Here is a 144179-nt window from a genome sequence, read left to right on the forward strand (position 1 = left end):
AATTGGTTGAGTCATAGACTCATAGTTCACTTGAATCAATTTTTAACATTGTCATAGTTTTTTGGTTAGTACAATTATTCAAACATATACTTAACAAATATACATATACTGTTGGTGTGTTCACATATATAGGGTTAATTAAAGACTAGTTAACATATATATATAGATTGATTGAAAAAATAAATGGCATATGATGATTGATCTACAAACCCATTAATGTATTACCGTTTGTTCTAAACTTCTAAATTCTGATTAGAGAGACGAAAGATGAATAGAAGAGAAAAGAAAATTTTGATCTCAAACATGTAGACATTATTCATATATTACTCGTATTTGGTAGCAATGTTCCAATTTAATTACAATAATATATAGCTCCCTAGCTCCAATGGTATTGGTAGGGAACCAATTAACTATGTATACGATGTCTTAATTACTCGTATAAAACTTGCCACATATATATATATATATAGTTTTGCAGCTAGCTTTCAGAGGCTAGAATCAACAACTTAAAGGGGTAATAGGAGATGTAACGTGCAAGGATGGATCCGGATATGTAGGGCAAAAATAGTGGGACAAAGAGAAGTAGAAGAACGATAAGAGATAGACTTCCCGTAACCAACATGACTATGGAAATCCACGGTACTTCAGTCACAACTAGATTTACGCCTGTCACGAATGCTAAAGACATCATCGTAAGAGATAAGCCTAACAGTCGTTGTGCCATCCTCAAAGCGTTAAGCAACAGGCCAAGATCACCTAATTGTGCCCACATCAGTATTACTGCCACAATGATGGAGCTATACATTGCTAAACTGTCGAATATAACAAACAGTTGGAATTGTATCTTGTGCGTCATAGAAGCCATGCCTTCATGTTTGCCCGAGTTCTTAGTGCCGCCAGGCATTGTGAATCCAGCTGCAAAGGTTACTGTGGCTACCAATGCTGAGACTAGCAGGAGAGTGTTGACTCTATCCTTGCAGTAGTCCATGTTGTACGGTTCATATTTTGCCGCTTGTAATCTCTTTACAATGTCTGCGTCTTTAACTTGAGCTCTTGGAGCATTAACCGACATCAATGCCATCCATGTTAATCTCTATACACACACATATATATATTAAGACGATCTAAATTCTAAATAAAGCAAAATTTACTGAAGTATTATTCTTTTTTCTTAGTTTGAATTTTTGGTGGTTCTCTAAAAAGGATAGCGAAAAAAATTATCCCTAAAAGTCGAGACTAAGAGGAATGATATTTCTAGCTAGCATGAAGACCATATATATATATACATTTTCTATCTAAAAAAAAAGTAAGAAACTAATAGAGACTTTGTTTGTTACCTTCTTAAATGGAGCCATTTCCTCCATATTTTCAGCAATCTCAAGGGCTGTCAGTCCTTTCTTGGTGGCTAATTTTAAATTAACTCTACCATCCCATGTTAGTGTGCTTACAACTTTCGGGTGCCAATTCTTTGTGGCCAAATGCAAAGGTGTGTATCCATCTTGGTCTCTTTCGTTAAGGAGAAATTCTGCCCATTCATAGTTATGTAGTATGTACGTAAGAATGTCATCCTTCCCATTCTCGGCTGCAACATGTAAAATGTTTTGGCGTCTGTTACTTAGGTACTCTCTTGCATCTGGGTAGTGATCAAGTAGCTCTTTCACAACTTGGAGACGTCCGTGTCTTGATGCAAGATGTATAGGACAAAAGCCATTCGCGTCCCATTTTAACACATCCAAACTGAACTTTCCAACCAAATACTTCACGCCATCTAGAAAGCCTAGCGATGCTGCCAAGTGTAGAATATGATTGTCTTCAATTACTGATCCAGAAACCTTGTCGGCTACCAATTTCAAAATCCCTAACATTGAATTTGTAGCGCACATCAAAAAAACAAGCCAAAATAAGAATACATTAAAACCTTTTGAGAATTGGAGAGTTTGATTAGTAATTGGTTGATAGAAAATTGTATCTGAGTAAAAGAATTTTTAAGATGTATTCTTTCACTGCAATTCCTAAGTGGAAATGGTAAAAGTCAAAAAGGGTACTATATACAATGTTGATTGTATTCATTATTTACTGAGACTCCTACTCTATATTTGCAGCATTGAATTAAGCATAGACAAATGTCAATCCAAAATGTTTCTATAAACTATCTATAAAGCTATTCGATCTGATCTTTTCAAAAGATTTATAATGCTTATAAATATTATAAAGGGTTCTTTTCCTTAATTATATATTAATTATATATTAATTATATATTTATAATGCTTATAATGCTTATAAATATTATAAAGGTTCAGACTACACATTACTTGCTATCTAATGGAAAACATCAAGAAATATGTTGATAAAGTGGTGTATATGTATCTTTTTCTAGATATCGTAGGCTCGCAGCGTTAAAAAATTGCAAGCATGTGTTCTTCATCAGATTACCTACACAAGTAATTCCATTGATGTAGAAAACATTAATGATCGATCATGTTTAAGTAGTTGTACCTATATCTTTCCTGGAAATTGCAGCACGTAGAACACATTTTCTCTTTTCAGGATCTTCGATCTGGCTAGCAGTACTACTGGTAGTATTATCTGAATGGATGGAGGCATCTCCTGAGTTTTCAGCATTCCCTGATTCATCATCAAGCTGTTAATTTCCCTAATAATAATTCGAGTTAGCTTGGTCTTGAAACTAAATAGCTAGAATACCCAAATATATATATTCTATATATATGATATCGCTGCAGTTAAATTAAATAAGGATGCCCAGCTTCAACTGATACCTTGATCTTTCGTGACTATTGCAGTAGCATATTTTTCTACCCGTATTTCAAAATGTTCATCTACTCTGGTATGGCTAGTACCACAACCATTGACAAGGTTTACGATATCAACAGCATGGTCTCCCTTTCCAGCTGGTTTCATATTTTCTACGAGTAGTTAAAAATAAATTACTGTACGTATAAAAGTTCAATATGAGCCATATATAATACGATAAGTTGGTTAAAATGGGACATATGTCTGAAAACTACAAATGTCGTTATTTGGGATAATTAACTAGTAAAAGTCCATAATAAATGAAGTATATAGGAATTAATAGGAAAGTACTGCATGCGCACCTGCCAGTATCTGTTTTCCCCTATCAACAGCACTTGCTTCATCGCCTCCAGTACTCTTGTGACTACTAGTAGTCTCACCAGAAAGCTCCAAAAATTCGCTCAAAATCTGAGCATTCCCTGATTCAACCGCAAGGTACAATGGTGATTTGCCTTCCAAATTAACATCTGAAATGACTTGTTTGAAATCCTCTTTCGTCAACAAAAACTCGACAACTTTATTTTGCTTATGAATGACAGCTTCATGTAAAGGCGTATTCCCATCTTCATTCACAGATAAATTATTAAGGGGCACTACTTGCAAGCCCACCAAAGCTTTAACAACAGGAAGGTTGCCTGCCCTTGCTGCAACATGAAGAGGGGTGTCACCAATGAAGTTTTTGCATGCCATAAGATTTGGCAGTTTTTCTGCGAGGCGTATGCAAAGGTGTTCATGTCCAAAGAAGGCTGCTATATGCAGCAATGTGTCTCTTCGGTGGCTTGTGATCATTGGTAAGCCTTGTTCATCCAAGTTGTCAATATTAATAAACCCATTCTTGGCTGCTTTAAAGAGTTCGAGCTTCCTGGTATGTGCAGTACTGGCCATAATTAATGGGGGTACGTACGTACGTAGCCAATTATAATGGATTATTATTATTAATGGCTAGAGGCAGATCGTTGAATCTCGGAGAATGTAGCTTGTGTTGGAAGGTTGGAGAATTGAAAGAGATCGAACCAGATGTGAAAAATACACGAAGTGATGAGTTGGTGATGGAAACATCATTCGATTCATGCATTATATATATATATAGCTATAAAGTATATATGCGCGATCAATGCAAATTGAGCCAATTATTAATTGATTAGCCACTTGTTCTAACTAACTCCAGTGGTGTTATTTTAACTAAAAAACCTATCAAAATGAAAGGAACATGAATGTTTGACATTCTTTCTTATCATATTACTCATATATATTAAGAAAACTAGCTATATATATGGTCTACCTAGCTAGCTAGCTGTACGTAATTAGGAAGTTGAGTGTACATTACAACAAGAAAGCAAATGTGACATACGAATTACGAAAGGTTAATCATTGCGAGGATGATATATATATGGATTTCCTTGTTAGACACATTACGCGACAAAATTTTATTAGAAGTAGTTGATTTTTTAGTTAGTTTGACTGTGTGCGTAGTACCTATATATAACGAGGACACATATTCTCACGATACGTAAATTTTGTTTTATCACTTGTCGTCGTGATAGCTAGCATACAAGAAAGTTGACATTCTCAATTATATTATATATCATCATATAATAGTAATAGTAAAATTGTTTGATACAGAAATGATATAGAATTAATCGTATAGAAATTTCAGTTAACGTAATGATAACTAATTGTGTTGTTCTCGTAATAAATTCTTTGTGATTATGCATCTATCTTTTGAGGATTGCAACTAATTTTGAAGGATATATATATGAACACAAGTTTTAGCTAGGAAGCAGAAGGGTTGATCGATCACGTCTTAACTAATTTGGCCAATAATTAAACTTCCTAGTTATTTCTGCTATATATGAAATTAATTTCAGTTCACGTACACGCAAATAGGATGCTTCATCGCTACAAGCTAGCTGGTTCTTAATTTATTCTTTCCTGACGTATGTTTATATATATAACCATGTCATTACATGTAATAAGCTAGATAACCACATTTAATTAATACTACAACGTGCCCACCATGCATTGACCTTAAATAAAGCCTTTCTAGTTAATCTCCAGCAGCCCCCATGGACCATGGCATAACCCCTTTTAATTATGCGTTAGAAAGTTCATCACTTTTTGATTAACTGAGTAAACTGTTGGATTAATCGGGTTTTTTAGTTGTTAAACGGGTCTCGGTTCAGTGAGTAAATGGCTCAACCATTCACTACCGGGTCATGAGTAAAATGTGTGGAAGATTTGGTCTAAGTTTGACCAGCTGGAGTGCACGTTACGCATGTTTACCAATTCTTTAGGATAGAAATTAGTAGTTTTATTGTTTCATATTCCCACACTGCACGTTGTAACTTTGTAGGTTATATAGATAGCCATTATTTGCTACCCTTTTGTTCTATATATATATATATATATACACTAGTGCTTAGACCCCGTGCGATGCACGGACAACCATAAATAATTTTTATTAAACTTTATTTTAAGATTGTATCAATGAATAAATATAACTGAGTTGGACATAATAAAAATATTCTTATGAGTTGATTAATTTAAAGAAGAAGAATGCTAGATATACCTGGGATTTATTAATGATACACGAGGGCTTAAAACGCGTACATTGCACGCCGAAGAGAAATTATAAAATGGATTGCCCATAGTAGGCGCATATAAGAAGGATTATGTTGGTTACCTGGATGTGATAGGTATTATGAATTTTCCCCCCCTTTGATATATAGACCCATGTAGATGCGTATAACCTTAAATAATTCTTTAACACCAGTTCAAGCATGCATGTAGCGAAGTAAATGTACTCCTATTACAACTAATGACCATTTTAAAAAAAATTAATGACTTAAAATGCATAGAAAAGTCTTATTTAGCACTAAAATAAACCAAATATACCTCATAATTTTCATCACAAATTTGATAGGCTGTTTTTTATATAAGATTTGAAATTTGTTGATCATTCATTTTAACTCCAATAGCACCAGTGACATCTACAATCCTAACTTGCACATTAAACCTTCTAAAAAAACAGAGATACAATTTTACCACACAACTTAATAATTATAGAGTTTTATCATGAAATATAAATATATACATAGGATTGATGAGATCTCCTTCCTTGTTACATGAACAACAAATCCACATTTTGTTGTCCCTTAAAGCATCAATAATGTCGACTGCATCCATATAGAGATCGGTCAACTTAATTTTTGAGAACAGTTCACACATTCCATTGAATACCATAACTGGTCGGTTGGAATAAAACCGATTGTTGCAACAACAACCACTTTATCAAACTGTCAAAATGAAAATGTTTATACATTAGATAGTTAAAAAGCTAGTTATAAATTCGAAAGAAAGTTATGTTAAAAAGTAATCTAATCAAAAAAGAAAAATTCACAAACAATGAATACTTACATGTTCGTCCATCAGGATCATCTCAATACTACCTATGTTATTAACATCTCCATATAGAGGTTGCTTCCATAGCCGCAAATTCTAACCGTTATCGTACATGGCTTATTATTTGGATGCAAATTTCTAATTGAAACATGGTTTAGTGAAGCCATGCTAAAATTGATCTGTTATGTGTTTACGTTTTAAAATGCCTTAAAACTGAATGGAAGTGGCCCTATATAGACATAGACATGCAAGGAAGTAACCACCACAAGCAATACACGAATGGTTACATATTCAAATTTTCGAAAATTTGAACTTCTTGAAAGCATAACTAATCCGTTTTCAAAAATTTGAACTTCTTATAAAAGTTACTAATCCGTAGACCTTCCAAGGAGCAATATTGTAATGATTTTTGGGCTTTCTTGCATTTTTAAGCATGCCACATAGGCAATAACTAACAAATTTTGAAATGAGATTTATATAATGTAAGGATTAATTAAACTAGTGAAGTTTCATATAAGTCTTATGCAACTTTTTTTCAAATTTAATTTGAGTGTTATAATGAGTACTAATTAATCTTGGAAAAATTTTTTGAAACAGTGATTTGGGAGGGTGTTTTGTCAAACAAGTTTTCGAAAAAAAAATTTATAGAACAGGGTAAACCGGCTTTTGAAAAGCCGGGTTCAAAAAAGTTGGCTCGAAACCGGTATTTCAAAAGCCGGCTTCGAAAAAGGACACCCGAAACCGGCTTTTCAAAAGCCGGGTTCAGGCTTTGCAGAATGATGTGACAAGACGATGACGAGCTACAGTGGTCGAACGCACAAACTTCAAAACCGGCTTTTCAAAAACCGATTTCGAATCTTGTATATATAACTAGCTATAGTGTGAATGGATGGCTTCATAACAGAGAAACTAATAAAGATACAATTGCATATACACTCATGGGGTCATTCATGAACAAAAGATTCGATATATATATTAGTTTTATAGACAACGTAAGATTTAGAAAGTGAGCTTGTAAGGTATTGAAGTTTCATAATCAAATAAAACACCTAAGTATGCAACAAATAAATCTAATCTTTAGATATTTTGCGTTTGGCAACATCAATATTTTCTTTTACGGCATCAGCAGCATCATCGGCTTTTTCAGACACATCTTCGTTCACTTTCTGGGCAGCGTCTTTAGCAGCCTTCCATGCATCTTATGCCTTTTCTTTTGCCTTTTCGGCTATGTTCTCTGTTGTACCTGCGACTTTCCCAGCAGCGTCCTTCGATTCGTTTGTCATCTTTAAAAATATCACAAAATGGATTTTAAGTACAACCCTGTTAGTAGACCATCTACTTACAGGTCACTTATCTTGTGTCATATTTTGATTCACTATACATGGATTTTAAAAATATCGCAAATCTATTTTGAGACTGTTAGGAAACGAATTATGTGTGTGTGATATATATATACTAGTTTATATGTGTGTGTGTTATATATATACTAGTTTTGAAACCGGTTTTTGAAAAGCCGGTTTCGAAATTTGTGCAAAGGACCACTGTAGCCTTTATGTACTCTCCTGCTAGCTTGTCACATCATTCTGCAAAGCCTGAACCCGGCTTTTGAAAAGCCGGTTTCAGGTGTCCTTTTTCGAAGCCGGCTTTTGAAATACCGGTTTTAAGCCAACTTTTTTGAACCCGGCTTTCCCTGTTTTATAATTTATTTTTTTCCAAAAACTTGTTTAACAAAACACCCTCCCCAAATTGCTGTTTCAAAATTTTTTTCTTAATCTTGGGCCTGAGTTCCAAAAATAACCATGATTATACTGACTGTTCGATTCTTGTTGAGACTAGACAGACAGAAATGCATACACAGATCGATACATGAATCTCAACAATCGATCTTGATGTAATTTGTGAACGTTTTACCATATATACTAATAATGTGTATAAACTACATGTGGAGCTACGTTCACAAAGTTAATTTGGTCACTTACATACAAGTAGCATGCTTGGGTAGGGAATCATGACCAAATTCTTCCTTCACTCTTAGTTCTTCATCGACGACCCTGCAACTAGAAGAAATATCTAAAAAATAAATTGGGGTATTGTGGAAACTTTTTTATATATAATCTGATAGAGATTACAGATTATCAAATTATACTAGGCAAATCTACCAATAAACCTAAAAAAAAGAATTGGTTGGAAAGTCTACCGATCGATTCCAGTCTCTACACGCATAAAGTACTGATCCATGACAAACTGTCCAATCTTGCAAACATCTTAAGTGGTCCAGCACTACAGCCCAATAATCAAGCCCAAAACGACTCCATTAGTCTATAGTCTATATCTATATCTAGGGAAAAGATTCCCAAAGTTGTCCAACTAAGATAAATTTTGACATTTGATTTAAAATCAATTGTTTAGACTTTAGATTAAAAGATGATTATTTAATTTTAACTCTTAATTTTAAATCAAGGGTCAAGATTACTTTAAGTTGACCAATCAAGTTATTAATAACTTTAGGGAATCATTTCCCCTATATCTATATGACTATATCTATATTTATATAATTATATCTACATACTATATAAATCAAACAACCTCCTCCCCTTTAAGTAATTAAAACTTTTAAATGATCATATTACTCCTAATTTATTCATTAATTTAAAACATCTTCACCTATTTACCTATAATACCCTTAATGAAATAACTTACAACATAGATTTTTCAATTCTTAAATAACCATATTAACCTCTTTTACATCAACTAATTTACATTCGTCATACCGTCGTCGCTACCACCATCGTTGTTGCATCGTGCGGACATCCTTCTAGTATTGTTTAATTATATATCCTCTAAGTCTAGAGATGCACACCAAAATCAAAATCGCGTCAGGAAAACGGAACCGAATCCGGTCAAGTTAGAGGTTGCTAAAACTGGTTCAATTTTGGAAAACCCGACAGGTTGAAATCGGTTCCGGTTCGTGTTTTAAAATCAGGTAGACACTTGGTTCATTCACAAAAACAAAACTTAGTTTGTTTGTTTATTGTTAATCTATCTATACTATATTAATAAACAAACTACTCTATCTTATTTTCAACTTTCTACCTTTAAAATATTTAAAATACCCTTAATTTTCAACACATTCTTAACACACACATACAAAATCTACCCAATATATCTCTAATATATTTTATACTCATATGTATCCAAACTATCTATCTTCTTTATTAATTCATTTAAATATTTATACCTAATATCTCTATAATATTCTTAATAAAGTTATTTACAAAAGATACATCTATTAATAATATAATAATTACACTACCTTTTACGTAAATTACTGTTAGATTAATAACAACATCGTTACCACCACCGCTGCTAGCACCACCCGTTACCATCACCGCCGTCGCATTGCGCGGATACCCATCTCGTATTAAATAATAGATAGGCAATTTCTTTTATAATACTCCGTAAATAAATATAAAAAGAAAGACGATAAAGTATGACAAAAGAAATAATCGTATTTTAAATTAAGATTTTCTGTCTATTTAATACGAGTAATTTGTACTATATTAACTTGTGGACTACATTTCTTATGTTTATTTATCACACTTATTTTATTTTACTTATTTTTCTTTGGGAAAGACATAATTATTCTTTGGGAGCTTTGGGGTACCACTATCGGCGCCAGATGTATTCAAATAAACGGCCAGTTGGTTCCCACGATTCTCTTTATTTATTTTCCAGCTCAGAAACACCGTTACACCCTGGTCCCCACCCCCACTTTATCTCTATATATCCAAACCATATATTATTTTCTTCTTCTATGTATCTATCTTATCTAATCACATAACACCTAATTAATTTCTTAGAATTCAAATTTGAGTTAATTAGAAGAAGCCAAGTTATCTAGAAAGAAAGAGATGGGCAGTTTCGAGAATCAAGTTAAGGAAAGAGCCCAGGAGCTTAAACACATCTTCAAGAAAGGTGCCAAGATTGTTGGTGATACTTGTAAAAAAGGATGGCATAAGGTCAAGCATCTTCGCAAGTGATTTTTTTCTTTAAGATATCTGTTTGTTTGTTAATTATATTGGGATTTTTATCATTCTTTTTTGATGTATTTGTTTGTTGTGTTTTTGGAAATTTGGATTTTTGATGTATAATTATTATATTCATGGATACTTTTTGCGTTTCATGGTGGATTATTACGAGTATTTTTTTTTTAATTTGTTAAAAGATTGATCGCTTCTTTACAATAACTTATAATCCTGGACACCATTAGGTGTCCCTATATCAGATAAGAGCGCCAAAGGTTTATATTTATGAACCTAACTATATTATAAGGTTGATATTTATGAACCTAACTATATTATACGAGCGCCTAGGGTGCGTCATAGTTTACATAATGTTTTTGAAAATGAATAAAATCTATAAAAGAAATGAAACTTGAAGAATGTATTTGATTTTTTAAAAATCCAACTGATGGAATGAATGAAATTCTTTCCGGAATGTAAATTACATCATATAATAAAATGTTTAGTTGAAATGAGATTTCATTCTTTTTTGAATAATCAAACACATTTAAAAATTAAATTTAATCCAATTCGATCGGATTTTTTCAAAATTATGAAACAAACGCCACCGAAGGCTATAAGCAACTTGTCATTTGCGAACCCGTTCGGATGTTTTTGGGAATGGCCGAATGGGAAGGAGACGACTACAAGTTCACAACTAATAAACAGATGGGCTCAATTACAGTTAATGGATTAATAAGGGGCTTGTAACAAATTATTAACAAAGCCTGCAAAATGTAGTGGGCCGATATCGAGTAGATTCCCCTCCCCAATGGCCCACTCTCATTGTTGAGAAAATAAAAAGAATAGTATAAATATTCAATCGAAAAAGTCTTTTAGCGATTGAAATTTAAATATCCATAAAATATAAAATCCACAACTGAAATGGATAGACGGAATAATTTTAATTGGCCTGGATTTGAGGAAATGCAGGATGGACGGCTGCACGAGACCCCTAATTTATTAGCTACTTGGGAAACAACAACATGTTTTTCGATTTCAATCTATTTATACAAAGTCATCATTATTTACGAGAGAATGTTATCTCGTGTTGCGACGGTGAGATAGTGGAAGTGATAAGTCATAAAGTGTGATAGATTATAGGAGGTGATAGCTGATAAGTCATAAAGTATGATAGCCAAATGTTTTAGTCGTACGGGCTTCACTATCGGATTTAAAAATTCGTCAAAAGTATATCAAATGACATCTCTATTAAAAGAGCATAAAATTTTAAGAACACCCATATAAATTTTATAATTTATCGATATACGGTTTTTATGATAAAATATTTTGAATAAATTAGATGAATAAAATGATTTATGAATGAGAGAAAAAATGAGTGGTTGAGATTTGCAGAGAGAGAAAAAAGTGAGTGGTTGAAATTTTTTTCCATGAGTATTTTGGGGTTTTTAACTACTTAAAGTTGAAAAATGAAAAGAGTAAATGCTTTATAATGCATTGAGATGAGATAGAGATCATTTTAAATTGTATTTGGGTAAAATGGATTTATCTCCTTTTTTAAATATATTATAAGATTTTTTTTTACGATTTTTGAGATAAAATATTTTAAATAAATTAGAAGAATAAAATGATGTATAAAGGAGAGAGAAAAAATGAGTGGTTGAAATTTTGAGGAAAAAGAAAAAAATGAGTGGTTGAAATTCTTGTATGGGTATTATAAATAAAGTGACAAAAGGTATTTTGTGATTTTCAATTACTTAAAGTTGAAAATCGAAAAGAGTAAATACTTTATAATGTATTGAGATGAGATAGAGATAATTTTAAATTCTAATTGGGTAAAATGGATTTATGTCCCTTTTTAAAGGAGGAGGATTCCCTCAAGTTTCTAATATATTATAAGATGCTTTTAAATTATAATTAGATGTTAAATTTTCGTATAGCTTTACATATATAATGGTAAACTGTCATATAAAATTAACCTTAGAATGTGTAGTCATCATACGCTAACTTTACTACTACTTTTAATTTGCAAATAATTTGGACACAACATGTAAAGTTTGAACGTTATTATCGATATTTTACTAGTAAAAGTTCCAATGAGTTAAAAACCAATTAAAAGGATTGTAAACTGTGTTACCAATTCTAAATTTGACGACCTTTTGAATTCAAAACTTTAATTAGTTGATGTTACTCGTACTATATAGCCTTTGGTGCACATTTGACTTTCGAATACAAAGTATTGTAACATTGTGACACTTGGATAAGAAGTAGGAATTATATAGTGTAAGTTGGAAGGTGGATGTTATCCATTATTTTGTTGACCAGAATAAAATTGGTGATTTGTTATTCGGCTACATACGGGGCGAAATGCGTAATCAGCTTGAATTGTCAATTGTTTGAGAGAATTTTCTCCGTTTGGTTTGCCGGCTGATGAAGATTGGTCATTCTGGTTTGCCGGCAGAATCTCCTATTATAACACAGTGTAGAACTTAGAAGTCTAGCTAGAAAGCTACTCGTACAACATTTTCTCATCCGTGTATGTTAAAATGGATAGGCCCGATAAAGGTGTATTGTAACCAAGCCCATTATTGGATTTGACATTTCGATTTAAAGCCCAAAAGAGCCAGGCTTGCGTATTAATGTAATTACTGATGGAAAATAATGTGTTGACAACATAACATATATTCATGTTACCAGATATTTACATCTAATTTTTAGGCGTTTATTTTATAGAGTTAAAATTATTCATGTTAATTCAAAGATTCTCCTAGGACAGCTTAAAAAATATGTTGGTTTTCTTATGGAACAAAACAAATTAAATAAGGGAAGGAACAAAGTCTAAGATACAATAAACTATGGCCTTGCCAAATCCCAGTTCATACCTCATACATGCCGGCATCCCTTTCCACAAGTCAACTTTAAACAAATATGCCCCACTATATATAAACCCACCCGCTTCTCACCCACAAACCAACAAATACAAAAGTGTGTTTTATTAGATCTCCTTCTAGCCGCCAATTTTACCATTACCCATCAATTACTTGTTGTTGGCTGTCTTAAAACATTCGAAATGAAGCTCACAACATGTTTTGGAAAGTTAATGTGGATTCTAATGATCACAGCCGCGGTCATGACCAACATCCTCATTCCAACCGCATCTCGGCCAATACCATTTGAGCAAGTTCAGAATGTTAGTAGTGTTGCATACCAATCTGGAAACCCGAACTTTTCAAGGTTTAGACAGTTTGCAGCAATGCTGCCCAAGGGCAATCCTGTGCCTCCTTCAGGTCCTAGTCCCGGCATAAACTGATACTTAAAATTGTTGTGACAAATATCTAATTATCAAAAGTGATATACTTGTGCATATGTGTGTTTTATTTTTCTAATCACATTAAGGCCGGGGGACCTAGCTTCTTTGAGAAATTTCACTTCCTATATTTTATTTTGTCAGTTAATACGAAGTGAATCACATATCAGAAGATATATCTTTACGTAGAGTACCACGTCAATTATGTTATGTTCTTTTTCAGTGGATTGACTTGAGGCTTGCTATATGTGCTATATTTACATATTCAAATACTGTGTATTTGAGATTAACTTTTTTTATGTTGTCTTCAGTATTGTTTGTTTCCATGTTTGTATATCAATGGGCACTGTTCTGTGTTACGATTATGATTGTTCAGTATCTTAAACTCTAGAGTTTTAGATTAAACTTTGACGAAGATCGAGAGGTGGACCACACTACGGAGCGGGGTTTATAGTCCGAATAACTTTTTTTGAAAAAAATTAAACTCTTTAAGAAAAATCCTTTTTTCTCTAAATAAGAAACAAAATCAACCATTTTACTCTACACCCAAACCATTAAAGCATTTCATATTTTCAACCACAGCCAAGTAGCCAACAACATAATGAGTTCTTCATCAAGTGACGATTACAAATTTATGGCACCACGTGATAAAAGGTTGCCCAGTCAATTTCGAAATTGAATGCTTTAACTACACACATTTGGAACCCAACAAAAACCATTGTTGTAAATATTGGCTGTATCGGCCGATATATCAGATTCCATTTCGGGATTGGGCAGTCAAGGAGACGGGATGGCTAGATCGAGTCATATATCAGGTCAACGCTGGTCAACGTTGGAAAAATCGTGGGTCGGCTGAAATCTCAGAATATCCGTCAAATCTCGGCATGGATCAGGTCAAAGTCAAATAAAAAAAAATCACATGTCATGTGAGGTGCACCAATTAAATTGATTTTTTTTTCTTTTTCTATTTCTTTTTCCATGATTTATTAGTGACAAATAAGTTTGTAAATTTTTGTTTGTAATTTGTTTGTTAATAAAGCATCATTCTTATATTTATATTTATTTATATTTGTCAACTTTCTAAATATAAGTTATACAAAAGTTCAAAATTTATGAGTTTTTAATATATTTCTAAATTTTTATTATATATATTTCTATAAATTATTAATTCTTTTTTTAGAAAATGTGAAAATTTTATAATCAGTCCAACCATTACAAATTTACAATATAAACAACTTAGACAGGTCTAAGCATTACATTCAACTATATACACTCTAAAATCAATACAGAATCTATTCTAACCCATCTCAATGTCTAACAGTATTCTTTGAACCTCAAATTGCAGTCTTTAATCTACACCTACCCTGCAACAATATGGGACTAATTAGTCCCATCTTGCATGACTCATTATTCCCATACACAAGTGCAGCCTTCCATACATATCAGCATCCTTATTTAGCCTTTAAAGTGTTGTTTATCCATTCCAAATTCTTATCCTTTCCACATTCCTTGTTTCATTACTTAAAAAGTCATGAGTTTATATATAACACTATCAATTATGAATTGGCATAGTTATTCCTTGTTTCCTTCTTGATTCTTAAACACCTTTCCATTCCTTTCCTGCCATGTGTAATATACTGCAGCAACCAAAATCAGTTTATTTACAATCCCTCCTAGCTTATTCATATCTCTTTCTGTTGCCACTGAATTGACCACAGTTTGCAAACTGTCCATTTCTTGTATTTGTTGCATATATTTGTGCAATCCCTTCCATAAATTATTATTATTATTTACTATTCGTCAATCCGATATCTCCTTGATTTTTTAAAATCTCCCGTCGACCTATCTCGCCGATCCGATCCCGATTTACGAATTTTACAACCTTGAAAACTACCATAACATTATTGTTTTTTATATAATATATTCAATTTTATTATTATTGTAACAATACATAACCAAGTAAAATTATATTAGCACGGTATCCGCATATTGCAGCGATGGTTGTGGCGGCGACACTGTGGTGGTGGGAGAGACTGTTGTTAGTGAAGATGACGTAGAGTGGTCTAAATAATTGATATAAAGGTAATTGATGTGAATGGTTAATTAATATATTTTAAAAAATAAATGATTGATAGTATATGTGAAATAATTTTAAAAGATATTAGATAAAATATTAAGAGGTCTAACTTTCAAATATAAAATATTTTTTTATATATAGGTGGATATAGAAGTATAGATATGTTACCGATCATAAAATTATTTATAAGAAAGGCCCAAGCCTAAAAGGCTAAAAGTAAACTGAAGTCATAAAATAAAACCCTAAACCCTGTATCCCCACCCCAAATGACACTCCCTCACACACTCTCTAAAATCATCCCCAAATTAACTCTCCTGTGACTGTGAACAAACACAACCATGATGATGGCGTTCCTTAGATCCTCCTTGTCTAGATCATCAAATATTCATCACGGCATTTCAACCATGTCTTGCAGGGCGGCGGTTTCATTTTACTCGACAGAAACACAAAACAACATCATGTCTAATAACAAGATCACTGAGAATCTTTACAAAAGGATATCACCCGTCGGCGATCCGAACGTTTCAATGTATCCATTACTTGAACAATGGGAAAAGGAAGGCAAATCTATCCACTTTTCACAGCTTGTTGTCATCGTTAAAAGCCTCCGCAAATTCAAACGCTACACCCACGCTCTTCAGGTTCTTTTTTTTCCTCTTTTTTTATTTTTTTATTTTAATTTTATAAAATTTGGTAGCATAATATTTAAATATATGTCTATTGTTTTATTTTCTGTTATTTAGATGCTCTATCTAGCCTTTGTTTTTAGGTTTAATAAAATATTCCATGTGATAACAGTGCTCGTGTTTTGCTGACGTAGCCCACACTTTGTTGAAATGGATGACCTAATTAAGACACCATAAAATGAAATTAGTTTTTCATTTTGAGGTCTGTCTATATGGTTATTTGAAAGAAAAAAGTTGTCTAAAAGTGTGTACAGAGTCGGCTTTAATGCCCGTTATCCCAAAAGAATAGGATGTTCCCCCAATTCGGATTATTGGAAATGTGTGTTGTTATTTTAGCCTTTAGGTAATTAGTATATGTTTTTACGGATTTATATCTTTGATATGATTAAGTGTCAGATGACAGCAGTCTATAGTTAGCTTATAAAAGCTATCTTTGAAAGATTAAACTACAACTTCAGTTTCGGCTTACCAACCATAAGTTGTTGATTCAAATTCCATTGGGGGTAAAAATTAAGTGCTAATTTATTAGCATAGAGTAACCACAAGCGGTTTTATGAAGAGTATCTGTTTTCGCGGCTGCTGTGAAATAAGCAACAAGTAATTAAATAAGCAATTTCAAACATCCCTTAGATCAATCTTTATAGAAAGGGAAGATAAACTTCCATCTTCAGTTATGTTCTCACCTATCTATTCTAATCGCAGATTTCAGAATGGATTTCTACAAAATATCCCAAACTGCAACCAGCAGGGGCTGCGGTTCATTTGGATTTAGTATCAAGAGTTGAAGGGCTAGAACAAGCTGAGAAGTATTTCGATAGCTTGCCAGATGATGTAAAGACTCTCCATGTTTATGGTGCTCTTCTAAATTGTTATGCAACTACTAAATCAGTAGAGAAAGCAGAAGCAACTGCGGAGAAGATGAAACGTATGGGAATGATGACAACACTTTCTTACAACTCCATGCTTAACTTATATAAAAAGACCGGAGATATGGAAAAGTTAGAAAAAGTTTATCAAGAAATGCTAGAAATGGGTGTTTCTTGTGACAAACCGACTTTCTACATTCGATTAAGTGCCTATGCAGCTGCTTCTGACCTTGAAGGTATGGAAAGAGGTCTTCAAAAATTGGAAGAAAGCTTAGGTCTTAATGTTGATTGGAATGCTTACATTATTGCATCGACTGGGTATGATAATTCAGGTTTACCTGATAAGTCATATGAAATGCTAAAAAAATCAGAGAATTATATAAGTGGAAACTCAAAAGGGGCAGCATGGGAAATTCTTCTTCGAAAGTACGCCTCTCTTGGTAAAAAAGAGGATGTTTATCGTATATGGGATCTATATAAAACGTCATGGAAAAAAGTATACAACAGGGGTTATTCTGCAATGGTTTACGCATTAATCAAGTTGGATGATATCGATGGAGCAGAGAAAGTATTGGCCGAATGGGAAACACAAAAATTATCTTATGACTTCAGATTACCGAATATGCTGATTACTGCTTACTGCACGAAGGGTCTTTTTGCCAAAGCTGAAGCATATGTTGACCGAGTTGTGGATATGGGAAAGAAACCTCCGGCAAGCACGTGGGTCTTATTTGTTACTGGATATGCTAAAAAGAATGAGATGGAGAAGGCAGTGGAAATGCTGAAAAAATGTGTTTTGGCTGATGATAAACGCTGGTGTAGGCTGGATCAAGATACCTTTGATGTGTGTGTTGAATATCTGAAAGGGAAGGGTGATTTGGAGATGGTGGAAGAGATTGAGAAAACTTTCCAGGATAAGCTTCGTGTTCCACAGACATCTGATGCAGACTCTTTAGCTGATAAAATTGATGAGGAATCTGATGAAGTTGAAGAGAGTCGTGGCTGATCTAGTGGAGATGTTACAAGTTTTTAGATTAGTAAGTCGCTCATTGGAGCATAATTTATCGATGTCTTCTGTTTCTATTTTTGATTACATTTTTAAAGTGTGATCTGAATGGAAACAATGTTGTAACGCCCCGATTTTTAAACGGTAATATTTTAACTATGATATTATATTTTATAGTTAGTAAGGATAAATGAGTCGTTTCCTTATTAAAATGTTAGTGCCTAAATGCATTATTAGATAAACTATAGGGGTTAAAGTGTAACTAATAATATATAATACCCTTAATTTAATTAAAATACAATTACATTAGAAACCTCCTGGAAGTTTATATGTGTGTGGGTCGTCGAGAGTTTTGCACCGCCAAAAAAGAAAAAAAAAAAAAAAAAAAAAACAGGAGAAAGTGAAGATTTGATCTTTACTAGTTACTAATATATCTTTTCTTCCCATCATAATTAAATCTCTAATTCTTCAACAACAATAATAATAATATATCTTTGATTGATTTTGGGTGAAGTATGGAAGAATTTATTTAGGGTTCATCATGAAATAATTGGGGATTTCAAGTGTAGCTAGTATCTATAGTTAATTCAAGTGAAGGTAATGTTATTGATAATTGTAATAGGTTTTGAGTTCGAGTTATCTTAAGGATTATTTGCAAGTTGTCGTTAATAAGGTGAGTACAAAGTATCTTTATGTTAGTAGTTAGACTACAAGAATTGGCGTTGTCCATTCTTGTAGGTAGTTAGACTACAAGAGCTGGCGTTGTCCATTCTTGTAGGTAGTTAGACTACAAGAGTTGACTTTTGGTTTAACTCTTGTAGGTAGAGTTTAAAACTACAAGAATTTGATTAAATTCTTGTAGGTAGAGTTAATAGTAGCTATGGATCCATATGCTTGTTAGTTGGCTAATACAAGTAGTTCAAGTAATATGATAAAGTGTTATGATTGTGCTAGCCTAAGATAATTGATATGATGAAAACTTGCATAATTGTATTTTGTACTCACTAAGCAAAATTGCTTATCTTTTAGTTGTTTATATTTTATAGGTTCAAGTGAATCAAAGGATAAAGCCAAGTTGGAGTAATTAGCTAGAGATTTTGAGGTGAAGGTAGTGTAATTTTGGTGATAGTAAATCCCTTTTGCGAACCAAGCTCTTGAACAAATGTTTGAAAGTGTTATTTTTTGTGTTGTGAAATGATCAAATATAGCTTGTAAAGATGTAGTATGTAATATGTTTTAGTTATGATCATTTGACTAGTTTATATGATAGGTCAAATGATAGTTGGCAAGTAAAATTATGTTTTAGTTATGTTTGGTAAGTTGGAGGTAAATTTTAGTTTGAAAAAGCTTGAGTTAGTCTTGCACAAGGATTTTTGGAAAATTTTTACAGGTTGGGTTGTTGAATTTACGATAAGGTCATGGCGAATTTTTTTTAAAATATAATAGAGTTTGTCGTTTTGTGTTTGAGTCGTTAAAAATGTTTAGGAAATATTCTGCTACGCTTTAACCAAGAATAGTTTTGTAAAAGGGGGTTGTTAATTGTCAAGTTGATTAATGATTATGACTTGCTTATAATTTACAAAACTGGGTTTATCCAACTCCAACATAATTAAACGTGGCATATGGGATTCAAATCTTAGCCTCATGTCTCATGTTTGTGGTAAACGTAGTTGGACTTCCTGATGTTAGCCAGTAGCCATACTGGTGGGTTACTCTATATTGTAATTCTTCAATGAGATTGAGGTTTCAAGTTCTGCAAAACGATGTTTATATTTTGAACGCATTCCCCCTGATGAGGGGAGCATTATAATCTTGATGTCTTTCAAAAGTTTAAACTTTAAAGCGATAGTCAAATACTATATATTATAGTTGACAACTTGTCCACTTTATAACCTACTCCTTACGACCTTACCCATTCCATCGATCATGCCATGTTCACAATTACATGATAACTCATAAGTTGCCACGTTATAACAGAATGTATATTTTGACCATGTCCTGTTACTGTAGAAGACAAATATAGATGAATGTGACAATAGATATCGGTTGTTAAAATTTATCTAACAAAAATGGAAAAAAAATGTTTTGTGCATATATGTATTTGTTGTCACCCCCATATAATAAATCTGTATGTGCTGCTTATTTTCTAGCTTTACATGTCTTCCTTTTATTTTTTATCTTGTATTGGTCATTGTTAATAGTGCTTTTATGTGAATTTTCATGTTGAACGATTAGAGAGAGACCGTTAAAAATTAAATTTTATTTTTGATTATGCACATATGGACAAAGACTACAATAAACCAAATTTTAGTTGTACACGATAAAAGTAATAGCCATATGTGCATAATCAAAAATAAAATTTAATTTTTAACGGTCTCTCATATAAAAGTAATAACTCTCATATATTCCTTTTTATACATGCGGCTAATTGAAAATTTATAAACTCGCAATGCACATGGCGGTGGACATGAAAGCTTATATGATGACAGTCACTTATACCGGATACATCCAATAACAAATAACATTAGCTGAATTTAACAAGTCAACTTTGCACCATATATACATTAACTGAACAAGCACATATAACACACAAGATTCGGTTTAACTTAGACTTGATACATGACTAACATGAACTGACACAAAAGGAAAATTATATAAGTTATATAACCTTAGTTTTCAACTTACGCTAATTGCCGAACATGTATCCATAATATCTTGTCTAATATCTGATTCACATGCATGACGAACCATTCAAATTCCAATATACTGGTCAAGGGTTATAACGCTCACAAGAGTCAAGACTCCACAACGCCTACAAGATTCGAATCAGAGAACTAACTCACTTTAAATGGTCTTATTCAATATTCACCATAAGGCCTATAAAACCAACATCGACACTAACCGGATATTGTTACTTTTAGTATAAAAAGTCGGTATTATGATCAGAACACAAAGAGATCCCCACCAAAACTTGTAATTCATTGAAAATAACTCAAAACAGCTAATACAATATATAGGCTCTTCATATGTAAAGATAATCTCTAACTACTCCTAGAGTTTTACTCTATCTCTACAACCTAAAAACCAGTTAACTCCTACTAACAACTTTTAGATAGAATTGGGGAATAAGGACTTATCCACACATATCTCGTATGAACTAAACCTTTTGACTCGACCCGTCTTGTTCAAGTCATGAAATAACTCTCCAATTTTCAACAGTTACAACGGCAGAATAACTAGATTTTTTATTGTTGTCTAAGTTTGTCAAAAAGTAGTAAAATGGTCACACACAAGTTGTTATGTCTAGTGAACAACAACTGGAAGTTGGAACATCAATAAGATAAAGACGTGAAGATTTAGGATTAAAAACCTATCCTAAAACCACAAATACAGTAGTATTTTATAACAAATATATGAACCATATGTGACATGACAATTGACACATGAGGTTTGGCAACTACCAAAACTCCAAATATGACAACTTTATATTTGGATGCATTAAAACTTGTAGTTGAGCCTTTGGTACTGAAGCTTATCCAAACAATTCATTTAATGTAAATTAATTTTAATTATATACGATATATCCCATTCACTATGCCCATTTAAAACCCGATATTCTGCATAGACGACTTGGCTACTTGAGTCAATAGCACGTAGACCAATTCTGATATGAAAGATATAGAATAGCACATACTTTCTGAGTGACATCTAACTAGAACTAAGGCAGACTTTAACCAAACAGTTGCACTGGCAACTAATTTCATAATGAGCAATGGTACATCTATTACGTAATAGTGTAATACATATGATTGTTGCCAGATCCATTTCTCTACCATCCTAATCTTTGTTCTTTCATTTTCAGAATCACATAGTTAAGGATATGTAGGCATAATTAGTAAAATATCATTGCTGTTCTACAATATACACATATATATATACCTTTATAACAACCAGGTTACATATCCAAGGTCATACTATCTAACTTCTCATAATTTATACAAATATACATCATGATCAATAGAGGGTTCTCCAAAACAATTTTCAAAATAAGAGAAGGCACAACATTACACAACAGAATAAGAAAAAGCAAATCCGGCCTAGGGATCTATCTGCTTGCATTGCCTGCCTTCTAGCACGTTGAGTACTGAACCCTGCTAGATTGTATGAGTTCGGGTATGCAAATAAAGTAGAGTGGGCATTACCAAAAATCCTCTCGTATATGATCTCTCCAAGCATACCAGTTGTCGGGCTAGTTGGATTGATCATATTTGTCATAGTCACTCCACCAACACCCGACATAGATAGAGGCATTGGCACATGTTGATAGGTGCGAAGACTAGGTTGCTGAGATGGAACGGTCTGAGGACTACACCTAGGACTCGAAGGCCTTCGTGGGATCGTGATGCCAGGATTCAGAGGCTTTTCTTCTGATACAGGTTTTGCAGTCTCACCACGACCGTATAGCGGGACTATACTTTTTTGAGAGATTTCACTTTTGCAAACAGGGCATTGGGCATTTTTCTTCTCCAAGTATTCGGGTAAAGTTCTTTGGTGGTGGAGCCATTTGTAAATGCAGGGCCAGCAGTAGAGGTGTCCACATAGTGTCACGACAGGGTCATAGACCATGTCTAAACAGATATTACAGTCGAAACCGCCTGAAGGATCATTTTCAGATTCATCAATGGATTCATTTGATGATTTCCACTTGTTTTGGGCAACCTCATTTTGTTTGGTTATATTGTTCCGCGACACGGAATCTTGAAGATATTGCTCCATGGTCATCTGGATGGTGTATGTAATTGCTATTGTATGAAACATAAAACAAAAAAAGATTAGGACTTGTTATAAACAAAAGTTCACTATTGTTTGACAAAAAGAGTAATTATTGTACTACAACTTATTAGATAAGGTTATCCTATTTCTTTAATAAACTTTTTGGCATTGATATTTATAAGTCAGGATAAGATAACCACCTCACCTACTTAGTATAATATTGAACTTTGATAGGCAAGCACAAATTCAAAATCTTTTTAACTTGCAAGTAGCATCTAATATATTAAAGATAAACCCTAAAACTTTGGTGGGTATGTTTCTCAAAACTTTTTCTTAGGCTAAGTTGTAGTGTATTGTTAGAAACTTATTTTCACATAAGCTACTAAGGGTACGTTTAGTACAAGAAAACTCCCTTGTTTTCCATTTTCATTTTCCAAGAAAACATGAAAAACAGGAAACGCGTTCAAATTGTAATTTTTTAGAAAAGTTTTCCTAGAAAATGAAAATTCCCTTTTCCAACTTTTGCACTAAAATTAGAAAACTGTTTTTTTCAGTTTTTGTTTTCACTTTTCTATTTTCTAAACCTAAAATTAGAAAACAAGTGAATTTGAACATGTTTTCTAGTTTTTTAAAATGGAAAAATGAAAACTACATCTTTCATTTTGAACGCGTTTTCAAAATTTTCAAGGGTTTTTTAGAAATGGAAAACTTAAAAACATTTTGTCCAACTAAACGCGCCCTAAAAATTTTTTCAAGTTTCTAAAATGCTTAATCTAAAGATCTCTATAACAAACACACTCATTGTCTCTAAAATCCTGTTCTGCATTTCTATTGGTAAGACTATCCTGATCCTGAATTGTCTATACGTGTTTGGGAAACTAGCTGGTGGCTGGAGCTTATAAATGTATAATGGCATCAAAAATCAACAAATAAAACTCAAAATGTGAAATACAATTTATAGGTAGTATATCAGTACTTTCATATTCCACAAAACTCCAACCACCAAACAAAAGCTACTTCAAGTGTAACTTAATGTTTGGCAGCTTTTTTCTTTTCTTTTTCTATAAGCACAAAAAATGTTCTGTGAGCCAAATGAAGCTTACAAACTTGACTTATAACTTATAAGCTCGTGCTTTCATAAGCTCCCGTGCCAAACACACCCTTATTTTATTTCTTAACGAACAAACAAAGAAAAAACATATAAATACAACAACAAGTCCCAATACTAGAGAGGGGTATGGGGGAGGTGGTCTTACCTCTACCAGTCTACTTCCATAAAGACATTCGGCCATATAAAACATATATATATATATATATATATAAAGGAGGTCTAAGGCTCTACTTTTTCTGTTTCTTCCTGTGTATCAACTCACCGAGCATCATGTAAACAGTCGTACCCCTATCTAAAATCGTACAATTCGTTTAATAATGTACAATATTTTAACCAGCAAATGTTACCATAAAAAACTGGGTTTAAATGATTTTGCCAAAAAAGATCAAAACTTGATGATAATCACAAAAACCCTTTTCCCCAAATATTCTGAAAACCAATGAAATTTACCGGGCAAGATTAGGAAAATTCAATGAACGGAATTTGTTATCAAGCACATACATAGTTAAGATTTCGATTTCATATCTATGTGTTTTATTTTTTCTTGAAGGGCTGATATAATTATCCCTATATAACAGATGTAGCATTAAAAAAATTAAGGATTAAGATATGTATGTACAATATAGATAGATAGAGTAAAACATATATACCTGGAATTTAATTACAGAGATTCTTTAATGTTGAGAAGATGGAAATGATAGGATTGAATGATAAGGAAGGAGAATAATAAAGAATGCGTGTATACGGGAAGAAAAAAGAGATTCGGTGAAAACCATTGCTTTCGACGCATATACATATAATACATATTTATAGAAACAATATGTACCATTTGAGTAAATTACACTCCCTCACGTTTCCTCATACGATTTATCTTTTACTTTATCTATATTTAACTTTATCGAGTATTTTAATTTTGATTTTGGTTATAAAACGTAGTGATCACAAGTTCACAACATATAACAAGTGTTATACGTCTCAAATTCGAACTTGTATATTTATGGATAAAGTTTAATAAAGCAAAGTTTTGATAAAGTAACATCTAGAGAATGGTTAATATCTATATGCTAGAGTGACAAACAAACTTTTATTAACAAAGTTTACAAACACCTCCATAACCGTCAATAGAGTTATTTTTCTATTCTCTTTATTCACTCTCTCTCCTTCTTTCATCGGTCCACATATTAGTAAAGATTTGTTTGTCAATTAAGCATTTCTCTTAAAAATAACTGACTCTCTTCCTTAAACTTTTAAGAACTTAGTATGTTAATTTACACCCCATCTTAATCTTTACAAAAGTTCCAAGCTTTATTAGAATTTTCTTTGTTAGTTATATATATATATATATATATATATTTTTTTTTGTTATTGTCAAAAATTAACATACAAATGAAAGTTTCGATTAAGTACTTGATTTGAATAACATTGTCACAACACCTCAAACGTTGTCTATTTTTATCGCTGCAATGCGCAAACATCCATCAAGTTTGAAAGTTATTTAGGTAGATCTCACTAACATCACATAAATGTTGGGCCCAAATTAACCAATAAAATAAAAAAGAAAAATCTAACTAAAATCACATTTTTAAAAACCATCATATGGCACTGATCTATTGGTTTATCTATACACGTGTTACTATTCGAATTTTGGAATATCAAAATTTTTTTTGTGTATGTTCTCTTCTATAAGTTCATTTTATACCAGCATCACTATTTAGATTTTGTCATATTGGATCCAATTTGGGTTTTTACTTTCGGGTTTTTTTTTGGGTTCTCAACTAATATATTGAAAACTTGCCACCACATGGTTCTATTGGTCCACCTACACGACTACACCCCGTGTTACTACTCAGATTTTAGCATATTGAATCCCGTTCGTTTTTTTTTTCTTTCGATTTTTCTTGGTTTGTTGCACAACTTTTTTGCTTTTGTGTTCACTTCTATTAGTTTATTTTATATCCCGCATCACTATCTAGATTTTGCCATATCGGATCCCGTTTGGGGTTTTCACTTTTGGTTTTGTTTGGTTTTTCATATTTTTTTTCTTTTGTGTTCTCAACTAATATATTGTAAATTTTTACTAAACATATTTTTTTCCTTTCGTGTTTTTTTTTTTTTCACAAATTAAATGTATGTATTTGATATTGTAAAATTTTTTATGTGGTTTTCTTAGTTTCTTCACACAACATTAATTTATTTTCTTTTAATTATTTCTTGAATTTTGTTAAACCTTTTTTCTTTTGGATTTTTAAGTATCACAAGTAAACTATCATAACGAAACTTTTAAAACGACAATTGAAGCCCGTAAAACGGGGCCAAAACTCACTTTTATAAAAAAAAAATTATGAGATACAACTTAGTGAGAGATTATCTCACTTTTATAAATAAAAAAAAAAAATTATGATGATTTTTCTTTTAGTATAATAGGAAATGTATCATTGTGAAGCTAGTTATGCATTATTTATTTGTTGGTAAAAAAAAATGATTTAAAGTTCAATGGACAAATTATAAGTTTTACAAAATAAGGAAAATGTTAATCACAACTTTAAAGTTATTATCTTGTATGAAAAACTTGTACTTTACGTATCAAAAGCTAACTTTTAAATTTATTATAAAAATATCAACCGGACATTCACTGCGATTGTAAATTAGCAAAATAAATTTTACTTTCTTAATTTAATTTATTTATTTTAACATGATTCGTGTGTAATATATGAAACCAAAATATCTAAATCTAGAATTATCCATATAAAGAAAATAAATTAGCCAACTATTCTTTGTCATACATGCAATAAACATTGGCTAAGCCGTTAGGAGACGTGTGTGAACTAAAAGATTATACTTTGAAAACCATTTTGTTCCCACTGTCACTCGACATACAAAATCAATCAATAATACATATATAACATTATATAAAGTAGATGTATTGATTTTTATGAGACTTATAAGTTAAAACTAGAAAATCTGATATATCAACCTTATTAAACAATCTACAATATTAGATACTTTTGTTTTTATAAAGATAAATAATTAGAATTACAAGTACACAAAAGAAAGTACGAGTATTAAGAAGATGGAATGACATGGACAAGAATGCTAGATAGAATCAATGTCACTTTCAGTGCACCGATGGATACAAATATCCACATTCCAATTTCCAAATAACACAAGAGAAAATGCTTTATGTGAACGAAAAGCTTTTAAGCTTTATAAGTTTGATCATGTTTTAATAGTTTCACAAAGCAATCAACAAAATCTCAACATAATGCTTGTGATCTTAAGGCTTGGGATTTTGGATTAAAGTCGCAACCTTCATGTTTTGATTTTGCGTATGACCGTATTGCTAATTTTTTTCTTTAAAAACGGTTTTGATATATTGACAGTCTTTTACGAGTATTTCTTTTTTATTCAATTTTCAATGGAGTTTAATTGTCAAATATGATAATAGTAACTTACAAAATAAATTTATAGTTTGTTTTTTAGACGAACTAATTATAGTCAACTTAAACGTGCATCATGAAATACTTATTAACCAACGGAGTTGACTTCCCTTTTTTTATTTTATTTAAAACACCATGTATGGTTCAAATGTTTGTTTAATACGTTGATAGCCATTAGTCAAATGATGTTTAGACACATTCAATGGTTTGTTACTATGAGTTGTTTTAATAAAGTAATATTTCATGAATTACTCGCATCATCCATAACCAACTGAGGGGATGGCATTGGTTGGAAGATCGATGCGTGGTGGGTGCGGCACCACGTTGGAATGCCGCCGCCAACCATCTACCACGAGTGGCGGCGTCAAATTGAGTGGTCACACTACGCACTTCATAATCCACTTTCTACCAATCATCATCATGTGATTTAACTTTTTTTTGTTTTTAAGTTAATTTTTTTTAAATTGTAGTGAGTGGTGAAGTGACAACAAAATTTAAATGAGTGGTGAGTAAGTGATGAAATTAAGGTGGCATAATGTGATTGGTTAGAAGTGAATGGTGAAAAAGGAAGTGAAAGGTGAAATGCCATCCCTCCGAGCTCAAATACTGTATTTAACTATCTTACCCAATTCCTTTACAACTACATTTCAGTCGCAACTACCTCCAACACGATGATGACAACTCCCTCCCGGTCAAATAAACAGGCTTCATAAAGCTTGATGAGCCAAGTCGTGAAAGTAAAATAAAGCTGCTTATCCATAACGGTACAGGTGTATATACCCGTTTACTCTTTCTCACACATCTTGGAAGGTGTTTTATATAATCATCCTGTTTCAAAAAAAAAAAAAAAAAAAAAAAAGTTGAAATGATGACGCAAACTCTTGTTAACTGTCTTCACATTCCAAGAACGAGCGACAAACAAAAGGCGAATGGGCATTCTGCATTTGGTACGACATCCCATTATTTCCTGACACATATTGAAGCAATATCTTTTTAACTCCAATCCAGAACTTAAACCCAATTTCATCACCATCCGGCCTCCACAAAAACTATATAGCAGATAAAGTGATCACTATAAAAAGATGACGGTCTTCCCTACTAAGACCCAAAATACCGATATAAATAACTATAACAATTCTTGTGTATTGGTGATATGCATACATGTCAATGAACCTTCAATAACTGTACACTTAATTCCCAAGTAAGATACAAAAGAAAATGTGGAAACATGGAACAAGGAAAGCTGATGAGGTGTGAAAAGCTGCGCTTACCATAACGTCTATATGAACTTTTCGATACAAGCAGTTAGAGTCGTTTTTGGAACTGCACCAATAATTGCATCTTTTTTCTCCCCATTGAGAAAGATCATGATTGTGGGAATGCTGCGAATTCCATATTGAGTTGCAATGGCTGGGCTGTCATCTGTGTTCAATTTGTAGCATTTGAGTCTTCCAACATATTGCTTTGACAATTCACCAATGATAGGAAGAAGCATACGGCATGGACCGCACCATGGAGCCCAGAACTCGACCATCACAGGCCCGTCGGCCTTGAGCACCAAAGAGTCCCATGTTTCACTGGTAACTGATGGAACTGCATTTTCAAAAGCGAACATAGGTGAATATTGAGGAAGATGTTAGCTAAGAGTTGATTACCAAACTGGCACACATACAATTGTACTATTGTCAGATAGTGCTTTGAGAAACAACAATGCCCTTAACCAATTTAACTACAATCTTAAAGCTATAGTACTTATAAGCATAAGCATTGCTTGACTATAACATTAATTTGAAAAACAAATTGATGCTTTTAGCTCAAGTCTATTCACAGAAGATTCATCACAGTCAATTGGCATGCATTCAATGAAGTTGGATCTTCTAAGTTCTATCAAGCCTATTTAATTCATTCTCCATTATCGTTGAAGAAAACTGAATGTATACTACCTTTTATGACCCAAGATAGAAAAACAAAACTGGAAAGCACATTTCAGTGAATAAAATATTGTACTAAGAATATAAGCATCTAGATACACACATATACCTAAAAAATTATCTAAGAAAGTAGTAATTTTCTACTACGTATATGTCAATTGTCCAGGAGTAGAGCTGAAAAGAATGCCATCTATTTCAGCCAACTTGAACTGATCAAAAGTCCAAAACTAAAATTGATTACAAAAATCATGTTTAACTATTGCTTAAGGCCGTAAGGGTGCCAACCTTCCAGTTGGATGATCGGTAACTTTTTCTCATGTCCTAAGCATCTAATTTAGAGCAACAAAATCAAACCCTGCAACCTATATAGTCTGACCAAAAGATTCAAAATCTACATACATGTAAAAACAACAAATCACAACATCTTAAACTCCTGATTTGTTGTCACAATTAGATAGCGAACTGCATAACTTTGAGAGAATACTGAATATGATACACCTATATTAATTTTTTTTTGCAAGGTTATACAAAACCAGTGGACACGGAGGGATTTACAGTTGTATACTTGCCCAAAAGGCGGAAAAACTTAATGAAAGTGATGAAGATAATCATGGTTAAGCCTATCAATGCACTTAATAAAAGAAACACACTTTCCAGTTTCCGCATAAGGGAAAGGAGATAGGCATGAGAATGATTAACGGTATGATGTAGCTACATTCAAAGACAACAATTCTTTGACATCCAAGAAGTTGATTTTTTAGTGTGCATTGTGCAATTATATATATACCACACCCTGTTTTAAGAATTAACACTATCAATCAAAGTTTGACACGTCATAAATAATTTTAACAAACACCCTCTGCTGTACTTATTCCCGCTGTCGGCATCAACCGGACATTGCAAAAAAGAAAGAAAAAAAATTAAGCATCAGTACTGATTGCCGCTAGATATCATGCCTGTACTTAGTATTACCAATCAATTCAGCTCATCCATCTAACTTTAACAAGCATTGGTCACGGAGAAACATAAACACTTGTATGAATATATACTACACAAAAGATCCAAGACCTACAAGAAGAAAAAGACCAACCTAACAAAGAAAAATATCTCTCCACAAGATCACTCTCCTAGTGTACCAGATGCAGAATACAACTTCTACCAATTATATATAATTCCCACAAGATAGATGATTTATCATCGTTATGTCGTCACCCAACGTACTTAATGTATACTAACATATGGGGCGTTTAAATTTGCGGTTGTAATACAGGTTTAGCGTTTGTAAACGGCATTTTCAAAAAGAAGGTCTTAACTTGGTCCTTCAAAATCCAATATCCTCCCAATTAAAGTTACAAACTTAAAAAAATAATCACTTGTTTCAAATAGTATGCCAAACACCATTTTCTTATTTACTTGCGATTTGCAAAGCCGTAATCAGATAATCTCCCTCAAACATTCCCTTACGAATCCTAAAATTCGTACATTTCCGAGACTAAGCTTAAAAATATACACAAAACCTCATGTCAAAATAATTATAAATCCTTCAAAAATGAATTCTTTATCATAAATTGGACATTGCGGTCAATCAATAATATTCTTTTTGTGCAAAGTAATATATACACAACTTCATTTAGTCACATTGGCTTATCTTAATTGTGTGTGTTTGTGTGTGTGTGTGTGTGTATATATATTATATTGAGCAAGATAAGAAGATAAAAGGAAGGAAAGAAGCAGACCATCAACAGTGGTATCTGAGGAAGCTTCGCAGACAATGTTGTTGGATGCTAATTTGCGTGAAAACTGATTATTATTATTATTATTGACTGAAATAAAATTCTTGTGGTGACGGATCTTTAAACCGGAGGAGAAACTGGAACTGAGAAGAAAGGGACGAGGATTGAACTTGGATGAACCACCCAGTGATGATTGCTGTCGTGCGATGATGATTGGCCGGCCCGATTGAATGTTGGTTGAAGAAGATGAGATAACGCTCGCCATTCAATTCAACTGAAGATAGATAGACAATAAAGATTTTTCTTTTCTATTTTTCTTATTTTTTTCCTTTCGTTTTTGGTGGAGAGAAAGAAGGCGAGTGAAGATTGGAGTGAGATCAAACTTTACCACAATTTGGTCTACTATTATACTCCTTTTTTTTTTCTTTTTTAAAGTTGGAAGAACTTTCAGATTAAAATCAAAGTTAAAATATAAATTTTATTAACTTTTCACCTATAAAGTTTGTATAATTTTAGATAATTCTTATCTTTTTTTTAAGCTATACTTCTCTAACTTTGCATTTCTTATTAGGGACCGGATCTTAGCAATACACCCCAAACATACTTTACATTGTTGTACAGTATAACTTTGTAAAGCACGTTTGGTGGTGCATTGCCAAAATCTAGTGGTGTATGCGAATCCAAGATCAATATAGTCAAAACATACTAAACATTTTATTGAAAAAAACTAACTCAAAACTTCAATATTCGGTGTATATAATCTCTACTCACTTAAACACGGTATATATAAAACTAACCAAAAATCACTAAGCCCACAAATTCCACTTCCCATATTCTATGAATCCTATAAAATCACTTCCATATATATGTTTTAAATTGCATAGTTAGTTGATATTAATATTGAACATTGAAACGACAACATGTTCGGTTTCGTTAGTATCCCCATTATATACTTGAACGAAACCGATCAACAAGGAATTAATATCAATGGATTACTTTCGTTCGATGTAACAAAAACAAGAAATTTATTCCACCACCAATATAAAGTACACCGACCAATTTGAGCACCAACTCGAGTTTTCGTACAGAATTAGAGACACCAACCTCAAAGAATTAATTTTATTTATTTATTTTTTTTTTTAAGGTGAATTTCACTTGAGAATTTTGTGTCGCGATACGACAGCGATAGGTCTAACATACGTTGTATTAACCGGGTCCGCGTTAGAAAGCTCCCTCTAAGTAGAAATATCTATTTTAAATACCCGATGGAGGAAAACCCTCTACTAATCCACCCGAAGGCACGGCGATCAATAGGGGTAAACCCTGTCTCCTCATACTTGAACCTGGTTATACCCAAGCCAAGCCTTCATAGAATGCCTTCCTATGTACTTACCAAGTCTTGAAACCAAGACCTCCTGCTTATAAGGCAGATGTTCAATCACTTAACCTAACTACTAAGTACCTCAAAAAATTAATCAACCAACCACAATCGAATTCAAAAGGAGCAGCAAGATTTAATTCAACAATTTGGATACCAAGACACAATCACAATCTCCAAAGCAAGAATTAATTTGTATACAAAATTGATTCAGGTGACTACACAAAATTAATTCCAGCAATGACTAAGAGAAAAAGTCCACAAGATTCGATTCGACTCGACCGACTACTTTGGTCACCAATATAACTAGACCGACCGAAGACTACACTCTAACAACCGGACACAAATTAACAAAGCTATGATACCAATTAAAGACACAATCGTAGATCACAAAAAACAAAATATATAGTCAAAAAACGTGAAAACTTTTAGTGAAGAAAATTAACTCAAAACTCCAATATTCGGTGTAAATAATCCCTACTTAACTAAGCACGGTATATATATATATAGAGTTTATAAGGTTGTGAATCTTGGGTCCTTACAAATCAGCGGAGTTCACATGGTCTATTATTTTGATGTAATTTTATATTGTTAGAGTGGAAAAAAAACATTTGATAAACATCAGTTAAAAAAAGATTACTGAAGCTAAAAATAAAATGTAAGTATGTTGATTTTTACTTAAACATTCAAAAGGGAAAATGTATTGGGGTAAAGTTTTTATTAAAACCTTGAAGTTCCAATAAACTTATAAAAGTTTCCAGCAAAACATACCGAAAGAAGATAAGGCTATGAATGGAACGGAAGTGACGGTATGGAAACAAAAAAAAAACAGTAGTAGACAAGGTTTTTTATAATACGATTGTTCGAGAATGATGATATTTTTTGACTCAGTTATACACGTCCTAACCAGTATTTTGGTGATTGTATTAGAACATGAAAATATAACCTTTGCCATATAATATGGCATGTAACGGGGTTGATACTGTAACCTAAAATGAGGGAAATATGTGGAAATTTATTGCATCTTGGCAATCATTGGGAAATGTTGGGTATTAACAATAAAGGGACACGAAAAATGGACAGAAGGTATAACAAGAACATGAGTTATCATACTACGTTTGTGAACGAAAAACAAAAGAGAAAATTAAATAAATAGCGCTGAAAGAAGATTAACTTAACAAAAATAACAAGAATAAAAGGGTACCACATAATGCGGTGGCGATGGTGGTGACCTATTTGGTGGTGATGACGCGCCTATTGGTGATGGTGGTGACATTGAGTATTGTAGATTGATTTAAATGTAATTGTTATAAAAGTTGTATTAGATATACTTTATACGATAAATGTTTAAGGTGTAAATTAGTTCATCAAAAACGATTAGATAATCTTATATAATTCTTTACAAAAGCAATTTTATTAAGGTTATAATAATCATTTTAAATGATTTTTTTTTTCTGATTATTTCCAAAGATGAGGGGACTTAGATATTTTATACGATATAGAAGTATATATAAGGTGTAAATTAGTTCATTAATGGTAATTGAGCAAATTCTTATTTTTTTTTTTTTTTCAAAATGAGGTTCATTAAGAGCAATTGAGTAATTTCTTGCAGTTTTTTTTTTTCAAAATGAGGTTTATGAAGGGTAAAATGAACATTTTTTTTTAATAGCGAGTTAGTAGTTATCATTCGAAACGTCACACTGACATCTAATTGGGCAGTATGCAGTGCACGGTCCACGTATGCCTGGGATGAAACCTAAGACTCTCGAAAAACCCTTCTAATAATCCACTCCTACATTTGTAGGAAGTAGGATTCGAACCCTAATGAATTTCTCCAATGTCAAAGACCTTACTAATATGTCACCAACCCATGAACAATAAAATGAACGTTTCACATGTCATTTTTTCTCTAACTATTTTTAAAAATATGGAAGTGTGGAATTTTTATATAATAGTATATAGGTCACTTCTATTAATTGAGTTTTTCTCATATTTTTTCTATTTTTCACTGTTTTTTATTTACAATTTGAATTAAAACTTATCGTCGTTTTAATCTACAAAACCTTTTCGATTATAGCGCCCTTCATTTGAATCTTTGTATCAAAACCCGTTTTTTTTTCTTGTCTTTTTTTATGTATGTCTCTCTCTCGTTCAAGCTTTCCCGTGAGAAAACATTTTCTTTAATTTATTGCGATCATGTAAAATATTTATATTACCACTATTTAATGATAACATAATTAGATTCCTGGGCAGTATCAGGACGTGGTAGGAGGGGCCAATGCCACTTGAAAATATAAATTTTTTCAGATATTGTTAAATTTTCTTATGGAATTTTAAAATTTGCCTCTTTTGAAAAAAAAAATTATAAATATTTTTGTTTATGCCTCCTCTTATATTTCTTTGTGGTACCCTCCGAATTCGATTACCGAAATATACATAAGATGACAAATATTATTTGAAAAATATTATAACAGTATCCATATTATAAGATTAAACAAATAACACTTTTATTAGAAACTCGTCAAGTAATTAATTTCGTCGTCTACTAGTTTTCATATTCATATTATGTTAATAAAAAATCACAATTTTGACAAGGAAAAAATAAAAACTAGTTAATACAAACTTAGAGTACATCAACATCATCAGCAACCAAAGGAAGCGAGGTTGGTTGTTGTCACCCACCAGCCGCATGACATGGCCAGAAACTTTAAAAAACGATCTATCTCACATTCTCACGCGGCCATATATTTAGTATCTTATTTGTAAGTTACAATCAAGTTAGATATATAAATGTTGTATTTTTAAGACAACTCGAAACATATATAAACATTAATGATTTCTTTTTAAGGATTTTTAATATATTGTTGTCAATATATATGATTATTACTCCGTGGTTATGTCATGTGTGATCAATGTCTTAAAACGTTAAAAGTTTAATTACCACTGGTCCCTCAGAGAGGGATTCCCGACCTCCCTCTATATATATATAAGTTGAGAGAACATAACCTTACGATTTACGAAATTATAACTCTCTAGAGTAGTCTAGACGCTTTTGTTGGAATGCATAGTTTTTTTGTGTTGTATCTTATATTACTATCATTTAACTCCATCACAATTAATGCTTGCTTCTTTACTACAGAATGGAAGCTCTATATTACCAACGGCACTCCTGATGATATTGTGATTCATGTTAGATCAAAAGACGATGATCTCGGAAACCATACCGTGACTTCAAGTGGTGATTACTACTATTGGTCATTCTGTGATAGAATTGATCGCGGGACAAAATTCGACGGTGAGTTTTGGTGGGGTCAAAATTATCAGAGCTTGGAAGTTTTTGGTACATTGGCTCGAGACCGATGTTATAGGTTTCGAGGTGTTGAACCTTGTTATTGGTTGGTCCAACCCGACGGATTTTACATTTCCGCATTGAATATATCTTTTCCTGATCCTTTATGGACGTTTGTTACACCTTGGGGTGAACATGAAGTTTCAATACATAATCAAATCAATAAATAGATACAGTATTATATATGTATTTCAATTTGTTATAGATTTTTCTTATCATTGCTTACTAGATTTTAGGTCCGTGTATACAACGTTATTAATATTGGATGTTAATTTATTATGGTTTTAATTTTAATATAGTATTTTGAGAGTAAAAACTTGATCTATATATCAATACTTAGAATTTATATTGAAATATTTTTTAAAAATATGTTCATCAGAGTGGTTTAGTTTAGCGATTTTTGAATATTACAAAATATAATTTGTTTATCAAAATTTTAAATTGTGACATAGTTAGCGATATATGAACATGAAAAAATGATAATAAGTCACTATCATTTTATTATATGATAGAAGATATTATTGGATATATATTGGTTAATATTCTATTGGATATATCTTAATTATTATTCTATTAGATATACATCGGTTATTATTCTATTGGATAAATATTTGTTATAATTCTATCGGATATATATTAACTATTATTATTTATTTATTTATTGTATTAAAATTATTGGGTCTAAAGTGTAAATTTGTAATGAAAAACAAAAAAGTATAAATTAAAGTCAAAATTGAAAACAATAGTCAACTTTAAGAATTGAGAGTTGTGATTGGTCGATAAGTTATTAGAGCAACTGTTTTTAGTATAATAAAAGATACCTATATTTAAAATTGTAGCGAAAAGACATAAGTAAATTACTTAACGTTCTCTCTTACTTGTGTAAGGGACATGATTCATCGCACTAAAAAATGTGTAATGCCCTTCCGTCCCACCAAATGTGTCATATTTTGAATTTTAAAATTTTTTTTTTTATAAACTTTGATCTTAAATATTTTTTATTTGTGTTATATAATATTTGATGAAATTTATACCAATAAAAAATATATTTAAAACTCAATCAATTCATATAACTTTTATTAGATATTATATAACACAAATCGAAATATTCAAATGTCAAAATTATATTAAAAAAAAAAAACTTTAAAAATTCAAAATATGACACATTTATATTAAATATAATTTAGATTTTTTTCTTACTTATATCATAGGAGGAGTACTCTTCTCTAAATCTATAGTAGCATAGTATATGATTTATGGGAGAAGGAATCAATTAACCCCCAAATTGTTCAAGACAAGATAATACTTACAGGTAATTTAGCAACGAAATCAGTAATGAAAACAAAATCGGTTCATAAGTACCGTCCAGCACGAATATATGAAGTATACTTTTTGAACTAGTTAAAGGCAAGTTTTTAATTTAAATACGGTAAGGTTGGGGAAATAACTATTACGAGTAATTTTCGCTACATATAATCTATAATATAACTAAAATAGCAGGTTAATGATACATTTGGCTTCCATAATTTTCCTCTTTGAGTCTAATACTTTCTTTTTATTAATCATTTATTTTTTTAATATTTATTTAACAAAGATTCGACCTTTAATAAAAAAAATATAATAAAAAAATCTTTATTATTATTATCTATATATATACCAGCTAAAAAAAACCCCATATATTCTCAACTGAAAAAAAAAAACTATAGAAAAAAAACCCTACGTTCGAGATGGTTTTTGTTAATAAATTGGTACGTATTTTTCAAATTATATATTGTACACCATTTGTTTAACTTTTTGTTTTTCTTTTTGATGAGCTTAACTCTAAATCGTTTAGTCTAAAATTGTTGTTTGTGTTTGTAGTAAGTTTAGATATAACTAGCTGCAATAAATTTTTTTAACTAAAGTTGGAAAAAAAAAGGTAAACTAGAATCAATATTTATATGAAGTTAATTTTCATGTATTTTTTCTTTAGCTTTCGTATTGATTAAGTTTTGATATGGTTGCTCAAATCATACCGTTACTGTGTAAATTTTTAAATCGTCTATATTTGATAAAAACCAAAAGAAATTACTGTTTGTTCGCTAGCTTTTCGTTGCATAAGAAAAGTTCTCTTGAATTAGCTTTGTCTAAAAGAATATCAAAAGTTGTCATCAAGAATCAAGTTACTAAGAATACATAGAGAGATTTATGAAGCAGAAATTTACATATCAAGAATTAGTACTCGATCTTCATACACAATGCATTTTTTTTTTAATTATTAATATTTATGTTTATTGATAGCAAGTTCTGTTTCGCCGACATGTACATTATTAATAAATCGTCAAAGTTGTACAACTTTTTTTTTTTATCAAGCAACTGTTTTCTATGGATGTTTATTCGGCATGTATTTAATATACTTGAATTTCAACTTTTTAACTTTGATTAATATATTATGAGACTACACAACCATTAGACGGGCCTGAACACTAATATATTAATAATCTAATACTTTGATAATATGTATCGGGTAAGAGTAACAAAACATTGACTCATAAGGTACCATCTTCTTTCCGTCTACTATATTATTGAACAACCTCCATATTGTGACACTCAAAATGTTAAATTCGTTTTGGACACTCAAAGTGAAAAGTGTGAATACTTTTATAGTTAGTTGTGTCATTCAATTTGTTTGAATATATAGTAGTACCCATCCTTCCTTATAAAAGGTTGAGTAAACAAGTTAATTAATTACTTAAATTAAGTAGGTCTCTTAAGATTATGAAAATTTTCCCTCTAAAATCTAATCTATACTCCCTTAATAAGCAAACTACCCCACCCCTCTTTTAACACCTCTACCTTTAAAATATCTTTTATGCCCTCCTAATTTACACTACCCTGTTTTTTCTCCCGTCACGCTCATTACACGCACATACGTTCATCCGATTTCTGATTTTCTCTCCCTCCCCCCTTCTCTGATTTTCTCCCCCATATAAACACCATCCACCACCGCCCCAAATACCACCATCCACCACCGCCCCAAATACCACCATCCACCGCCGCAATCCACCTTCTATGTACACTATCCCCCCATAAACACCATCCACCACCGCCCCCAAAAACCACTATCAAACCACCATCCACCGCCGCCGGCTTATTTTTATTTCTTTTTCATCGCCGCCGCCCCACAAACCACCATCAAACCACTGACGTTTTTTTCTTATTCCCCGCTGCATCACGCGGGTACAACACTAGTTTATACAAATGCATACTCATCATTTGATCCTTCTCACTATAGCATTATTATTATTATCATTTTCCTCCATTACATATGCTTGTTTCTTCACTGCCAAATGGAAAATGTATGTTATAAATGGTATTCCCGACACTATTGTAGCTCATATCCGATCAAAAGATGATGATCTCGGATTCCATGACATTCCTATCAATGGTTATTACCATTGGTCGTTTTGTGAGCGATTTGATCATACGACCCATTTCGATGGCGAAATATGGTGGGGGCAGCGATATCAATGTTTAGAAGCTTTTGGTAAACTTGCTAGGTGGAAGTGCAGTAAGTTCGGGTTTTCTATTGATTATTGTTTTTGGTTAGTACGGCCCGAAGGGTTCTTTATATCTCCATCGAATACATCGTTTCCTGACCCTTATTATTGGACATATGTTACATCTTGGAGTACTGGAAGTAATGCTCTATGCCTTTGAGGCAGGGCCTATCTTTATTTAATTTGTACTCATAAGTGTGAGGAATTACATTTAATTTGTAATGAATAAACGAATGTTTCAACATTGTTGCATTTTATATTTTGGACTTAACTGATGCGACTATATTTGTTGATCAGCTAGGATTTATGTACGTAGCAACAGAGCTGAACGAAAATGATTCATATGTATTCGTATATGAATATTGAAATATACAAGCTATCACGTCAAATATATATTCATATATTACATTTCTTCTCTATATTATTTCTATATCCCACAAAAATGATTACACCATATTGATTATATAATTAGAACTATATTAGTAGTCTCTCATATTTAAATATGTATAAACGATAGGAGTGATATAATTTGAATTTTTCACGCTTCATGCGTTTTTTTGTCTTCGGTTCACAACTCAACAAAGAGACTAGGAAAAAGTATTTTCTAAGGTCAAAGAACAAAATTACTTATACATCAATCTCCCGACAATAAATTAATTAAACGATTCACAGTATCCACTTCCTTCATCTCCCTACAATTAACAATCCACTTTCTTCATCAGCTGTGTCATCACGCATCTTTACTCCCTAATTTATCACTTACTAAACGACATACACATATACACATACCTCGTCGTTTTCCTAGTCAATTAACCGAAGAAGCCACAAGTACTGACGAGCCAATGGATTGTGATGTTTGGAAGCATGAAAGGAAGCTTTACATCTTTTAACAATTCGTTACTCCTTAATCTTTACGGACATCTCAACATAGTATGTCCACTTTTACTTATGGTTTCGGTGTATTTTTTTTTTTTAATCTTTTTATATTGTAAATTACCTGTATATTCAACTAATTTGACAAACAGATTATTACAAACGAGCAATAGTCATCGCGCAATGCGGCGATGAGATGGTAGAGGTGATAGGTCATAGGAGGTAATAAGTCATAGAGTGTGATAGTCAAATGCCTTAGTCGTACGAGCTCCATACTCGTATTTAAAAATTCGTTGAAAGTATATCGAATGACATCTCTAATGAAAGAGCATGAAATTTTAAGAATACCCATACAATTTTTATAATTTATCGATATACGGTTTTTGAGACAAAAGATTTTGAATAAATTAGAGGAACAAAATGATTTATGGAGGAGAAAAAAAATGAGTGTTTGAGATTTGAGTAGAGAAAAAAAATGAGTGATTAAGATTTAAGAGTATTATAGGTATATTAGGTAGAGATGTTTAAATCAGTGAATAAAGAAGAAAGGTAATTTAGGTAGTTCAAATCATCTTTTAAAATTTTAAAAAAGACCAAAATGCTTTATAAGATAGTATAGATAAAAACTTAAACTTATACTATATAATATAAAACAAATAGCCTCTGTCTAAATTCTAAATTTCAACATATATTTTCCCAAAATGTCCCTTTTATCTATTCTATATTTACTTAAAATAACTATAATACCCTTTATCTCTCCTCAAGTCTCAACCCCTTATTTATTTTTTCTCTCGTCCATAAATTATTTTATTCCTCTAATTTATTCAAATCTTTTATCTCAAAAACCGTACAGCGATAAATTATAAAATTATATGGGTGTTCCTAAAATTTAATGCTCTTTTATTAGAGAGATCATTTGATATATTTTCGAATAATTTTTAAATTTAGGACGGAACCCCTCAGGTAGATCACCGCCACCGCTGCCACCACCATTACATCATCACCCCGCCATCACCTTCATCACCGCTGCAACACGCGGATACCTTTCTCTCATTATATATAATGTAAGTTTTAAACAAAAGTTTTAACTAACAACTTTCACTTAATTGTTTGATGCATACATATATGTATATATACCAGAAGAATGCCCGTGCGATGCGACAGTGATAGTGGTAGCGACAAATGTGTGGCGACAACAACAGTGTGGCGGTGACGGTGGTGGTGGCGTAGTGGTGAATGTAAATTAATTGATGTAAGAGGGGTTAATATGGTTCATTAAGGCTAGCTTGAAAGATCAATGTTGTAATTTATTTTATTAAGGATATTATAAGTAATAGGTGAATATATTTAAATTAGTGATTAAAGAATAGGGGTAATGTGGTCATTTCAAAATCTTAATTACTTAAAAAGGGTATATTTTTTATAGAGTAAGTAATGATTAATATATTATATATAGGGATCAAGGAGACAAATAATAGGTCGCGTTTGGTTCACAAAATTTGATGAAATCTGATGGAATTGGAATTAAATTCCATTCCTTAGTGTGTTTGGTTGGTTAAAGATGAAGGAATCACATTCCGTTGGAATGTTAATATTCCCTCATTTGATGGAATCTCTATTCCTTGGGGATGGGAGAAGGAATCTCATTCCGTCCCTCACTTGAATCTTCAAAAAATCAAAAACATTCCGTCAAATTCCATTCTTTCAGATTCCAATTTCTTTGAAAGATTCTATTCCTTCCAAAAACATTCCGCGAACCAAACGCACCCAATATCTTTCACATTTATATGAACTTTTGTGAATGATAGCTACCTTGATTTCTTATGGTCTCTCCTCCCTTCATTCTTTTGTGAATGATAGCTCTGTTTTAAGGATATTTGGTTGATTAATCGGGTTAACTAAGGTATTTTTTTTAACCGAACTAGCTAAAAGTTGAATTGGTTGCTACATTTTATAACTTTTGGACTATCTTTTTATATAATTTTAATGATGATTTGTTTACTTAATGTTTTTTTGACTGTTTATGTACTATTTATCGGAAAAAAAGATACCACTTTGTTGAAAATTATATGGGAAAAATTGTATAAATTGTGCTCCTTTATTTATACTGTGTAATATTTTCACCTAACATTTCTTAAAATATTTTATACATACACTATTCCCTTAATACTAATGACGAAATTACATTATAAATCTTTTATCTTTTAAAATATCTCTATTAACCCTTCAAATCAATTATTTTTATATCAAATCTACACCACTCGACATCGCTTCCACCCAAGACCGCAGATAAACATGTTCAACCAGTTCAATTCAAATCGGTATAAGATATGTCTAGTTTTGAAAAAGAAAAAGTCATTAAAAAGGGTGGTGTTCAAACATGTTCAACGTACACCTTAGCCATTTTATATCATTTAATATTTGTATATGTATATTTTCCAAATTGAATTATCTAGTTTATGTTTACTTTGAGATTTTTTAAGTTGGTGTTACTGGATGTTAAAATGTTAATTTTTTTTCATAGTCAAAAATAACACTTTTAGTTTAATATAATTTGTACAATAAATCTTCAATGAAAATGGAAGATCAAGAGCAAAAATATATAGATACTCTACAAAAATATATTGTTAATATTTATATAACAATATAAGGGCCTAACTTATAAGATTAGAACAAGGCCTCTAAAGTCGACGAGACGGCATTTCCCTCACCACCACACCGTTGTCACTACGACTACCTCGCATTGTACCCACAGTGCTAGTATTAAAAAAAAAAATTTCTCAATCGGCCTAAGTACTAAAAGGATGGTTTATAACTATAGAGAGAATTTGAGAGACTTTGGAGTACCTCAATCGGAAAAAAAAAAACCTAAAATAATGGTTTATATCATTAAAGTGAACTTGGTCACGCCTATCATCTACGCATCCAAGGGCATAATGAAAAGGAAAAATGAAAATCTTTATTTCTAGTCCTGAAGCATTTTTACACTTTATATGAAACTACTATCAAAATAATTTAATGGTTAAATACTTTGATAAATCCTACAAACTCAATATAACAAATGTCAAAAGTAAATCTAAAAAAACAAACACTAGCTATAAACAAATAAAAAGTTTTAAGTCGTTACTATTGAAAAGCCATTAACTGATACTAAAATCAGATGACAACACAAAAGGGCTGTGATTATGATCGAATACTAAAATGGTAGTAATTGTGGAGCCAATCCCTTTCAACACTACAACACCAATAAGGCAACAACAATAACAATAACCATTAATTATTAATTAATAGTACTACTTTGTTACGAGTAATTGAGAGGCCTTAATTTGGCCCGATCCCATCTTCTAATAAACATAAACATGGAAAACAGGAACAAACTTCATCCACAAGAAACCAAACCCAACCCACACACTTTTTGTCTAATCAAAACGAACATATATTGATCTCAGAAGCTTTTTAGTGTTATCGATGTGCAGTTACCAAGGTTTCAATAAACCTTAATCCATCAAACCTTGGCGCAAATTTGTCTGAGCAACAGCTCGTCTTTTTTTGCATAGATTCTTCTTTGTGTTTGATCGATGATGCTCCATAATCATCCTGTATAGAACCAAAAAAAAAAAAAAATGAAACAAAACTCTAGTACTTAAAAACCTATATAACTTTTTGTATAAAATGATACTATTAATTATTGGGTCAAAGGCCACTTGATCGAAAAGAGGTTTTCCACGTTCGGGGTATACAGAGTATTTATTTAGGAAAACAAGTCGGGCTTAATTTGACCAAAATGTACGCAACTTAAAACAAGATATATAAGTATATTTTTTTTCCAAGTGATATCACATACCTGATGAGTAGTTTGGTTATTGATATTAGAAACAGTGATGGCTGAAGCTGCGGCCATGGAAGCTGCTAAGAATCCTGGTTTCTTCATGTTCAGCAACACAAAAATAAATATGTGTGTGTGATATCTAAAAATAGGGTGGCCGATGTTTATGTGGAGAATTCTTTGTGTTGGGAATAATTTGGGGGAGAGTTGGCGTTGGAAATTGAACAATTGCAACAACTCTCTATATATACGGCCATATATAAAAGAAGCTAATAAAATTAAATATGTACACTAGCTAGCATTCTGTTTTTTATTCTTTTTAATATATTTTTTACTTTATGATATGATATCTTACGCGGCAAATATAAGTCCACCATTGTAGGCCATATATACTTAAAACTAGCCAGTACGACTTCTATAATGTTATTAGGTCATGTAAAAGGCTGAAATGTTATAGTTTGACCGCTTTATTGTTTAATAAAATTTTCAATATGGGGTGTTTTCGGTTCACATCTAATTTATTGTTTAATTAATCATGTTTAATTTCAAATGTCTGCTTCATCAGTAAATAGATCATTTGTAGGCTTATTTAAAGATAACTATTAAAAATAAATAATAATTAATCTTTTTAAAAATTGACCTAAAATATATGAATGTGACAAGTGGATTTCACATCATCTCTTTTAATCTTACCTCTTGAATTTCCATATGTCATTATCTTATAAATTAAGATGATTTTTAGGCTTATTAATTAAGAGAATTGATCCATTTTTATAAATTTTAATTGAGCCAATGAGCCATGTATACATATCAAAGATAAATATGATAGAAAAAAAAGTTGCTTTTGTCAAGCATCCAAGAGATTAGGCCCATCATTCTTCCATTCCAGATTCGTTTATTAACAAATAATTAGTTGTACTAATCTCTTCATAATTTTTAATTGAATTATAACTAAAAGGTAGACGACCAAATTGAAGATATTTTTCTCTAATAAAAAAGTTTCTAAACTAAATTGTATGTGTCCTAACGGGGTATTTTCTAGTTATTTTCAAACTTTAAAAACACCCAACATTATACTTGACACGATCTGAACTTGATTTCTCGTAAAAATTTCAAAAAGCTAATCACCCCAGTTACTTTAAAAATGCTAAGAAACCACAAACCAGCATAAGAAAGTTTAGCGATACACAAAATAAATGCTAAGGCATCATGTTGTATTTTATAAGTAACTTTGAAGATACAATAAAATAACTAATAGTAGTATTTTTATAATGGCATTGAATCATCGATAGCTTCATGTTGTGGTAAGAAAACCTGAATTTGTGGTTGATATCCATAAGTTAATAACTTAATACCGACTATTATTGACAATCAATGGATATATATACACTTGCATGTCTATTTATGATTGTTAATGTGTTAGTACTATTTTATATACTTGGTCTAATGGTCTTTTGGACATAACCAATATACGGGTGGCATGTATCATATCATGTAAGATGTTCAATTGATCATAGCTCAATTTGATTGACTTTCCAAACTGAATTTATTATAGAGTCGATTATAAAGAAGTGCTAGTTTATGATTTGTCAAAATTAAGAGTTTTACTCATACCTATCATAAATTAGGATTCTAATCATAAATTTGAGGCCTTGTCAATACTTTTAGTGCAAAAGTGTTGACTGTTTGACCAAAATGTTAATTTTTAAAAAAAATTGTTGTTTTAGACCCAAACCGTTATAGGGCACAACAGTCAAAAATAAAAACTATAATTTATGAAAATTAAAAATGTAAGTTGTACTTTTTGACCGATAAACCACAAAAACGATCTTTGTAATTAACTTTAATTTATATATTATTCTCTTTCAATCATTTTTCTTGTATCTAACACGAGAAAATCTAGATTTTGTTGTCATAAAAAAAGTTCTTATATATAAGTCCAAATGTTGTTTACTAACTTTATATTTATATTTAATTTAAAAAATTATATATATTATTACGATAGATAGTTTAAAACTAATATGAACAATAATCTGCACATGAAGTTTATGTGTAGAGGGATTTTTTTGCAAATGGAGATTTCTATCGTATTTCAAGGCGTACTATATAATACGAATACACTATTTGATTATTTCATCTAGCAATACCAAATGTAATAATATTGCAAAAATATGGTTTATCTAATACAGCTCAATTAGTTATGAGTAGATCAAATGCCAATATCCACTAACCATACTACTCGTAGGCTCGTAGCTTTTAAAGATATTTTGAATCATGATGTAATTGGTGAGGAATAGAGCATTCAAGTTGGGAACTATGAGGACCAAACATTCAAAATGTGGACTCAATAGTTTCGAGGTGGCAAGTGGGTCAAATGATAATTGTGGTACTCGTGGATGGCTACCAATGAGTCCACGTTTCATTCTACAATTTCCACAAGTTCCAATTGGCCCAAAATATACAAAGGAAAAGAAAGAACGTTGTTGATAGGATAGTTTTGTGATGCCGCAACCACTTTCTATTTATTTTTTCTCTCTTTTTAGGCACTCTCGTTTAATCGTTATCATCCAATTAACCTTTTCTTTTTATGATACCATTCCCAGCCATTAGTCCAAGATACAGATTAAGCTAAGAGCATAAATAGTGATAACAAAATTCACTAAAATGATACGCCACAACATTATCACATTACCACTATATCACATTCGTAATGCAAACTATTCATATCAAAACTCACAATATTTTAATAACAAAAACAAATAATAATTTTTTATATAAAAAACAAAACTAAAAAACCCAACTATTTTTCCCCAACTAACTCTAGGAGTTAAATGGTCATCGTCATGCTTGACGAAACGCAACGAAGCTGGTGGTATAGTGGACAATCCGACCTCCTTGGTCTAGAAATGTAAAAAAAATATAAATAAATTAACAAGTACATGTTTCATTTTCATGGTATAAACATGTTTTTAATTAGAACTATATTTTTGAAAGACAAATATTCCATAACTTATCAACATCTAATCATGAAACTATAACGCGAAAACATTATAGTATATGATCGTCTTACATATTATTAAAATCCATACAAAATATATTGATAAAATATTTTGATATTTGATTCAATCGATCTTTCTAAAAGAAAACGGTCTTTGAAAATTGATTCGATCATGACGACTTTGGTACTACATGCTATTTTTAGTTTATCATTAAAATCTTTCATTTAAAAGTAACAATGATTTTTTTTTTTTTTTCTTTTGCATTTTCCACCTACACCACTTGTAAAAACTCACACTGTTTTATTTTTATCTGCTTCTTGCCAGAGTCAACAACAACAACTACTGATAACACAAAAATGGCGATACCAATCTCCAAAACCCTAATCAGAAAAGCAAATTATATCCCCAAAATCCCACTTTACAATCATCTCTCTAAAACCCTAACAAACCCCTTTATTTCGACAACAAATCTCAAGCCCAGCAAACACTCTTCATCCCTTCTTTTCAAAACCCAAATTACACCAATAATCAAAACCCACCAAAACCCCCAAATCAAATCCCTTTTTACAGGAATAGTTGAAGAAATGGGCGAAATTCGGCATCTGGGTTTCGACGAATCCGGCCAATCATTCGATATGGTTATACATTCCCCAACTGTTATTCAAGATTGTAATCTTGGTGACAGCATTGCTGTAAACGGTACTTGTTTGACTGTTACTGAATTCGACCCAAAAACATCTGAGTTTAAAGTGGGTTTGGCCCCTGAGACGTTAAGGAAAACGTCGTTGATCGAGTTGGAAAAGGGTTGTGTTGTAAATTTGGAGAGAGCTGTGAAGCCATCGACACGAATGGGCGGGCATTTTGTGCAGGGCCATGTTGATGGAACAGGGGAGATAGTTTCAATGGAACCTGAAGGTGATTCTTTGTGGATAAAGGTGAAGACTTTACCTGAAATTTTGAAGTTTATTGTTCCGAAAGGCTTTATCGCGGTTGATGGGACTAGTTTGACTGTGGTCAATGTGTTTGATGATGAATTGTGTTTTAATTTTATGTTGGTTGAGTATACACAACAGAAAGTTGTGATTCCTTTGAAGAAAGTTGGGCAGAAGGTGAATTTGGAAGTTGATATTTTGGGGAAGTATGTTGAAAGGCTTCTTAGTAGCGGATTCGTGGAGAGTATCAAATCAAGATGATGATTCTTCCATTTGAGGTACTTGTTTTTAGTTTCAATCTGAGTTATACATTAAGAGTTCCATAACTTGAATTTTATCCTGTACGGTTTTCGAATAAAAGTTTTGCATGTGACTTTGTGTTGGTGAGATTATTTGCTTTTGTTCAGGCCCTAATATGCCATAACTTTATTTGCTTGTGACTGGGAGGCAATTAGGTCAAATCTAGATCAATCTCTTTGCAAAATGCATGACCTTTGATGCGTCTGGATTGTGTCTTCTGTTTAGAATAGGAACCAAACCATAGATGAGAAGGGTTGGTCATAGACTTGTAGTTTTTGTACAATATGTACAAAATTACAGACATACTACTAACCGAAATTACCTATCAAGATAGAAGGCTTGGTTAACTTTTTTATTTCAAAGAATTAAGGATGTATTGGCTTAAGTTTTCCTGAAGTGTGAATTCCATCTATATATCATACAGTTGACCTGTCTGCTAAATTATGAAGACTATATCAACTATCAGTCGGGATGGATTTTAGGAGGATATATCATTTTTCATGATCTTATAACTTTGTTGACGTAAGTTTTAACTAAGTAACAGGTTGCAATCTAACTATTATTATTATCTACATAGACGGAATATATGGTAGTGGCTTACTACCAAGTTAACTCAGTGAGGTTTAAGCTGAAACCACTTTAGCTGTTAATAAGCCAACAGAGTATGTCGGATAGACAGATCCAAGGTTAATGACATATAAAACATAACTAAATCACTAGTTTCGTCTCACACTTAAACGTATCCAACATTTGAATACTTGTCACAAGTGTATCCATATGAAGTTATCCGTTCATGTACGTTTAGACAATCATGCTCATTCATACATTTTGCAATTGAAATATGCTAATTGTCAATGGTTTGGAGGAAGACGACTAGCAACAAAGTTCAAAGAAAACATCTCATCTTCTGATCCTGTACCATAGCCACGTGTGTGAGGATTATCAACCATCTTCTTTGCTCTACCGACAGCACAAAATAACTCAGTAAACAACAGAAAACACGGCGACTGTAGCAACTAGCAACATTCCATGTATATTGTGGTAATTCAAGAAGTTCAACTTCATGTCACTAGCAAATTATCAATGTTTCCCCAAAACTCAAAATTATTTGTATTCCATACCTATGAAACTTATGTACCTCAACTTGGTTCAAGTTGTGTTTCTTGAACAGCTGGCCAGACTGCTACTTGAATCAAACATTTGAAGGCTTTTTTTAAAGTCACTCCTGATTCCTCAATCCCCTCTTGTATTAAGTAACTTTTCTACAGCATGAGATTAGTCTGCAGTACATCTGCAAAAAACCAAAACCACAACCCGAATACATTGTATCAGGTTGCAGTCTCACCTATATAGTTAAACAACCCCACTGGCCACTCCCACACACGCAGACGCAGACGAGGAGTAAATTGAGTACCAAGGGAATATTGCCATTTGAATCTTATGTCTTTGAGGTATAAGATGTCTTACATTTGTTGAATAATGGGTTTAATAAGTAGTAACTAGTAAGTAAAACAATTTTGTGGTAAGAACCACGATGCAAACTAATGATTGCTTTATGTCATCTGCTTAAACTTCCCGAGTCCCCAACCCACAAAGGTTTTAAACGATATTCTGATCTGTGCTTTCAAGAAAGTCGCTGACCGATATGGGATAGTTCAGCAACCAAGGCTAAAACCTGAGGGAGGCTAAACTTCAGTGTTTTCTGAGGAGAATTCATTTGATAGTTGTAATGCAATATAAGTTGTTTTGCGCAGAGACTTTATGGCTTTTGTGTGAGAATGGTGCTTAAGATCGTTGCTTCTGCTGTTTCGATGATTTAGTTTGTGGTTGTTTGACACCAATTTCTGAAATTATAGGGAAAACTGATCAAGTTTTGCCGGGCATGGTCAACAAGCGGTTTCTAACTTTCATTGGATTGCCCGGTTTATCCTCCAGCATATTTACGACAAACATGGGTTCTTGACTCTTTTGAAAGCACCAGCTGGAGGATCTTTTACCAGAATTCTGCCATTCCATTGGAAAATATATATATATATATATATATATATCTTGGGTGACCTTGCTTTTCTAAGAAGAATAATGTTGTCATAAATTTTACTCCATTATTATCGTTATTATTAATTATATTTTATAGCATTACCGAAAATCGTTAAGTCATCCAAGATCGGTTGAATTTGGGCAACATTCTGTGTAACAAGGATTTTGTAGCATTACGATTTCCGAATGTTCAGCAACATGCTTGTTAATTGATGTTCATCAGTTGATAGACAGCCCTATACTATTGTGCTACTTTCCTCGTTTAGCGGTTGTGACAAGGTGGTCATTTGGTTGAATCATTAATCAGTTTCTTTGCAAATTACAAATGAATGAGTAGTGATATTTTTATAATAAAATTTGGTCATCTACAACAAAGATATAATTTTTTATTCACATAATACAATTGAATGATGCAAGTTTTGTTATAAATGACTAAAATTTGAATGATGCAAGTTTTGTTATAAATGACTAAAATTTGTTGTAGGAAATAGAGTTATGAAAGCTCCACTTTCCACCTCGAAAATGCCCAAGGAGCAATTTTGTGTTGTGCTTACATGGCTCTACATATTTTGTCCAGCATTTTTATAGACCAGAAAATTGTTCCTGCTAATTAAGTTATGATTAATTGATAGCGTGCGATTCTATATATCTTAGTTTGGAAATGATGATATTCAAGTGCGATACTATACTCAATTAAGTCGAACTTTGGAAGACCATCAAGTATTTAAGCACCTACTTGTAGTGATTGTTTTTTTTTAAATTTTTTATTTTAATTACTTTTTTTAATCTATTAATCGTACTTCCCATTTTATAAATTAGATATTTTATAATTCAGTTTTCCTTTTTTTTAATGACTACTTTCATTGAAACAATAATCCCCATTACATACACCAATACAAACAATCTATTTACATAAAAGAAAAGGCGTTCCAGGTTTCCCACGTTATAAAGAAGTTCTTCGTGCGGTTTATCATTCCAAAGATAACCAAGAGATAGTATATTCTTCATCACTTGGAACACCACTTCATTTCGTGTTTTCTAAATACACCAGCATGACAATAATATGACCACATGGAACACCTCCATTCTTATAGAGTTGAGACTAGTCGATGTGTGTAACTCCGTTTAGTCACGAATTGAGAATGCGAAAATGGGAGGGAGATTGCACCAGTTACTAATCTTGCACCATATTTTAGTAACCACAGGGCACACTACCAATAAATGATTCAAAATTTTAGGCCAATGGGTATATACTGGAAAAAGTCACAAAGATTACACGAAATTGCCACAGATAATTCACTTTTCTATATTGTTTCTTTGTTTATTTATATTTATTTGTTATGGGAGGTGATATTTGTATCACGATTTTTGATAAATGTATCACAACGTACAAATTTTATAACCGACTGTATAAACCAGTAATATACAACTATGATAAATCTATTAAAAAAAAGTGGTAACCATTAGCCCATTAGGTAATAGCCCAATGACCCCAGCTGCCACTTTTTCAGGGGAGATCTTGGCCGAGTTCGAGTCTTGTTAAAGGCAAAATTTGAAATAATTAGGGGATTAATAAGTGGTTGAGAAATAACTGGACACTGCTCTCCCCTTAGGGATTAGTGAATACCAAATAGTACATGGGATCAGGGGTTTCCATCCAATTACCTTTTTTATAAAAAAAAAAAATGGTATTTTCCCTTTATTTATGGTTCTCGTATTTTAAAGAAGAGTATTACCTCTTGTTAAGGCCTAACGGGGTTTATGACCCATTAGTAAAATTCTTTATACCTTATGTTTTCCGGTCAAGCTCTTGCACCTTCTTTTGAAGATACATGGAAACACAAATAACGAGACGTCGAGGCATGTTAATCTATTATTCTATATCAAGTTATTCATAGCGGTGTGTATAATCAACATCATATTAGAAAATTACCTAAACCTCTTCCAACCACTAACAACTTGTTTAAAATTTCAAACTATCACTAATCCACCATTAGCTCGGGATTCACCATTATTAAAGTTTACACTTAGAATAACAAAACTTTAAAAAAGGCTCATTGCTAACAGCACAAACTCTCAATCACGAGTCCCATACAATGATATTTAACGGTCAAGGCGTAATTTATAAATTTATTGTTGAGTGGTCTTATAGAGATGTGGGAAATTGTAAGGAATAATTTATTAACCAGCTTAACAGAAAGAAAGTTTTAAACAAAAGGATAAATAGGATGGGGTGAGTTGATAACCTACTTTCTTTATATAATAACCATGATTGACTACTATGTGAAAAGAAAGTGATTGATCGTTACATTCGTCCATTTAAAAAAAAAACGGAAGGAGAAGAGATTATGATTTGACGAAGACAAGTAGACAACCATAAGGTGGTACATAATTCAAACAATGCCTATCAAACGCGTTCCAAGTGATGTAGAAGAGTAAGCCAATTAAGGTGTTCATAAAACTTGTTGACGAAGTATTTTTAGCTGATTTGGTCAAACGTGAGAGATATGTTTTCTTTCTTATATGGTTGGTTTGAGTATTTCAAAGATATTATTAGCCAGCACATAATAACATACCACATTTAGGCATGTAGCTTCCAACAAATAAAGGACGTGGAGCCAATTTGTACCATCTCTAAATAAAAAATCTTTTGATACTCGAAATTATTTTATCTATGGATTATATGTAGGTTAACTAGTTTCCAAGGGTGTAAATTATTAATTTGGTGATCTTGAAATTGTAAAATTTATATCTACCTAAAATAAAATATAGGTATAAGCGTACTAGAGTGGTGCCGCGCATTGCAGCGGCTACGGTCTATAATGCTCTAGACACCGTAACAATTTATAACGTTTAGTTTACTTTCATGAGATGCGTCAATGCATGATTTAACCGTATATATCATTCTAAAAATAAGTCGCGTATTAGGTGCAAAAAATAATGAAGTGCAAACACTAACCATAAAAAATAATCACTTACAATTGTAGGGGAGGAGACCAAGACAATTAAAAAAATAAATAGTCAAAGATTAAAATTTAATACGAATATACAAAGGACATAACTGGTTCGTAATTTCGTGAGTTATGAAAATGTAATTATTGTTTAAACATTTTGTAATATAATCTATGATAATTAAGATTTTTTTCTTATTCGTAACATTATCTTCAACAATAATTTTAGAGTTAAATGAGGATTTTATAACAATATGGGTTTTAGGTAATTGTGGGGTTTTTTTTATTAAGGGTAATTTCAAAAATTTCATGGATTAAGTGTGTGGAGGTAGTTTAAATGTAGAGGGTATATTAGGTAATTCAAAGGTAGATAGTTGAATGGGGTAGGAGATAGTTTGTTTATATAGGTAGTATAGATTATAATAATTTTAAAATCTTAGATTTTAAGACAGAGATTATTACTAAAAAGAAATAGCACTTTATTTTTTAAAATATTAAAAAAATATGTAATACCTTCACTTAAGGTCGTTGGCAGATTATTGAACAATATGCGCGATCATACAGTACCAACAAGATAAAACGGATCATGTTATGTTGTGTGATTCTGAACAACATGATCGTTGAAGATAACGGACGTGCAATTAGAGAGTTTGAAGAAGAGTTGATAGCTAATACTACACTCCCAACCCGTACGTGGATTGAAAGGCGTTCAACGCAGCTTCGTATGTACGGGGAGCTTCGCGATAGAATGACTCACCATCAACTCCGCAATGCTCTGATCGAACATGTTTGGAACCTCCTGGAACACGGCCGTCAACGTTGATGCCTAGTTTTTAATTTGCTAACAATGTCGTTTTTCATAATTTATTTACTTTATGTTTTTTAGTGTAATGTTTAATTTTATAATAAATGTAATGTGTTTGTTTTAATAATAAAACGTGTTTTTATTAATTTTGTGTAAAAGAAAATGGAATAATTAAATAATAGATGAATAGTGGAAGAAGTAGGGAAGAAGTGAGTAGTATAAGGAGGAGAGTGTTCTTGGAGGGAGAAAACTGATGAATAGTGAAAGAAGTGGGGAAGAAACGGCTTTTATAAGGAGAGACCTTATACATAATATTGCTTAATAATTTATGTATTGAAATACTTTTTAGTTCATCAAAATAATTTTTATTTTAAAAAAATACATGAATCAAGAATTATAATTTTTTATATTGTTAAAAATCCTCATATATGTGGTTTGCGATAACCATATTAAAAATCTATTTACGTCGTTATAAAAAAATATTAAATTTTGCTTTTATCCAACAAAGGACATATTGTCATATTGACAGAGATAGATTCAAATTTCAAAACAAGCAACGAAGTCTATATATTTTGAACCCGTCCGAAGGGACCCCATCGACTAGTTTCTTTCCTTTTCGCAATCATCACAATTATACGGTTGTGTAACATTAAAACTTTTTACCTTCAACAATAATATATTTATTCTCACAAACGCTTATATTAAAATTTATAAGAGATTGATGCAAAATTACAGTAATAAAATTATATGATGGAAGTTTTGTTTTAGCATTTTTAAGTAAAGATTTAAAATGATCATTTATCAATTTTTTTTCCTTTTTAATATATTAGACTAGAATTGAAATATATAGAAGTGGAACTTGGGGGTCCAATAAAACACACTTTATGAAGACATTTTCTTCTTCCCTATGCACGAGATCACATAATTTTCCAGATCTAAATCTCTCATAACCCCCATTTTTTAAACTTTAATTTAAACCCCCCCAACCTCTGACGCTACCCAACTACAAAACCATGAGCCACCACCACCACCGTCAGCCACCGCCACGCCACCCTCCACCACTACAATCCCAACCCTACAACATCATCCCAATCCACAACCTCTTAACAGACCACCCATCTCTCCGTTTCCCCGAAGTCCGCGCCGCCACCGCCGCCCTCAAATCCATCGGCAACCTCCGCCGTCCCCCGTTCATCCCATGGCAACCCCACTACGACCTCCTCGACTGGCTGGGCTTCTTCTTCGGTTTCCAAAGCGACAACGTTTCAAACCAGCGTGAACACATCGTCCTTCACTTGTCCAACTCCCAGATGCGTCTCCAACCACCCCCCGACAACATCGACACCCTGGACCCCACCGTCTTACGTAAGTTCCGTCGAAAACTCTTGTCTAATTACACACATTGGTGTTCTTTCCTTGGCCGGAAATCCAATATCTGGATTTCCGATTCTCGCCGGAATTTGACACCTGCAGATCATCAGCGTGAGCTTTTGTATGTGTCTTTGTATCTGCTAATATGGGGTGAGTCTGCTAATTTAAGATTTGTGCCTGAATGTATTTGTTATATTTTCCATCACATGGCTATGGAGTTAAATAGGATTTTAGAGGATTTTATTGATGAGAACACCGGTAGGCCAGTTTTACCCTCTGTTAACGGCGATAACGCCTTTTTGAACCTTGTCGTGAAGCCTATTTACAACACGCTAAAGACCGAGGTTGAGATGAGTAGAAACGGGACTGCCCCGCATTCTAGTTGGAGGAATTATGATGATATAAACGAGTATTTTTGGAGTAGGAGGTGCTTTGACAAGTTAAAGTGGCCGATTGATGTTGGGAGTAACTTTTTCGCCACCACCAGTAGAGGGAAACGGGTGGGGAAAACGGGGTTTGTTGAGCAACGGTCGTTTTTAAACTTGTTTAGGAGTTTCGATAAGTTGTGGATTATGTTATTTTTGTTACTACAAGCGGGTATCATCGTTGCTTGGAAAGACGGGAAGACATATCCTTGGCAGGCTTTGGCAGATAAAGATGTGCAAGCTAGGGTCCTGAGCATTTTCATTACTTGGAGCGCGTTGAGGTTTTTGCAAGCTCTTCTGGATGTGCTTATGCAGTATAAGTTGGTTTCCAGAGAGACTTTATGGCTTGGGGTCAGAATGGTGTTGAAGATTGTTACTTCTGTTATATGGATTATTCTTTTTGTGGTGTTTTACTCGAGAATTTGGAAACAGAAAAAGGATGATGGGCGTTGGTCGGGTGCTGCTAATAAACGTGTGGTGACTTTCCTTGAGGTTGCTTTGGTTTTTATCCTTCCTGAAATTTTAGCACTTGTTCTGTTTATTATTCCATGGGTTCGTAACTTTCTTGAGAACACAAATTGGCGGGTCTTTTATCTTGTAACTTGGTGGTTTCAGAGTAGAAGTTTTGTGGGTCGTGGGCTCAGGGAGGGTTTAGTGGATAACATAAAGTATTCATTGTTTTGGATCGTGGTTCTTGCCACAAAGTTCTGTTTTAGTTACTTCTTGCAGATAAAACCGATGATTCAGCCCACAAAAGACATCTTAGACCTTAGAGACGTGAGATACGAATGGCATGAGTTCTTCGGTAACAGCAACAGGTTTGTTGTAGGGATTTTATGGTTGCCCGTTGTACTGATTTACTTAATGGATTTGCAAATTTGGTACTCGATTTACTCTTCGTTTGTTGGTATGGGAGTCGGGTTGTTCAGCCATTTGGGTGAAATAAGAAACGTGCAACAGTTGAAGCTGCGGTTTCAGTTTTTTGCTAGTGCAATGCAGTTTAATCTAATGCCCGAAGAACAGTTATTGAATACAAGAGGGACTTTAAAAAGCAAGTTCAAAGACACCATTAATAGACTTAAGTTGAGGTATGGTTTTGGAAGACCATTTAAGAAACTCGAATCGAATCAAGTGGAAGCGCATAAATTTGCTTTGATATGGAATGAGATCATTTTGACTTTCAGAGAAGAAGACATTGTCAGTGATCATGAAGTAGAGCTTCTTGAATTGCCTCAAAATACATGGAACGTCAGAGTTGTCAGATGGCCGTGTTTTTTATTATCTAACGAGTTACTTCTTGCTCTTAGTCAAGCTAAGGAGTTGGTTGATGCACCTGACAGGTGGCTGTGGTACAAGATTGGGAAGAACGAGTACAGGCGTTGTTCTGTTATTGAAACTTACGACAGTGTACGCCACATGCTGCTTGCAATTGTACGGTACAACACACAGGAGCACTCGATCTTAACAACCCTTTTTCAAGAAGTTGATAACTCGATCACTATCGAGAAGTTCACCAAAACTTTCGACATGAACGCCCTTCCAAAGATTCATGCCAAACTGATCACTCTTGTTGGTCTGTTGATAAAGCCCAAGAAAGACGTTAACCACGTGGTTAACACACTACAAGCACTCTATGAAGTTGTTATTCGTGATTTCTTTAAAGAAAAAAGAACCATGGATGAGCTGAAAGAGGATGGATTGGCTCCTCACGGGCCACTCACCGGTGCGGGCTTGCTTTTTGAGAATGCCGTTGAGTTGCCTGATTCAGACAACGAGAATTTCTATAGACAGGCCCGGAGATTGCATACTATCCTCACATCACGTGACTCGATGAACAATATCCCTGTGAATTTAGAGGCTAGAAGACGGATTGCTTTCTTTAGCAACTCACTGTTTATGAATATGCCTCATGCTCCTCAAGTGGAGAAGATGATGGCTTTCAGTGTCTTGACACCTTACTACAATGAAGAAGTGGTCTACCACAAGGAGCAACTTAAAACTGAGAATGAGGACGGAGTTTCCACGCTTTATTATTTGCAAACTATCTATGCTGATGAATGGGTAAACTTTTTGCAACGGATGAAGCGTGAAGGTATGGTGTCAGAGGATGAATTGTGGACAGTTAAACTCAGAGATCTTCGTCTTTGGGCTTCATATAGAGGCCAGACACTTGCTCGTACGGTGAGGGGCATGATGTATTATTACCGAGCTTTAAAGATGCTGGCTTTTCTTGATTCGGCTTCTGAAATGGACATTCGTGAAGGGGCACGGGAACTCGTTTCTATGGGGCATGGTAGCGGTGTAGATGATTCAAGCCGTACGGGTAGGAGTGTAAGTAGAACAGATAGTACAGTGAGTAATATGTTTAAAGGCCATGAATATGGGTCCGTCTTGATGAAGTACACTTATGTTATTGCATGTCAGATATATGGGACTCAAAAGGCCAAAAAGGATCCTCATGCTGACGAGATTTTGTATTTGATGAAAAACAATGAAGCTCTCCGTGTTGCATATGTTGATGAGGTGGTGGTGCAAGACAGAACTGAGTATTATTCTGTTCTGGTGAAGTATGATCGGGATATTGAAAAAGAAGTTGAAATTTATCGTGTCAAGTTGCCAGGTCCTTTGAAGCTTGGGGAGGGAAAACCTGAGAATCAAAACCATGCTCTTATTTTCACTCGGGGAGATGCAGTTCAAACTATAGATATGAATCAAGATAATTATTTTGAAGAGGCTCTTAAAATAAGGAATTTACTTGAGGAATACAAGCAGAAATATGGTCTTCGTAAGCCAAATATATTGGGAGTCAGAGAAAATATCTTCACAGGTTCGGTCTCTTCACTTGCTTGGTTCATGTCAGCTCAAGAAACAAGTTTTGTAACATTGGGTCAACGGGTTTTGGCAAACCCATTGAAAATCCGGTTGCATTATGGTCATCCTGATGTCTTTGATCGGTTTTGGTTCTTAACTCGTGGTGGAATCAGTAAAGCTTCAAGATTGATTAACTTAAGTGAAGATATCTTTGCTGGGTTTAATTGCACATTAAGGGGTGGTAATGTGACTCACCATGAGTACATTCAAGTTGGAAAAGGAAGAGACGTTGGATTAAACCAAGTATCTATGTTTGAAGCTAAAGTTGCAAGTGGGAACGGTGAGCAAGTACTTAGTAGAGATGTCTACAGATTGGGTCATAGACTTGATTTCTTTAGAATGCTTTCATTTTTCTACACTACCGTTGGGTTCTTTTTCAACACGATGATGATTTCATTAACCGTGTACGCTTTTTTGTGGGGACGGTTATACCTTGCACTAAGTGGAGTGGAGAATTCAGCTGCAGGCAATGCTGACACGAATAAAGCGTTGGGGACGATTTTAAACCAGCAGTTTATAGTTCAACTTGGACTTTTTACTGCTTTACCCATGATTGTTGAAAACACTCTCGAGCTCGGGTTTCTTGCAGCCATTTGGGATTTCATAACAATGCAGCTTCAACTTTCTTCTGTGTTTTATACATTCTCCTTAGGAACCCGTTCTCATTACTTTGGGCGAACTATTCTTCATGGGGGTGCCAAATACCGGGCCACTGGTCGTGGTTTTGTGGTGCAACACAAGAAGTTTGCTGAGAATTATCGACTCTATGCTCGTAGCCATTTTATAAAAGCAATTGAGCTTGGTCTAATTTTGATTGTTTATGCTTCACATAGCCCTGTTGCTAAAGGAACATTCACTTATATTGCATTGACCATCTCGAGTTGGTTCCTTGTGGTTTCATGGATTATGGCACCGTTTGTGTTCAATCCCTCCGGGTTTGATTGGTTAAAAACAGTTTATGATTATGATGATTTTATGAGCTGGATATGGTTTCGAGGGGGTGTGTTTGCAAAGTCTGAAGAGAGTTGGGAACAATGGTGGTATGAAGAACAGGACCATTTGAGGACTACTGGTTTATTTGGAAAGCTGTTTGAAATCATTTTGGATTTAAGGTTTTTCTTTTTTCAATACGGGATTGTTTACCAATTGGGAATTGCTGCAGGTAGCAGAAGCGTTGCTGTTTACATACTTTCTTGGATTTATGTGGTTGTGGTTCTTGGAATCTATTTGATTATAATATACGCCCGTGATAAGTATTCTGCAAGAGAACACGTCTATTATCGGTTGGTTCAGTTTCTCGTGATTGTTCTTGGTATACTTATAATAATCGCTTTGAAGGAGTTTACACAGTTCAAGTTTATTGATATTCTCACGAGTCTGTTGGCATTTCTTCCCACTGGGTGGGGTTGTCTTTTGATTGCTCAAGTATTCCGACCCATTTTGGAAAAAACTATGATCTGGGGGACTGTTGTTTCTGTGGCCCGCACTTATGATACTATATTTGGCGTTATTGTCTTGACCCCAGTGGCGGTCTTATCATGGATGCCCGGTTTCCAGTCTATGCAAACCAGAATTCTGTTCAACGAAGCGTTTAGTAGAGGTTTGCGGATTTTCCAGATTGTTGTTGGAAAGAAATCCAAAAGCTGATTATTATCAAGGTAAAGATATTTAGGTTTATTATGTGTAGTTGTTTGTTGCTTAATGTTCATTCGTAATCAATTTTAACTCTTTGTTGCAGGCGTTGGCTCAGACGAACACATTTTTATTTGTAGAGTTTGTATATCTTCTGCTTTCAGATTCTTACAGAAGAAGCAGACTGCCCCTTTCAATGTTTTATACGTAGGTATATGTCCTATCTTTTCTTGCTGTTATATTCACATTCAGGTCTTATGTTGGATTGAATGATTTTGAATATAATGTGTCACATTTGTGCTGAACTTCTGTTGAACAATTTGCAGTCTTGATGTTGGCAACGATGGAAGTATATACCATTAACTTGAGATGCAGTACAGGTTCTTTTTTCTTATTAATATGAAGGGTACTTTTATATTTGAAATGAGCAATTAAACAACAGTTGTATTAGGTATGAGCAATTAAACAACAGTTGTATTAGGTATTTTCCTGTGAAGTGACAGCATTCCTAGATTATTCTTGGTAGTAGAGGTAGATGGGAGAAAACAAGTTGAATCATTCTGTATTTTGGCTTTTTTTTGTTGTTGAAGTTTTAGCCATGAAGCTTTACATGAAGTAGATTTGAGTTCATTATACTGCATGTGTGATATGTTTAGCAAAATTTGACAACTATTATTGTACTATAGTTATTGGTATGGGGTCTTGTCATTTTTTATGTTGATATGATTTTTCCTATTCTGTTGACCACTACAAATGTCGCCTAATGGTCGGATATCTTGATAGCCCCGGAATAGGTCTTGGACCATGTATATCCGAGTCAAATACTCACCCTCCCAGGTAACCTGAACCGGAAATATCTCACCTGTTTATCTGTTCTTTTGTTTTTCCCATCAATCAATTCTTTAATGTAGCTATTGCCATGTTCTGTTTTGGTAATTTGGTTCTATCTATTGTGTCAAATTGTAGTGTAGATGTGGATATTCAATATCGACATTGATGCCCAACTTATAAACTCTGTAGGAGTCTTTAGGCCACTGCAGTAATCTTCAATTTTCAATAGTATTGCTTTAAAAAAGTCAAGGTTTCTAGCTCATTTTAGACAAGTTACTGATATGTAGGGTATATAAGCGTTAGTTTTTGTATTTGTTACTCATAAAGGAATTCAACTACTACCGATTTTATGTAGCTTTGGAGACTAGTAGCCATTGATGATACTGGTTGATTACGAGTTTGATTGATGGCCATATATAAAATTAACTAACGCGAAAGGTTAGTGCCTATTCGTCATTAGAAGAAAGATTGATAAGTATCATAAACGGGTTTTGGAGTTAACGAGCAAGTGGTGAATGGGTAAAACTAACTTTGGTGTAGCAGGCTGAGTTGGATTTAGCTGATTTATCACGACTAACTTTTACTTTTGTTGGATTTAGCTGATTTATCTAATTTGAATCTTTTATTTCAATTCTTCTTAGACAAGTTTTTTTATTTTAAAAATTTTTCATGGATTTGGGAATTTTTTGGAGTTAGAGTTTTTTTTTAATATTTCAAAGCATATCTAAAAAGAATTATTACTTTGAAAGAAGCTTATAAAAGCCCCCAAATGCTTTTATCGAAAGTTATTTTCAGGAGTTTACACACTTCGAATAAATTAATAAAAAAATTACCATATTAAAAGAGAACTACTTGTCATATTAAACAATGACATAAACTTATATCGCACGAAAGAAAGGGGCGAATCGAACTGACAAGTTATTTTTGTACTATTGAAACTTAAAAAAAAAAATTATGGTAAAGAATAAATGAAAATGATACATTAGTATACTCTTCTTATACTCCGATCCTAGTTTACATGGTACTAAAAGAATTTTAAGAACAATGGGATGAATACACGAATCCAGCAGCAAATTACTATTTTCTTTCGTAATTCCGATTCGTTAATAGTAATCGATCCATTGAGAGTACATGCAATAATAGTTTATTGACTTGACGTGATATTCAAATGAGCCGTTTGTATTTACAAGCGTGAAAAGTTTGAGCCGATAGGGAAGTAAGCAACGGGAATTGGTGCACTTTTGTTTCCACTCTTGCCTTTTGCTTCCTGACTACCATCGACCTTATGAGCTTTACTCGACACATCAATATTATCATTGATTACCTTGTTTGACGAACCCGAGAAACAACTGAAAAAACTTGATACGATAAAAGCCATCTTAATTAACAAAGAAACTGAAGTCTTCTTGTAATGTTAATTTATAGATTTTTGAGTGATTTTAGTTAGGTGTAATAGGAGTGTTTTGTAATGCGTTTTAATTAATTTATGATGAAACATACAACCAAATCCATGTCATATTTATAACCAGATTGACTTTATCTTTCTTGGAAATTTCTTATATTTTCTTGGCTTGGGAAGGAGGTTTTGAAATGAGTCAAAATAGATAACTCACGCATTTCTTGTGAGTCAAATATATGAACGGGTTATTTAAGCAAAAAGCCAAAATGCCATCGAACGTAATTGGTCCTTATGGTCTTGAATATCCCCATATATATATATGTCAACATTTATAGTACTTGTTGAATATTTAGAGAAACTTTCTTATAGAAAAAACATTGTCGAACCGGCCTCAAATTAGTATTGGGGCTAATTTTTAGTGGTATTGGGGCTAGGATTCCCCTCATTTATTTTTTTTAAACTGTTAAAACAATAATTAAATAAAACTAATAAAATAAAATTGGTAAAATATTATATATCGTGGTCCTCATGATTTTGAATGAGTAAAAATCTACACTTGGTAGTTGTTGGTGAAAGCCGATAACTTATAGCTGTAGCAGAAAGCTGATAGATTAAATCTTTTAAAATATATAAAGTGTTTAGCAGTTTAGCTAAAACTTTTAATAAATTGAGTAAAATGATAAAAATAGACATAGATTAAATATACTTAACACATATAAAAAAACTCTAACTTTTATAAAAGAGTTAATAATTGTGTCATTTTAATTTATTTATTTTACTAATTTACCTTTTTTAATTGTATATAGATTCAATTTCCTTATTAAACTTTAAATTAAACCCCTAACTTTTACAAAAGAGTTTATAACCTTATATGGATTTATCGTTTTTCTCATTAATATTGTCTTTATTTCATTCTCAATTCTTCAACTCCTATGAGTTATATTACTTATAATAATAAGTTATCAACTTAAAACTTAAAAAATACGATCAGAAATCACAAGCTATTTGCCGTCATTCACTATGCTTACAGGTTTCGATTTTCATGTGATTTAAAAATCTAAGGTAAATTCAAAATTCTAACTAAACATATAATATAATTATCATTACTGTTTATTATAATTTAGCTTAAATAACCATAGTTTATTTCATACTCACAATTTATGTATGAGGCATATTTGAATTTGTTTATGATAAAATCTATATAGCCACCGTACATCATACGGGTATTAGGACTAGTATATATAATTAAGCGCGGAGAGAAGATAGTGTTGGGTTAAACCAGGCCCGGCCCAAACCGGGTTTATTAGTTTATTTTATTTTAAGTCAGCAAGAGTCAGTTTATTTGAGTCGGTCAATTGTTTGTTTGAGTCTTCCTTTTGAGTCGGTCATAGTGGTAGTCACGGGTTATGGTTATCAGGTAGTTTCCGATATTTAGGGTAATCATTGAGTAGTGGTGTTCGTGTCTTGTAAGGCTATTTAAGCCATCGTTTGTTATCAATGAAGTTATCACATTTAGAGTCAGAATAATTAGGTATCGCTTGTTTACAACAAGTGGTATCAGAGACAGGTTGAGTGATCCACACATCAGAGAGATTACGATGGCTGAAGGAAACACTTCTCAGAACTTTGTCATTCCCAAATTTGATGGTGACTATGATCATTGGAGTCTGATCATGGAGAATCTGATGCGATCAAAGGAGTACTGGCAAGCGATTGAAGTAGGCTATGTTGAGCCTAGGGCAGGAGACCAAATCTCAGAAGCAAGACGAAAGGAATTGGATGATATGAAGCTCATCGACTTGAAGGCATTGAACTACCTGTTCTACTCAATTGATAAGAACATCCTCAAAACCATTACCAACAAGCAAACAGCGAAGCAACTGTGGGAAGCCATGAAAGTCAAGTACAGAGGTAATGCACGAGTAAAGAAGGCTCAATTGCAGAGGCTGAGGCGGGAGTTTGAAACTCTCGAGATGAAGACAGGTGAGTCCATAACGGAGTATTTTGGCAGAGTCATGACTTTGTCGAATGCGATGAGGACCAGTGGAGAAGAGATGACAGAAGAAAAGATTGTGGAAAAGGTTCTTCGAACCCTTACTCCAAACTTCAATTTTGTTGTCTGCTCGATCGAGGAATCCAAGGACTTGGATACTCTATCTGTGGACGAGTTGCAAAGCTCTTTAATGGTTCAGGAGCAAAAACTTGTGAGACAAGAAGTTGATGAGCATGCTTTGAAGATCAATACCTGGAATCAGGGATCAACATACGGAAGAGGAAGAGGAGGCTTTGGAAGAGGTAGAGGTCGTGGTCGAGGCAGGGGTAGAGGAAGCCTTGACAAGGCTTCAATTGAATGCTACAAGTGCCATCAAAAGGGGCACTTCCAGTTTGAATGCACCCAAGATGACAAAGGGGCCAACTATGCAGAATTTGATGAAAACGAAGAACTCGTGTTGATGGCACACATTCAGGAACTCGAAAGTGAAGAAAGAGGTTACTGGTTCCTTGATTCTGCATGCTCGAACCACATGACAGGTATGAAAAGTTGGTTTACTCACTTAGATGAAAACACTAGGCACTTTGTCAAATTAGGAAATGGGCTAAGGCTAAATGTCAATGGAGTGGGTGATATCTGTTTTGAAATTAATGGAATCACTCATGTCCTCACCAATGTGTATTATGTTCCAAAATTGACCTCAAACCTAATAAGTGTGGGTCAACTACAAGATAAAGGGGTCAAAGTGGTTATTGAAAGAGGGGAATGTAGCATCTTTCACCCACATAGGGGGTTGATCATCCAGTCTAAAATGACCAAGAACAGAATGTTTATTGTATATGGGACAAAGAAGAATGGCCCTGCTCATTGCTTACAAACGAGTGTAGTTAACAACACACATATTTGGCACAAGCGGTTTGGGCACGTGAATCACAAAACAATCAAAACAATGCAGTACAAACATATGGTGATTGGGATGCCTCAAGTATGTGGAAGAACAGAGATGTGTGAAATGTGTAACATTGGGAAGCAAAGCAGAATAGCCATTCCAAGACAAACAAACTGGCATTCTACTGAAAGGCTCGAGCTTGTACACACGGATCTATGCGGCCCAATCAAACCTACAACACAAAGTGGGAAGAGGTATGTTCTTGTCTTCACTGATGATTTCACTCGGAAAACATGGGTATATGTACTAGGAAGTAAAAATGAAAGTTTTGATATGTTTAAGAAGTTTAGAGCTGTAGTAGAAAATGAAGTGGGTACTAAGCTAAGAACTCTTAGAAGTGATAGGGGAGGAGAATTCACCTGACATGCTTTTAACACATATTGTGAGGAGCAGGGAATTAGGAGATAGCTTACTGCGGCATATACCCCTCAGCAAAACGGGGTAGCCGAGCGCAGAAACCGAACTCTAATGAACATGGTTCGGTGTCTATTAGTTGAAAGAAATGTTCCTAAAAGATTTTGGGCAGAAGCTACGATTTGGGCATGTCATATTTTGAATCGGTGTATGTCAAGAGCACTGGATGAACAGGTTCCAGAAGAAAAGTGGTCAGGTAACAAGCCAAATGTAGAGTACTTCCGGGTGTTTGGGTGTGTGGCCCATGTTCATGTCCCAGAACAGCTACGCACCAAACTTGACCCTAAAAGTCATAAATGTGTGTTGTTTGGTGTAAGTTCTGGATCCAAGGCCTACCGGTTATATGACCCAGTCCAAAAGAAAATAGTGATCAGCAGAGATGTGTTGTTTGAAGAGGACAAACAATGGGATTGGGAGAACACAAAAGAAATTGCAGAAGATTTGATTATTGAAGGTGATGAAGAACCATTACACTCAAGCAATGGTGTCGTGAATGAAGATACTTCCCATCAGGAACCAGAAACTCGAGAAACGAATCAAATACACCCACAAGAGCAAAGGGAACATGAAAATGCATAGATTAGTCCAGCAGAAATTGAACAATTGGCAACTGAAATATCTGTTCCAGCAAGAAACTCAACAACAACAGCAGTTGCAGAATCCTGTACTCGATCAAGACAAAAACCGGTATGGATGAAAGATTATCAAATGGGAAAAGATCTATCAGACGATGATTATGCTATGTACACCTCTCTAGGTGATCCAACATCCTTCGAAGAAGCTATACAGGAAGAAAAGTGGTTAAAGGCAATGCAAGATGAGATGTTGGCAATCGAGAAGAATGATACATGGAAACTTGTGAATGCTCCAGCTGATATCACACCAATTGGAGTCAAATGACTCTATAAAACAAAGCTGAATGAAAAGGGAAATGTTGACAAGTATAAAGCTCGATTGGTAGTGAAGGGTTGCTCACAACGTAAAGGCATTGACTACGAAGAGGTATTTGCCCCTGTAGCCAGATGGGATACTATAAAAACTATGCTAGCAATTGCAGCTCAAGAGGACTGGAAGGTATTTCAGTTAGATGTGAAGAGTGCGTTTCTAAATGGAATCTTGAATGAGACGGTCTATGTACACCAACCTCAAGGTTTTACAAAGGTTGGGGATGAGTCAAAGGTATATAAGTTGAAAAAAGCATTGTATGGGTAAAACAAGCCCCACGGGCTTGGTTTAACCGAATTGAAGCTTACTTTAAGCGAGAAGGTTTCAAACAAAGCCGCTATGATCATACCCTCTTCGTGAAGAAAGTGTGGAACAACATTCTGGTGGTTAGTTTATATGTTGATGATTTGATATTTGCAGGAAACAACACCATGTTTTGTGAGACTTTTAAGAAGTCTATGCAAAAAGAGTTTGAGATGACTGATTTGGGAGTGATGAAATATTTCTTGGGAGTGGAGGTGAAGCAAACACAAGATGGTATACACATGTGTCAAAAGAAGTACATTAATGAAGTCATAGGAAGGTTTGAGATGGAAGATTCGCATGTGGTGGCAAATCCTATTGTTCCTGGCACACTGCTGACTAAGGAAGGGGTAGGGGAGGAAGTTGATCCTGTACTGTACAAGAAGTTGATTGGAAGTCTCATGTATGTAACAGTGACCCGTCCTGACCTAGCCTATGTGGTAGGGTTACTGTCTCGATTCATGGTAAAGCCAAACAATGAACACTTGGATGCAGCCAAAAGAGTCTTGAGATACTTAAAGGGAACCAGCAGTTTTGGGTTGTTTTATGAAAGAAGAGGTGATGCAAAATTAAAGATTTACACTGATAGTGATTATGCCAGGGATATTGTGTAACAACCGTACTTTTAATATTATATATGTGCTAGTTAGGTTGTTTACGTTCCCGCAAGCCCTAGTTATACTTGAAGCTAGTAGGTAATGCCCCAAATTAGTAATCTAAAGCTAATGATATGTAAAAGAATTTCCTAATGAAAGTACCTCGGAACAAAAATTTTTAGAAGTGATCAATCGATGCGATAATAATAACTTAAGGCTCGCAAATTGAGATACCAATCAAAATTCCTATGGATTGCCCAACAAATCAAAAATAAAACCAAATCAAGAGGATATGATCATGATAAATAAAATTTTCAACTAAAAATATAATTGGACGTATTATGTACGTAAAAGCGTCGAAAACTTAATAAGTAAGCATATAAGCTTAAAAATTAATACAAATTTACAACCAATGACCTATGTAACCAACTAAAAATACAAAAATATATCCACACACATAAATATACATGACTTATACACATATATACATATTCCTAAGTAAAACAACCAATTAATTACCTTTTACTAACAAAACACTTACAAATTAAATCCACACTTAACATATACCTACACTTATACTTATACAACAAAACTTTATAAAAAAAATAAAATGTGTCTCTCCCTTTTCCCCCTCCTTTTGGCCGTTCCCCCCCCCCCCCCTTAGATACACACACACACTTAATTCAAAATACACACACTTCCAAGGAATTTAACACTCAAACTCTCTCTTCCCCAACACACACATAACTCATTTTCTCTCAAAAACTCTTCCTTTTCTCCCTCTCTCCCTCTTGAATTTCGGCAGCCATTAGAGAAGGAAGAACAAGACTAAAAACTCATCTAAACACTTGATAATAATAAGGGTTGTAGGTTAGATAAACAAAGGGTTGATTCAAGAATAGTTTAAGGGTGTTTCAAGTGTTGAATAAGGGTATTCTTGGAGATATAGGCCACGAAAATCTGCCATTTTTCATCATCTAGAAGTGATCTTCAAGGGTATATATCTTCATCTCTTTATTAGATTAATCTTGTTCTTGTTTATATTAAAAAGGTTTTATCAAAAGATTGTGTTTTCTTTATGTTTTCTTTTGAATATACACTTGATGAGGGCAAAGTTGATAGGATCTTTCTTTCCATGCTCATGCATGTTGAATCCATGAAGAAAGATCCAAGGATTCAACTAGTTTAAGACCCAAAAGTGTGGATATAAGTTTAATAGTCTTTGATGTGATTTTCCTTTGAAAGATGGCTATATTCATACATATTATGAAAGTAATATTTCTGGAAATATTTATAAAAATATAGATTTTATTGATAAAGTGTTGGATCTATAAAAGCTAGCATCAAAAATTTTTATATAAAAAGATGAACATGATGTATAAATATTTGTATATATATTTTTGGAATATTTCATGAAAAATATATTTTTATGTTGATGGATTTTTGATAGTTAAAGCTTTATGTTAAAAAGTATTGATTTAAGTGCATATATGCTAGATTTAAGAAGGTTGGATTATTGTTTGAATTATGAGATGAAGCTAGGCTTTTCATAAGTGAAAAATGTGTTAAAATCAAAGTTAATATTCGGTAAAAATTATGGTAATAACAAAAATATGATTATAGAACAAACAAGGCAAAATAGGCTTGAAATCGAAAACCGAAAACTTGTTAAAATGCATCTTGAGCACACACATGCACCATAACTATATGACCATGAAAATGTGATGAACATACTGGAAATATGACATATTAAAAGTATAAAACTCAAGTCATTTGATGCATGGCAAGAATAAGCTCAAAAATAGTCTTTTCGGGTCAAATAATCACCAAACGAAAGCACAAAATTGCACATAGCACACCACCACCACAATCACGACTTAGGTCATCAAAATATGATGGACATTCTGGACAAAATGAAATAAGAACAAAAATCCCTTTTGAAGCATTTAAATTGGTTGAGAAATGAGGCAAAAATCACTATTTCGGTAAACGATTTTATGTTTAAAAGTCCTCAAATTATAAGAACACAAGAGAGATTGAATGGTTACAAATTTTATTTGATAAAAGTTGCCTAAAAAGGGTCTGGGATTTTAGACAAAAGCTCTTGTGATGATTTCTAAGTGTTTTTATAATTTAGTGAATTTAAAAGGGATTTTAAGGAATAAATAAATCAATAATAAATTATATAAATCATGAACTTGGACAAAATCACATAAATAGGATTAAAATAACTTAAACCTACTGGAGAAAAGTAATTTCAAGGAAAGAACCAAGTTTTACATAATTTAAGAATGACTAACTAAGTTAAAAATCACTAATTAATCACTATTATTAAATAAATAAGTAATAAAGCTTAAATAAATAAATAAATAAATAATATTACAAGTTTAAAAGCATAATACTCAGTAGATAATCAAAATATAATTATCTATAAATTTTAAAGGTAATTTAAGAACCTAAGAATAATTATAAGGGATTATTTAATTAATTAATGAATAAATGGAATAAATAATTAATTAAATAATAATAAATCAAGGAAATTAATATAAATCAGAAAATATATTTTACAATCCAAAATACTACTGTACCAATATCAAATAGTAGTACAAAGCAAAGTGTGCAAAAGAAATCTCGCGAATCAAAGCCGAATTACCGAAATTCCAACAAGCGCGCAAAAACGCTTAACGCAAAAACTACTCTTACCATCAATTCCAAATTAAGCAAACATCTTGAACATCATAATACACTTTGATTCCATAATGAAGTAACAACCAAAGATAGGCAAGCTTACTAGCATAAATCTCATGATCTAGTTCACTAGCTCATGTAACACGCACTTACGTTGTGTATATTTGAATACCATGGTTTAGGCTTGCTTGGGGAACGACATCACTAGGCACACATCTCGTATTTGATCAGCCCCCATTACTCTCAAATCAAGTGAGTCATAGCCCCCTTTCAAACTCTTTTATGTGTTTTACTTTCGGGGTGAAAAGCATGATAAATGAAACTACTTTCTATATATGCAATGTTTCTTGAAAGAGAGTTGTTATATGAAATGATTCTTGATATATGAGTATGAAATAAAATTGTTTCGTATGTTCATGAAAATAAAGGATTTATGTGATGAGCTTGAGTTCTGTCAAACCGCGGCGTTCGGTACACTACTATTTACTCCGAAAGTGGAGGCCTGTAGTTAGTTAGTTGCGCAACTAGGTTTCGTCCGCCCACCCAAAGCGTACCGTTGGAAGGTTGGTTGCCTTCGTGACAACCTCCACTTCTAGTCTGGCCCCCGGGTGTTCTAACTACCTTAAGATAATCGGGCGTCTCCATGGCACGACCCATTATCATCATTGTTATTAATGTTACGGCACTTGATTGACAGCTTGTGCTATGAATTGAATTATTGAATTGTAATCGGACTTGAATAAAATGGTAGTAGTAGTGGCTCAAGTATATACTCATCTAAGATAATGGAATTAGACCTTTGTGGTCAAATGACAATGATTTATTTACATGGGTTAAAAGTGAGTTGAACAAACGATTATCAAAGGATGAATTGGAAATGTTCATGGAAATTGGTGATTCCTAATTTATTTCGTGATGATGTGTATATATGCTTATTGTATTAGTTAAAAACCTATGAACTCACTCAAATCTCGTAGTTGACACTTTTTCTTCATGCTTTTCAGGTTTAGAGCAGTAGGTTTGCCTATGGACCGCTTTTGGACATTGTGTTTGCATGGTGAACGAAGACTTGTAATGCAAACAAGTTTATCTTTTATTTCGGATTTGGACTTATGTTATGATTTTTAATAATTTACTTTGAACTATGTAATCGTTTAATTTGGAATGGTTTTAAGACTTTAATTAAGACGTTTTCCATTTAATCTTTTGTACCATGTCGTTCTGTGGCATCTCGTGTTTCCGCCGTAGTCGGGGTGTTACATATTGAAGACAGGAAATGCACATCTGGCTATGTCTGTTTGTATGGAAATGCTGCAATTTGCTGGAGTTCAAGGAAACAAGAAGTGGTCACACTATCTTCTACAGAGGCAGAATATGTGGCTGCCACAAATTGTGCATGCCATTACAAATGGCTAAAGGGGTTGATGGAGGATATGGGAAAAAGGTCTAAAGGTGCTATGGAGATCATGTGTGACAACACATCAACCATAAAGCTCTCAGTGAATCCAGTTATGCACCGTCGAACCAAACACATAGATGTGCGCTATCATTTCTTGAGGGATATGGTAAATCAAGAAGAAGTGAAGCTGGTATTTAGCACTACCAAGGAGCAGCTTGCAGACATGATGACTAAGCCAATTAAAGAAGAAGATTTCATCAAGATCAGGAAAGCCTTAGGAGTCATAGAAGTAAACTGAAAGCAATCGTTGTTCAGTTTAGGGGAGGATTTGTTGGGTTAAACCAGGCCCGACCCAAACCAGGTTTATTAGTTTATTTTATTTTAAGTCAGCAAGAGTCAGTTTATTTGAGTCGGTCAATTGTTTGTTTGAGTCTTCCTTTTGAGTCGGTCATAGTGGTAGTCACGGGTTATGGTTATCAGGTAGTTTCCGATATTTAGGGTAATCATTGAGTAGTGGTGTTCGTGTCTTGTAAGGCTATTTAAGCCATCGTTTGTTATCAATGAAGTTATCAAATTTAGAGTCAGAATAATTAGGTATCGCTTGTTTACAACAGATAGAAATTGGTCAAACTGATAATTAAATCGATAACATAAGTCCAATATTTCTTTCAGAAAAATTAACGTAAAATTAACTGATAATTTGTTTCGCGGAGAGAAGATATATAAAATTAACTAACGCGAAAGGTTAGTGCCTATTCGGCATTAGAAGAAAGATTGATAAGTATCATAAACGGGTTTTGGAGTTAACGAGCAAGTGGTGAATGGGTAAAACTAACTTTGGTGTAGCAGGCTGAGTTGGATTTAGCTGATTTATCACGACTAAGTTTTACTTTTTTTTTTTTTCTTTTACTTCTGGAGTAAATTTACTAAATCAAAGTACATATCATTATAATTTTTATAAAAAACTATTCAACGTGCGTCAACACCATGTTAGTGATTGTTTAATTAACCAGCACAAAGAAAAATTTACAATATGTAACATCTTAGCCGTTGGAATTTGAGACTGAAGCTATGCAGTTAATTATTAAGTTATATATATACCTTGGTAAATAAATGTTTTCAGCCGAATATTTAATTTAAAACTGTGAATAATTGTAGTTTTTTTTTACAAAGTTTCTCCCTTTATCAAATTTTTTAATTAGATTAATTTCTTATAAGTTTCCTTTTAATATATATATAAAATGATATTTGAACAGAACATGTTGTTTTACATAGGTTTTACTGCTTTTACATGTGTAGTTTATTTTCTTTCGGTATATAAAAAAGCGATTAACATTTGATCAACAATGATGCACTCTACTAAAGTATATGATACCCTATAAACTTCACATAAATTATAAATGAGTAAATTACTCGATAATGGTCACTAATATGATGAAAGAACGCTTGAAAAAATGATTACAACCTCTCTAGTGTGTACTCTGTATAACTGACGTTCTCATCAATTATAAAGTACTCGTACTACTCTCCCCATAATGTCGTCTTAAAATGAACCTCTTTTAAGTGTATTACTTTCCTATAACGCCAAGAAATCACGTTGGACTGACCGTCCTAAGAGAGAAACACGGCGAAAGGATCTTGAAGAGTGGATCATCACTTTATAAACGTGAAAAGTTTGAGCCGACAGGAAAATAAGCTACTGGAATTGGTGCTCTTTTTCTATTGATGTTCTTTGTTACTTGATCAACGTCGACCTTGCAAGCTTTAGCTTGATTTTCATCACATGTCACCTTGCTTGAACCCGTGAAACAACTAACAAAACTGAACACAAAACCCATTTTAATCCTAAACCAAGGAGCAAGTAATTAATTTCTTGTAAATGTTTCGAGCTTTTTAATTGACTGTTGGGGTGAGGAAACTACTTATCAAAATGTTGTGTATGAACCAAAATATCCATATTTACTCGTATTTATACGCATACTTTCCGATTTTTTTTTGGAACTTTCTTGACTATTTCGTGGCGTGGAGAGGAAGGCCAGATGTTGAAAATGGTCCACATAATAGAACGTGTCTTTTTGGAAATGTTTTGACAAGTTAAAGCACGTACGTACACAACCAACTTGGACTCAAGTTTGGAACTCGCAACTTCTAAAAATCTTGGCCACCAAGGAAAACGACCCGCCTGTATCAAATGAATATTTTCGCTTTACGTGGACCTTTCTTTTCTTTCTTTTTAAAATGTTGATGCAATTTTATCGTATATATATATAAATATTAATATTAATTTGATTAATATAATTAAATTATACGGTCTTAGCATGTAAAACGATGATAAACTGAATGAACTGTTGAATACGTACATTATCCACTAATGAAGTACTTAATTTGTATTATTGTTTGAGCTCGAATATACATGAATTATTAAAGGTTGAAAGAAAAGTTATTCCTTCAATTCTAACATCAACAAAGACAACAATAGTTCATCCTGTTAAATATAAATAAATTAAGCATTAGATGGATCATCATTGTGGCATGAAAGAATTTAAGTTTCCAAGTAGTGTTTGGTGTGAACTAAATATGGATCGGTGTGGTGGGTCAACGTATTGTTAACGTAGCGTAAAGAAACTGAGAAAACTACGAAGTGTTGCGTGAGAGGCACTAATAGTATCATGTTTGGATTGACGATGAGGTTTGGGTTGAACATTGATGGGTTCAAATACCTCGACCCAAACCAACCCTTTTAATAATCATGTCGAAAAAACTTAATAAATACTCGATCCGGGTTGTTTAGTTGCCGACCGGTTGAATATATATAAGACTACGTACATAAATAGTTACAAATTAAATTTTGGAATACATGCATAAACACTTGAATTTTTAATAAAAACTCCGTGTGCCATTTGGGCATCTACTATATATCTTTTCAATGACCAGTCTCATGCGATGTTTACCCGTCTTTGGGTGATGAAGTGAGCCGATCGAGATTCAAACTTAATTATGACTTATTTCTACAAAAGTACTCCATAGTGATCCAGCAAAGCTTTTACGACGGGGGACTGATGCCATTCGATAAAAAATGAAACTATATATATATATATATATATCATATAATTCATATATGTTTTCTCCATTATTAATAGGTTGATGGTTTGTAAGACACGTTATGAAAGTCTAATTCAGACTCAACCTATATATTATGCTAAATATATAAAATTTATTTATTTATTTTTTAGTGCTTTTTAGTGAGAACATTATGTCCTCACAAAGTTTGTTTGTCACAAAAGCAATTATCCTTGTAATGATATCACACGGTTTGTATTGCCACCTTGATATTCTAGTAGAGTAGTAGTAGCATCTATCGTTGAAAGTCTTTGTTTCTTACCTTAAATTATTTTATACGAAGTTCGGAAAGTATAAAATATTATTACGGGTCAAACAAAAATCAATCTTATGGACAATAGATAAGGTAAGTCGCCGGCCGGATACTATTGATTGTAGTATAAAGTATGTATACAATTAATATTGACAGTTTCAATTGAAACTACCAGGTGTACGTGCATTAATACAAAATTTTGTTTAAAGGGCCTTGTATTATAGTATGTGCAAAATCAACCACATATATAGTTAACGAAACCATCCAAAAATACATACACACACTAGAAAATGTTAAACAGGCTACCAAATAAATTCTGAACCTTCACGGCAATGTATGATTTATATGACTCAATAGACATTAGACAATAATAGTAAAAATTAAGTTAATCCAAATAGATTTTGTTTATCGGCTACAAAAGACAAGTTTTATTAAAACTTTATAACATTATAAATAATTTAACACATGAATAAATGACAAAAGTACATCCAAAAATATTTGCCTAGTATACTTCTAGTTCACAAAGTACGTAATGTACTCAAAGAATCTCAAGAACATTTTTGCAACTCCACATTGGTGGGATATCAAGCCATTTTATTCACAATCGTGAAAAGTTTGAGCCGATGGGGAAGTATGCAATGGGAATTGGTGCGCTTTTTTTGTTCTTGCCGTTCGTTTCAAGATTATCACCATCGGCCTTATGAGCTTTTCTCGACACATCAAGATTATCATCGATTACCTTGTTTGATGAACCCGAGAAACAACTGAAGAAACTCGATACAATAGCCATTTTAATTGAGTAAAAGTGAATAACAAAGAAGCTAATCAAAGTTTTCTTGTGATATTGTTTTAATTTATAGATTTTGGACTCCTGGCCTGGTAATGGGTGTGTTTGAAATTAAATGTGCTTTTATGATAAAACATTAACCAAATCCTAGTCATATTTATAAACAGATAATCTGACTTTAACTTTCTTGGAAATTTCTTATATTTTCTTTGGCTTGGGAAGGAGGGTTTTGAAATTGGTCAAAATAGATAACTCAGGAATTAGCCATCAGGGGATAAAATTGGTCTTAAATCCCATTTGGACGTACGTTGACACTCATATATAGCTAGTCCTAAATTATATTTTGAAATCTGCTCAAAGAAGCAAAACGCGTACGTTCGTGAACCATTAGATTTCATATATCGTGGCACTTTTCCATTAGTAAAGATAAAGATATACACATCATATGATTATTTCATATTCTTAGTGTTAACTTTTTCTTTTCTTGAACAATTTAAAGAGTATTTGTGTTCATACTTATCAAGTTTGGTGAATTTACACTGCACATAACTTTTTAAAAACTGTTTGGGGAAGTTTCACTATGCAAATTATTATGTTCGTTAAAACAGCTCTAGTTAAAACTTTATTACCTTTCTCTTAAATATCAGTAAATCAAATCATTCTTTCATATTGGTGTAAATTCACCAAACTTGACTTCTGAACTACCATTTCCATTTTCACTGTATGACTTCTGAAATACCATATTGGTGTAAAAACTAAAAAAATTCTCTATAACTAAGTCATCATATTTGGTGTCAAAATTTTTTGTTAGTTTACAGCAATTTTGGTACAACATCAAACATTATATCAAATTTTAATACTCCGTATCATTATATTTCAACCATTTTATAAAATATTTTGTTTTTATTTTGTACCTTGGCTATCTTTCAGAGAAAAGTACAAAACACATATATCTTAATGAGTTAAGCTATTCATCAAACCTAACCGAAGGTTAGTTGCTCTGACTAGTTTTTTAGTGCAAAAAAGGACCAACGACGACCCTATCCTAAAGGAGAAGAAGGAGTAGGAGCAGAGGGGATAATCTTTTTTGATTCCAGCTGAGAAGACTAGTAAAATGAAGGATCAAGAATGTTATATATTTCAGGAGCTACTAAAATACTATTTCGGATGAATGGGGAATTAAGTCACTTTTTGATCAGCAGAATAAGGCCTACCAGCTTTCTCTTTTCTTTTCCGGTCTAGTTTTTTTGTTTGCTTTCCTATATGCATTGGTGTATCAATCATAGTATATGACTGTCTTTTATACTATAAAAATAAAAAAAATATTAATAAAACTTGCATAAATACCTTTTGAATTTACTTAAAAAACTACAAACATCATATTTAGTACTTTTATAATTAATCAAGGAACATATGATCTTTCGGATAGAAGTATAGAACATGTAATTTTGAACAATTTGAACAATGATACTTCTTGTTCTAGGGTGAAGCGTGCATCTCGATTCAAGTGTGGTATTAAAAAAAACTCAGTAGGGGGCAAAATAAATTTTTTTATGTAAAATAATTTGAATCGGCAAAATTAAAAATCCATAAAAAGAATGCCAAAAAACCATGACAATTTAAATTTCGGGTCCCTCTTCCCCCCTATTGGTACCGCTCCTATCTTGATTGAAAATGCTTCCAATATTAATCGTTAACACAAACATTTTCAGTTTTTGATTCATGAAGATACAAAATGGTATATATCCATCACTTTCTATATATCTTGAGTATCTTCCACAAGGATTAAAAGTGTTCAAAAGCCAATAAGAAAACTTTAAGAATTCTGATTAGGGGTCTCACATTTTTATCTTTATATATATAGGTATGTTTGAACAAAAACTTCGAGATAAAGATGGAGCTAGAATTTGAATCTTTTATTTCAATTCTTCTTAGACAAGTTTTTTTATTTTAATTTTTTTTTATGGATTTGAGAATTTTTTGGACTTAGAGTTCTTTTTAATATTTCAAAGCATATCTAAAAAGAATTATTAAGCTCATAAAAGCCCCCAAAAGCTTTTACTGAAAGTTATTTTCAGGAGCTTACACACCATATTTAAAGAGAACTACTTGTCATATTAAACAATGACATAAACTTATATCACACGAAAGAAAGCGGGCGAATCGAACTGGCAAGTTATTTTTGTATTATTGAAACTTAAAAAAAAAAACTATGGTAAAGAATTAATGAAAATGATACATTCTTATACTCCGATCCTAGTTTACATAGTACTAAAAGAATTTTAAGAACTATGGGATGAATACACGAATCCAGCAGCAAATTATTACTGAATTCTTTCGTAATCTTGCAACTCGATCCGATTCGTTAATAGTAATCGATCCATTGAGAGTACATACAATAATAGTTTATTGACTTGACGTGATATTCAAAGGAGCCGTTTGTATTTACAAGCGTGAAAAGTTTGAGCCGATAGGGAAGTAAGCAACGGGAATTGGTGCACTTTTGTTTCCACTCTTGCCTTTTGCTTCCTGACTACCATCGACCTTATGAGCTTTACTCGACACATCAATATTATCATCGATTACCTTGTTTGACGAACCCGAGAAACAACTGAAAAAACTTGATACGATAATAGCCATCTTAATTAACAAAGAAACTGAAATCTTCTTGTAATGTTAATTTATAGATATTTGAGTGATTTTAGTTAGGTGTAGTAGGAGTGTTTTGTAATGCGTTTTAATTAATTTATGATTAAACATACAACCAAATCCATGTCATATTTATAACCAGATTGACTTTATCTTTCTTGGAAATTTCTTATATTTTCTTGGCTTGGGAAGGAGGTTTTGAAATGAGTCAAAATAGATAACTCACGCATTTCTTGTGAGTCAAATATATGAACGGGTTATTTAAGCAAAAAGCCAAATGCCATCGAACGTAATTGGTCCTTATGGTCTTGAATATCCCCATATATATATGTCAACATTTATAGTACTTGTTGAATATTTAGAGAAACTTTCTTATAGAAAAAACATTGTCGAACCGGCCTCAAATTAGTATTGGGGCTAATTTTTAGTGGTATTGGGGCTAGGATTCCCCTCATTTATTTTTTTTAAACTGTTAAAACAATAATTAAAAAACTAATAAAATAAAATTGGTAAAATTATATATCGTGGTCCTCATGATTTTGAATGAGTAAAAATCTACACTTGGTAGTTGTTGGTGAAAGCCGATAACTTATAGCTGTAGCAGAAAGCTGATAGATTAAATCTTTTAAAATATATAAAGTGTTTAGCAGTTTAGCTAAAACTTTTAATAAATTGAGTAAAATGATAAAAATAGACATAGATTAAATATACTTAACACATATAAAAAAAACTCTAACTTTTATAAAAGAGTTAATAATTGTGTCATTTTAATTTATTTATTTTACTAATTTACCTTTTTTAATTGTATATAGATTCAATTTCCTTATTAAACTTAAAATTAAACCCCTAACTTTTACAAAAGTGTTTATAACCTTATATGGATTTATCGTTTTCTCATTAATAAATTGTCTTTTTATCATTCTCAATTCTTCAACTCATATGAGTTATATTACTTATAATAATAGGTTATCAACATAAAACTTCAAAAATATGATCCGAAATCACAAGGTTATTTGCCGTCATTCACTATGCTTACAGGTTCCGATTTTCATGTGATTTAAAAAATCTAAGGTAAATCCAAAACTCTAACTAAACATATATTATAATTATCATTATTGTTTATTATAATTTAGCTTCAATAACCATAGTTTATTTCATACTCACAAATTATGTATGAGACATATTCGAATTTGTTTATGATAAAATCTATATAGCCACCGTACATCATACGAGTATTAGGACTAGTATATATAATTAAGTGCGGAGAGAAGATAGAAATTGGTCAAACTGATAATTAAATTGATAACATAAGTCCAATATATCTTTCAGAAAAATTAACGTAATAGTCTTATCTATTTTAATAAATAGTAAATAGTAGTATATTTTTGCTTTTTTCTAACACATGATATTCCAATACAAACAAATCCCTTACCTTCAAATGGTGAGGTCCTACAACGAATAATCGATTGTCTAAACCGAATCCCCCTAATACGAGCCGAGCAACTGTGCCAAATGAAAAACCCCACTAGCTCTCTCTAACAACTAATGATTAAACCCTAAAACCTGAGTGTGTCTCACCATTTGAACCATAGATTATTGACGAACTAATTTATAGTTTTGTATAAATGTGAGAACTCTCTATATATGTGACATTTCAATCAACTATACTAAATTTTCAATCCTCGTGCAACAATCCGATCAATGGATATTATTTAAGTGTTTGTTGTACGAATGATTCAAGATATCTAATGATTAATTTTAGAGTTACCAAATTTAAATCAACGTATATGACATGATATATATATATATATAGAGAGAGAGAGTTAGCTTATTGCGAGAACCTTATAAATATCAAGAACTGCGAGAACCAATATTAACCTTTGATTTTATTAATCAACGGTGAGAAATGATAGAAGCAATTTTGTTATTAAATTTTATTTGATATAAACCCATGAATACGTGCAAGGGCAAAACGGGAACAAAGCCACAAACTAAATACTCGTATTTGACTCGCAAATAGCGCTTCATAATATTTGAAAACATGTCCAAGTACATTTAATTATTTGACTCTACAAATTAACTTTCTTTTCATTACTGTATTTTGTTAGCAAGTAAGATCCACACAACAAATTAACTTTTTCTTTATATATTCAATTTAGTTCACCAGTTATAGTAATATAATATAATATTTATAAGTGTCTAATAATTTTACCTATAAAATTTTTAACTGGTACACATGTTTTTATTGATACATATATTTTAATAATATTATAAACTTGTATACATGTATAATATTTTTTAGAATTATAAATGTTTTAACCGGTACACATGTTTTTTTATAATATAAGATTATTTTGTTACATTTAACTTGTGAACATACAAATTGTAAAAGTTATAACTTTTTTTTTTTATCCTAACATATGTGTTCCACAATAACCATATTCACATGTGTTTAGATATTTTTACCTATAAAATTTTTAACTGGTACACATGTTTTAACTTGTACACAAAGTGTCTAATAAATTTACCTATAAAATTTTTAACTGGTACATATGTTTTAATTGGTACATATGTTTTAATAAAATTATAAATTTTTTAACTGGTACACATGTATAATAATTTTTAAAATCATAAAATCCTTTAACTGGTACACATGTCTTAACTTGTTCATATGTGTAATAACAAAAAACTATTCTACCACAAATAATAACAAGTAGTAACTTTAATATCGTTTTAGATTGTTGACTAGTTAATATGTACAAAATACGAACACAAATGTATTACCGTTGCTAATAATACTACGAGTACTTGAATGATCACATGACAAACACATAATTTCATTGCATATTGATATATATTTAGAAAAACCAACATCAAATTATTGATTGTAAAAGTATTACATGAGTTGCTCGGTGATTAAAAATAATATAAATAATATAGAATTACATTATCTTAAAGTCATAAAATTTTAAGAAAAGAAAAGTGAAAGGCCCTCATTTTTATTTTACCGTACAGAAATTTGAAAAACATTTAAAATTTAGATACATAATAATCTAACCTTTTTAAATGGTTTAGAATGAGAGTGTATTGTAAGTTGTAACCGTGAGAGAAATATATGGGATTAGTTTTGATATAATGTTTTTATTATTTTGAACAATTATTAGTAAAGTACAAAATTGTCCCTATAAATAATCAATGATAATTGGTTCTCACAGTTCTCGACAAATAGTTGGTTCTCATTTTATCTTTTTACTATATATATATATATATATATATATGTAAGTATACATATTTATTTGCTTAGCAGTATAAAATAATCGATTTATATTTAAATTCATCAATGCATCTTATTTACTTGTATAAACTTTTTATAACGGAGTAGTCATAATATGATGTGGTGCAAATATTATTAGAAGTTATATATGTAGTACGTACATAAACAAATGGTATTAATGGATGTATCGTTGTTGCTAGTGAAGTATATGTGAGATATATACATCCAAAATATATTACTAATATATTAGACCATTCTTTGAAGCTCTTTCCTCAATTATATTTTTCACGTATGTAAACAGTTTTTACAAGTAATATATATGTATTAAATTCCTACAATAAAAAAGCTAGACACGTAGACACCTTAAAAAATGTCATGTAGCGTTGCCTTTGAAATTTCTTACGTTGTCCATCATTTTCTCCATTTTCATCATCTTTTGATCCTATTTGATGAATTATTGGGCCCAGATTTACACGTGCGTGTTAACTGTACTCGATTTATATCGAGAAAAATGATAGTGAGTCAAACATTCTGATATATAAGAAGGCTCGATGGTCGAGAACCACAGATTCATTCTAGTTATATATATATATATATAGGGTTTGACAAATGCCTAATAATGCCTTAGAACCCAAAAAGAAAGCCAGCCAAGAAATTACACATGAATCGATCTACGTACGTACACTACTAGTGAAGATTACTATTCTGAAAGTCAAGCTAGCTAGATCTCTTGATTAAAAAAGGATACAAGTTTCTTGTTAGAGAGGCATAATAAACTTTGAAGTTTTGGTTGCCTCTTTTGATCACACGTACATATATAATAAGAACATGTAAATGCAGATTAATTAGATTGCTCGATCTTGCACGTTCTCCTTTGGCTCATATCAAGATCGTCGTACCTTGACCTTAACTTGATTTAGGCTACATACACAAAATACCGTTCATAATAGTCTTATCTTCGAGTTGCAAATTAATTCTTTGTTTGTTGTACTCTAAGTGACACGTACGTCTTATAATCTAACCAGGGTGAAGGCCTTTTACCAAAAAACAAAAAAGTGACACATGCACCTTATCAAAAACTATATAAGTTTTATTCGTGGTCTAGCTAGCATGCCTCTCTAGCTAGCTAGTACTATATATATTTCAAACAAGAGTAGATCGAGGATCTCATAGCTAGCTAGCTAGCGCAATATATGTACCCTTTAATTTCTACAAGCTTAAGAGTTTTGAAGCAACAGGAAAGTAAGCGACCGGAATTACAACAGTACAGATCTTGCTACTACTGTTGTTCTTTGGTTTGTCGGCACCATTTAAATTGTGAGCTTTATCTATTGGTTTTTCTTCTACTTCCACCTTGCTTGAACCTGAGCAACAACTAACCAAACCGAAAATAATTGCCATCTTGATTGTATGAAATACAGAATTCGAAAGTTCCTCAAACATTTTTAGAAGTATATAATCACTGTCTTGTGAGAACTTTTATTGTGTTATATGGTGTATGAAACAATAATTAATGCCCATACATTTTGTTTCTGGTCATATTTATATATATGCAAAGAATCAACCAAAACTATATATAGAAAGTTCCAAGCAATTTCTTTGCTTGGGGAGAAAGGCATGAAACTTGTCATCCACTAAGATGTGTTTGTGTGGTGTGAGTCAAATTTGCACCTTAATTAGGCAATTGTTTAAGTAAAAAAAGTCCAAGTATAATACATTTTATGACTAATATAGTACTATCTTATATAAAGCATTTTGTTTTTTTTTTTTTTTCAAATCTCAATTAAATAATTAACTATCTAAATTATTCATTTTTTTATTTACTAATTTAAACATTTCTACCTAATATACCTATAATACCTTTAAATCTCAACCATTCATTTTTTTCTCTTTCCTCAAATCTCAATCACTCATTTTTTTCTCGTTCATCCATAAATCATTTTATTCATCTAATTCATTCAAAATCTTTTATCTCAAAAACCGTATATCGATAAATTATAAAAACTGTATGGGTGTTCTTAAAATTTCATGCTCTTTCATTACATATGTCATTTGATATACTTTCGACGAATTTTAAATTTGAGGGCGGAAATCGTACGGTTAAGGCATTTGATTATCATACTCTATGACTTGACCTATCACCCTCATCATTTTACTGCCACAACGCGCAGACACTATCTCTCGTTATAATTAAGATATATGGGGCTAAACTGAAGTATTTTAGTTCCATTTCCTGGTCATGTCATCAAAGTGTTTACTTAGAAGATTTCAAACTTGAATACACAAATCCTAATCAATAGGTCACCTTAATGTTGTAGTTAATATCTTTTTATATCTAATACTAAATTATATTTTTTTAGAAAATTAAGATTCACATATATATTTCATCTTTACCATTTTGCTACCAAATGAGCGGTTGCGCCAATCATAAGTTGATGATACGTGGTCGCAAATTCCTTCATTATTCTTGTAGATCGTTGAAAAACGAGGAGACCAAGACACCAGGGTAAGTCGAAGCTACGTTTCTTTTGGAGATTATTTATAGTGATTTGTACATACGAGTATTATAGACGACATATATGTGTTTCGATTACTTGAATGTTCTTCTAACATGAATGAATTATAGAAGCGGTTTTTTTTGACATTTTAACACAAAATTCAATCATATATTTTGGTCAAAGCTATCTGTTCCATTTTGCTATGAATGAATTATTATTATTATTGAATAAAAATCTTAACTTGATAAGTATGAATTGAAATGTGGTTGCGTAGTGATAAATAAGAGCTTTTAATGTTTCTTATTGTTTTGCAATTGAATGTGCACATTGACTTTGATCGATCATATATTTATATAATGGGGTCTGTTGTAGTAATTGGTTTCCAACTTTACATCATCAATAGTAGTGGACTATTGGTTATTCAAGTAAAGTAGACGACCTAAAAACTAACCTTCAAATACGAGTTAGACGAACCATTTTTGGGCCCCTCTTCAACTCTATTTGCATTGGGCCACAAGTTGGTGAAATTTGAAAAACCAATATCACACCGAATAATTAAATAAATAATTCCAAAGATAATCGATAGGCGTTGACACTTTTTAGCATAATTCAATTTTAGTAATCATTAATCGGGCAATTCGTATGATTAATTTTCTACGTATTATTCATAATCCTTTATAAGACCATGAATAACTTCATAAAAAAAAATAAAAAAATGATAATGACAGCCCTAAAGGTTGTCATTAACAGCTTATTACATAAATAAAATGTAGTATTTTATATATTAATAACCGTTCTTTAAATTTTCACAAAATAAAATACAAATTTTAATATATCAAATTAATTAATACTAACAGCCATTGGGTCATCATTAATAAACTCAAAAGGTAATAGTTATTTAAAAACTGAATTATCTTTTAAAACGTGTAATATTTTATTATGTATTAGCCATAGAAATATCCAAAAACTAGCCATAGAGATTCTTACAAGAGTGTGTTACATAAAAAAAAGACAGAATTTTTCATTTTGTTTTTCTTTAAGAAGGGATAATTTTAACATGCCAAGAAAGTATCTTTGTTTCCATTTATCTAAATTTATATATTTTTAATTCATAATCAAAAACAGCCATAATTGATTCCAGACAAACCCACTCTCAACATCATCAACCAAAATCCTCTGTTTTCCTTTCTAGGGTTTCCAATTCTCAATTAGTTTAATCCCACTTTTAATTCCCCATATTCAACCGTTGAATTTCCCATATTCAATTCAATAATCATTTATTTATTTATTAATAAATAAACAAAAGTCTGTTTCAAAGATAGTAGCTTTTGATCTCTTCCTCTGAATCTGGCCGGCTAAAACCGCCTGTATGTATTGTATGTCTCTATATCTATATATTTATTTTCTAGTACGCATATCATAATCTATAATTTTATTTTATTTTTAGCATTGATGGATTTTCTAGCTATCTTTTAGTCTAAAGATTGAAACTTTCTATTTGGGGTTTTATTTTATTTTCTTGGTATTTATATCATACATATGTATATATTTATATTTGGTGCTCTAAATTATAAATATTTAGTATTTTAACAAGTTAAAGATAGTTTATTTTAATAGAAATTGGAGCTTTATATTTGGGGTTCTATTTTAAGTGTTGTTATTTAATAAATTTCTATTGGGCGTTATAAAAATATAATCTTTTTAGTATTTTAAGAAGTGAAAGAAAGTTTATATATTGGGTAGTGAAATTTGATGGGTGGGATTTGTGTTAAGCCATCTGGTGGGAGTCCATGGGAAAGAAGGAGTAGTAAATTTTCATCAGAATCGCGTGTTTCACGGTCTAGAAGGGAGGAAAGTTTTAGGGTGAAAAGTCGAGTGGAGGTTAGAACTGGGTCGATCGATAGGAGAGTGAATTCCATTAGGCGTGTGCGGGATCAGGATGATCACTTTGAAAAAAAGAAAGAGTTTTCTGGATCTAGGTTTGATAGTAGTTTGAGTATCGCGTCAATTCCGAAAGCTATAGAAGGGGAACAGGTTGTTGCGGGTTGGCCTTCTTGGCTTGTAGACGTAGCTGGTGAAGCTATTAATGGTTGGTTGCCTAGGAAAGCGGATACTTTTGAGAAGCTAGATAAGGTATGTTTGTTTTTCATAATGTTGATAGCCTGAGACATTTGTTGATTTACTTAGTTAACAGCGTATATGCTTTCTTGCAGATTGGTCAAGGAACATATAGCAATGTATATAAGGCTCGTGATCTTACCAACAATAAGATTGTTGCTTTGAAAAGAGTGCGCTTTGATAATAAGGATATTGAGAGTGTCATTTTTATGGCGCGAGAAATACTTATCTTACGAAGGCTTGATCATCCAAATATTATTAAATTGGAAGGATTGATAACTTCTCGGACTTCTTCCAGCTTATACTTAGTATTTGAGTATATGGAACATGATCTAACCGGACTTGTATCATTACCTGGAAACAAGTTCTCGGAACCACAGGTAGATATCTGATCATGTTGGTCATTTGACTAAATTTGGTCACGGGTTATGCTTTTGTTATAGTGATATTATTTCAATATTTATACAGGTTAAATGTTACATGAAACAGCTGCTAAGTGGACTTGATCATTGTCATAGTAATGGTGTCCTGCATAGGGACATAAAGGGGTCAAATCTTTTGATTGATGATAATGGAATCTTAAAAATTGCTGATTTTGGCTTGGCAAATTTCTATAATCGTGGTCAAACTGTGCCATTGACCAGCCGGGTTGTAACTCTCTGGTATCGACCACCAGAATTGCTACTTGGAGCAACACGTTATGGCGTTGCTGTGGATATGTGGAGTGCAGGATGCATCCTCGGAGAATTATATGCTGGCAAACCTATCATGCCTGGTCGTACCGAGGTGACTATGACAATCCTTTTTCTGGTTTCTTAAAATTGTAGACCCAGCAAAGAAACTGCTATTAATTTATATTTTATCTGACACTAAAGTGTCATAGGAGGTTATGGACACTCAGAAGACACTCCGGGCAACTACAAACTTGTTCGATCTTATTTCTCTGTTAGCTAATCTTTTTTAATCGCCTATTCAACTGTATCTTGTAGGTTGAGCAACTGCATAGAATCTTCAAGCTTTGTGGTTCACCATCCGACAGTTATTGGTCAAAATCAAAATTACCTCATTCAACAGTATTTAAGCCGGTCCATCCTTATAAACGACGGATTATGGAAGCTTTTAAAGAGTTTCCTTCACCTGCTATTGCACTTATGGAGACCTTACTTGCAATAGATCCTGTACAAAGAGGAACTGCAGCGCTAGCTCTTAAGAGTGAGGTAACTGTCTTATTTTGTTTATATCGAATTATATGCAAGAAAAAACCCTTTAAATCTGAATAAGATAACCAAAAGGCAGTAATGTAGAACTTTCTCTTTGAACATTTAATTATGCGAAACATATTCAACTTTATGAGGTCAGTTGATGTAACGACGTAACGTTTTATTTTACTTTCAGTTCTTTACAACAGAACCATTAGCTTGTGATCCTTCTAGTTTGCCAAAATATCCCCCTAGCAAAGAGATTGACGCAAAAATGAGAGATGATGAAGCTAAAAGGTATGCGTGGATATCATGAACAAAGAATCACACTCTTGTTTTTCAGTCATATAATGTAACTAAATTTGGTCCACTTCCCGAACTTGTAAGCAGTTTTTTGGTTACTCAAGTTGAACTTTGGTTAATTGAATTTGCTAATTCGTATAGACAAAGAGCTGCAAGAGTGAATGGCCAAGTTCCCGATAAGGAAAGCAGGGGACCAAGAGAAACTCGTGCAGTGCCAGCTCCTGATGCCAATGCTGAGCTAGCCACGTCAATCCAGGTACTTGCATGATTAGCTATAAATTATTAGTTTTTGGTGACTGGTATTTACACTTGATATGCTCTGTAGTTGGGGGGATAGTATTCTTTTGTACTATGTTAACGTAAGTTATCTTATTTTACAGAGAAGGCAGAGCCATGGAAGTTCACAGAGTAGAAGTGAGTTTTTTAACAGGCATAAGGAAGATGCTGCTTCTGGTTTTCCTATAGAGCAATCCGTTACGCCAAAGGGTTCAAAAGACACAACTAAAGGTGTGAAACGTTCTCCTCCAATGAGGGGATCTTATTCGGGTCCATTAGTGGCAGGTGCTGGATGGACACAGCCAGGAAAGAAATACAGTGAAGTTTCCTATGATAAAAATGTAACTTCCAAACCAACAAAATATCAAGTCGGTAAATTGTCAGAATCAACCGAAGAATTTATGCATACAAGAAAGCATGAGCAGAGAGATGTTTCTCAGAACATGGCTGGCCCATGCAGAGTAGGAAGCGGAAGACCTAGTAATAAGGAATCATTTATGGTGAGTTTTAGACCTTTATTAAAATACAAATTTGTGGCCTCATCAGAAATTTATATTATTCATTCTGGTTTTAGGATGCCCAGGGATATAAGGGAAACAAGATCCAATTCTCAGGTCCCCTGGTTTCATCAAATGTGGATCAGATGCTTCGAGATCATGATCGTCATATCCAAGAAGCTGCACGGAGAGCACGCCTTGAGAGGACAAGGGCTCAGTGAAGGGGTGCAAATGATGATAAATGCGTTGCCTAGCCATATATAAGCTCAGACAGGTCCACAGGGAGGAAAGTTGATGCTCTCTTCTACTACCAGATGGCTTTGTGTATAGTAATTCTTGATTTATTTTTTTCCTGGAATTTAGGAGGGTACGGGTCTATTGTTATGTTGGAAAGTATAGGAACAAATAACAGCACGATTTTTGAAACAGAATATGGTTTTTGCTCAGTTTATTAAGTTGTAACCATGCTATATAATTCTGAAAAAAGCAGTCAGCAGTAATTAAAGGATCAGGGACCATACTTATCTAAGTTACTATTCTGCATCTCCACATTCCCTAATGTTTATCAACCAGAAAGACCTAAGCATTTTCAAGGTAAATCTAGCAGGCAATGATTCACGGCTGATCAACTGATGTTGCTTGGGTGCCGTAGGGTATCAGGTCAGTCTCTGTCACAACAGGCGATTAATTACTGCAAGCGCTCAAGAAGGTCGGCAACATTCATTTGTTTAGCTTGACATGACAGAGGTGTGTCATAAAAAGTACAAGGTTTTGTCTGATCGGCTCGTTAAGATTGCATTCCCGTGATGAACAAATGTGCACTGTTGCTGTTGCACAGGAACGTTATTTCCAACATTCTTGAGAGTGTGAACTATTTACTCTTGCATTGCCAATGGTCGTTTGCGTTGCAGGGAAGGTGTTATAATCGGTGAAATGTCATTTGTCACTAAATAACATATATTGCTCCGAGCAACCAAATTAACTGGTCCAGGTGCATCATGGTCACACTGCTATTTTCATTTTATAAAGGGTAACTGCTTTCAATGAGATATAACATTTGTCATGTATCACTGTATTACATGTGGGAGGTCACTGTGATGTTGGTGGATCATTCAAATATGTTCGTACAGTCGATGCTTGATGGTTGCCAGGTTTCTATTCTCGCCATCTTTGAAGGGGTGATGTACATATTTGTTTCTTTGGTTTTAAACTAGTTAGCCTTCTCTCTGCTTAACGAAACTCAACACCTCCAAAAGAATTGACCTTCGGGTCTATTTATTCAAAGTTCCCAGATATAGACAACAAAATGTATAAGCAGTATAAATATGTTGTGTACAGATGTGTAAAACATGAAGGTGTTGTATTCTCTAAGTTTTATATGTGGGTATCTATTCCCTTTATTGTTTGTATTGTACTCTTGCTACAGCTAATTCTTGACTATACCCGATGTAAGAAAATTTTCTAATTATTATAACTTAAAGTGTAAATGGGTGATAATTAACCTTTTGTTCCATCTACCGTATTGGTGTCTAAAGTGTACACTGCATAGATTTTATATACGATGACTCATTATTCTCACACATGTAACACATTATATAGTTTATTTATTTGTTTTTAATAATGTATGAACCTATGACTTGCATCCTTCTTTTATAAACCCACGTGTTCACATAATTACGGCACCACTTAAGAGTAACAAATTTGCTTGTCATATATTTAATTTTTAATTTTATTTTTTTACTTTGTACAATTAATTTGTGTGTGTAAAACTAGATCAATAATTTAAAATGTTTAGAATTCGGGCTAAGTATTTTGGAGTGTGGTTGGAACTTGCAACACACGGGTGTGTTTAGTTGTAAATTTTTTTTTAATTTGCCATTTTTGATTTTTAAAAAAGTAGAATGAGTTTTTCATTTATTGAAAACAACTAAAAGTTATAAAAATGCATTCAAAGTTAAAATGTCTAATTTCATTTTACATAATAAAAAATTAAAATACAGTTGGCAAGAAGGGTAATAAGACATGAAGAAAAAAGAAAACATCAAAATATTGCTTTCTAGATTTATGTTATAAAATAAAAAACAAATAGTGATGTTATTCATTCTCTTAAAACCTTCTAGAAAACTTTAGTGTAATCATGTTTTTGTTCTCGATGTTTTCTTTTGTAAAGGACGAGGGGTGTTTTTCCATAGTTGAGTCATGCTACGAGTCGGCAGTAAGGTCTAAGTCATATACCAAGTCGCTACATTTTCATTTTGTTTTGACGCAACACGTAGCTCGTACAAATCTTATGTTGTATTTTTACAACAAAACAAGGCCTTAAGATGAAACTCGTCAAAAAGTTAATTCGATCGATTCAAGTAAAGGACAGTGAACTACAAAGACTACATTGTGGATAAGCAACTTTATATAAAGACATTCAACAAACAATGGTCATCCACTTATCCGTTATACATTCGTTGATTCCTTCATTTCCACAAGTACAAGGTAAAGAAAATGGGCAGCACAAAAAAAAAAAAAAACTAGTCAAAAAGGTTGTTCTTAATCGAAAAATATTGGAAACTTACCGGCCTATGCATCTTTTGATCTTTGGCATTATTGTTAACATGCATGTACGACTTTTATCATGTTTCCACCACTATTGGTCCTTTCATAAGCATCTATTATTAATCAAGACACAGAATTCTTTGGATAGAAGATAGAATCTCAGGCAAATCTTAAAGAGAATGAATCCCGGCCATTCTTTCGTAGCGTTTGACCATACTAACTCACCCAGTTATTCCACCATACAGTTCGACTCGGACACATATTTGTATAAATTTTATGAATTTTGCTTCCGAAATTAGGATCTCTTGATTGCATCTGGTTTACTAGGAAGTTAACCTAAACATGGAACATGTGTGGCTATATTGATCAAGCAAATTACATATATAAATCGCTAGCCAAACTCTTTAAACCGTGCGGACGTATAGATCGTATTAATTTATTAGAGATATGATGGGGAATAGAATAGAAAATGACAAGTTCCTTTTTTTTGTAATCATCTCAAAAATGAGATGATAATTTTTGTACTATTATATCGGTTAGAATTTCCCTTTCTTTTCCTTTAGTTTCTCTTCTCAAAGAAAAAAAACTCAAAAAAACTATAAATCATTTCATTTCCATCCAAAATAAATCTCAAAAGTGCCAACATTAATGAGAAAAGCCTAGAATTGTTTGCGAGTATAAAACAGCAGTGGTCAGAAGTATCCGATTTTCCACTGAGGGTGTCAAATCCTTTTCCTCGTCTGAATGACTTTTGACTTGAACGAAAGCGGAACGAATGCATATCTTTGATTTCACATTCTCACACCTTTCATTATAGTCTTTCCATTTTTAATTTACAAAAATCATAAAAGGACCTCAAGTGGTAAAGCCCAAAAAAAGCCATAAATTTCTGGTATTTAATTAAATTCAATTACTAACATTCACGAAGGGATAACTAGTCACTTTATGAAAAATTTCTTTATAAATTTTCATCATTTTATCAGTAAATTTTTAGACATACCTATATAAACTTATTTATTATTAGTCATTTATTTATGTTATTGATTTATTCACTCATTCAAAGTTTCAAAGAGTAGAAAATAAAATAAATTATCAACTAGATTAAGTTTTAATCTCATATATTTTTCTTGTTTTATTTTAATCAACCTGTTTCAAATTTATATGCAACTTGAAACAAAGCATATATATATATATTTTTTTTAAGTTGTGGATTACTCGCAACGGGGGGTCTAGCATATAAGACCAGTCCCGTCCTGGTACCCACGATACCGAGTCTCAAATTTTTCCAAAACTTGGTACCAGTCCCATTTCCCATTCAGTACCATTTCCCGGTACCAAATCCCAATTCCCGCAAACTAAAAAAAATGGGTACCAGTCCTGGCCTCAAGTCCCATTCCGTACCACTTTCTGGGATTGGGATCGGAACTTGGGAAAACTTGCTCATCCCTAGTCTTAATCGGATCCGTATTATAGAGTCTACTCACCTCCAATTAATACCTTCCAACATCTACGATTGACAATAGCCCTTGCTAATTTCATAACTTGAATTGTTGTTACAAATTATAAATAAATTTAACTACAAGTTAAGACGGATAAGTCAACCGTTAATAAGGGTCTCAGTATCATGTTAGTAAGTATCATGTCAGTAGAGTAGACTCCTAACATAAGGCATCTTTAGTTATAACTCATTATCACTAATTTCATCTCCCCTCCATCCGTACATTGGGGTAATTGTGTTGTCGTCCCTAATTTTGATTGCGTTCCGGCGCCGCTATCCGCGTCTTCTTTGCCCATATATATGGTTGTGGCCTCTTTACAAAGGATGGTCGTGTCGTTAAAAAAAAAAACAAAGGATGGGCGCGGTCTCCTATGAGGCTATGACGGACAATTTTTATATATTATTTCACATGTTATTTTATCATAAAATATTGTTAATTATTTCTATTTAGAGTTATTCCATTAGAGATCCAAAGCCAATGGCCGGTTGAATATACGAGTTGAAGTTTATGAAATTTATCATTAACCTTTTTAATATATGATATACAATAGAAGTTTCTTTTTTTTTAAGAACCGTACAATGTATTGAGAGATACAATTCTAATACACATACAGTAAAAAAAGTTAAAATTACTTAAGGTTAATTTAATAATCATTTAAACACTTCAGCATTACTTTACGGTGTTTTTCCTTCAGTTTTTTATTTTTATATCATAACATTTTAATTTGAAATTTTGTTAATCTAATGTTCTATGGGATCTAAATAATCAAAAGTGATGTTAATTATCTTTTCAAGATCTAATAGGTTTCCTACTTTCTTTTACATATATATGAACTATTGTTTGCAAATTTTTTAATAATAAAAAGAAAGTTATATTTGTATCACTACGAATGATACAGGTATCAAAACATAGGCTTTATTGGCTTATACATGCTCAATACTTATACTTTTCATTATTATATCAATAAAAAGTAATGATGTAATTATTATTTCCCTTAAAACGAACATCTAACCCTTTAATAAATTGTACGTTCATAAGTAAAATAATCAAATAATTAACGCATATCTTTTTAATCTCATTGGCCCCTTTTGATTCCCACTTATCTCTTAATATTGTTATTTAAGCTTAAAAAAAAGCACGTTTTCCATCACGTACAGGGTACTGTTGTACTGGACCTTGATTTACAACCGCAAATGGATTTTAAACATAGATGAGTACAGAATATCATTGCATCGTAACTAGTTAAAGCATAAAACGCAAGATAACGCATATGAATATATGCATAAAACATACGACATCATAACCCAATATTAAAAATAGGATAATGATAAATCAACCTAATTAGTGTACCTAAAAATATACCTAATCATAAGATGATGACATGTGGAAAAATCAGGGGGCAAAATTAGGAAAGAGAATTAGTGAAATCCACATGTCAAATTCTTAAGGTTTTAGGTTGATTTTTAGGCATATGAGTTAGATTGATTAATCATTTTTCTTAAAAATATTCTATATATTCTTTGCTTCAAAAAACTTGATTACATATTTTCAAATAGAAACCAAGAATTACAAAATTTTACGTCTTGGAAGGTTTAAGTCACAGGAATTAAGGTTTCCCTTCCCCACAGCCATTTAAAGAGACGAAAATGACTTTATTGTGGTCTCCCCCTAGCACGTGGTCCTGTTGAAAATTTCAGTACCTTAATCTACCTGGCTGCAACTTCGATTCATGAACACCACATATGTGAGAGTCAAGTGGTCAACCGCATGTTCATGAATTAAAATTGTAAAGTGTTGTCGTCCTTAATTTGGTATATAAAACATAACATTACATCAATTCATGTCATTACGTACATGTGCAATTCATTTGAAACATAATTAAGATGTAGTTGACTTATATACAATGATACCATATTCCAAAACACGTATTCCATCACTATCACTTCAATCGATCACCATTATTGACCACTCAGCTCGGCTACACGTACCTTAGCGTAGGCATCAAATGCTAATTCCCTACTAGAACAGGTCTGAAAGCTTTCCTTGTACATACGTGGCCGGTTTTTACAAGGGTCATCACTACTGAAAAGTAATACTCGTACTATAAACAGTAATAATTTTTACTCTTAGAAAATTACATACTCGTATAACATTATTAATTTGTGTACACTACCTAAACATATACTCCCTCCGTCCCAATTTAAATGTCACGTTGACTAACTTTGACCGTAAATAACTTTGTTTGTGTCATGTAACACTTGATATAAAATATATGAATGGATTGAGTTTTTAATGTACTTTTCGCTTATATAAGTTTCATCAACTACTATATAGTACAAACAAAGTTATTTACGGTCAAAGTTAGTCAACGTAACATTTAAATTGGGACGAAGGGAGTATAAAATATCGAGGACGGTACCCACGCGTTGCGGCGGGCCGGCGACTGTGGAGTTGGCTATGTAATGGCGGCGGCGGTGGTGGCGAGCGACATCGGTGGCATCGGTGGTGGCGGCGGGTATTGTTGTAGGTGGCAGCAGAGATTGGTGGCGATCGATAATGGCAAGTGGTGTAGGTTATTAATGTAATTTGATTTTAATGAAATGTTGAAACTTAAAATGTTAAACACGGCTATTTGCTTTGTAATATAAGATATATAAAAGAAAGATAAAGACTACATCACCTTCTCTATTTTAAAAGTTGACAAAAATAAGATATTCACACTTACATATAAGTGCAATCCTATGATGCATCGAAACTGCAAACAGGTAGCCGTATCCGTTTTTGAAACTCCATGGAAACATTTCCTCGTACGAAACACGTATGAAACATTCCCTAGAATTTTCTATAGATATCGAAACGTTTCTTTGAATTTTCCATACGGTTTCTAATTAATATCAAGGTTTTAAAGGACTTTTTCTAATCTCCAAACCCAAACATGCTATATTATATACAATTTGATCAACATTAAATTTTTTATATTTTAAAACCAATTATTAAACACTAAACATTCAATGAGTGATCACTAATCAAGCATGTATTATACAGTTATACATATATAATTATACATAATACTCAAGTCTCAAGTCTCTCTTTATGAAAAAATTGATATAATTTATATTTATATATTTTTTTATTGCCGTATCCGTATCCTGGATTTTTTAGTTTTGTCGTTCTCCGTTCCCGTACCCCTTTCCTGTACCCGTTTCGGTGATAGATAGGTGCAATCGAAAGGTTATTTTTGTATGGATTTATATGTCTAGCTACAAACAATTTTAAACATATTGTTTATACGCATGCCAAAAATGGAAAAAAAAAACCGTGAAAGCTAGATTAATCTTCACAATTTTAAGTACAAACATGTATAGTATTATGTGTATGTATTTAAAATTAGACACTTTATTTTCCTTGTTAAATATAACTATGAAAACATATAAAATCATGCAACACCTATCTATAAGTTTCATAAAGATATAGACGTATACCAATACATGGTGATTTTTGGGGTGGAAGTTTCAACAAGAGGTTGATAGTTTGTTCGATGCTAGCTCCACTTCCAAAATGTAAAAAGAAAATGAAAAACAACAAATGACTTAAATGAATGATGGAAGACAGGTGACATCACTTGCAATTACCTGGATCTTTCTACTATCCTAGGAGCCCACAACCATATCTTGTTTCCTCTAGCTTTCCCCTTTCAAACCATAAAAAATAACAACACATATTCCATAATGATATATATATGCTTCACAACATTACTTATTTTTCATAGTTAAACCACTCTAGCTAGTACGAACTAAAACATGGAGGGTGGTTGCATCAATGGTTCTGCTCTAAAAATGTCGAAGAAACCAGCAAGAAAGGATATTGAGAAAAATAGAAGGAACCATATGAAGTTTCTCACCTCACAACTTTTCTCTCTTATCCCTACTCATTACATGTCCAAGGTTTTTTACTCTTGAAACTCCATTATGATCAACTTCCTTTTTCAAATAAATTAAAATGTGACTTGTGTGTTCATAGATATATTAGCGGATACTTTTCTAATTACCTGTTATAATTAATATCCATATATCTAGGGAGGTGATCAAGTGTCGGATCGAATGGATAGAGCAATAGAGTACATTCAAAGCTTGAAAACCAACTTGGAAATGATCGAAAACAAGAAGGAGAAGCTATTGAGTAGGAAGAGATCACATGAACACATACAAACTAATAATTCGAGCAATTCATCGCATGATATTCAAATCCACGAAATGAGTCATGATCTTGATGTTGTTCTAGTAACGGGTTTGAAAAATCATTCAAGTTTTTGTGACGTTGTCCAATTACTTGATCAATATAGCGCTGAGGTGGCACTTGCGAACTTTTCAAGTTGTGGGCATTCGACATTTCACATCCGTCATAAAAAGGTGAATTTTGTTACAGATACCGCGATAACGATTTTATACATATGCGTAAAGTTAATATTGACATTGAGACATATGCGTAAAGTTGTTTTTTTTAATCATGATGTCAAAGCAAGCAGACTAATCCCAAGAAATGACTCAATATGTATTTCTTAAACTTAATATGTATTTCTACTAGTTGTCATCTTTCTAATATATACATTATTAAATTGGTATAGATTGAAGCCGATGGTATTTGTAAGAGAATCAAGCAAAAGCTTGAAGGATCTACAGTCATGGAGTTCAAGGAAAATGCGTCATCATTTTGGAGTCAACCAGATTCAGATTTAAGTGTATGGGACTTTGATGTCCATTCCTTTATGTGGGGATTGGAGTTAGAGGTGTTGCCACCTAGTATATTTAGTTAGAGACGATCGAAAACAGGATCAGATAGAACTTAGCTTTACATGAGCATAAGCGAACCAAGGATTTCTAAGTTAAGGGGGTTTAGACGAATATGCTATTCCAACATTATGTCAAAGTTCGTTTGTAACTGCGAGACAGAGGCACCCTTGTCTTTCGGTTTGACAGTCGTATAGTTAGATTCTTGCCGACGATTCAAGCGAGTAACATGAAAATATGTTAGCTATATGATAATAATTTGTTAATGTATAATATTTAGAGATGTTTCTTTTACAGTAACCTTTAGTATTGGCATGATGTATATATGAATCTTGAAACACATATAGTAACTTGTTAAAAAAAAAAGTTAGCTTTTTATTCGGTTGTTTATAACTTTAGTTACTGGTACATTAACCATATTTTGTGGTACATTTATCATTTCCCATGTTAAATAAACAAATCAAAACCCATCTGCTAAAGCATTTATATTGTAATAAAATATATGTAAATAAGAAGCAAATTTGCACGAATAACATACAAATCAATAACGAAACCATAACCATCCTAAAGCAAAAAAAAAAAAAACAAATTTGCACGAATTCACGTTTCCCATCGTTTCCCTTTCAAACTCGCATATCAAACACAAACCGTTGGCTGATCTTACAACATTGTGCCGTAGCTTGCTGCTTCGTATTCTACCACTATATTTGCACAAAATCAACTAGGTGGCCACGCTATCACATGGCCCAATGTCTTTGCTAGCAAGACATACCAAAACTGATTTCCTGGTACCAAACGAAAATGACCCAAACTGTTTTTAATAATCTCTCATCCCATGACAGGCCCACAACTAATAACAAACATAGGGTGTCTTCGTTGGGTACACCAATGAGGCCATGAGTAGGGTGAATACTGCCAAGCTCGAGCTCAGGGTGTGAAATATTAACATTGCTACAATTCAATGTGTTGATATGTGATTGAAGTACCAAACATTAACATAAAAACAGAATCGGTGTTAACACCAGTTATAGCCGTGATAACGTCTTACTAATTACCACATGACAGTCTTAGAAGTCAACATAATTGATGTCGATACAGATTGAGGATTTATAATAGAATCTATTACTTGAATGACATATCAATACATTACAAAAATTGTAGCGATGTTGATTTCACACCGAGACTGGTCACCTGCGGTTCTTAAGTCAGGAGGGATGACAAATGACCAATAGTGTTAACATACATGGCAAACCAAATTTAGACTATAGATTGTTGATGGGCTTAAAACTTGTCAAAGCTATAACAGATTTTTGTTTATCAGTAAGCAAGTATTGATTGATTTCTGTCAAAGTAGTTGTAGAATAAAACTAATCCATCCTAAATAATTTTTGAAATAAGATCTAGAGGTTAAACAGTACAAAATCAAATCTGGTTCCACATCAAGAACACAACACGTTTACCTTCACAATAACCCAAACAAATGATTACAACTACAATGTTTTTCTATTATAAAATAGTGTTACAAAATATTTGGTGATTTTTTTGTAAATATAAAGTTTATGTTGGTTTATTATATACGGTACTGCAAAGTTACAAATTCAGCAGCTTAGAAGTAAAATTTAATATAATGAATGCAAATATATTGAGAAGAAAGCATGAAAATCAGAAACATAAAAATGTTTTTCTCATACACAGCATTGTCAAACTGTGTCAGAAGGTGTCCTAAGATTTTTATGTTTTCATCATCTTTTCAGGATTTCGACTCTTATATACAAGCAACAAAACCCCGAAGGGATTTATATTTATACAAACAAATTTAAAACAATATAGATCAATCAATTAATTTAGATAAATAAAGTATATAGAAATAGTAAAGGACTTATTAACAAATGAATGAATCAGAAAGAACGTAGCAAAGGAGTTTAATCGGATCATCTGATATATATATAAATCATCTCCGCTCCGTTTTCCTCATCTCCATATATATTGAACACCTATAAATTTACTAAATAAAATACCTAAAATACAATATAAGAAGGAGGCATGAATGAGATCTGATAGGGAAGCTCAAATATCATATCATAAATATATATAGGGAGGAGGCGGGTGTGCGTGATATAAAACCCTAGTTTGAGCTACGCGGGCGGGCCTCCTTAAAAAAAAGGATGGGTGTTTGGTTGCGGGTGCATTCTTATCCTTTACTGGCTTTCAACGTTTTTCAAGTTTGGCTGACGTTTTGTTCTAGCCTTTCAATTTACTTAGATTAATCCTCCTAGTTAATTTTTTTTTAAAAAACAGTAATGGATAAATAGCTAATACCTTTTACGCGGATGCGTCAATGCCAGTTCGACTCCTGAAAATGCTCTAAAGAGTTTGCTCCCCATGTGTTAGATGTTTAAAGCATTATTAAAGTCCCTCACCACATGGTGAAAAATCCTCCTACTTACTTTAGCATAGAAAAATATTCAATACTTCCAAGTCAATTCGTTGGTGTTCGGGCTTTATATCTATAATAGAAAATAACTTATATATTTTTATGTTTTTAGTAGTATTTAAAATTTAAAATTACATACTTACAAAAGTAAATGCAAATTTGTGTATCGGAGACATAAATTTATTTTTATAAGTTTGCTTTGAAAACATGTAACTTAAATGCTACTAAAAAGCATACAATTTCAGAAAACAATATATTATAAGAAATAATGTTTGAATTAATTTATTAATATTATAACTTGAAAATAACAGTTTATTTTTTAATATCGTGTTTTATCCAAATGGATTTTTCAAATTGTGAGGTGACAAAAAAAAATCAAGAAATAGTTATTTATTAACTTTCGTTTGATTTATTAATATTTATAGGTTTTACATATTCAAAAATAAACATAATTCATGAGGAAAATGAGTTGATTTTTTAAGTTGTTGTCAAACCCATAAAAACATTGGTCAAAGTGGAAATCCGTGTAAATTTTATATTTAATTAATAGATATATATCTTGCATTTTAGGAGATAAAATCTTATCTATACTCTTTATTAAAAATTATACACCCCCCTCAAAATAGAAAGTGTTACCAAAATGTCACATGTGAAATTACCAAAATGTCCTTAATAAACACCCCACCATGGAAGAGTTTTTATAAATTACCAAATTTGTCCTTAATGAATTAATTTACATCCTAAACCCTTATTTTGCTAATTTACATTCTAAGTTTTTATCTTATAAAATAGTTCTATTATCTTAACATCAACTTACACCACTCGACACCAATTGTCGATGTCATCACCATGCGTCACCAACCCCACTATACCGTCGTCGCCGTTACCGCCGCCGCATTGCGCGGGTACCATGCTCGTATTGTTTGGTGGTTATGTCCTCTCAAAAATAGTGGATATCCATTTGTATTTACAGGGATTGTTAATTCAATGAGAAGGCAGGCAATATACAAACTATTATGGTATCACGTACAACCGATCCTCTGCTAATTCTATCCCCTCTTCAATTCTCATGGCTTCCCACTTACATCCTGCAGTCACCGTTACCAGCATCAAAACCTATATTCCCATCACCCTTCATATTTAAACCGGTCACTACATTACCTGGTCGGAACTTTTCAAAATTCACTACAAATCGTTTCAGGTTTATGATCATCTCCAACCTCGTGTTACTTCTTCCAGCTCTTTGTCCGACAACGATAAGGAAAAAGAAACTCCACCCACAGAGACTTGGGAACGCTTGGATTCCATTGTTCTCTGATGGATCTATGGCACAATCTCTACTGATCTCCTCTATACCATTCTGAAACCCAACACCACCGCTTATTATGCTTGGACCGCGTTATCAAACCTTTACCAAGATAACAAAGCCACTCGCACAATTGATCTTAACAGTACGAAAGCGTCGCTCTAATGCTTTCACGCACCAAACCCCTGTCGAGTTTCTTTGAAACACGTTCTCAACTCTGCATGACTGAAGCTCAAAAGAATAGTCAAGCTAAACATACTGCTCAAATTGCCAACATTTATTTAACCACTAATACAAATCGCACCAACACTTCACGATCTATGGATCCTCGTCACGTCGACACCAGGTATGAATCCGTGGAGCATGGTCGTGGTCGCGGCCTGATCATACAACCTACCCGGTAGGATACTCACACCCGCGCAGTGGGGGTCGTAGGCGAGGTCGCGGATATGTTCCTCGTGGAGCTAACGGCTGGAATTATCCAGCAATCAATCTTCTATACAACAGGTACCATGGAATTCTTCTCGGGCAGGTTCATCTTCCCAGCCTTAGGTCGGATACACGCAACAATCATGGGCCCCTTGGATGGTTCCCCCATGCCCTTTCCCAATAGCTCCAAGATAAAATAATGTTGGTCCCGGTGTTCTAGGTCCTTCGCCAGCCCAAAACTATGCTGCTAGCTAAGCACAATCCACTGTTGATGGATACACTCCAACGGATTCAGGTGCGACAGATCATATGACTTCTTCTACTAATTTCCCGTCTTTATTTAATAATGGCATGTCTGGTAACATTGTAGTTGGTAATGGCAAAACCATAACCGTTCTTGGACAAAGTAACTAAACATTACAACCACCATTCCCACCTTACAGATTAACCAATGTTCTTTATTCACCATATTTAATCAAAAACTTGCTTTTTGTCCGTCGTTTCACTAAAGATAATCAAGTTTTTGTCGAATTTGACCCCTTTGATTTTTTTGTGAAGGACCTCAAGACACGAACCCTTATCCTTCACTACAATAGTTCTGGTGATTTTTACACATTGGATCCTACACAAGGGTCAACATTTACCTCACCATCGACCTTTGTCGCCGTGTCTCAAGATCTTTGGCATTAACGTCTTGGACATCCTGGCTCCAATATATTGAATTCTCTTAAGCATTCTAGTTTTGGCAAACACGTTCGCCTCCCATTTATGAATTCATCAACTTCTACTTTTCTACCATTTGATATCATACATAGTGATTTATGGACATCACCCATTCTTAGTACTGGTGGCCACCGTTATTAAATTTTATTTCTTGATGATTTTACTAACTTCTTATGGACTTTTCCACTCAGTCACAAATCCCAAGTTTTTACTATCTTTCAAACATGTTCTACTTTCATTAATACACAATTTGAATGTAAAATCAAACAATTTCAATGTGATAATGGTAAGGAATTTGTCAATGCTCAATTTAAAAGTTTCTGTGTAACAAATGGCATGCAATTTCAACTTTCTTTTCCACACACCTCCTCCCAAAATGGCAACGTCGAGAGAAATATTAGAACCATAAACAATCTTATTAGAACTCGCTTGCTCAAGCTTTTATGCCCAATACTTACTGGCAACATGCTCTAAAGGTAGCTACTTATCTTATCAACATCCTTCATAGTAAACTTCTCCACCACAAATCTCCTACTCAACTACTCAATCTCACTCAACCCTCTTATACCCATCTCCATGTTTTTGGTTGTCTATTATCCACTAATTTCTCACACCTCAATCAATAAACTTCAACATCGATCTATGCCGTGTGTGTTTCTTGGTTATCCGTCTAATCATCGCGGTTACAAATGCCTTGATTATTATCAATTGTCATGTCATATTTGATGAAACAATTTTTCCCTTCTTCCATTCTCCACAAAAGTCACCTTCGTCTTACGATTTCCTCAATTCTCCTATTCATCCCTCCTATTGGCCACATATTTCCAATCTCGATACACCCATCTCAATCTACGATATCTCCCCTACTCCGTCACCCACTCCGCCTCCCAAACTGCCCATCACTTAAACTTACATTCGCCGCCCAAAAACACCCACCACCACAAACCCGAGCTGCTCACAACCAGTACCACCACCACTCCCTCCACCGAGTTGTTCACAACCAGTAACACCACCATCCCCTCCACTTGTTCATAACCCCCCTCCTGTTCGTACCATTCGTACTGGCTCTACGACCAGCATCTCTAAACCCAAACAACTTTTTAATCTTAGTACTTCCTTAGTCACCCCTTTGCCTAAATCTCCCATTGAAGCTTTGTCTAAACCGGATTGGTACAAGGGCATGACTACTGAGTTCAATGCTCTTATTAAAAATGGAACATGGGAATTAGTACCTCGCACCACGGATATGCATGTAATCCACAGTTTGTGGTTGTTTCGACATAAATATCGTTCTGATGGCACGTTAGAGCGATATAAAGCTCGTTTGGTTTGTGATGGTAGTACTCAGCAAACGGGCATTGATTGTGGGGAGACTTTTAGTCTGGTTGTTAAACCAACAACTATCCGGACTGTCTTGACTCTTGCCTTATCCCTCTCATGGTTTATCTATCAACTGGATGTTACTAATGCTTTCTTACATAGAAATCTTACTGAAACTGTGTATATGTATCAACCATTGGGATTTCACAATCTTCAGTACCTGGATTATGTATGTTTATTAAAGAAATCATTGTATGGATTAAAGCAGGCACCACGGGCATGGTACCAGTGATTTACTAATTATGTATTGTCCATTGGGTTTCAACAGAGTAACTGTGATAACTCATTATTTATATATCATCGCGGGTCTAAAATGGCTTATTTACTTATTTATGTTGAAGATATCATCCTCACCACTTCACATGATACTTTTCGGGCTCGTCTAATTTCTCTATTAGTTGTTGAATTTGCTATGAAAGACCTTGGGCCGTTGAGTCATTTTCTGAGGATTCATGTTGTCACACGCACACATGATACTATGTTCTTATCCCATCAGTCTTATGCTTTGGATATAATTGAAAGAGTTGGTATGTCTTCTTGCAAATCTGTTGCTACTCCTGTGGATACGAAGTCCAAACTTAGCGCATCAGCTAGTAAACCATTTGATGATCCCACATTATACAGAAGTTTAGCTAGTGCTCTTCAATATCTTACATTTACCGGACCTGATATTAGCTATGTTATCCAACAGGTTTGTATGCGTATGCATTCTCCTTCTGTTGATCATTAGGATGCACTTAAACGCATCATTCGCTACATTAAAAGTACTTGGTCTCTTGGTCTTACCTTAGCATCTTCCATGGATCAAACGTTACGTGCCAACACTGATGCTGATTGGGCTGGTTGTCCTGACACTCGACACTCTAGCTCTGGATATTGTGTTTATTTGGGTACTAATTTGTTATCTTGGTCCTCAAAGCATCAAACAATTGTTTCTCGTTCTAGTGCTGAAGCCGAATACCAGGGGGTTGCGCGCAAATGTTGTTGTTGAACTTTATTGGCTTCGCAATTTACTATTAGAATTACATAGGCATCTTCAAAAACCCAGCTTGGTGTATTGTGATAATGTTAGTATCTATATGGAAATCCAATTCAACATCACCACACAAAACACATTGAGCTATATATTCATTATGTTCGAGCTTGGTTCAACGTGGTTCTGTACGTATTCTTCACATACCTTCTCGTTATCAGATAGATGACATCTTTACAAAAGGTCTTCCACGAGTTCTTTTTGATGATTTCCGATCCAGCCTCAATATTCGTCCTCCTCTCGCTTCGACTGGGTGTAATAGATTATGCATATCGTATATTTAATTAATAGATATATATTTTGTATTTTAGGAGATAAAATCTTTAATTGTTTGGTGGTTATCTCCCTCCAAAAATAGTGGAGAGCCATTTGTATTTACAGGGATTGTTATTCAATGAGAAGGCAGACAATATACAAACTATCAGAAAAAACTTAATTAATTTATAAGTTGTTTAGCTAAAATATGTTCTTTAGCTCAATGGTTGAAAGACCATCCTCTTTATATGAAGTGTTGTGTTCAAGCTTTGAAGAGGACATAGGAATTATGTCCCTTTATGAGGGTTTAACTTGGGTATATTCAGGTTCAAGTCTAGGAGGCAGGGTTTACCTCTGTTAATTGTCGTGCTTTCGGGTGGATTGGTATGGGGTTTTCTCCCCATCGGGTATTTCAAATAGGCATTTCTACTTCGAGTAGATCTCTAGCGCGGATCCGGTTAGGACAACGTATGCTAGACCTCCCGCTGTCGAATCACGATACGAAGTTTTCAACGAAATTCACCTTTAAAAAAAAAGTTTAAAAAAAAAACATTAATCAAAAGCATGTTAAGTAATAAAAAAAATAATCTCACTTAAATTTAATTATCTATCTTGTAAATTTTAACTAAGTAATGGTTCAATATATTTCTATTTTTATTCTATTTGCTTGTTTGTATGTCCTCTCCGGATGGTTTGGCTTTCGTTGACGAAGTTTTTTTTTTTGTCTCGCATAATTGTAATTGCCATAAGTTGTTTTTTAATCTTTTTTACAATTTTAGCTGTTAAAGTTTCAGATAAATTTGAAATTGTGTAACTTTTGTATATATCTAAAATATACTTTTTGATCTTTAATGTTTTGCTAGTTGATCTTTTATTATTAATAAAGTATTTCTCCCGTTCCAACGGAAAATAACTAAAAGTAATACAATATGATTGGGCAACTCTCAAATCTTTTAAAATCATATGTTACAGCTCATACATTGGTTCAAATTTCGCAATTTTGTAATTCAATATTAACTTAAACTTTAAAATAAAAATTCAAAATTTGTTAAGTAATGATATATCTGCAACACAAATTAATCATTGACAACAAAATTACATAGTATATTGCATATTGTACAATTATTATATAACATATATTTTTATGGAGCTGTAGATTTATATATCCCCGGAAATGTGAATGATGGTTGGGTATTGTACGTGATTAGTTTTTTTTTCTTTAAATAATAAACATTACATCTAAATAAACCAAATAATTCTAAACTACTAAAATAAGACTTTATTCTTTATTTTAAAAATTAAGCAAAAATCTCTACCAAATAAATTAACCTCATAGTCTCATACACATTGCATGCGATTGTGATTAGTAGTAATATATTAATTTCTATCTAACTTTTCCTATTGTGAAACTAAAAAGATTGAAACAAATACTAACAAAAAATTCCATTAAATACGTAACAATAAAAAAACAAGACAAATTCAACATCGAAAGTAAATCACTTTCAGAATGATCACTAATAAGAAATTCTTTTAGAAAACAAAACTGATCAAACCCAAACTCAAAGCCACAATCAATCCAACAAACCCTCCAAAGCTAAAGCTAGTAGATGCAACGCTTGAAGTCGTTGGGGCTGGAGCTGGAACCGGGGCATATATTTCCAATCCGTCACTACCTTGTATCACGGCTGTTGATGGTGCCGCCACGGGTGCTAGAGTGGGAGCAGCAGGAGTAGTTGGGTGTCTCACGGCCATGACTACTACGATTAACTTCTGTCCCTTTTCACATTTATCATTTTGTCCACTGATGAAAAAAAATGGACCTGACCTCTTGAATTTGAATACCGAGTTGCCTTCATTCAAGGTTACTTTGGGGCTCGTTTTGTTACACTTTTGGTAAGCCTCTTGGTTTACTACCAAAACCGAATCCATCCCTTGTTCATACTTGAAAACTGCATCATACATTATAATACCAACAACAACAAAAAATAGAATATAAGCAAACTTAGTTAATTGATATAAACTCAAACATATATAGAAAGAAAAAAAAATGCTAAAGATGGACAGATGGTTAACCTAGAGTGTCGTTGAGCTGAAATCGGTTACGTTCAACCCAATGGTTATAGCTTTCGCGCGGGTCAAGAACCCAACCATCTTTGCCACCCACATAGAATGTGTAGCCGTAACATGATCCCATGAATCCTAAAAGAATGACAAGCAAAGTTGCTAGGTTTGTAAGCAGCTTCATGTTGTGTTCCATTGATAGATGTACGGTGATATATCCAAAATGCAGGGATAGTATATATATTGTGTGTGTATTGTAATTGTAAAGAGAGATATAAGAAGGCAAGTAATTAATTTGGGAATGAAAATGGGTGAATATATATAGGAGATATGGAAGTGAAGTTACCGTTAGTTTGGGTGCATGGTTATTGCTTAGTTGGATGTAACGGATTTAATGTTGTTGTGATATGCATGAGATTATTTTGGTAAAAGAGTAACGTTTCGATTAAAGTTGAAATGTGGATTTTGTTCAATAGTCACGTTTAATAAGTTGGGACTTGAAGTTTAAGAGGTTTTATTAATTAATTAGTTACTGTATTAATTAAACCATTGAACGAGTTTTAATTAGGCCATTTATAACAGGAATTTATTTTTAATAAAAAAAAAGACAGGACATAATAAGGATATGAATATAAATCGAGAAGTCTCCATAGTCAAGTATCTAAAGTCTAAACAGCAATGTAAGAAGTTCATGTTTAATCAGTAAGCTAGCTTGATTATTGAATTGCCTATATGTATAGTGCTTAATTTTCAAAAATGGCAAGGAAGAAAAGGTCTCTCTTTTATCATATCTTATTTTACAACAGTTGATAGTATACATGATGCACAACTACAAGCATGACTTATACAAACTACTGGCCTGTTCACTAGTAACATAACTTCATTCTATAATTAGAAAGGAGATAAGAAGATTAAGAACATCAACAGATCGGACCTTACAAGTAATCTATGTATATAATGCATCACGTATGATGCTTTTTTAGACGGGTTTCAGCATGTTTGTCACCACAAGGATGCTCAAAGCAATCAACAGGGTGTTGAAGGACCGCATCACATTCCTTCTTGCTCCTTTGAAGAGGCTTGTCCGGCAAACAGTTTCTTCGGTCATCAGACACAATTCCCTTCGACGTCAAATTCCCACAAATACCCTCTTCCTCAAAGAAATAGTTATAAGAAAACGTAAAGTTTGCCAAATTAGGCAATTCACAAACACCCAATGGCACAACACCACTCATCATATTATGGCCTAAATTTAGCTGCTCCAGATGAGCTAATCCTGCAATGCTATAAGGTATCTCGCCTACTAACTTGTTAGAGCTCACATCCAATACCCTTAACTTATAAAGATACCCGACTTCAGGAGGCAAACACCCAGATACATTCGTATTGATCAACAGCAATTCCTCCATGGTGTTTGCGAAATTGGCTATGCTTGGTGGTAGACACCCCCCTAAATTGTTGTTCGCAAAAACCACCACAGAAGCAGTACTTGAGCCCAAGTTCGAAGGGATCACAGATGTCAAACGGTTGTTGTTGATGAAGATGGCATCAAGGTTTAAACTAAACAGTTCAGAAGGTAATGGTCCTTCGAATTCATTGTAACGAAGGTCGAGAAATTTGAGGCTAGGGAGTGACATGACAACAAAAGGGAAAGGACCAACAAATCGGTTATTGCTGAGATCAAGCTCAAAGAGTAAAGTGAGATTTGATAGAGTGAGTGGGAGGATACCGCAGAAGCGGTTGCTGTTTAGATGCAGAAGTGCAAGATCGGATAATAGACCAAGTTCATCAGGGAGGAACCCGGCAATGTCTGCATGGTTCAAATCAATACCTGCAACTGTTTCTATATTGGTGTCATTTGGAAATGGAGCACAATATACTCCTGTGTAGTTACAGACCGAAGGACCGGTCCAATCTAAAGTGGTATTAAAGGGGTCAGAGTAAATAACTTTTTTCCATGCTTGAAGTGCAAGATAAGCTTGTTGGAGTCGAGGGTTTGATGCTTCTTTTTGTTGGTGGTGCGTGTGGTGGTTGGTAATGGGGGAATGACGGTGTTTGGCTGCTATGTTGCTAAAAGAAACAGCAAGGTAAAGAACCAGAAATGAAAACAAAGCAGTAGTACTGGTAGTAAGTAAAGAACTACTGGAAGCCATATCTTTTTTGATGATCCCAACTAGTACATATTGCTCTTTTTATAAGCAGTTACATCCTTAGGAACTTATAGTCTAGCTGGTAATAATTGTTCTTGACCTGACATGGATAGCTTTCAAGAATGTTATTGGCTGACAGAATCATTAAAAATTGAAACTTGTTTGCATGTTTAGTTTTGTAAGCAGGATCTTTGTAGGTTAGGAAGAAAATGTAGACAAATCCTAAGTAATTGATGGTTAATTTGAAGAGTGCAATGTATGACAAGGAGATGACAACTTCTCAGTTGTTAAGAGAGAACGACAGCCACCGTTGAAGATCATGGTGTGTTTTCTTGAATGTGAAGAAATATTTGGATAAAACAATGGAGAATGGATTCAATTTATATGCCTGAATAGTCCAAAAGAACTAGAAGATGACGTACCTGAAGATAAGGTTCAAAATTTAAGTTATCATGAAGTTGAATTTATTCTTCTGTATTACTTGTTTCATCATGCTAAAGTCTTACGTGGTTCTTCATGAACGATTTAAATATTTGATCATATAACAAAGGAGATCATACCTTTGATACAAAACTACAAAAGTGTATTACAAGATATTGACAACTGAACCTAAAGCCCTAAAGGTCTAGTTTAAGCTTATGTTGTAGCTAATGACCCTAATTCAGGCATCCCATATCATGGACGCAAACGACATCAAAATATGGTGGTTTACGAATTAGTCACAACAATTAAACGGCATATATCAAGGGACTTCAGGTTTGGTTGCTAATGAGGGATGTAGCAGCTCTAAGGTTGTAGAATGTGCAAACTTTGCTGGAAGAGTCAAGAGAGGCTCATTTCCGGTCAACTTTTGCACTGCCATTCCCAGTGTATAACCTAATGCACGTCCAACTGGGACTGCCACTGCATTACCCACTTGACGGTATCTGCAAACAAGTAACTTTAGATTAAAAGTGACGTAACTAGAAATATTAGTTTTCAACCAATTGCTTTACCCTGTAATATAGTTGCTAAGAGTGATAACAACTGTAACTGTAACCATTGTAATCGGCATTAGCTTTCAAGAGAACGACTGAAGTTGTAGAATCCCCAAAAAGGACTACAACTATACCCAATCCCGATATGAGTGGGGTATGGAATTCCAAAAAAAAGACTATACTTGTAAAACCTAAACATTTTATAGACAATGCATTTCATTGTCTGTTCAAGGAATAGCATATTGTGTTTTAAGGGATACAGTACAAGTGTACAACCACGGGAATACTACTGCGGAGAACTAATTAACAAACGACATTCATGTCATCTGCTAAAAGAAATATAGAGGATAATCCAAGGCATACCTTTCTTTCACGCTGCCACATAATGCATAAAAGTCAGGAAACCCTTGCAATCTTGCATTCTCGCGAATAGTGAGGCACCTATCTTGTTCTGGATGTAAAATTGCCTGAAGTTGAACAAGATTGATAAGTAACCCTAAGATGGCTTTTTAAACATTTGACAGTTGTATTAAAGCTAACCTCAGAACGATAATTTGGCATACATAGCACAGTTGAAACCGTCTCATCCCACCACAAACGTCCAAAAGATCTGGGAAGTTATACAAAAGAAAAGCAACTATTGATAGGCGAGATACAAGATTCCAAGAAATGTAAAGAAGAGGCTCTTACTTTGTGTTTTTCCCGTCATTAAAATTTATTGCATACTCGGGGACCTACAAAAATAAATAAATCGCATAAATAAATATACAATACACAGATTCATTCGCAAGAATTTCAGTCCATATCACAGTTACTTACCCAATGTTTTCCAGATGGCATGAGCTCAGTGTCAGGTGTTCTGCTTACAACATTATCATCATCAGAAACAACACCTGGGAGATCTCTAAAATTTGCTCCCTAGAATCAAATATTAGATAAACACTGAAACCAAGCTGAAAATTTTAATAACCTAAAAAATTAACACCATCCTCCAACCTTTCTTTTTGGGACACGGCAAACTCGTAGATGGTCATCCTCATTTAATTCAAAAGGGCGGTGATCATGTAGTACAGACTTCTCTACCTTACAAGAACTTCCGGTAGCAATGCCCAACATATCTGAAGGTCAGAAATAACATGTAAAGTAACCATTATATCAACATGAATTTTGTTTCATGGACGAGTCAACTCACCAGACTTGGAAGCTCTAATAAACTTTTGGAACTCCGTTTCTGGAGCACTTGTGTACTTCATTACATCACGACTTTCAGAGTTTGAGACCTTTATGATCAAGGTTTAGAATTAGAATGCAGTCATTATAGAGCACATATAATACACAGGTAAGAAAGAGTAGAGACCGGTGGGAGGTCAGATATGGCATCTCCAAGAAGAACACACTTCTCAAGGTTCCGGGATCCCCCTTCATCATAAGCAACAACATTACGCTGTAATATGGAAATTAGTTAGCAAATAATTGAAGAGCTTACAACCAATAGGTTCCACAGGAAAGCACCTCAAATCCAATTGGAGGCCCATATTTTAAGATCACATCATGAGTAGGAAGTGGAAATGGTGGCAAATGCTGCAAAGAAAATAAGTATATAATTAGAAGTGAATTATTATGAGTTTATACTTTATACCAGAGATGGAAAATTCAATACTTTTAATTATAAATGGGTCAATCTGCCTGCTTTTATCTCAAGAAGGTCAAATGGATAGACTCAAAATATTTAACTAAAATATGCACGGGTCAAATGGGGCAAACAGGTTGATCCTTATCCAGAGGTGTTTAAGGCCCAAACGGTCCTTTTCAACCCTTACTGAAAAAAGACATGTCTTAGCCTATACAGGTTTGGACCTGTTATCCAACCCACATATTTTAGTTTATAAAGAAAGATTTAAAGCTTGCCTCATCAGCATGAGCACCCCACAAGAATACACGCAAGCGGAATTGGGGAAGACCATAACAACCAGCTGCAATTATCCCGAGCCTTACTTGATAATATTCACCAACCAGGCTACTTATTGCATATCTACCAAGGCAACCATTTGCAAACCTTAATATATCCACAACATTTTCCATCAAAATGTATTTTGGCCTCAAAAATTTGATGATTTCCATGAAGACTACAATTTGATAATTCTTTTCATCTTCCAAAGGAGAATCCCAGTTTCTATGGCGGTTATAACCACTTATTCCTTGGCATGGAGGACCACCACATATGATATCAACATCACCCTGCAACATAAACACTATATTTAATTCACTTTTTATTACCAAACATAATTTTTTTCATATTAATCACGCCATTTGTGTACTGATCGTACCGGACGTGGCAATATTTTTGCCTTGATTCCCTTCTGAACAAACTCACGGATCTTTTCTTCACAATTGCTGAGCAGATAAAAAAATATTGATAGTAAGCATGTAACATAAGATGTTTAAAAATATAAAATATAACAAGGATTACCTTAACTGCTTGACTGGCTCCCATGTATCATCACTTGGACCATATCCAGCCCAGCGCACCTTAAATTGGAGTCCACGCTTGCTAGTTCCACCAAGTTCACTATAACAGATATCAACCATTTTTTCAACTTCATATTCATCTTTGGACACCCTATTGTCAGCTTTTGAGGGTATAATGTTATCAGGTGATCCAGTGCACATGAAATCTTGACCTTGTGTTTCCTCCTTCTTGTCCGCAAATTTTTGGCATAGCTTGTCCCACTCCTTTATAAGGTCACGAAAGTCCTCAGCAGATTCATTTCTAATCTGTATAAGATAGTAAGACTAACCGTACATGTCTGCGATTATCTTTATATAAAAAATCATTGAAGGAAAGATGAAATGCAGCTGACTTGTGTCTCTGGATGGTTTAATCTTAAGCTTTCACATGCCCAACTATTAGCATCTACAGCCCATTTCTACATATTGAGAGGAAAATCAACGTGATTATTATCTCAAAGTTTTCAAGAATAATTGGAATGAATAAATAATAACTCATTATATATCTTACAGCGGATAGATCTACACCAGATAGCTTTGCTCCAAAACACAATCCTGTTGACATTCCACCACAGCCGGAGTACAAATCTAATAGTGTCAACTCTAATTTGTGAGGTTCTAAACTAGCTATAGTTTCATTCGAATTATGGTTTACGACTCCATTACTATGGATTTCCTCGTTGTAGGATGGGGACAAACTGCCATGATCTGAAGAAACGTCTGCAACATCCACAACTGTCAGATGGAATTCTGGTAGAATCCGTAAATGCTAAAAGAAAAATGACTACTTACCATTTTTAATTGTACAAAAGGTGGAGTAATCTATGTTGTATTGCATGTCATAATAAAAATCACATGGCGAAATAGACTTCAAATTTACCTACCAAATAAGAAAGGAAAGCCCCATTTTAAAGCATGCAGCGGGAGATTTGTTGAAAATGTTCAAGTACAAGTTCCTAACATACACCAGGTGGTTTTTTAAGTACTTTCACTTTGGAGACAATGCAATCTAACGGATTGTCATTCATTAAGGTGGAGTAGAACAACCGTTTCTTGTTGTTAGATGCTGCTGCATCCTTTATTACCTGCAGTTTAGATGTTGTATTCAGTAATGTAAGCATAAAATGAGATATCAGAGTTCAATGCATATATAAAGTATACCGAGTAGTCTCACCGTATCTTCAGCTCTAAAGAACCACTGAACTCGGAAATAGTCTTCACCATCATTTGTTTTAAAAAACTCAAGTATCCTACCAACATGATTATGGCCCCCTTCTTCACCCTGAAATACGATCATATTATTTCGTGTGTCTTAAAACACTAATCAACTTTTGTCACTTAAATTGTGATAAACAGTACAAGTTAAACCAGAAGAAGAAAAAAAGTACAAAAGGATGTGTAGAGTCCAATATTGATTGCTTAAATATCATTTTACTTGGGTCGAGATGATATAAAGCTTCATTAGAACCGTGCTAGAAGAAATAAACTATTTACCTTCACAGTTGCACAATCACCAAGATCAAAGACCTTACCCTCAATCTTAGCTTGTAGATAATGACATTTTACATTTAAAACTAACTGGTCATCATCGTCATCGTCATTCCTAAATCATAAAACATAAATATAAACATATGTTTATAATTGCATATGAGAACATCTGCATGGATAGAGTGATCACTAACTTGGTGTTCGGATAGCGTCGTTTATTATTGAGTTCCTACATGAATGTAGACATATGACAACTGATCAGTAATAACACGTACAACATTATACTGTATTTACTTTTTTTTTTACTAGCGAAAGCAAACAACGTCGTCTCATGCCAACAAACTAACCATTAATAGTAGTTCTATTACATGCTAACTCATAACTAAGACCAAAACTCATGGACCTTGGACAAATTTTACATTAACTAAAGATATTAGCGGTTGGTTGCTTTCAAGAGGCAACCGTCTCTCCAAAACACCTATTTCGGGAGGTAGACAATTGACACTGGAATAAAACACAATTCAACAATAATTCCAGTCGACCCTATAAATAAAATAACATATTGTTATAGAAACAAATATATATCTATGTATATACGAGTATATATATACTAAGCTAATTAACTATATAAAAAATTATTAAAGTCATAGGGCCAGACAAACTCCACATTTTTTTTATTTGATACATACATTGAATTAGATAGATAGTACATTCTCTGTTTCAACAGAACAATTTGTGAATATTTTTGGTGTTCTACAAGTACTAACTCTTATTTTCGTTATACATACATATAATAATGTCTGTGGAACTTAAGAATGCACCTTATGTAAATAATGTGGGTGTGCATATATACCTGAGACTGAGAATGATAACGCCAAGGCCATCTCCGGCGAGCCTCGTCATCAGGAACAGGATCACCGATGAAGAAAGAAACTTCACTGACGGAACAAGAAACAGCTTCAACCTTTTGCTTCTTCTTAACCGGTGTTTTGTCGGAATTTACAGGAATGCCCTTGCCGGAATTACTGCAGCCAACTAGTCTTGGTGATCGTCTACATCCGGTAGGCGAAATTTGGATTGATGGCGGCGCATGTGGTGGTTGGGATTTGTTGATGGTGACGCCGTCACAGTTGTTAGCCACCATCTCCGATTGACCTTTCTTTTTACAGAGAGATGAAGAGTGTACTGTATATAATGGGAAATACAGTTGTAAAGTGACAAGTGTATGCCGATTTTTACTTTTTATTATTATGAGTATTATTTTTTAATATGCCGAGTTTTACTTTTTATTATTACGAATATTATTTTTTAATTCCTTTAGCTTTTGGGGTAAAAGTAGAAAGGAGAATTATATGCTAATTTTTTTCTGACTAATATTTTAAACGTTTTATTCCCGAATTGAAAGCCTTCCATATCTATCAAGTCCTTTTGAGCCATTAAATTAAAAGCTACTCGTATTCTTTACGACGACTTTTTTAGTCGTAATCACATTTCCATTTCAATCATACAACTCATTTCATACAATCATATTATTAAGTCTTTCAAAAATAAAAAAATATATTTTTCAAATCAAAACGAGTCAAGACCATAAGTATTATATCCTTACACCTGAGCATTGACATATATTTTTAGTACACCATTTCACCCTTTTTATATGTTTAAGCTTTCTTTCTATACGATTAAAACTACATCGTATGAGCAGCATTAATGTTTTCTTTTTAACAATGATGTCAAACATGTTTCTAAGATATCGGTAGGACGCATGATTGATAAACGTTCGACTCGTATAGTAGCCGGACCCAACAGACAGGTATTTCTTCTTTTCAGTTTAAGCTTTCGTATTTGTATTTGTATTGTCAAACATGTTTCTAAGATATCGGTAGGACGCATGATTGATAAACGTTCGACCCGTAAAGTAGCCGGACCCAGCAGACAGGTATTTCTTCTTTTCAGATTCTCGGCAGACAGGTATGATTTTCTAAACATATCTCATTTTCCGCCTTGCACTCATTTGTGGCCGGAGGTCCCTATGGAAGCAGTCTCTCTACCTTTGTGTAGCTAGAGATAAGACTGTCTACAGCTTACCTCCCCATACCCCACTCAGGAATTGGGTGTTGTTGTTGTTGTTTTAACAATGATGTCCCTAAGATTCTCATAGACAAATACAATGACCTTGAAATCCTAACACTCTGTTATCACCCCATACTAAATTGTCTGCCATATTTGAACAAAGAGTGTTTTACGTTTGTTTCTAGCAAGTCTGAAAAATACTTTCTAAATTTTTCTCGACCATCTTTCAGTCGAATCAAATAATTTGGCGTTCAAAAATCCCAGTCTAAAACCACGAGGGAATTCTTGTAACTAAATTAATATTTCATTCAAAATCTCGAGGGTAGGGTATAAACATATCTCAAGGTTATCAACCAAAGAAGGTTGATAGCATCCTTGTACTCACAAGTCACAATAACTCACCTGACTTGTAACTCGAAAACTTCATACACCAACAAGATCAAAAAGGCATAAATCACATTCAAATATGTTTAGAATCCTTAAAATAAGCCATTAACTCGACAGGGGGAAACTAGAAAACATAGTAGTATTGCGATCATCAAAAGTTTGAAACAAAATTTGATGTTACACTCATAGAAGTTTGGAGCAATAGGGTGCCTTGACAATCTTCTCTGGTAGCCTATTGGTTGTCGCACACAGCTTCCATTGCAGGTCTTGCTTCAGGCACCTGTTGATTTTTTTAACAATAGCATAGTAACAGAATTAGATCGACCAAGCAAAATGTGATCAGCTCAACTAACATAATGATAATTTTATGAAACTAGTATATGGCTATGGGTAGAAAAACTTTGAACTTGCTATATATTTACGTGACACTCACCATATCATCTTTGTTGGTATCAATGCTTTTAATTGATAAGGCTTGCAGCTGCTTCTTTAGCTGCCTCATTTAAACTTTTTTCATTTAAACTCTTGGGCTTATCTTGTTCAGCCTTTTTACTAACATCATCCTCAACTACAGCACCTAGGAGCTTTCTTGCACTGTTCTCATCATTGTTTCTAGACTTAGCCATTCCCTTTAAAAAAGTCAGACTATCACCTAAGGTTTCCTGCTTCTTTGCTGACAAATGAGTTAAGTGATTGATACCATCATTTGTATCTTTTGAGAACTGGTTGTCTTCTTCAACAAAAGTTATGTCAGTTGCTGATTCATTGTGTTTTTCCAAGTTAAAATCAAGTTCTTCATGATTAGTGGGCACCATATCTTCAACAGTGTCCCCAATAAACAGATTTTGTTCTTCAGAAGGAACTTCAAAACTCATAGCCAGCTCTTGCTCCATAGGATTCACATTATTGATGGGGACTGCATCAACTATAATAACTAGACTCACGACATAATCATAAGTACACATTTACACAGAGCAATTGTTTATAATAATTAGAATTTACAGTGACATGAGGCATCGGCTAAGGTTATAAGCAGCAGAGACGATTAAGCTTGATATCTAGAAAAGGTCTTAGAAATTACCCGAACTTTTGGAGAAAATGTCATGTTCTTTTTCAGCAAGTTCAAAATCCATGCTTAGCTCTTGCTCATTGAGATTCATATACTCAACAAGGACTGCATCAGTTGCAATAGAGGGACAATTTTCATAATAAAATTTATAATATACTAAAAACTTATATACTTTTACAAGTCTTTATTGCATACATGGTACAACTCCCCTATGCACGTCCTCTTTTCTACGTTTACAAGTCTTCATTTAATAACGTGGATGATATTTATGACTTTTGTCTTTCCATGTGCGTCCTTTTTTGTACGTAGTGCATTTTTACATGGACATGAAATTTAACAACAGAGGTTGGTGATGGTTTATTGTTGGTTATATTTTTTTTCTCTTGAATGATTTTAGTGAAGACATCCATTAACTTCAAATTTTTAAATTGTTTTTCAGTAAATATTGTATATGGTGATCTTAACATAAAAAGTTATTTTACACTTTCTAAACAACACGTTACAAGTTTTACATATATTATTATCGTATGTAGTAGTTGTTATGTCGCAACGAAACCCGACATAAAAAAGGTAGCTTGGATACGGATCTTTAGAAATTTTGCAGTTTAACTTTTTTTAAAACGATAGATTTTTTTTTAGTGTTACGAGTCAAATAAATATGTGAATGTAAGAAACTCTAAACTTTCAAAAAATTCCTATCAATTTTACTTATAAAAATGTATTTGTGCAAATAAAAACGACATAAATATGATCAAATGTGCAAAAAACTTTTTAACCCCGTCAAAAATAAAAAAAAAACTAAAAATTGTAACAATCTAGACGTTATAAATAATTTACGCTAATACGAGCTTCATAAAAACGTTTTGTTCCCGAGGCACACCCCGGGTGAGACAACTAAAAAGTAATGTGAAACATCTATAACGTTTTTAATATATATAATATTCTCCATGCTTACGTCTTACATTCATGAAACATTTTAAGCATTAATATAGTTATTATTTGTGTTCTTATAGGACTTATTATTCCTTTACAATAATTTTAATGTTATTGCTAGATGGTTAGTTGCAATTTTTAAAGTTTGGGTTCGAATATTTGACATAAATTTGCCAAAACTTTATTGTATACCCTTCACTTTCTCAGGGCCCTCACTTTCTCACTCAACTCACTCAGACGCTCGCCAAAAACATAGCCCGCGGCAACGCGCGGGGTCACCAACTAGTTACATTTTATATAAAAAATTATATCTAGATTTAGTTTCACAAGAAACAAAAAAAGATTAACTAATGTTGTTAGCTGAAGATCCTAGTTAGCTGGATATAGATAAGGATTTTTAAAATACCGGTACTTGTGAAGATAGTCTCTTCTAAGCTGTCTTCTGTCATTTCCTTGGCAACACTCTGTTTGTCTGGATAATCTAACTTTGAATGCTCACTGAAACATTCAGGGTTGAGGTAAATAATATCTCCTGCCATATCTGTTGACTCAAAAGAAACAAGATGATATGATGCGATTTCTAACCTTGAAGCAATGTAAGAATAATCGATTAATATGAGATGTGCAAAAATTACCATTGAGCTCCATGGTCTCACTCTTCATCTCCAAAACATCATTGGACATGCCTTTGAGTTCTAAACTTGTAGCATCAGTTGGATTTTGAGAGTCGAACAAAATGGCATCTGCATTGATAACATTATCTTCCGCAAGAAAGTCAGATGTAGCTTAGAACTTTAAAAAACGAATGGTGAAGGCGCTGAATAGCAAACTGCAAGTGTTTATACCCGATAAAAAGCTGTCTGGATGTTCCTTTGGAGCCAAAATGGCATTCGTTTGCTCAACAAAAATGTTTGATGCTTCATTGAGATTGGTTTTCTCATTAATGACCAACTTTTCTTCCAAATCCCCATCTGCACGTGAACTGGAGATGCATTCTGAACTGTGTTTTAGATTGTCGATTTGGCCACTGATCTTATCTGAGTCAATGTTATCAACCTCTTTCGCGGAAAACTTCTCTTCATGATTCTCATATTGACCAACAATTTCAGCTGATGTCACATGAATAATAGTGTCTAGTTGACCATTGTAATCTACCTTCTCTCCACTTTCAGATGTAGAGCCCACACGCATAGAGTTCTCAGTTGACAAAATCTGTTCACTAACTGAAACATTCGGCGATTCATTGAAATAAATCTTCTTATCAGCAAAGATCACTCTCTTCTAAACCCCCATCCTCACATAGATACGAGACGATTTCGAAGTCTAGTTTTAGATTGTCTATAATAGTACCCTCTTCTAGGGTAACAACTTCATTCATGACAATCTTCCCTACAACATCCTGTGTATTCTCTAAATCAGCATTCTCATGTCCCTCAAAACTTTCAACTGATTTCAACTTTGAATTGTTTAATTCATCACAACAACCTACCTCTTCTCCATATCCAAGTGTAGCATCTTGAAGATTTTCCTGGATCTTCAAGTTTTGAATCTTGCCAACCATCAACCTCTCTTTCACATCCCGATCCTCAGAATAACTGTAGATGTTTTTCGAATCAGGTTTTAGTTTGTTTAAGTGTCTAAATTTCTCTTCGGAATCAGGGTTACCAAGTTCAATTTGAACAAAGTTCTCTCCAACACTCTGCCTATATTCTAATTCCAAACTCTCATGTGGCTCAAAGTGTTGAACTGATTTCACCATTGAACTATCTAACTCATCAAAGCAATCTACCTCCTCTCCACTTTCAAGTGTAGCGTTTGTAAGAGTTTTCTGGATCGTCAAAATTCTATCACTTTCATCCACAACAAAGGAATCAGGTTTTTCAAACACATTGGAATCAACTTCCTTAGCAGCTACGGTAAATTTCTCTTCTGAATCCCCGTCCTCAGATAGATAAGAGACAATTTCTAAGTCCAATTCTAATTTGCCTGCTGTAGTACTTATCTCTTCTGACATGACAACTTCATTATCAACAATGTTCTCTGCAGTAAGCTGCGTATCTTCTAGCTCCACATTCTCATGTTGCTCAAAGTGTTCAACTGATTTCAACTTTGAATTTATTAATTCATCACAAAAGCCTACCTCCTCCTCTGCACTTTTAAGTGTAGCGTCTGGAAGAGTTTCTCGGATTTTCAAATTTTGAATGTTACGGGCCATCAACTTCTCTTCCAAATCCCCATTCTCACATGAACTGGAGATGATGTCTAAATGGGGTATTAGATTGTCTTTTTGACCATTGTTCTTCTCTGAGTCAGAGGTATCAACTTCATTTAAAACACTGTTCTCTCCAACATTTGGTGCTTCTTCGGGATCAACTTTCTCATTAGCAACCACCAAGCTCTCTTCCAAATCCTCATCCTCACATGAATATGAAATGTCTTCTAAATCAGGTTTTAACTTGTGTACTTGGTCATTCCAATCCTTTGAGGTATCAAAATCATTCAGGAGAAGATTGTCTGCAACATTCTGCCTGTCTTCTAGATCCACATTCTTGTGTTGCTCAAAGCTTTTGACTGATTTAACTTTTGATGTCTCTAAGTCGTCACAGCAGCCTAACTTCTCCTCTGGGCGTTCGAGGGTATCTGGAAGAATTTTCTGGATGGTTGAAACTTGATCATAACCATTAACATCAAGAACATCGAGTTTTTCAAGGGAAATGCACATGCCTTCCACGGTTGACTTTGAAATGCCTACATCACAGCTTTCAACACTTCCTTCTGCAACACTACCTTTTATGTTCTCAGATGACACGTCTAACTCGTGTGATGTTTCAATAGAACCAGAACCTAAATTACGCAGATAACTTTCAGCCATGATTTGAATTAAAGATACATAAGACAGTCTTTTGTTAATGTAATTAAGATAAAAGCTAAATGTTTAGATGTAAACTTAGATTGTTCAGTGAATAAATGTAAGAGTTATCTTCATATCGGTCAGCTTTAAGTATGTCACAGATAATGGATAGTTGATCTTCTAATTGCCCATATAAACGTAACTAAATTAGCTTCACCTTAAATTCAAACATATAATAATCATAAAGGCGGTATATTATTTTAAAAGTTAGTACGTAGTGTAAAAAGGCATACCTGATCCCCAATCTTTCTCTGAAACGACATTACACAAATCCTCTTCTGATGTTGCACTCTCCTCCTCCAAAAACAAATCAATCTTTACTGGTTGAGTTCCTTCCCTCTCTATTGCGCCTGTCTCTGCACATTTCTTTTCCATCAACCTTGCTGATCTTCTTGTGTTGTATACTCTCTGTACAGTAGTAGTCTGCTTTTTACTAGTGTCCTGACGAGCCACATTCTGGCGAGAAGAGGCTGCCAAAACCTTCTTTCTGGTACTAGTAACAGACGCAGTTTTCAGAAAGTCGCTAACATTTCCACTTGACTGCTTCCTTACTCCACGAGAAGCTGTCTTGCCCAAACTATCAACTACTTCTAGTTTCTTCACCTTCTGCCTAGTTGAAGTTCTGCGGATCGTCCGAAGAACCCTTGGTGACGTAACCTCAATCTTTTCAGGGGATTCAATCGATGATTCAGCAGATTCAGACTTTGACGAATTCAAAAATTCTTCAAGACCTTCAACCTGATCATGTATATACAAAAAAACAATCGTCCATATAGTAAATAAAATAAGGAAAATGATTAATTCTCCTAACTTAATAGCCTAAAGTCCTCCTAATTAACTTAATATCATACTATCATTTACATAAAAATAAGTAAAATATGTTAAAACTAAGGTAAAGCACATAGATGCATACCGTAAGTATAATACAGTAAGTAATTAGATCCATGGAAAGCAGGTGACAATTGTGCATCGGTTTTTATATATAAATGATTAAGTGATGCAAATAGATGATGAACAGAGAACCTGATTTTTTAGTGAGGCACATAAACAAGGCTTTTTGGCCTTAATATCAATCAGTAGATATTTCACATAATACTAACGCAAGATATTCACCAATTCATCAGTACTTCCATCATGTATGTCTATATATATTCGTGTATGTACACATATATGTATAAAAACAGTACATGAATACAATAAAAAAAAAAAAGGATAAAACCAATGTTTCGACGATCAGATTGATCTCGAGATAAAGAGGGAAGATATGATCGGAATGAAAAAACTTACAGTGTGAAGAGATTTGAGAGAATGAGCCATGGCAATATTGGTAATATTGGCAGGAATCTTATTGAGCTTACAAAGATATTGAAGCTGTCTTCGGTTTAGCCTATCAAAATCCATCACAGTTTGTTGTTTTTTTTTTTTTTAACAATTGTAATCAATATTAGGGTTTTAAAAAATTTAAGTAGTAAACTAAAGAAGATGAATCGACGGTATAATAATACGAGTGAGTGAGAGATTGAAAATGTAGATGTTATGAGTTACGAGTGGCGGTGGTGGTGGTATTTATATGCCAACCATTACGCGTATGATGTCCGTCATATAGAGCGGGGAGATTTGAATTTTTAATTTTATTTTAAGTAACTTTATTTTTATTCCTTTACAAGATATTTTTACTTTTACGGAAATTTTTTCGATTTTGAAATTGATGATTGAAATCAACTTATTTCCCTTCTCAGAACATTGACCGTCTTTTACTACACCCAAAATACCTTTTCATTTTTCCTCGTTTCACATCAATATTTGAGCATTTCCAATGACGTAAGTTAATTGTTAAAAAAATTTTGAAAAATTATTTAAAAAATTATATAAATAGAAAAAAAGTTTAGCTAGCATGGTCAAACCAACATATTATTGTCATAACCAAATGGAACTTCAAAAATGGCTCATTTTTATAATAGTCATGTTTAATTGTAATCTGCAAATTAAATCTTGATTACAAAATTCCTATGTGACATCCACCTTGATTCTCTTTAGATAGACTATCTAACATTAAACTCTAACCAAGCCAAACTTGAACTCGAGCTCTTTTAAAATAAGCTCAACTTAAGTTAGACTCGGTTCACTTACAAGTTTTTTTTTTTTTAGAATTTCGTTATTTTATCAAGACAATATAAAACATGCATGTTTTAAAGACTAACAAGTATTTATTTAAAGGAAATTGTCAAAAAAAAAAAAGTGACATAATATTTAGTTATTGACAATAAGAAGAACCTAATATTTTGATGTCCAAAATAAAAAAGTTTGGAATTCATTTCATAACATTTAAGGAAAATTTAACATGGTTATATCCCAATTTGTTTTAATTTTTACATGGACACATATAAATTCGACATAAAAATAGTTTATGTCGACGCGCTTTTCACGTAAGTATATGTTCATGTAAATTATTTCCGGATTGGGTTTTGTCGCATCACAAATATCATGTCATTTTACTCGTAACATATGTATTCATATAAGCACTAAACATATTAATTATATGAAAACTTAATAATATTATTTTAAAAATTATAAATTACATATATGAGATTTTTTTGAACATTTATAAACTTAGGTACATTTTATTGTCAAAAATTGAATTTTAAGTTGAATTTTTTGGTAATTTTCTTTTTATTTAATTAAATAAATAACATGAGTATATACTTTTCCAATTAATTTATAATCAGTTTATCAACTTTTCACTTACAATTTATAAAACTAAAAAAAAAAAAGTCGTGGTGAAATTCAACATGAAAATAGCTTACGTTGACGCGCTTTTCAGATATGTTATTGTAAATTATTTTCGTTTTGAGTTTCATTACATCACAAATATCATGACATTTTCCTCGTAACATATGTATTCGTATAAGCATTAAACATTTTAATTATATGAAAACTTGATAATATTTTTCTAAAATTTTTTCCATAAAATTACAATCGAGATTTTTTTTTTTTAACATTATAAACTTAGGTACAATTTATTGTCAAAAATTGAATTTTAAGTTGAATTTTTCAGTAATTTTCCTTTTATTTAATTAAATAAATAACATGAGTATATATTTTTTCAATTAATTTATAATCAGTTATTATCCTTTCACTTAAATGTTAAATTTAAAGCAGCCTGGTTCAATCCTCATCTCATACAAAGGTTGGAGGACATTTTCACCTTCCCATACACCGTCGAGATATTGCAGTTTTTTTTTTTTTCTTTTAAAATTAAAATTTATAAAATTATTAAAAATAAGAAAGCAATAGGAGAAAAAAAAGCACCCAATCAACGCGAACAAAAGACAATCGTCATCCATTTTTGCTGCCCTTGTTCCACCATCGCCGCCGACTTTCAATTGCCACCACTCTTCTCCGCCAGTTAATCTGTTTTCGATCGTCGATAAGTACATACATACAGGTATCATCAACTCAGTCACTCACTCTATTTTTTTATTAATTAAACAAGTATTTATTTATATATTCCCTATAGCCCGATAATCGTAGATCCATACTATTCATTCCCTTTCTTCAGCTGCCAATTAACCAAACCCTAGTGTTTCTATGACTACTTTTACTTTAAATTAATTAACAACTTTGTGTTATTAATACCATTGTTATTACTATCTTAACTTAATTATTTCCATACAACATTTAGTTTGATTTGATTATTTTAATTCATTTTTTTTTTATTTACAGTTGTGTATACAAGTTTCTTTTATATCTAAATAAATGGAGATACAGACAACTGAAGTAAGTGAGAATTTGGCCGTGATTCCGGTTACAAACACAGAGCCAACTGAAAATTTGGATCAACCAACGGTGCTTGTGGTTGATCAACCGCAGAAAACAACTGAAATGTTAGAGCAGTCATCGTCGTGTCCAGTTCCAAACACGGAGAAAGCTGAAGCTGCATTGCCGCCGGCAATACATAGTTTGGAGCCGGAGGTTACAAACACACTTGAAACTGAACCGTTGGAAGAATCCGCCCTGCAAATGGTTACCACCGACACACCGACAACTGAAACCTTGGAGCAATCCTCATTGGCAGACATGAAGACAACTGAAACTACGGAGCAGTCGCTCATGCCTTCTGATGTCACTGATAATAGTCATGATAATTTGATTGCGTCTCTTGAAAATCATCAGTGAGTGGTTTGTTTTATCGCTTTTTTTCAGAAAGAGGTATCTCGGTTGCTTAGTTAGATAGGTAGCGATTAATCATTAGTTATCCGGGTACATCAGAAAATGTCTGTATTTTATTGTTATTTTTTGCAGTGTAATATAGTGATTTTTATAAGCTGGGTTTTTATGATTTGGAATTCCAGGGGCATGGAAATCAGGCAAGAGACACCTGAAGAAAGGGAAGAAGTAAGAAGCGTTTTAAAAGTCATTGCGGCTACTGGGAAGTTCTGGTATGCACTACACGTTCTAGAGTCTTATAGTATATTTATGATTATTAGCATTGAAAGAACTATTGGTCATCTGTCGTCATGTTGTGTGGCATTGCAGTGATGATTGGGAGAAATTCAGAAGCATGTTATCTCTTCATTTAAAGCAGGTATGGGGAGGTATGCCCGTGTAAAAGTTCATTCTTGACTTGGAAACTAATATATAATGATTATTTCATTCCTTTTTGATTATTTTTTTATGTTTTGGTTATAGGTCATTTCTGAGTATCCACAGGCAAAAATGACGCTCGGTGAACAAAAACTTGCACTAGGAGAGACACATGCTGAGTTGGTGAAAAGGTTGGACGATGGTACTTCCACATTCATTTCACTTTTTCAAAATAAATTTTGTTGCTGGTTTAAATGATAAATTAAGTTGCCTGTTTTTGTTATTTATCACTCTTTATTTCAACGGGTTAAAATCTAAATAATTCTGGTTCTTTTGATACTTTTTGTTATAGTAATGACGAACTGACGTTCTTTGATTGTGTTTTGCAGCTCTGCATAGTTTTGTTGATGGTCCTCCATTCACCATACAAAGGCTATCCGAGGTAATAGTGATTATGTGTTGGAACTTCTATAAATAAAAGAACCAAGTTTCCTTTTAAAAAGAAATGCCCACTGTTTTACTTCTCATATTGTTGATATGAACAGATCATATTGGATGCACGAAACTTGTATTCAAATCTTTCAAAGCTTGCTCTGGCCTTAGAAAAGGTAATGTTTGTGACTTTTTTTAGACTAGTAAAACTGCACTCTTATACTGTACAGATAGATCTGTTTTTTTCTCAAGAAAAAAGATGTAGTTGATCGTAAAATTGTACAAGTGAACTTGAAGAGTAGCTGATTTGTACGATGGTCACATTTAATGGTAATTCTTCAAATTAAATCATGCTTACAGAATCTGTCCGTGACATCCACCTTGGTTATATCTACCAATTCTTGTCTACCATCAGTGACAACACCACCAAATGGACTTGACAAAGTAACGGAGGATCCAACTCCAACTTCACAACAGCAATCTGATACCATGATGGAAAATGGAGCCCAACCCATGTCAGCAGATAGGGATGAAATTATGACCGAGGTGGAGGCTGATGTCGGCGATGTTATGACAATGGACGTTGAAACAAACGAGAAATCATCAGATTCAAGTCCCATGACAACAGGTGATTCTTAAGTTTTTTTTTCCTTCAACTATTCTTTGGAACTATGAAATGTCATTGTAAGAGGTACAAGCCAGTTTGGTGATACACTTGAGATCATGTAGACTGTAGAGTATGTGCGGAACCATCGTGTTATATATATTTTTTCAAGAATGATGTAGAATGAGGGAATTGCTATTGCGGTTATGTACATTAGTCATGCATCAATATATACACTTTATCTCCCAAATTCTCTATTTGACTTTGATCCAAGAAGAGCTTTAAGTGTTCAGAATAAGGAGTTTTTTTTTGTTTCATGTTTCCAGATATGGTTGGCAGCAGCGGTGTGCTGGTCCAACCCACGGGCATGTCGAAACTGTGAGAACCTGTCTTTTGAGTTTCACAATGATTGTTTCATAGTTACAGGTTTGGATTTTAAAAAAATATGTGAGTTGGATTCTAGGAAGCCTCATGTCTTTACTTCGATAATTTGAACGTAACTTGTCATAATTATGCAAAGCTGGATAGTAAACACCCTAGTTTGGCTAATATTACCATTTTACTATGGAGTATTATATATTTGTATAGTGCAGTAGTACAATCTAATCTAAGGTTGCATAAGATTAAGATAAGGATATTCCTTAACGTTTCACCTCCAAGTAGGAACCCCTCTTTTTGAAATAAAGTATTTTCTTCTGTGATAAAAGTCATGTCTTTTTCACCTCTCATCTGTATTTAGGGCTTTTGAGTTTCAACATTCGATGATATTGCAATCCATTGGAGGCCTGCACACTTGAACTCACCTGTAACATGTGAAACTGGATTTAAATAACACCAGCCTTAGCTTTTATAAGTTAATCTTTGGTCTTATTATACCCAGTGCAGTACCCTTGTTAGCAGTACTTATTTTGTTGCACATGTTGCTTCCCAGCACTTGTTTTGTATGCAATAATATAGAGGTAGTTGGACCTTAGTGCCTTTGTGGTGACTGGTGTCTTCTCTTTGGCTCTTTGCTCGATTTCTCATTTATACATTTGATCTTATGGAAACCCCTTTGTTTGAGATGATTCTGTGAGAGAAAATTAAAGCATGTGGGTGGAGATTGAACAATTTCATGTTCTGCATATATCTTAGCAAGTGAAATGAGAGAATGCAGGGGAAAATTCTCACATTTTATGCTCAAAACGTTCCACACTTTTGGAATGATGATGAAGTAAACTCTTGTCAGGCCCTCTCCTTTCATCCTAAAGAGCTCAAGAACACAACCTTATGGTCAATGTCTTTCTACTTTCTAAAACGTAACATCAAGAACACAGCCTTATGGTGGTTTCTTTGAAACTTGTTTTAACAACTTGATTTTCTGTAACTATCACACCTAAATCTTGTAACTTGTCAGTATTGGAATGTATTCAAAAAAACCTATAATGAATCACTACCACATGTATCGTTGTTCTATGACATTCATGCATTAAAAACACAAAACAGATAAAACCAGCAAATGGGGTTAAATACAGATTACAGACCATCAAATCGAATACTCGTCTGTCAAATAGGTTTACAACAGTAAAAGTATTAATAGATAAAATGAAAACATATTTCATCCATCGTCTTAAACATAATATAGCTGTTTCATTTAATTTAATTTTCATTATTTGTCTAAAATGATTAGACATAGACATAAGGAATGAAGATATGCCTAAAACTCTAAAAGTAAAGAATTCTTCTTTGAACATGCCTGGAGGATCGAACCAAATAATAGGGACCGTAAGCGTAAACAAGCTGGTCTGAGCTTAGCCAAGTTTAAGTTCAGCGCTTGATTAGTTTTGGTCCACCCGAACTCGGCTCATTTATTGAACAAGTACATTCTTTGAAGTTTCTGTTTAATATTATTCAGCGATATTATTTATGTCAACAAGTACATTCTTTGAAGTATTTAATTTATTTATAAAAAAAATTCACTTATAACTACAACATAATAGAATGTGCCGTCCTATCCTATTTAGTTACATTATATAAAATTGTATGTAAGCGGTTCAACTTCAGGGTCACAAACATTACAAGTTTGGTAGTTGAAGTTCCAAATTGAATATATAGTGTAATCGATCGTTTAGGAGTTAATCTAGAAGTTTGCTGTAAAATAAATAAATAAGTTAGTTTCTAACTTGATCCAAACTCATCAAACTCAAGTTCAAATAGCTCATATTGATCATTTTGAGTCTTAGGGCGCGTTTGGTTCACAGATTCTGATGGAATCTGTTGGAATTGGAATTGAATTCCATTTCGTGGTATGTTTGATCGTCAAAAGATAATTGAATTTCATTCCATTGGAATATAGACATTCTATCAAATGATGAAATCTCCATTCCTTGGGGCTATTTGATGGAATCTCATTCCTTCCTACTCTTGAATTTTAAGAAAACAAAAAACATTGCATCAAATTCCATTCCTTCAGAATCTAATTCCGTTAGATTTCATTCCTTACAAAAACATTCTATAAATCAAACGCGTCTTTAGGGTTGTTTAGTTTACTGAATTCAAAAGAAATTTAATGAAAAGAAATTCAGATTTATATTCCTTGTCATATTAAGTTAGCATATGAAAAAAAAAAATTTATTTTATTTTTTAAACGGCCAACTAAGATAATACCGACTACTTTGTACGCGGCGCTTCAATGACTAAAGGTAAATTCATTTTTATCACATTTCTTTAAAATTTTTGAACCAAACAAGTCTTTAGCCTTACATATGACATCATGAATGTTTCAAAGGGTTCATATAAATTACACAAACTATATAGATTCAATTGTTCATACTCTGGTAAAGCAAAGGTACCTAAAGGAACATGTGGGGTTAAGGTCTACCATTGTTAGCCAGCACACCAAACACACCCCACCACACCACGCCACACCACTACCACTACCACCAACACACTCACTATTTATTGACTAAAGTACTACACACGGTCACAAATCGTACATCTTTTGATCCTCCACCAACAATCTCTGTATATTAATCTTGCCACAAGTTGGTTTGGGCACGTTCGATTAACAATTCATGTTTAAACTGAACTTTATATCCAGTAGGGTTAATGGCATGCCACCTAACAAAATCTAGTATGCTACTTCCCTAGCTAAAAGATTATTATATCACGAGATCGAAGAAAATTAGTTTTACACATAAAAAACTTTTAATCTAAGTAGTTAATTACTAAAGTAGCGGTCAAGGTCCGCTATATGCTATATTGGATCTATATATAATACTTAATATTTAATAAAAATATCAATTAATACTTTATACTTAATAAAAATAGCAAAAGTCAAGCTTAAAAGTGTCAATATTTAAAACATTAGTTAAAAATTAATGCTTCTTTCAAGTTTTGGGCAAAAAAATAAAATAAAAACGTTATAGCACCGCTATTTTACCACTCTTTGGACCGCTATAACAACGATAGCGGTAAAATAGCGCCGCTAATAGCGGGACCGCTATTTTGGCCGCTATTTTACCTCAGGTCCGCTATCCGTTATAACACCGCTATTAACTACACAGTTTTTAACTAATGATATTGATATATCTTATAAAAAACATTTAAAAATGTAATAATATTAGATGAAATGTTTAACATATATATGTACTATAGACCTATAGTTAATTTAATAATATGCGTTCCAAATGATATGGATTTAATTTCTAAAAACATGCATAAGTTTTATGGTTGTACACAAAATCTATACATTTTCATCATGGTTATTTTTTGGTGATTGTTGTCACGGAGAGATCGTATTGAATTATATGTTTTTTTTTGTTTTTTTTTTTTTGTAATATATTCAGATAACTATGCTTCAATAGTTTATGAAAAACAATAATTAATAAAACAAAATCTTTATAAAAATTAAGTTATCATCTTAATTTTAATCTTATCTTACTCTTAATCTTAATATATATTAACTAATGACTTATTAACCAATCAAATCGCTTAATTTCATCAAATTGACTTTCGCTTATGTCATCAATTAGATTAACTATAAATTAAAAATCCTAATAAATATTATCCAAATCTCTTATTATATTAGTATTTATATTAATTTGTAGAAAAAGTCTCATTAATTTACATTTTTTTGTTTTCCATCAATAATTTACGCTTTTTAGCTCTAAATACTTAATTTGTATTTATTTTTAGCCATCAACTTGAGATGATTCTTTGAAAAAAATTTACAAGTAGTATTTATATTTAATTTTTTAAAGTTCAATTGTCACTCAAATCAAGAGTTCTAATTGTTATAAAAAAATATGAAAACATTCTTAATTGTTATCTAATTATCATATGACAAGTGATTAAAAATAAGCCTAATCATGTTATGGACCCGCATCATGATCAAATACATATACTTGAATGTTAAGTACAAGATCACATATATGTTTATATTTTAATTCTTAATTATCTTTCACAATAATATCACATTATGAGTATAACTGGTTTAAAAAAATTTTATAATAGAGAAATTATTATAATATATGCCTTTAGAATGATTACGACAAACAATTTCATTAATGTATCTTAGCTAATAATGACAGTGACGAACTTGTGATTATTTACTACAACTTGCAAAATATAACACTTAGAACCGTATATCTTCAAAATTGTAAGCTTTTATGAATTAAATGTATGAAGATTGAAGATATAATATTAATAATATCGCAAACCCGTTTCCAGTGTTGGATACAGGTCTAAAATCTAGTTAACTACTATATATGTGTGACAACCGCCAAATTTCATGTCCATTATAATTAGAATATAAATTATTGGATGCATCCATTTAAATAAATATACATTATATGTACATCCATTTTTGGCATGAACCTATTTAGTGTACATCCATTTTAGTAAGAACCTACGTGACCTTTGCAATATATGAACATATGCGTAACATGCATGTAAGTCATACATATATATAAATGCGTATACGTTGGCATGTAAATAATAAATAAAACTTAACCAAATTAGAAATAGTTATATTGATTCTAATTACAACTTTTAATGACTAACAAATTTAATGTAAATTAAGAGATAGCAGTAGTAATCATCGATACTACATAACATGTTAATTTATTCATTTTGGTTCCAACATCCTAAATGTCTAGCTTCATTATTAAGAATGCATACAAATAAATGTTTGTAACAAATATAAAATACACATAATAATTTAATGAAAATCCAATCAAGCTAAACTTACAGCCTATTCCCCTACTCAACCCTATACCCACTTGATAGAAACAAAAGGATCAGCTCATATCTACTTCCGATGTATATATATACTTTATTCTATGGTCCCCCTCTAAAGTTACTTTACCCCAATAGTAAGAAAATATAATACATACAACAAAAATATACTCTCCCCCTGATCTCTTTCTAATTTCCAGTCGACCACCCACCGCCTGACCGACGACGAAATACAACCATCACACCACCCCTGCACCACCATCACACCATCATAACACCTTTTTCCATCTCCAAGCACTAAATCTCTTCTTGGGTAATTGTTACTTTAACTCACTTAAAATTTATCATTTCTTATTCTTATGATATTTAATACCATGGAGTGTTTAATATAAGTTGGTAACAACAAGAACACAAAGTGTTCAAATAATTATTTAAAGAATTATTTGAGCTTGTTTCTTTATTTTCATCACCCAAAAGCAAGAAAACTTTAACAAGAAAAGAACAAAGTCTTTGTTTATTATTAGTATTATACTACTTGAATGAAAGAGTCGGTGTCGTTACTTCCATATTTACTTTGTCATTGAAAAGCTTTACTTCTAAATTTTATTATATTGTTGTTATATTATTGCATATGGTATTTCAATGGAAGTAGTATATATATATGGGATGACAAAATAGTAAAGTCTTTTTCTTAGTCAAAATGAAAAGGTATGAAACAAGGAAAAGCTATATTGTCCACGATATGTCAGAAAAGCATTTTGAAAGACTTTAAGAAGCAAATGAATATGATATTTTAATAAGATGTGGATGGCTTATCCCGTTGAGAACTAAAGACAGTGTCATAATTTGTATTCGTAAACTCCAAATTAATTTTTAGAAAGATTGACGTATAATCGAGTCTTGGAAAAAAAATATTAATGTTGACGGGTTGGGAGTGCATATACAAAAAGTAACTCAGTGTATATAAGGATAACTCAACACCTGCTATCAAAAATCCCTAACTAATAGGGGTGGATATGCAACCGTCAGGGCCCGAGTACACGGGTGTATTTTATACATGACATACCTACTCAGTGATGTCGAAATATCGATACCCATGTATGGTCTCGTGAATATAAATACTAGTATATGCATATAAACGATTTACAAAAATGATGAACTATATAATTGTTATATTGTTTAAAACCTTCTACAAATTATTTTATACCATTTATTTGAATTGAAAAATTATATAAACTTTGACACAAAATATCACCATTTTAAAAACTCGAAATCACGTATATGGAGCCGGCGAAATCCCTCAACATCAATATTCAATGTGAAGTATTTTTGTTACTCACAATTATTAATATTTTAATGTGGAGTCAATTATAGCAATAATCATAATAACGCTATTAACACATATTATTTTGTATTTAACAATTGTTTTTTTTAATATAATAATTTTCTGTATATATATTACAATTTATTTTTGAAAAACTTTTATTTGGGTGATGAAACTTTTCAAACTAACAACTTTTACTAATACACATTATTAAGACAAAATACATATTTGTTTGTGCATTAGGTTAACGTCACGCATCGGATATCTTTTGCATTTTATCACATTCACTACTCTTCACGGTGAGTTTTCATAGCCCCATTTTACACATTATTCAATGCTCTTTACTTTTACGATGAACGCAAGTATTTTAAAAACCGTATACATAGATTGTACTAAGTTGCATTGTTCTCTTAAGGCCTCACTATCATGAAACGATTAGTTATGTACTTAAACGTAGATATATTGAATAGTACTATTTGGGATTGACACTCCCCATCCGGGTTGGTAGCTTCAACTTGACCTGCACGGTCAAACGGATGTTATATATTTGGAAAATTTGAGTACTCTGAACAAGTACTTACTTGAGGCACACCACTGTCGAGTTTCGTTTCGTGAGCTTAGTTCAATGTATATGTACTTTTCTTTAGCATTGTAATTAGACAATGGCTACGTAAATTCTTGTGGTTCATAATACTTATTTTTATATAAAAACCTATGGAACTCACCAATTTTATGTTGACACTCTTTAGCATGTATTTCAGGTAATTAGACGATTTGCTATGACTTGGAAAGCTTTCTATTTGCATGCATTATGGGAAGCTGCCCTATATCTCAGACCTTAGGAATTGACTTATCAATTTGCTAAAGTCTCTATCTTTATTATATTGTTTAATAATAATCTGATGTTTTCAAATAATGAATTTCGTTTCAAGTATTGTATTATCAACTTTGTCAAACAATGTTATTTCTAAGTGTATTTGAAAAACGACGCGTTTTGTGGTCGTTCGCTATATCTTGTGTTGTGATCTCATGAACGTCACGCCCTGGATTTAGGGGTGTGACAATATGTATCTTAAATTTAAGAATTAACTTAAATTCTAGTTAAATGTAGGCATGGACGAAGCCAAGGTAGGGGCAATGTGGACAGGTACAATGTAATTTTTTTTAGGGTTATTTACTAAAATGGTACTTGGACTATAACCGGAAAGAATATCATAATTTCTCGTATTGCATTAGTATCTGTACAACTACTATGTAAGGTTTGAATCAGCTCAAAACAGATTTAATCAACTCCATGTGGTGGTATGCATTCAAGACTTCACATTCATTTATCAATGCTTTACATGAAATTAATGTACTGCTTCCGATTTATTTATTTATTTTAAATAAAAAATAAATAAAATCATCATGGATCTATACTTTGATTGATTAATAGTTTTTAATAAAAAAAACTAAATATTTACAATATTTTTTATAAAAATAAAGTTTTCTTTTATAAAATAAAAGTAAATATTTACAAAAAATATCAATGTACATTTTAAAATTATTTATTCCTAAATAATACTTTGTGTAATTAAAACAACAACAACAACCATAATAATAATAATAATAATAATAATAATAATAATAATAATAATTACATAAATGATATCTGGAGTATCCATCATATTACTGGTTTCATACCTAAAACTTTAAAATTTACGGTAGTCATACCCGAACTTAACGGCCAAACTGACGCTCGTTAAGTCAGGTATCGTCCGAGTGAAAAATTGATAAGTTGGGGTATGATGTGAGTAATTTTAAAGTTATAGGTATGAAACCAGTAATATGGTGGATAGTCCAGGTACAATTTCAGTAAATTTATTTTAATTTTGTCCCTAAAAAGAAAAAATAAATATAAAATACATACAAACGTCATATTTATTGTCATAAGTTTCTTCTTTGTAAGTCACTGATCTTGGAAACATTTGTCATAAATTCTTCATTAGTAGAGTAAAAACTTAAGTTGTTTTGATTTATAATGAAACAAAAAAAAAAAAAACCATGGTTTTTTTTTTTTTTTTGGGTTAATGTATATTGTATAATACATTAATATTCGTAGTATAGTTGTATGTGAAAAAGTATTTTTTTTTCTTTTCAAATTTGACTAAACTCAATGTTAATGAAATTTTTTAAGGAATTGAAATTCTTCTAGGAACCCATTTTATATACTTGAGTCAAAGTCTTTTTTTTTTTTTTACATTTTGAAGATGACTAATAAATATGACAAAATTATATATATAGTAAAAATCTTTTTTGGCCTCGTCTTTTTATTTTAGTTTTTATTATCATAATTATAATGATGAGTACTCGTATTTTAAAGCAGGGTAAATTAAGTTGGTGCCAAACCATGACACCGGATTCTGTCCCCCACACATGAGAAATGCATACATACGGACTTTAATTATCTGTTTCGCATTAATGTAGTCTTATCAATTTACAGTTTTACACATACTTGAATGCAAACAAACACGTACATAGAAAGAAATTCACGTACAATCTTGTGCAGATTCCACTTCTTGCCCCCTTAATTATATATGTACGTCCTTGATGTCTATTTCTTCACCTCACCCTAATTGATGATACATTAATTAACCAAACTTACAAAAATAAAAATTGTGTACGTGGAACTCTTTCAAAATGTCATTAGAAATAAGGTACGTGCCATTTGATTGTTTTATATATATATATATATATATAGTATCAACACGATATAAATGTTATAGTACTTATTTGTTTTATATAGTATAGTAGTGCACTCATCTCTTCATATAATAATAATAGTATACATTGAGTACTTAATTTGTTTGGAAGAAACATTACCCATCAAAATGGAAAGTGAAAAAGCCAAAGCTTCCTCAAGCAAACAAAAGTTTAAGATGATCAAGGGTTTGATTAGTGATCACCACGGCGAAAGGGGGTTTGGAGGCGATGGAAATTATAATGTGAAGAAGAAAAAAGCAGGGGGTTGTGGGCCGTCGTCATCGTCAAGTACTGTGGCGAGATGTTGCCAAGCTGAGAAGTGTATGGCTGATCTGAATGAGGCGAAGCAGTATCATCGTAGGCATAGAGTGTGTGAGCTCCATGCAAAGGCTCAAGCTGTGATGGTTGCCGGAACCCGTCAAAGGTTTTGTCAACAATGTAGCCGGTACGTTAATTGATTATTTATTTAGTGTTCTTACTAGCTAGCTAATAATTTCATACATGTATAATCAACATTAATATTTAAACATCCTATATATTCTTTATTAAGTTACGAGAAAAAGGTGCATAGTGATGTAATTTGACATCTAAGATGTAATTTGATTTATTATTGAGGTTAAGACTTAAACACAAAGAATAATTGACTATGAAATACAGAATATATCTATAATTTATATATAGCTAGTTTCGATCAAGCAACGTGACACCTTAAAACATCATTAGAGTGAGAGCTAGGAGGACTATGTTTTCAAATACATAATTTAAATAGACATGAGCTATTTATATTCACATGTATGTATCATCAACTTAACCTATATAGGGTTAGTTTATTAAATCAACAAAACTTTTTCTTTTTCCCAAATCATGTCACATAAACCATCCATTTTTTTCCTCCTTATAAAGTATAAGACGTCGTTTATTATTTACGTAATAAACTTAATAGTTAATAACTATATAATTAAGTCAATTTTTATGTTTTTTTTAACTTAATAAACAAAAATAACTATCAATTATATGTTTTTTACTTAATACATACAAATATTACTCATACATTCAGCCACTTAATTAATACACTCAGTACTTAGTGGTAAACACACTAGCTTCTGGAAACAAAGGTTAAGGGTTTAATTCTCATCTCATACAAAGGCATAAAGTTCTTTACTTCTTTTCTACCATTTAGGTAGAACTCGGAAGCATTCTCTCTACCTAGGTAGAGATAAGGTCTACCTACATCTTAACCTCCCCATACAACGTCGAGATATTAAGACTCAAAACCCATAGAATGCGATAGTAAACAGTTTCTATTCTTATAATATTGAAATATAAAGTTTTATAGACATTTTGAGGTTGACACTGACACCTTTGGTCTCGGTGTAGCTATATAGTTCCACTTTACATGTTTTAGTTTGAATTTTTAATCTCTTTTCTTTCAACTATCATAATAAATGTTATTATTTGAATTATTTAATATTAATATAATATATATGAATGTCTTGGATTTTAAATATATTTTTCATTCGTATTGTTTGTTAACTACAATGTACTAAAAACAAAAATATTTACCTTAAAAAAAGAAAAACTTAAAACATCAATTGAAACAAAAGAGTACTAATCTAAAAGTTTACAAGTCTCAAATCTCTAAAGTGCATGCTTTCTTAGGAAGGGTTAACTTTAGATTCAAAGAATAGTTTAGTAATAAACTAGTACCCGATTGTTTGGTGACATCCCTTTCGAATCAAAGTTTGGAATGTATTAATGCCCACAAACTCAATCGTTGGTGGCTGATTTTAGTAAGCAATACCCCTTAGTGGGGTCCATCATACCATTCATCTTGTTCTTCCTTTTAGACCGAAGGGATCGAGTGGGGGCTAATAATGCCTTTTTTTAGCCAAGGTCGTCTAAAGTCACCCCTAACATCACCTCTTTGGCGAACCACACAGGTCGTCCTTTGTTTCTTTGACTTTTACATGGACGGAGAAAAGTAAATGGAATTTGCTTTGTTTATTATTTTTTTACTCTTCCTCCACTCTATATATACAACACTTTTCTATCTCACGTGTCATATGGCGCAAGTTGTCACGCTCTTCAAAATTCACCTATTTCTAGTTTTTTTAAGGGGCGACTCTTCTTACCCTACATTGGTGCCAGTCGCTTCTCCCTCCCAACCTCAACTCCTCTTAGTCTTATCATTTGTACGGTTCATTTTCTTTTTCTTCAGTGTTCATACAACATTATACTTCAATTACTATTTTTAATATTTGTACAACAAACTTAAAACAATAAAAACATCGACAAATAATTTGTAAAGGAAGGAATATTTTATATATGTTTAGTATTCTTGTATATTTCAAACCAAACTATATATATAAGGGTTGAGTATTATGAAATAACTATCAAAGTAAAACAAATAAGACAATATTTTTATCCTTAGATTATGGTTAAATTGATGCATGATACGCCGTGATTTTCAGTAAAAAGAAACATATTATTTTATTTGTTTTTCTTTAATACTTATTTTATTTTATCTAAAACATACATATATATATAGGGGAACCTTATTTTGAGAACCCATTTTTTTGTAAAAACCTTGAGAACTCTTAAATTATGTATTGGATCACATGTTTTTTTTATTCATTCACATGTGAAACATTATAAAAATACATGTCGTAGAAGAAAGTTTTTTTTCAAAACCTTATATATATCCATTTGTTAATATGTGAACGAAAACGTAAACATATACATTCACAGGTTCACAAAAGGCCATTTTGAAGGTTTTTAAAAAAAGTTTATTCTACAACATACTTTTTTATATCATTTTACATGTGAATGAAGAAAAAAAATATATGAACAAATATATCATCATTTAAAAGTTTTAATTGTTCTTTAAAAAAATGTTTCTCAACATCTCTATATATTATGGCCAATTATACCTTAACTAACTTTTCTTTCAATTTAAATCTATACTTCTTACCAAATTCACACTCAATCAAAATGTCACCATAACCTCAACAGAAAACTTTTAAATGTACTTGAATTTAGAGATATATAACAATTATATATATATATATATATATATATATATATATGATACCTTGTAAAACAACAGAATTTATAGAAAATGAATGAAATAGAATTTAAATTTTCTTTTCACATGCATGGGAGCACAATTGCTAGCTAGATGGTACAGTCCTCACTTGTACACAACAAAGTACTGGTAATAGACAAAGCATACTATACACTATAACATGTGGATCGATGTACAACCAAACCGTATGATAAAAGGTTTTTTGTGCATCGTTGGTTTGTTCCAGTACGTTCATATTCATCAACGTACGTATTACGTACTGCACGATAGAACAATGTGCACACTAGAGCGTCACATAATTGTAACATACACGTACTAGCTAGCTAGTTAAGCTGGGTGATACTAGAGCGTTGGTTTTTAATTAATCCAACTTTTGGATGTGTATATATCATTTCAAAAGAAAAAAGATTAAAATCCCATGTTATTATTATATGAGATTATTGGCATAAAAGAATCTTGGCTAACAAGGTAATTGATTATAAGAGAAGAAATTCTTGTCCAAAATGATATGTCTATCGATCTATTACTATATGTTTAATGAATTAAATTGCATAGGTTTCATGAGCTTTCGGAATTTGATGATACCAAGAGAAGCTGTAGGAGGCGTCTTGCCGGACACAACGAGAGACGTAGGAAGACTTCAATTGAGTGTAAAGGGGGCACCGGGAAAGAGCTTGCATGCGGGGAAGTTGATGATCATTAGCTAATTTCGATCAAGATCATCGTGAATTAATGATTAGAATGTCATTAGTTTATATGTATTTGGAAATGAATTAACTAGATGCAAATTAGACAATCGTATAAACGAACTAGCTAGGAAGTATGCACTCTCTATCTTCTATCGTTTCCTAAATAATTAGTATATCAAAAATTAATGGTCAAATTTCACATTATAATTTGATCGGTAGTTTGTTGAAGTAAGTAGTTTATGTACCGTATGTACGTACGTTGTTTAATTAGGATGTTTAAATGCATGCTTGGTCGTAATGATAATATATAGTTGATATATATATCTCTACTACATTATAAAACATTTTTCGTTAATTTTTTTTTTTTAAACTTTTTAGCCACTCATTTTTACCTCTCTACTCAAATCTCAACCACTCATTTTTTTCTCTCTTCCATAAATTATTTTATTTATTTTATTCATTTAAAATCTTTTATCTCAAAAACAGTACATCTATAAATTATAAAAATATGGGTGTTCTTAAAAAAATATGTTTTTTTATTAGAGATATCATTCGATATACTTTCAATAAATTTTAAAATTTGAGGGCGGAGTCCGTACGGCTAAGGCATTTGACTATCACATTATATGTATGATCTACCTCCTATGATCTATCACACTCTATAACCTAACTATCACCCTCACGATCTCACCGTCGCAACGCGCAGATGCTTTCTCTCGTATGTATGTCTATAGTATAGATCGTAACTCAAAATTGTTATATTGACTAGTAGCTAGCATTACAATCTATAGTCGCTTTCTTACTAATTTATCCTTTCGTCTAGCAAATTTCATTTTTACGATTCCTATATATTATCTCTTTTACAAAGTCAACATCAACAAACTAAGAGATACTCCAACAGTACGTCAACCAAAGTCAATAATCCGAATTTAAAACGAAATATCACAAACACATCTTAATGTATGTTGACTGTTAACATTCAATATTTAAGGATTATTGACCTCTTTTATGCCTACAAAAATTTGCCCCGCCAGGATATATTGTAATTAATCTCATAGTTACTCCGTACTAATTAGAGACTTACATGGGTCTAAAATACGAGTACTATACATGTGAATGAACCAATCATATTTGGTCAAAGATGCAAACAATTAAACAGTCAAGTCAACACAGATCAAACAGTCGTGAAAACCAACAGTTAACCTTGAAGTTTTTTTTGAAGTATTAATTTTTTTTTTTTTTTTTGCTTTTATGATATGAATTTTTGTAAATTTTCACATATGATTGAATTAAAAAAAAACTTATAATTTAATACAAACCAAGTAATTCTAGATTTATAAACCACTTACAACCAATTTTTTATAAACATAAATCACAACAACTAAATCAGGTATATCTTTTTTTATTAACCACCTCACATGTAACATGTATTTATACAAGTTGGTTTGTAATACCTTTGTCCGCGTTACTCATAAATGATAAACCCACCACTTGTTACATTGTTTAAAACTTATACATTATATACTAAAAATCGTTCATTGAATTTTTTAACAAAAAAAATTACAAATTTTTAAGCATTTAATTAGTTTTTTCTTGACAGCCTTTAAGGCTTTCGAATAATTTTTGAAAGATATGAAATAAAAGAAGATTCCGTAAAATAAACAAGGATAATCCTAACCAAATAATATTCTTTCTGAGATATGTAAAAGATTGCTATGCTATTGATTGTATTTACCTACCGTTTAAAAAGTGAAGAAAAAAGAAAAGAAAATATTTTATATTTAGTGGAGTAGATTATGATGGATGGGTGTAACGGCCATATAGCTGTAACTTTTATTTTCGTTACAAATCTTCTTCTTCTGTTGTATGTAACTTACAATAACACTCACACTCACGCCTTCCAAATTCTCTCTCGCTCTCCTCTTTTTCTCAGTTTCAATTTTTATATATTTATTCTGGAAATTAAATCAAATCAAATCAAAGATAATGATGAAAAATCATCATCAACTACGCCTTGAGAATGTAATCAGTACCGGCTATCTCTCTGTTGTGTTTGATCATTCTCATTTTACAGTATCTAATGAGATTTTGAATTTTATTTTGTGTTGCAGGTTTCAGCAAACCAGGGAGCTGATGATAAACAAAGGTACTCGCAATAATTAACGTCAATGTCAATTTATTTTAACCTTTATATTTATTTATGCTATATGTATATGTATGTATATATACTTTATATAACTTATAACGATTCTACTCAAATATTGCTTTTTTGTTATGTATCCATATAAGTTGCCATACATATATATAGTAACAATATTTGAAACTTCAATACACACATTCAATACATATCGGGTTATAGTTGGAGTATATTTTCTGTTTGGTTCTTAGGAGGGACGGGGTCACCACAGCCCGATATTCGCGGTGGTGGGGTTAGGGATCGGGTGCATTTAAGTGTTTATTTTTTCTTTTTAATCAACATGGGTAAAAGTGGAGCGTCCGGGTTGGGTTGGGGATAGTGATGTAGTGTTAGGGGTCGTCCGGGGTCACCCTTGCATACCTAGTGCTCTAATAAGGTACCCGAATCAACTAATCAAGCATAATGCTTATGTTTTTTTGGATATCTATAGGGACACTGGTTTAGCAACAAAGGTTAGGCCATCTAGTTTTGCTCATAGAAAAGAAGTAATGCAGAAGCAAGAGCTTGAAAGAGTGAAAATGAGACAGGTTGATTTTCATTTTCTTTGCTCTTTTTTCTATTCGATTGGAAGGTTTAATGACATTGTATACTGTCCCTTGTGCTTTCAGATTCCAAGTATTGGAACATCTTGCTTGCAGCCTAAAACAAGAGTTGGTATAATAGTGCAAAGAACGCCTAAAATGATGCAGACCAGGACTAAAGAGATGGTGGCCGAAACTCCTAAGTTTGTGCCCCGGTCATTAAACAGAAAAGTAACTATCTTGTTAGCTTCTATAATCTATAGTTTTGGCAGTTGTTTGCTAAATGAGGTAGTAACTAGTAACTATATTGTATTGGCAGAGTGCAGAAACTCCAACATTCAATATACCTCTTCTGCAGACATCATTGAGATCACGGCTTTCGAAGATTACAAGTTCCAAAGAACTAGAAGATGATCAACAGGAGAAAGCTCCAAAGTTTAAGGCTAGACCTGTAAACAAGAAGGTATAAACAGATAAAATTTCAACATCTATGAAGTTTTTGCCATTGGTCCCATTTTGTTAAATTTACTATGTCCACTTGGAATTTCTGTAGATACTTGAAAGTAAAGGACAGTTGGGGCTGTTTGCTAGCAAAAAACGACCAGTTACTATACCCAAAGAATTTCATTTTGCAATTGATAAAAGAATTCCACCACCAAGAACATCCAATGATGCCGAGTCTTATGACAAGGTTTGCTAGGAAGGGAACCTCGATTTTGTATTTCTCTTCTCTTACCGTAACCAAATAAATTTAATGCTTTTCTGTTCTACAGATGGAGTTGTGCTTAGAATCCCACAAGAAGAAAGTGATTCCAACAAAGACAGTACCACGTCCTTTTCATTTCCGAACTGATAAAAGAGGAGCAGAGAAAGAAGAGCACATTAAGATCCCCAAA

At 32.9% G+C, this 144179-nt stretch overlaps 17 protein-coding genes and 2 non-coding genes across 22 annotated transcripts in view; 10 read left to right on the plus strand and 9 right to left on the minus strand.

Annotated features, from left to right (window-relative positions):
* Positions 1-478: 478 nt before the first annotated feature.
* LOC122610905 (protein ACCELERATED CELL DEATH 6-like) lies at positions 479-3696 on the minus strand. Its single transcript, XM_043783859.1, has 5 exons — positions 3114-3696; positions 2778-2924; positions 2497-2625; positions 1338-1858; positions 479-1093 (listed from the first exon to the last, which is right to left on the minus strand). Exons 1-5 carry the CDS (start codon positions 3694-3696, stop codon positions 479-481), a joined length of 1995 nt encoding a protein of 664 aa, XP_043639794.1.
* Positions 3697-15835: 12139 nt separating this feature from the next.
* Positions 15836-19446, plus strand: LOC122578448 (pentatricopeptide repeat-containing protein At2g20710, mitochondrial-like). 2 transcript variants are annotated; one of them, XM_043750418.1, is made up of 3 exons: positions 15836-16260; positions 17008-18208; positions 19224-19446. In XM_043750418.1, exons 1-2 carry the CDS (start codon positions 15958-15960, stop codon positions 18175-18177), a joined length of 1473 nt encoding a protein of 490 aa, XP_043606353.1. In that variant the 5' UTR covers positions 15836-15957; the 3' UTR covers positions 18178-18208; positions 19224-19446. The 2 variants fall into 2 exon arrangements, 1 of the variants encoding a protein (XP_043606353.1); XR_006320508.1 differs by having other exon boundaries at positions 15837-16260; positions 17008-18321.
* Positions 19447-22087: 2641 nt separating this feature from the next.
* Positions 22088-24837, minus strand: LOC122578667 (E3 ubiquitin-protein ligase RMA1H1-like). Its single transcript, XM_043750683.1, has 2 exons — positions 24712-24837; positions 22088-22979 (listed from the first exon to the last, which is right to left on the minus strand). Exon 2 carries the CDS (start codon positions 22957-22959, stop codon positions 22219-22221), a length of 741 nt encoding a protein of 246 aa, XP_043606618.1. The 5' UTR covers positions 22960-22979; positions 24712-24837; the 3' UTR covers positions 22088-22218.
* Positions 24838-28597: 3760 nt separating this feature from the next.
* On the minus strand, positions 28598-31548 carry LOC122580070 (thioredoxin 1-like). The gene is made up of 2 exons (XM_043752340.1): positions 31166-31548; positions 28598-29091 (listed from the first exon to the last, which is right to left on the minus strand). Exons 1-2 carry the CDS (start codon positions 31425-31427, stop codon positions 28778-28780), a joined length of 576 nt encoding a protein of 191 aa, XP_043608275.1. The 5' UTR covers positions 31428-31548; the 3' UTR covers positions 28598-28777.
* Positions 31549-43399: 11851 nt separating this feature from the next.
* Positions 43400-44389, minus strand: LOC122579143. Its single transcript, XM_043751255.1, has 2 exons — positions 44146-44389; positions 43400-43898 (listed from the first exon to the last, which is right to left on the minus strand). Exons 1-2 carry the CDS (start codon positions 44230-44232, stop codon positions 43764-43766), a joined length of 222 nt encoding a protein of 73 aa, XP_043607190.1. The 5' UTR covers positions 44233-44389; the 3' UTR covers positions 43400-43763.
* Positions 44390-47390: 3001 nt separating this feature from the next.
* LOC122578756 (riboflavin synthase) lies at positions 47391-50628 on the plus strand. The gene is made up of 2 exons (XM_043750785.1): positions 47391-48336; positions 50215-50628. The coding sequence occupies exon 1, from the start codon at positions 47483-47485 to the stop codon at positions 48317-48319; it is 837 nt and encodes a 278-aa protein (XP_043606720.1). The 5' UTR covers positions 47391-47482; the 3' UTR covers positions 48320-48336; positions 50215-50628.
* A 4415-nt stretch (positions 50629-55043) lies between these two features.
* On the plus strand, positions 55044-61145 carry LOC122611216 (callose synthase 12). 2 transcript variants are annotated; one of them, XM_043784199.1, is made up of 3 exons: positions 55044-60476; positions 60557-60661; positions 60777-61145. In XM_043784199.1, the coding sequence occupies exon 1, from the start codon at positions 55165-55167 to the stop codon at positions 60463-60465; it is 5301 nt and encodes a 1766-aa protein (XP_043640134.1). In that variant the 5' UTR covers positions 55044-55164; the 3' UTR covers positions 60466-60476; positions 60557-60661; positions 60777-61145. The 2 variants fall into 2 exon arrangements, with proteins under 2 accessions (XP_043640134.1, XP_043640135.1); XM_043784200.1 differs by having other exon boundaries at positions 60557-60657.
* Positions 58127-58207, plus strand: LOC122580722. Its single transcript, XR_006320864.1, has one exon. It is a non-coding gene; the product is annotated as a small nucleolar RNA J33 (small nucleolar RNA).
* A 24955-nt stretch (positions 61146-86100) lies between the features above and the next one.
* Positions 86101-89387, plus strand: LOC122610080 (probable serine/threonine-protein kinase At1g54610). The gene is made up of 8 exons (XM_043783065.1): positions 86101-86681; positions 86762-87046; positions 87135-87452; positions 87656-87883; positions 88062-88162; positions 88310-88424; positions 88549-88944; positions 89019-89387. Exons 1-8 carry the CDS (start codon positions 86301-86303, stop codon positions 89160-89162), a joined length of 1968 nt encoding a protein of 655 aa, XP_043639000.1. The 5' UTR covers positions 86101-86300; the 3' UTR covers positions 89163-89387.
* A 7340-nt stretch (positions 89388-96727) lies between these two features.
* On the plus strand, positions 96728-98074 carry LOC122578380 (transcription factor bHLH162-like). The gene is made up of 3 exons (XM_043750328.1): positions 96728-96931; positions 97064-97396; positions 97612-98074. Exons 1-3 carry the CDS (start codon positions 96788-96790, stop codon positions 97798-97800), a joined length of 666 nt encoding a protein of 221 aa, XP_043606263.1. The 5' UTR covers positions 96728-96787; the 3' UTR covers positions 97801-98074.
* Positions 98075-99429: 1355 nt separating this feature from the next.
* On the minus strand, positions 99430-99528 carry LOC122580725. The gene has a single exon (XR_006320867.1). It is a non-coding gene; the product is annotated as a small nucleolar RNA snoR31/Z110/Z27 (small nucleolar RNA).
* A 4831-nt stretch (positions 99529-104359) lies between these two features.
* Positions 104360-105037, plus strand: LOC122610907 (uncharacterized mitochondrial protein AtMg00810-like). The gene is made up of 2 exons (XM_043783861.1): positions 104360-104747; positions 104838-105037. Exons 1-2 carry the CDS (start codon positions 104360-104362, stop codon positions 105035-105037), a joined length of 588 nt encoding a protein of 195 aa, XP_043639796.1.
* Positions 105038-106864: 1827 nt separating this feature from the next.
* LOC122610908 (early nodulin-like protein 1) lies at positions 106865-107591 on the minus strand. Its single transcript, XM_043783862.1, has 2 exons — positions 107408-107591; positions 106865-107283 (listed from the first exon to the last, which is right to left on the minus strand). The coding sequence occupies exons 1-2, from the start codon at positions 107589-107591 to the stop codon at positions 106865-106867; spliced, it is 603 nt and encodes a 200-aa protein (XP_043639797.1).
* A 583-nt stretch (positions 107592-108174) lies between these two features.
* Positions 108175-109548, minus strand: LOC122610909 (leucine-rich repeat extensin-like protein 4). The gene has a single exon (XM_043783863.1). The coding sequence runs from the start codon at positions 109546-109548 to the stop codon at positions 108358-108360; it is 1191 nt and encodes a 396-aa protein (XP_043639798.1). The 3' UTR covers positions 108175-108357.
* A 507-nt stretch (positions 109549-110055) lies between these two features.
* LOC122611193 (DNA (cytosine-5)-methyltransferase CMT2-like) lies at positions 110056-115726 on the minus strand. 2 transcript variants are annotated; one of them, XM_043784175.1, is made up of 20 exons: positions 115372-115726; positions 114713-114747; positions 114525-114633; positions 114205-114312; positions 113996-114115; positions 113823-113910; positions 113542-113750; positions 113384-113449; positions 112993-113297; positions 112850-112916; positions 112431-112760; positions 112035-112103; positions 111880-111966; positions 111715-111802; positions 111519-111640; positions 111342-111440; positions 111213-111256; positions 111063-111132; positions 110886-110989; positions 110056-110471 (listed from the first exon to the last, which is right to left on the minus strand). In XM_043784175.1, the coding sequence occupies exons 1-20, from the start codon at positions 115660-115662 to the stop codon at positions 110288-110290; spliced, it is 2595 nt and encodes an 864-aa protein (XP_043640110.1). In that variant the 5' UTR covers positions 115663-115726; the 3' UTR covers positions 110056-110287. The 2 variants fall into 2 exon arrangements, with proteins under 2 accessions (XP_043640110.1, XP_043640111.1); XM_043784176.1 differs by lacking the exons at positions 114525-114633; positions 114713-114747.
* A 1356-nt stretch (positions 115727-117082) lies between these two features.
* LOC122611194 lies at positions 117083-118141 on the minus strand. The gene is made up of 3 exons (XM_043784177.1): positions 118057-118141; positions 117409-117909; positions 117083-117255 (listed from the first exon to the last, which is right to left on the minus strand). The coding sequence occupies exons 1-2, from the start codon at positions 118133-118135 to the stop codon at positions 117437-117439; spliced, it is 552 nt and encodes a 183-aa protein (XP_043640112.1). The 5' UTR covers positions 118136-118141; the 3' UTR covers positions 117083-117255; positions 117409-117436.
* A 7045-nt stretch (positions 118142-125186) lies between these two features.
* LOC122611220 lies at positions 125187-128087 on the plus strand. The gene is made up of 9 exons (XM_043784205.1): positions 125187-125333; positions 125612-126060; positions 126241-126327; positions 126425-126473; positions 126578-126674; positions 126862-126914; positions 127018-127080; positions 127265-127532; positions 127835-128087. Exons 2-9 carry the CDS (start codon positions 125645-125647, stop codon positions 127888-127890), a joined length of 1089 nt encoding a protein of 362 aa, XP_043640140.1. The 5' UTR covers positions 125187-125333; positions 125612-125644; the 3' UTR covers positions 127891-128087.
* An 8832-nt stretch (positions 128088-136919) lies between these two features.
* On the plus strand, positions 136920-140579 carry LOC122610910 (squamosa promoter-binding-like protein 3). Its single transcript, XM_043783864.1, has 2 exons — positions 136920-137236; positions 140432-140579. The coding sequence occupies exons 1-2, from the start codon at positions 136920-136922 to the stop codon at positions 140577-140579; spliced, it is 465 nt and encodes a 154-aa protein (XP_043639799.1).
* A 2080-nt stretch (positions 140580-142659) lies between these two features.
* LOC122579334 (protein TPX2-like) overlaps positions 142660-144179 on the plus strand; it is a 3685-nt gene continuing 2165 nt past the window's right edge. The window contains exons 1-6 of the mRNA XM_043751488.1: positions 142660-142711; positions 143193-143289; positions 143371-143514; positions 143603-143746; positions 143837-143974; positions 144057-144179. The exon at positions 144057-144179 is cut by the window's right edge and continues 36 nt beyond it. Coding sequence (XP_043607423.1) covers positions 143251-143289; positions 143371-143514; positions 143603-143746; positions 143837-143974; positions 144057-144179 — 588 coding nt within the window. The 5' untranslated portion in view covers positions 142660-142711; positions 143193-143250. The remainder of the gene's footprint in view (positions 142712-143192; positions 143290-143370; positions 143515-143602; positions 143747-143836; positions 143975-144056) is intronic.

Source organism: Erigeron canadensis, chromosome 8, assembly GCF_010389155.1.
Source record: "Erigeron canadensis isolate Cc75 chromosome 8, C_canadensis_v1, whole genome shotgun sequence".
Taxonomy (NCBI): domain Eukaryota; kingdom Viridiplantae; phylum Streptophyta; class Magnoliopsida; order Asterales; family Asteraceae; genus Erigeron; species Erigeron canadensis.

Excerpts from the sequence above, each read along its gene's own strand:
- LOC122611216 (XM_043784199.1), top strand. The coding sequence starts at position 55,165 with ATGAGCCACCACCACCACCGTCAGCCACCGCCACGCCACCCTCCACCA.
- LOC122578756 (XM_043750785.1), top strand. The coding sequence starts at position 47,483 with ATGGCGATACCAATCTCCAAAACCCTAATCAGAAAAGCAAATTATATC.
- LOC122610907 (XM_043783861.1), top strand. The coding sequence starts at position 104,360 with ATGGCTTATTTACTTATTTATGTTGAAGATATCATCCTCACCACTTCA. Across the intron at positions 104,748-104,837 it reads TATCCAACAGGTTTGTATGC|CATCTTCCATGGATCAAACG; the intron begins GTATGCATTCTC and ends GTCTTACCTTAG.
- LOC122610909 (XM_043783863.1), bottom strand. The coding sequence starts at position 109,548 with ATGGCTTCCAGTAGTTCTTTACTTACTACCAGTACTACTGCTTTGTTT.
- LOC122579143 (XM_043751255.1), bottom strand. The coding sequence starts at position 44,232 with ATGAAGAAACCAGGATTCTTAGCAGCTTCCATGGCCGCAGCTTCAGCC. Across the intron at positions 43,899-44,145 it reads ATAACCAAACTACTCATCAG|GATGATTATGGAGCATCATC; the intron begins GTATGTGATATC and ends GGTTCTATACAG.
- LOC122611193 (XM_043784175.1), bottom strand. The coding sequence starts at position 115,662 with ATGGTGGCTAACAACTGTGACGGCGTCACCATCAACAAATCCCAACCA. Across the intron at positions 114,748-115,371 it reads GTTATCATTCTCAGTCTCAG|GAACTCAATAATAAACGACG; the intron begins GTATATATGCAC and ends ACATTCATGTAG. Across the intron at positions 112,917-112,992 it reads GAGCCAGTCAAGCAGTTAAG|CAATTGTGAAGAAAAGATCC; the intron begins GTAATCCTTGTT and ends TTATCTGCTCAG.
- LOC122580070 (XM_043752340.1), bottom strand. The coding sequence starts at position 31,427 with ATGGCGAGCGTTATCTCATCTTCTTCAACCAACATTCAATCGGGCCGG. Across the intron at positions 29,092-31,165 it reads CTCAGATACCACTGTTGATG|TTCCATCAGTTACCAGTGAA; the intron begins GTCTGCTTCTTT and ends TTGAAAATGCAG.
- LOC122610908 (XM_043783862.1), bottom strand. The coding sequence starts at position 107,591 with ATGGAACACAACATGAAGCTGCTTACAAACCTAGCAACTTTGCTTGTC. Across the intron at positions 107,284-107,407 it reads TCAGCTCAACGACACTCTAG|TTTTCAAGTATGAACAAGGG; the intron begins GTTAACCATCTG and ends TGTATGATGCAG.
- LOC122610910 (XM_043783864.1), top strand. The coding sequence starts at position 136,920 with ATGGAAAGTGAAAAAGCCAAAGCTTCCTCAAGCAAACAAAAGTTTAAG. Across the intron at positions 137,237-140,431 it reads TTTTGTCAACAATGTAGCCG|GTTTCATGAGCTTTCGGAAT; the intron begins GTACGTTAATTG and ends TAAATTGCATAG.
- LOC122611194 (XM_043784177.1), bottom strand. The coding sequence starts at position 118,135 with ATGAATCTCAATGAGCAAGAGCTAAGCATGGATTTTGAACTTGCTGAA. Across the intron at positions 117,910-118,056 it reads CATTTTCTCCAAAAGTTCGG|TTATTATAGTTGATGCAGTC; the intron begins GTAATTTCTAAG and ends TCGTGAGTCTAG.
- LOC122578667 (XM_043750683.1), bottom strand. The coding sequence starts at position 22,959 with ATGACCATGGAGCAATATCTTCAAGATTCCGTGTCGCGGAACAATATA.
- LOC122610080 (XM_043783065.1), top strand. The coding sequence starts at position 86,301 with ATGGGTGGGATTTGTGTTAAGCCATCTGGTGGGAGTCCATGGGAAAGA. Across the intron at positions 87,047-87,134 it reads ACAAGTTCTCGGAACCACAG|GTTAAATGTTACATGAAACA; the intron begins GTAGATATCTGA and ends ATATTTATACAG. Across the intron at positions 88,163-88,309 it reads AGAGATGATGAAGCTAAAAG|ACAAAGAGCTGCAAGAGTGA; the intron begins GTATGCGTGGAT and ends TAATTCGTATAG.
- LOC122611220 (XM_043784205.1), top strand. The coding sequence starts at position 125,645 with ATGGAGATACAGACAACTGAAGTAAGTGAGAATTTGGCCGTGATTCCG. Across the intron at positions 127,081-127,264 it reads TTGCTCTGGCCTTAGAAAAG|AATCTGTCCGTGACATCCAC; the intron begins GTAATGTTTGTG and ends TCATGCTTACAG. Across the intron at positions 127,533-127,834 it reads TTCAAGTCCCATGACAACAG|ATATGGTTGGCAGCAGCGGT; the intron begins GTGATTCTTAAG and ends TCATGTTTCCAG.
- LOC122578380 (XM_043750328.1), top strand. The coding sequence starts at position 96,788 with ATGGAGGGTGGTTGCATCAATGGTTCTGCTCTAAAAATGTCGAAGAAA. Across the intron at positions 96,932-97,063 it reads CTACTCATTACATGTCCAAG|GGAGGTGATCAAGTGTCGGA; the intron begins GTTTTTTACTCT and ends CCATATATCTAG. Across the intron at positions 97,397-97,611 it reads TTCACATCCGTCATAAAAAG|ATTGAAGCCGATGGTATTTG; the intron begins GTGAATTTTGTT and ends AAATTGGTATAG.
- LOC122610905 (XM_043783859.1), bottom strand. The coding sequence starts at position 3,696 with ATGGCCAGTACTGCACATACCAGGAAGCTCGAACTCTTTAAAGCAGCC. Across the intron at positions 2,925-3,113 it reads GGGAAAACAGATACTGGCAG|AAAATATGAAACCAGCTGGA; the intron begins GTGCGCATGCAG and ends AACTACTCGTAG. Across the intron at positions 2,626-2,777 it reads AATAGTCACGAAAGATCAAG|GGAATGCTGAAAACTCAGGA; the intron begins GTATCAGTTGAA and ends ATGATGAATCAG.
- LOC122578448 (XM_043750418.1), top strand. The coding sequence starts at position 15,958 with ATGATGATGGCGTTCCTTAGATCCTCCTTGTCTAGATCATCAAATATT. Across the intron at positions 16,261-17,007 it reads GCTACACCCACGCTCTTCAG|ATTTCAGAATGGATTTCTAC; the intron begins GTTCTTTTTTTT and ends TTCTAATCGCAG.